The sequence below is a fragment of the Lontra canadensis genome, unplaced genomic scaffold, assembly GCF_010015895.1.
Source record: "Lontra canadensis isolate GAN:19392208 unplaced genomic scaffold, GSC_riverotter_1.0 scaffold131, whole genome shotgun sequence".
Lineage (NCBI taxonomy): Eukaryota > Metazoa > Chordata > Mammalia > Carnivora > Mustelidae > Lontra > Lontra canadensis.
Window position 1 is genome coordinate 2855555 of NW_022631125.1, and position 144179 is coordinate 2999733.

The following is a 144179-nucleotide window of genomic DNA, read 5'->3' on the forward strand; positions in this document are numbered from 1 at the left end:
CCCAACATGCAGCACCCACCTTGTGCAGCTATGGTTCTGAAGCCACTTGGCAGAGTAGATTTTATTTCTAGGCTGGCCTCAGCCTGATGAAGCTTACGACGGTAAGATATGCCAGGAACCCGGGCGGTGGGCTAGATGTGTGTTGTGAGAGACACCCTATCAAAGAGGCTTCTATTGTAATATTTCAGACAGCCTGACAAACTAAAACAGGGACACTTCAGGCCTTGGTCACTGTGTCCTTGCTGGAGGCCCTCAGATTCCCCACCAGGACAGCAGTTTCCCTTCTCCGCGTCCGGCTGCTTGTCTCCCTTCTCCTCAACGATCTTCTGCTCAACTGGTATCTTTTTTGGGGGAGGGGGCGTGAGTCTTGATTTTCTATTTTGCTTTATTAACTTAATATTTACATTGACAGCTGGATGTTGCCCCAGATCCTTTGGGAAGGAACAGACAATAAGCAAAAACATAAATAACAGGAGCAGATTGCCCAACCAGGTGTCAGAACACCAGACGTTGAAACCGGAAATGTCTTCAGGAGACTTCAAGAAATAACTACTCACCTTCTGACATTGGGTTATCATAATCACTGAAAAGCTGTAATAATGTAGCATATGGTGGGGGATCATAGTGAAGTCACAGTCGTCTCTGTACACTATTTGGGATGGTTCTCAGATAGGTTCCTTTTAGGGATCACTGGTGTTTCTAATTGAGCAAATATCATGTTTGGATGTCTCAGGGTTCATCCTCAGGCATTACTCAATCCCAGCACTCCCCATAACACCTCACCAGCCCCAAACTGTCCCCTAAACTCTAAAGATATGGCCAACATTCTACGTGACGTCCCCACTTGGATGTACATGGATACGTAATAGATGTTTCCAGTCTATTACACTAGACCGAGCAACCAGGGTCATTGGCTTGGATGGCTGCCCCGGCCTCCTAAGCAGCCTCCTGCTCCCACACTTCCTGCAAAATAACCTGCTTTCCAAACTGCCAAGTTTGGATTCTGTTCTCAAAGTCACTTTCTCAGCGAGGCCTCAGTGGACCACCCCAATCTACTGGAGCCTCCCTCTGTCCACATTACAATGTTTCCCTTGCCTTTGCTTACATTTCCTTGATGACACTTCTCTCCACCAACCTACCCATTAGCATTTAAGTTCCATGAGGAGAGGGGCTGCCTCCATTTTGCTCACGATTCTATTCCTAGCACCAAGAAAAAGTCACAGGCTGACTTCCCCAGGATGCTTACTCCAAGATGGAGATGTGGGCACGGGGAGGATTCTGGAGGGAGGGTGCTCTTGGGATCAAAGCCTATGAGGGAGTGAGGGAAATGAATCGGGCAGAAGGGGAAGTTGAACTAGGCCCTCGTTGCTGTAGGGGTGTCAGCAGATCCCATGGCAGCTTTGAAGCTAGGAGAGTCTCTTATACCCCACCGGGCCCAGTCTCTGGATGGGGGCTACCCTTAGCAAGGGACAGATCTTTGGGCCAGGGCAGTTTCTTCAGCCTACAGAAAGGGAAACCGCCAGGAGCTATCAGCTTCCCAACTTTCAGGGAGAATGAGTGCCCACAGTCTCCCAAAGAGGGATCTCTGTGGCACACTACAGTACCCACTACAAAGCAATTCTTGGAAACATTTGCCAACCCTGTACCCCTACTAGGAACCCTCCAATGGGTTGTCTTCACACTTAGAATGAAAGCCAGGGCCTTGCTATGGCCTAAGCCTCCCTCTGTGATCTTGCCTCTGTCAAACCCTCCAACCTTATTTCTTATCACTAAGTTCCTGTGGCTGTCACTCCTGCCTTTAAAGCCCCAATTCTCTTCCTCTGATGTTCCAATCACACTCTCACCTTTGGGCCTTGCACTTTCGGTTTCTCGTGCCTGGAACGCTATTCCCCCAAAAAGCATCATGCTTCCTTCCCGTACTCTCCTTAAGATTCTGTTCTAAAAGTCACTTTCTCAGAGAGGCCTCAGTGGACCACCCAATCTACTAGAGCCTCCCTCTGCCTACATCACAATGTTTCCCTTGCCTTTGCTTACATTTCCTTGATGACACTCCTCTCCACCAACTTACCCATTAGCATTTAAGTTCCATGAGAGGGGCTGCCTCTGTTTCTATTCCCAGCACCAAGAAAAAGATCTGGGATAAATAGTATTCCATGTATGTTTGCTGAGTTGTGGTTGAATGGTAATCATTCTTTAAACCATATAATGCAAAGGGCAGAAGAACATATGAAGAAGATATTGGGATTAGACAAAGCGGTAAGAGAGCAAGAGAAAAGCTGTTTCAAAAAAAATATCTTAGCTTTGGAAATACCAGTAACTCAGAGAGATCAGGTCCTTGGTATTCCAGATAACTCTTTTTTTAAAAAAAATTAATTTTATTTTTTAAAAAGACTTTATTTTCCTATTTGAGAGAGAGAGAGAGAGAATGCTCACAGAGGGAGAGTGAGAGGGAAGAGCATATGCCCCATTGAGTGCAAATCTCAATGCGGGTCTTGATCCCAGGACCCCGAGATCATGACCTGAGCTGAAGGCAGAGGCCCAACTGACTGAGCCACCCAGGCGCCCCTCCCAGGTGCATCTGAAGCTCATGTCCACCTCTTACTGATTCTGAGACCTTTACCTCATAGCATCTCTGAGACACAGACTCCTCATCTGTAACATGGAGATGATGGGGGTGATTTCGGGGTTAAAAGAGATGATGTACAATGTCTTGTAAATAATACATGTTTAATGAAAGGGAGCTATTATTATAATATAATTAATAAGGAGCACAATTATTATCCAAAGACAGTTTTATAAGGAGATCTTAAATTGTGTTAAGGCAGGTGGGTCTTTTAGGATGCTTTGGACTCTAAGTGCCAGAAAACATATTCAAACTTGTTGAACTTATTTCTCACATGGCAGCCATCCTGAGACAGTCTAGGCTATAAGTAGGGTGCATCAGGGATACAGCTCCATACCTCTGAGACTTTTGTGGCCCTGACCTGATCTGTGCTAGGACTTGTCCTAGGCTTGAAAGCTAGATGGTTGTAGCAACTACAAATATCTCATCCAGACACTTGCAGTGTCCCTGGGAAGGATGGGATGGGACTTTTTATTTCATGGGTCTGTTTTTAAGAGTGAGGGACCCTGGGGCACCTGATGGTTTTGGTTGGTAAGGCATGGGACTCTTGATCTCGGGGTTGTAAATTCAAGTTCAAGCCCCATGTTGGATGTAGAGGTTACTTAAAAATAAAATCTTAAAACAACTTACTCTCCTGGAGGCTCCTGCCTACCCCCCCAAGAACACTTCTTTTGTTCCATGAGCCAGAATCATGTAACATGGTGAGGCTTAAGTCAATCATTGACAAAGGAAACAGACGCCCCACCATTGGCTTAGACTAAACAGTACCCACATCTTGGGGCTGAGGGTGTGGCAGCAGAGCAGTAGGTGAATAACTGAGCAAAACCAAGACTCCGTTAGGAAGAGAGTGGAAGGATGCATATGGAGTAAGTCTAATACCCAACATTCTGCCCTAATCTGTGGCTCAAAAGACATGGCCATTGCCAATGGGAATGGCCTGTAAGTCTAGAACCCCTTCTGTGAGTGCTGTTCCTATACTGCTCTTTTCTACAGTGGGTTTCATCACTTACCCTGTCCTTTGCTTCAGTGGTAACTTTGGCATTGGGCGCCTAAAATAAATGGGGCTCAAGGAGGTGGGGGTTGGCAGGGAGGCTCTTCTGTTACCTAAGGACACCATTTATTTCCTGATTTTAACATGCCTAGCAGCTTTTAGAAAAATGAGATTTTGAAAACAGTCTTGTCCTTGGAGTACTTGTAAAACATAGAGAGGCCTAGTCCAAAGGTCCAGCATCACTGTGAGCCATGGACTCTAGAAGGAGTTCTATTTATCTAAGCCTAGCCTTGACTAGGGGACTAGGGCCCAAGCACGTGGCAGCACTGGAGTTTAAGCAGAAGAGGAGAAGAGCAGGTAGAGGACAACACTAGGTCAGAGTAGAGGGATGGGTCATGGGGATGAGGAGCTTATGGCCCAAGCCACCTCTCACCCTCTTCCGAAACAGTGATTGGTCTTTTTCTCAGTGTCCCCCACCCCCCAATCCTCCACCATAACTCCAGGACTTTCTCCCTGCTTTTCTATAACCCAGGGAAGATTCTGGTATTGAAAAGCTCTTGACAGCAAGCTAAGGAAAAGAAAATATAATACAATGAAATGGCCTAGAGGGAAGGCAATTGGATATGTCAACGTCAAGTACGAAAACTCAGTGCCACTCAGCCTTTTGCCTTACAGGAAAGTAAATATTCAAGGAGAATCAACTGGACTAGAATGCTTAAGGAAGAAATGGTTGGGGATTAGAGAGGTAAAGAAAGGTGAAAGAAGAGGTCAAAGGGATCATGGATGGGGGCCAGAGGCTGAAGGTCATTCTGCTGGACTGGTATATGATATATCAGTGACTCACTGCATGGTCTCAGCAGAAATGACAAGAGCAATCACATCAGAAAGGAGGAGCCCGGGGTTAGTGCAAGGTCTGATTAGATTAGTTATTTCCAGTACAGGAGCTTGGCTTCTAGTGTCCATAGACCGAAATGTCATTAGGGTCACTCTCCAGGAGAATTTCCAGCTCAAATGAGTCTTCTCAGCACTTAAAAAACAAACTGGCAGGAAACAAACAATAAGAGCAAGCTCACCACCACAGTACACCAGTTTGTCTACACAGTCCCCTAGAGTCCAGAACATTCTAGACTATTTTGTTTGGTTTACAAGGTTTAAATCTATTGGGTTTTCTGTTTTGTTTTTTAAAGATTTTATTTATTTATTTATTTATTTATTTGAGAGAGACAGGGAGAGCATGAACGAGGGGGAGGGGCAGAGGGAGAAGCAGGCTCCCTGCTGAGTAGGGAGTCCGACGCAGGACTCAATCCCAGGACCCCAGGATCATGGCCTGAGACAAAGGCAGACGTTTCACCGACTGAGTCACCCAGGTGTCCCAGTTTAGTCTATTGTTGAAATGAGGACTTGTCCTTTTAGTTCTGGGCCTAGGCTAAGATGGAAATAAAGGGATCCTATCCTGACAGACTGTCCAGGAGACAAACGCCTAAAGGACCGAGGGCTAGGTAACTGAGGACAAGTAGAGTTGAAGTTTGGAAGAAAGCAGGTAGGAGGGAGGAATATTGGCAGAGTACACTCTGTTCCCATAGAAAATCAGCTCACTATGTCCTGGAACGTCCATCATTGTTGAGATGTCTCAGTAGGTCAAGTGACACAGCAGCCACTCTGAAGTCACGTGTCAGGATCAGGCACCATTACACCTCATTCCTGGGGCTTAGGCTCCCCCCCAACCTGTGTCCTTTATCTTCACCAGTGCCACAGAAAGTCTGGGCCAGTCAATGCATGGGCCATTGAGCACTCACAGAGAGCTCTCTTTGACTCAGGAATCAGCCGTGGTCCAGTCAGTCGTCATCAGGGTAGTAGATCACACAAGCAGGTGACCTGGTTGCAAGGATCCACCTCTGACCACTCGTTTTGAAAGGAGACCACAGGCATGGTAAGCACTGTGTTTCATAGACACCTTTCTTGCATGAGACCTTACCAATCATGGGATTTACCCCAGCTGGGCAGTCTCGAAGGTCTCAAATTGGAATGTACTTGTATAACTAAAATACCCACAAGAATGTCACATAAACAGATTTATTCCCAAGATTCAGAAGCTCTTCCCAAAAAGCCACACTTCTCCTTTAATTTGCATATTGCCCCCTATATATAGGGCACTCTTTTTTTTTTTAAAAGATTTTATTTATTTGAGAGAGAAAGCAAGCACAAACAGGCAGAGGAGCAGAGGATGAGGGAGAAGCAGGCTCCCCGTTGAGCAAGGAGTTCGATGGGACCCCAGGATCATGACCTGAGCTGAAGGCAGACGCTTAACCAACTGAGCCACGCAGGAGCCTCTATATGGCACCTCTTGGACACCACCACGTCCCCTCAGCCTGTCTTTTTACTCCCGCTGTTGCTATAGCAACCAGCAACCAGCTGCGCAAGTTACTGACAGCACCGTCAGCAGCCATTCTGATACACCGGCAATCCTGGAAGTGAAAGCAAGTTAAGCATTCTACGGAAAACTTTGGCCCATGGGAGATGAATACTCCCTTAACTCCCTCAACTCCCTCTGGTGATCTAGTCTGAGGTGAATTTCGTGTGGCTCCTCAGAGGCTCTTCAGGAGGACCGAGCCCCAGAAGCCCACAGCAATGGCCAATTCGATACTGCAACCCTGGGGACTGGCATTCCCTCCTTCCGTGTTTCGCTCTTCCTTGTCCCCCTTTGGCTCCCTGAGATCACTTCCTAGAGCGAATGATCTGCATCAAAGCCATTGCTTCAGGCTCTGCCTTTGGGGGAGCCTTTGGGACCCAGCTAAAGACAATCATGCTTTCCAATAGAAAGATAGCCCTTCTTGATTCAAGTAGTTCCTATGATCCAGGAAATAGGTCTCACTCTTTATCGTGATGGATTTAATGCTTGGCTTTCAGTAGGCGACACTGTTCCCTTCTATTCCAAGTGTTTTGTGTTTTTTTTAAGATTTTATTTACTTGACAGAGAGAGAGAGAGAGAGAGAGATCACAAGTAGGCAGAGAGGCAGGCAGAGGGAGAGGGGGAAGCAGAGTCCCCATTGAGCAGAGAGCCCAATGCAGGGCTCGATCCCGACCCTGAGATCATGACCTGAGCCAAAGGCAGAGGCTTAACCCACTGAGCCACCCACGTGCCCGTATTCCAAGTGTTTTATAAGCACTTTCTTTTCACCCTGATATACCTGGATAGCTGAAAGGGAATGAAGGCAGAGCAGCTGTCCTGTGAGAAGGGCTCAGTTTTGGACCTTGACAGAGAAGGTTTATGAAGACACTTGCCCTTTCTCTACCCAACCTGCTACATTAAACTCTCCATGTAAAGCTTAGGCATGTGGTTCTTTCCAAAGCACCCCAGTAATTCTGCTATGCACCCTCCGTTGGGAATCACTGCTTAGACTCCATTGACTCAAAAAGGAAACTGGATCCAAACATTATCAGTGCTACGGCGACTCGCATGCAGTCGAGAAGATAGTACTTTCACAATGAGTCTGAGAAAAAATGAAAATGAGCTCTCTGCAAAAGAAGGCACGGGAACATCCTCTTTACAAACTGTAAGCAGGTGTAACCGGATGGTCAGAATTCTAAATAGAACTACAATGAAAATTACAGGAATCCATCTTGAGACACTATGGTGGCTTAGGCACCATAAGAGATACAAAGGCTGAAAAGATCAATAGAAAAACAGTCTCTGCTCTAAAGAATAGATGATAAGAACACCAATACATGAAATGGGTGGTAAAGAAATTACAACTTTCTTTCTCTTCCACTGTTCATTTAAACCTGCACAGGGAGAGATGTTCCTCCCCTTCTTGCATTCAAACACTCTGGCAGTCTGTGACTCTACCAGTCACTCTTAAATTAGAGGCAGTCCTAAGGCTTAAGTCACAAACCAGTTTCAATTCAATAATTTGAATGTCCAATATTGTAGAACAACCAAATCTCTGAACTTGGTTTTTTAATTTTCTTTTTAATTTTATTTGGAGCTTGATTTAGAGTTTGATTTTCTTTTCTCTTCCAGTTAGGACCCATTTCAGGGCCTGTCATGCCAACTCACAGAAGCCTATGGCTAACATTTCCTATCCTTCTGTATACTTTGCTTAGCTTGCCCACTGTACAGTCTGGGACTTCAGGGGTATGTGTGGAAAAGGATGAGGCAAGGGGGCTCAGTGAACGCTCCTACTTGACTGGCCCTCTTGTACGATGGACTTAATATGCTTTGGGATGGTCATGAGAACCAACTCTTGTGGGGACACTTGTGAGGTTTTATTTATTTTTATTTTATTTTATTTTTATTTATTTGACAGAGAGAGACACAGCGAGAGAGGGAACACAAGCAGGGGAAGTGGGAGAGGGAGAAGCAGCCTTCCCGTGGAGCAGGGAGCCCGATACGGGGCTCGATCCCAGGACCCTGGGGTCATGACCTGAGCCAAAGGCAGACGCCCAACGACTGAGCCACCCAAGCGCCCCAGTTTTGGAGTTTTATTCAGATTCTCATGCTGGCCCTTTCTGACTTGGACTACCCCAACACAGGCAGTGCCTTCCTTGTGGTCAATTTCAATACCCATTCAGCTTCTATTTCTCGGCCGTCTCTGTGATGGTTGTCCCTTGCTCTCTGGTCAGAAACACCTAGAGCAGAGTCTAGGGCTTTAGATTCCTCAGGAGTGTGTCAAGCTCTCAAAGGAAACAAACCCCTCTCACGAGGTTTGGGATGAGAAGGTAGCACCCCTCTCCTTCCTTCTTGGGGTGCGTTGGACTCAGAGCATAAAAGCTCTCTCCAGAGAGAGCCCTTCACTAATCTACCCCTTCATAAATCTCTCCCCACTCTTTTTACACCCTCAAAACTGGCAAGGAGTTTCAACAGAGAAGAAACTAGTTTTTAGGTCTTTCCTTGGAAGTTTCCCATTTTTTGTCCATCTTGGGATTTGCCTTGGTAACTGACACCTAATGTGGCTGGGCACCTCAGTGACATCACGCAGGTCAACAAGATGGCACAATGGCCATATCATGGGGTACATGCCGGACACGAGGTCTGTGTACGGGGCATCTGGAGAACAAAGTATAAGGACCACATTGACCAAAAGGAGGATAAGTGGTCCGGGAGATTTTTGGAACAAGTAACTCCTTATTTGATTCTTCCTTTTTGAAAATTCAATAAATCTTTTCCCCCCAGTTATATTGAAATATAATTGACATGCAACACAACCCCTGCCTCTGGTAATCACAAGTATGATCTCTTTTTCTATGAGTTTGGGTTTTGTTGTTTTGTTTTTAGATTCCACATGTAAGTGAGATCATATAGTATTTGTCTTTCTGTCTGACTTATTTCTCCTAGCATCGTGCTCTCAAGGTCCAGCCATGTCACAAATGTCAAGATTTCCTTTTATGCGGCTGGATAATATTCCATTTTATATATAAATGCCACAACTTCTTTATCCATTCAGCTGTCAATGGGCACTTGGGTTGTTTCCAATGTCTTGGCTATTGTCAATAATGCTGCAGTGAACATGGGGGGGGTGCAGAGATCTCTTCAACATGGTGTTCTCATTCTCTTTGGATATATTCCCAGTAGTGCGATTGCTGGATCAGAAGACAGTTGTATTTTTAATTTTTTGAGGACCCTCCATACTGTTCTCCATAGTGGCTGCACCATTTTACATTCCCACCAAAGATGCACAAAGTTTCCCTTTCCTCCATATCCTCACCAACGTACGTGAGCGGGTAGTGGCAGGGTGGGGGGAGGTAGAGGGAGAGAGTCTCTAGCAGATTCCACACTCAGTGCAGAGCCTGATGTGGGGCTCCATTCCATGCTCTTGAGATCATGATCTGAGCTGGAATCAAGAGCTGGACACTTAACCAATCGAGACATCCAGGCATCCCATCTCTTGTCTTTTTGATGGTAAGTCATTCTAACAGACATGAGGTGGTATCTCACTGTGGTTTTGATTTGCATTCCCCTGTTTGACTCTTTCTTAATGGATGTGTTGGGAGTTATTAATGTGACAAATTTGGGGGGAAATTTTTTTGAAGGGAAACATGCTCAAGAAGACATCTCTATCCCAAGTACATTACATTTTTAGAGATTCAAAAAATCACACTGTTTACATACAAAGTCTTAGTGGGTTCTTTTTTTTTAAGATTTTATTTATTTGACAGAGAGACAGTGAGAAAGGGATCACAAACAGGGGGAGTGGGAGAGGGAGAAGTAGACTTTCTGCTGAGCAGGGACCCCCATGTGGGGCTCGATCCCAGGACCCTGGGATCATGAACTGAGCCGAAGGCAGACACTTAATGACTGAGCTGCCCAGGTGCCCCATAGTCTCAGTGGGTTCTTTAACTTCCTCATTTAGTCTCTAAAGTTCTTATAAATTCACGAATCTAAATGTCATTGTAAAATCAGCAAATCTATGCTATTATTGGTTAATCGTGGAGATTTCTCACACTGCATTTATGCTAATAATAATAAATTCCATTTTCTAAAGGAGAGTAGGAAGATGGTCATTTATGGATTTAAAATCTATTCTGACAAAAAGTGACCTTGGGAGTTGAGAGGTATGAATACTTTGAAATGATAGCGTTTAAAAAGTAGTTTAAATAGGATTTAATGGACTGTGAAACTGCAGTTTTAAATTAATGAGTGTACCTAGTAAAGCTCTGCACTGATAAAGAATATGAAAGGGTAACTGAAATATTATAATTATCTTAATAGTTAATGGATCTTATTACTATGTCAATTACTTTGACAGGTCTTTTGAGAGGGGTGAAAGGAAGGAGTGCTGTCTTTTAGCATTCTTATTTTATCATTATAAATCATTTACCAAGTGCTCACACACACATCATCATCTGGGCTTCAAGGAAATTTTGACCAAAGGGTTTAAAGCCACAATTATATGCCTAATACTGGGTCTTGATTTGATCTGTCAAAACGCTGAAAGTCATTACCCAAAAAGAAAAGACAACAGATATCTGGTCAATCAAGTTTATTTTAATTGCACAAATACATACTGAACTTTGTATTCAGACATAATGGGAGGATACAAAAGGAAGAAAAGGCAAGATTCCTATCCTCAAAGAAACTGAAATCAGCTGAAGACACACTGCACAAGACAGTAGTACTTTAAAGATGTATACTGAGTAGCACTGAGGAGCGCCTAACAACTTAGTATGGCATAAACCCACACAAAGGGACACCATCGATGACCATGGCAGGGAGTGGAAGAGGGTGATTGGGGCATACACCCTGGGGGGGATGAGAGAAGCAATGGACTTGTGTTCTAGTCCCCTAGATACAGGTGGCTTATTGTGAAACTTGGGCGATTTAAGTTCCAACTCTCCTGGCCTTGGCTTGATCAACACTACAAAAGAAAGTGAAGACTAGATATTCTCTAAGGCCCAGCTATAACAATACAGGATTCCAAGGACAAGTGCAGAGAATTTGGACAAAAAGGATGTTACACCTAAGAGAAAGGACCAGCACAAAGCCACAGAGATGGGGAAAAAACTAGTTTTTTGTGCATGGGCAAGGTGCATCGTGGCACAGTGAGGATTTTAAGAAGCCTGTTTAACTACTAGAAAGATTCTGAGCACAGTAAACTTGGAAATGGGCAAGAAAGAGCATGAAGCCAGGTAAGGGACTATATGCAGGGGTCAACTGGAAATGGACATACCGTGTTTCTTATGGTCAGAAGTCTGACTTATCTTCATGCTCCCCACGTCATTCTACAGTCTTTACGTCTTTTTGGAACCTCATTACAACCCCTGCCCCAAACCCACACACTGGTTAGACCCGCACCAGTAGACCCCTTTTGTGGGCCAGGAAGCCAAGGGCGGTTGCTGAAAAGATGGCGGTCAACCCAATGAACTTCAGCAGGCCTGGCACGGAGGGCAAATGTCTCTCCAAGAAGGTCGTGGTGATGGGCTGCGCAGGGACGTCCTGGGTTCAGAGAACATTCGGTGTCAGTACAGGGCTTACTCACTTTGCTTCAGAAATTCTTTGTTTCCTCCAGTTCTTTGAACATGACCCACTCCTGCCCACCTCTACGCCAGGAAATACAATGTTCCTGCTGCTCATGGCACTCGTGCCCATTCCCCACTAGGCCCTTTACTTCGCTAATTCGGACTCATCCTTCAAGTCTTACTTTACAGGCTCCTGGCGGAGCCTTTCCTGTGACCCCAGGCTAAAATGGCCTCTACTTTTTACACCCTTAACAAGTCTGCTCCATGACATTTATACTTTCTGGTTATCATCTATTTCCCCACATGTTGTTGCTCCGTGAAAGCACTGCTCTACCCTTAGCATGGTAGCTGATGCTAAGTCAGTACACGATAAATATTTGTTGAGTTGAATGGATCTGTGGTCCACTCAGCCCCCAGTCCCATCTTTGACAAAAGCACTGAGGCAATGACTCGGACAGGCATGGCTATTCTTTTGGACTTCACACTGATCAAGGAATAACTTTGACCTTTTTGACCCTTGTCCTCTGCAATGCATTTCACTCTATCCTCTGTGTCCTCCCTTTCAGTCAGGAAAACTTCCTGGGGTTTTATTACAAAAATTACAGTGCATATATTGAAAACACTTTTCTAATCTACATCTGCTCTTTTTCATTCCACTCCTTGGTCCCTAGACAGTGGTTGCTGACTTATTTTCCTTTTATTTCCTACCCACTGTTAAGAGATTTATTCAGGAGGCATTTATTGAGTTCTTAATATGTTCAAGAACTCTCTGACCAAAAGAAATTGTATTTTTTCCTAATAATCTGTAATGGATGTGGCAGGCTATAAGTTTATCAATTTCTTTTAAATCTCTCATCTACCCTAGCTCATGGTATCTTTTTAAATTCTTCCCTTTTTTGGCGGGGGTGGGGAGGGGGTAGAGAGAGAAGGAGAAAGAGAATCTTAAGCAGACTCCATACCCAGCATGAGCTCCACCCAGGGCTCGATCTCACAATCCTAAGATCTTTTTTTTTTATTAAAAATTTTAATGAAATTAAGCTAAATTAAAATATAGATTGATTAAAAATAATTTTGGTAGTTTCCATGAATTTTGAGAAGACCCCTTTTACTCCTTTAATACATATATACAAAAATCTATAAACAATTTGGGGAGTTCATGGATCCCTTCAGTTTTCTTTTTATTTTTTTTATTTATTTTTTTTAAAGATTTTATTTATTTATTTGAGAGAGAGACAGTGAGAGAGAGCATGAGCGAGGAGAAGGTCAGAGGGAGAAGCAGACTCCCCGTGGAGCTGGGAGCCCGATGTGGGACTCGATCTCGGGACCCCGGGATCATGACCTGAGCCGAAGGCAGTCGTCCAACCAACTGAGCCACCCAGGCGTCCCAGTTTTCTTTTTAATGTACTTTTTATTTTTAAAATTTAAAAAAATTTTTTTAATGTCTTAATTTTATCTTATTTTTTTCAGGGTTCCAAGATTCATCTTCACCTGAGCCAAAATCGAGAGTCAGAGGCTCAACTGACTGAGCCACCCAAGCACCCCTTCATGGTATCTTTTCAAACATGCATGGGTTCAATCACTTAGGGAAAGGTATATGGCCATTCTAAGTGGTTCTTTTGGTGAATAATTGCTTTTAGAGAAAAGGGATTTAAAAATTCATGAAATAAAAAATAACCTACCACTGACTCTGGTTCTGACTGCCAGATTTCATCCTCAGGGATCTTCCCCATGGCATGCAGGATCTGAAAAGAGGATTTTGGTGAGTAACAGAGCTGACACCATCTTTCTGCTGCTAATCTCCTCTTTAAATAAAAGACTAACTGATTGTCTCTCAGGATATCCATCCAAAACACCGGGGTAAACACCAACATAGTTCATTCAATCTTTGAAAGGCTCTGAAAGGTCTTTCAGCTATGACTTAAGAAGCCCCAACCATGGGGCTCACCATAGATTTGAGTAGTTATGAACATGCCTCGATAGGAATGAGACATAGGAATTGTTAGGAAATATATAAATGAATTCTGAGTCATCATAAAAAACATTTTGGGTTCTATAACATTAGTCCTGGGTGGTTTCTCAAGTATAACCATCAGGATCTTTTGCCCCATGGGATCTTTTCACTTTGGGCGACGTGATCGATATTTTCATTATTACTTTTGGGTTAAGGTGTTCACTGCACTTGAGGATACTGTTAAAATGGTGTTTCATGGGTCTTCAGATGGAGGTCACTGGGGAATTGGCCTCCAGGATCTCAGACATCTTTGACCTGCTTATAAGACCCATGCATTACCTCCTTTCCCACAGTCCATGACCCAAGGCCCTACCTCCCGGGCTGCTCTCTCCCCAGCCTCCACGGCCCCCTCCATGTAACCACTCCAGTGCGTGGCTGTCTCAGTGCCAGCGAAATAAATCTTGCCCACGGGCTGTCGCAGAACCCTTGAAACAAAAGCAAAGAGGTAAAAGTGGTCAGTCTCAGAGAGACAGAGAAGAGAGCTCCCACAAAGACCAAATCTGGATGGTTTCCTCTGATACTAAGCATTGGGAGTTCATGGGCAATTCTGGGATGACGTTCACAGGTGCCTCCAGCTACTGCATGATCCTTGTCACAGACAAGGAGTAAAAGCTGAAGGCTGCTCCTGCACCGAGAGCCTACAGGTATAGGGGATGATGTCAATGGAGTATGTATTTGCTTCACCTACATGAAATGAGGGACTATTAGGGCCCAATCCTTTTATGGCTCACCAGGTCCAAGCAAGGTGACACCTGCCTCAGTTCCCTACTGGTTGGGGAGTCCACCAACGGACTTGGCAAATCAATTCCTCTCATTAAGCTTTGGATTCCCCATCACTTAGAGGACACAGAACAATGATTTTTAAGGACTTCTCCATCAGTGACAGGTAACAAATCTGTGAGGCTGACTATGGCCATAAACTACCACTCACTAGGGTCGTCTGGGTGGCTCAGTCGGTTAAGCATCTGACTCTTGGTTTTGGCTCAGGTCATGATCTCAGGGTCATGAGATCGAGCCCTGCTCTGGGCTCTGCACTCAGCAGGGAGTTTTCTTGTCTCCCTCTCCCTCTGCCCCCTCCCCCCCTGTTCACTCTCTCTCTCTCACTATATCTTGAAAACAAAACAAAACAAAAAAACAAATAAAAAAACCCTGCGACTCACTGAGAGCTTACTGCTACCTGTGTTAAGAGTTTTACCGCTTAAATAACAGTTAAGATTTATTGGGTGCCAAGCCCTCTTCAAAGTGCATTAATCCTCACCACAGCCTTAAGATTAAGTGTTAAGATTATCCCCATTTTACAGATGAGAATACTAAGTTACACGGACTGTGACACTGTGATACACTACCAAGACCACCTCCCACTTCAGGAACGAAGGATTTATTCCCAGATGCTGCCAGAAGATGTCTTCGGATGTCAATCCTCTCCAGGGATTGGCTCTGCTGAAGAGAACTGCATCACCTCAAGCTCATGCTTCTTCCAGAACCAGGAGCATTCGATGACTGAGCACCATGGGGGCGATAAGGACTTCTTTCCCCCTTCGCTCCAACTTGAAACAACTCTTAAGGCACATCCTAGCTCTAGAGCTTCCTATGGGCTCAGCTCAGGCCTTCACCGCAGTACAACTTCTCCCTCTGCCCACTCTTGCTTCCTTCCTCTCACTTCTGCAAGTACTGACCTCAAGGGCTATCTCGAGAATATATGCTGTATGTGAATCTGTGTTTCAGAGTCTGCCTCCTGGGGAATCTAATCAGCAACAAAGACAGTCATTCACTCTAGGTCATGGCTAGTAAGGCTCTAGGTTATGGCTAGTTGGTGGCAGAGCTGATATCTGAACCCAGGCCATTTGACTCCAGCCCCCACAGTCTTTTTTTTTTTTTAAGTTTTACTTATTTATCTGAGAGAGAGAGTACAGGGGCAGAGGGAAGGAATCCTCAAGCAGACTCCCAGCTGAGTGGAGAACCCCACATGGGGCTCGATCCCACAAACCATGAGATCATGACCTGAGCTAAAACCAAGAGTTGGGTGCTTAACTGACTGTGCCACCCAGGGACCCTGAGCACCCACAGTCTTAGTCACCTAGTTATATTTCCTCCCTCTATTGAATTATTTAATCTTTTTAAAGAGTTCCATGACATACCTATTATTATCATTATCCCATTTTACACATGAGAAATAGGCTTGAAGAAATATGCACTAACTTGCCAAGAGTCATAGTGCTAGAAAATAGCAGACCTAGTATTGGAACTAGGTCTACCAGATGTCAAGGTCTCTGGTGTCGGTTTTTTTTTCCCCCTCTGTGCTTTGCCTTGTGTATCATCAACACTAGTTAGCAAAAAGAGGCCATATGCTATACAAAGGGACAGAAGTGTACCGAACTCGGCTTCTAAGAAGGGTGCTTTGTTGTTACCCTGACAAAAATACCATAAGGGACATGGACACTGTTGCCCCGTCATTATTCATCCTATCTCAGGTTTCCTTTATATCAAGGAAGGGATGTGGCTGTCCAGAGTGGACACCCAAGCTCTATCCTGGTCAACACTGTACACCATCAAACCTTTTATCAGAAAACCAAATGGGTTTTCTTGAATTGGTGGATTTTCCTTCACTGTTCCTCGCTGAAGCCATTAAGAATAAAAAAGGGGTAGAAAGTAGAAGAGAAGATACTATAGAATATTAAATGCTGCCAGTAATACATGAAATAATCTGGAACGATCCACAGCCAGAAGGGCCTGGAGAACCTAAAGGTACTCAGGAAGGATTCCCTGCAAGAGAAGGTGAATTCCCTTTTTCCAAGTTCATTAAACAATGTTGCTTTTTACAGAGGAGGAAAATAGCTTGCTTTAATGTCAAGGTCTCTGTTTTTATCCTCTATACTTTGCCTCATGTATCATCATCAACATTATACATGTTCCCTTTTTTCTTGTTTTTTAGTAAGATTTTATTTATTTATTTAGAGCTCATGAGTGAGGGAAGGGGCAGAGAGAGAGGGAGAGAGAGAATTTTAAGCAGACTGCACCCAGCACGAAGTCTTATGTGGGGCTTGATCTCACGACCCTGAGACCATGACCTGAGCCAACATGAAGATTTGGCGCTTAACTCCTTGAGCCACCGAGGTCCCTGCGCATGTTCACTTTTTTCAAATCGAGGGAACAAACAACAAATTGGAAACCTCTGGAAGGCCTGGCCAAATCCTAGAATTAAATATTAGATGAGAGAATAAAGGCTTAGAGAACTAGTCATGCAAACAATTGGAATGTAAAAACTAAGAATTAATTTCAAACAAAGAGATATTTTTCCTCTATTTGTTCTGTGCAAATCTTCCCTTGCGGTGGTGGGGGGTGGGGGTTGTGGAGTGGAATCCAGCAGCTAGAGAAGCAAAAATCCCTGTCTCTGCCTCTTAAAAAAAAATAAATTCCTGTCTCTTCTTTTGCAGGTGAGTGAGCAGACAGTATATATTCACAAAAAGGGATTATTTCCACGTATATTTCTCATGGCTTGGTGGAGTAAAATATTTTCCTTACATGTTTTTATTGCTTCATCACTACAATTCCTTTTTCTGTCTACCCTTTAGAAATGCAAACAGAGTATTTTCTGTCTACTTCCAGGGCCATGAAGAGCTCACTCACAGCGCTACCTCAAATGTCATGAACCTGATGGGTCACGGGAAGCCCTTTGGCAGGTAGTCCTTGCTTGGTCTGGGAGCTTGGTCACCAAAATATGCTGAGCCTTAATCTCTACCCTCCAAATTGAAGCTGGTGATATGAAGCCTGATACGTGTCCTTGGGAAGAAATCAAGATGAGAACAGGGCATTGTCCCGTCACCACGAATGCCTGACATGATGGGGTTTATACTGTTTCTGTCCTGTGGCCAGGGTCAAGCCAGCGCAGGTGAATCTTGGCTCCCCGCCACCCAGTGGCCTGACAGACATTGTCTTCCAACACCTTAGGGGACTGAGTATGAAGCTTGCCATTCCGCCATCAGAAATCTAATCACATTACAAAACCGAAACCAAAAGTCCTGCTCGGGTTGGCCTTTCTTTGTTGAAAGGGGAAGTTTGTCTTCCAGAATCTGTTGTAGGAGGCAAAGGATCCTATTTACTTTTCTGATTCTCCATTCAATCCCCAGTATGACTCAGAGCCCAGCCACACAGAACTTTCTCCCAGACCTCCCACAAACTTGAAGGAGTCCAAGTGTTTGCTCGTAAGTGTCCATCTGCCCAGGGTGCATCACTCAATACCCTTCTCTGCCTTCCACGCTCCTCAGGCAGTGTGTGTATTACGAAGTTTCTTCTATTTCTCTTGGTAAGGCTAGCCCATCTCTCCCCGGGTACCCAAGACATCTGTATACCCATCTATTAGAGTACTTACCACAGTACATTAGAGTCAAAGTTTGCTCTCCTCTCTTCTCCCCATCCCCACCCCAGCCCCCAACACGGTCAGCTCCTTTACAGCACGGAGGAATTTTCTCGGTATGGACATCTCCAGCACAGGAGCTGGCAAGCGGTTGGCACTTAGCCAATACGCCCTGAATGAAGCAATTACTATGGACATATTCTATACTTAGCATTTCCAAAAATGAACTTAATGACCTAGTGGCTAATCAGGTGGTGCTCTTTGGCCCCAGAATGTTCTCATATGTGACACTTTGCCATCTCCAGGGAGATAAGGAAAGTGTTCACCAAGTCATTGTGTATCTTTGCACAAGCAGCTTTTAATCCTTCTTTGACTGATTTAGGTGGACAGATCAATCATCTGTTCACATTCACTCTTACCCTCTTTTTACTGCATACTTCCAACAGGCTTTTCCTCACACTACATTTCTTATCTTTTTGAGATTGATCTCTTGCCTTAAAGTTATTGTTTTGCTTAGTATTACTGTAATGGTCATAAAAGTTACTGGTAGATCATCAATCCATACCATGTCATTGTCATCAAACACAATTATCTAAACACCAGTGAGTCCTACTCGGACGCATGCACTGTTAATGCTAAAAGCCACTGAATTGTGTGCTTTGGGTGAATTGTATGGTATGAGAATTATATCTCAGAAAAAGTGTTAAAAAAAATAACTCTTGGGGCACCCGGGTGGCTCGATGGTTAAATGTCTGACTCCTGCTTTTGGCTCAGGTCATGATCTCTGGGTGGTGAGACCAAGCCCCGCATCAGGCTCTGAGCTTAGCTGGAGGCCGCTTGAGATTCCCCCTCTCCCTCTGCCCCTTTTGCCAAATCATGCTCTCTAAATAAATAAATAAATAAATAAAATCAGTCTTTTAAAAAAATTCCTTATGTTGTCATTAACATTCTGATTATTATTCCTTGTATGCTATCTTGCACTTTCTCATACACCTGCCAAGGAAAGCAAGGTCCAGAGAGAAGTGACCTGTCCAGGATGACAAAGTTAGTTATGGGTAGAGTCAGGACTGTACCTAAGTCCCTACACTTCCAGTCTAGAATTCATATCGAAGAACCAGTATAGGTCAGAAGTAGAGCCTTATTATCCTGATGTGTTCAGAGATATGTCTTTGGGCAGGTCAGCGTCCTTTGTGATTAACTTCTAAGAAATTCCGACTTGATGATTGCTTTTATGAATGCTGTACCCATGCAGGTACTTCTACAGTTCCATTTTCTTAAAGACTTATTTATTTATTGGAGAGACAGAGTGAGAGGAAGAGAGAGAGAGAGCATGAGCACACTCACATGAGTGGGGGGAGGGGCAGAGGGAGAGAGAGAATCTCAAGCTGACTCTGCACTGAGCTTGGAGCCGAATGGGGAGCTCGATGCCACCACCCATGAGATCATGACCTGAGCCAAAAACAAGAGTCCAGCGCTTCACAGACTGAACCACCCATGCTCCCCGACAGTTCCATTTGAAGGAAATTTTACTGAGCTCTAACCTCGGTATAAAGATAATTCTTCTGACAATGTAAGCGAACCTGCTGACTATCTAAACTCCCATTCTTATGTGGCCACCTTCATTGGTGTTATATTGATTGGGACTGCTCTTTCCGAAGACTCCAGAAATGCAAGGCACCTCCATGGGGCAGAGTTGTAATGACTTTACCCAGGAGATTCACAAGATGCAAAGGAAATTGGGAATTCCTTCCTTCCTTCCTCCCTCTCTCCCTCCCTTCCTTTTTAGCATTTACAAGATAAAAAAAGAGAAGGGGTCCATAAACCCATTTAGAGTTTGGATTCAGGCTCGGGGAATTTCAGTGAGAGCTTAGCACACTTTTACTCTACCTTCCATATTGAGTCATGATCCCAGGGGGGAAATAGGTGGTGTAGCAGCCCCCGGAGTACTGTTCCTCACACCAGTTCTTCTCTTCATAGTGCACGGGCTGCAAGAGAGAAAGACAAGAGTTCAGAGGAGACTCAGACAAAGTTATCTACTCTAGAATAAATCAAACACAGCCTGGTGGGCATCATATTGAAGTACCAATATACGTCTGAAAGAGAACCTTATTATTAGCCTGATGTTAGAGATACATCTTTGGGCAGGTAATTGCCCTTAGTAATAAACTTGGAAGACATTCTGACTGGAGAAAGTTCATTCATGTCTCAGGAAACATTCAGGAACTGCTATGGTCTCATTTCACGTTTCAATTGGTCTTACCTTTTAAAAAGTTGTTAGTGCCTAATGGTTTCAAGACAAGTTTAAAAAAGGATTTACGCTTACTGAAGTGGTTGGAGCAGAGAGAACAGCAGAAAAACATGTCTGTCAAAAGAAAAAGGAGGACCAGACTCGTCTTTGGTGGAAGTGAGCTTTTGCGAGGGGAAGCTAGATGGACGAAAATGAGTGTTTTTCATGGGCTGGAGACACGTCTATGGATCTGGGCTCTTGCAAACAACTATCGGCCTGAAGAACATGTTTTTGCCACAAACAGACAAAACAGTAGCAAAGATTTTGCAAAGCTCGAGCTCTTTATTAAAATAACTAAAATAAGCTTTATCATTAAGTGTTATTTTGACATGAAAATCACCATAGTAAGTTTTAAGAGAAAAATATCAGCCTGAAACTAAATTTTGAAAAAATGTTTTGCTTAAGAAATATGCAGTCACCTAGGGCACATTGGATAGTCGTGTGTAATGTATCCTGTTTACAGAACACAAGGCCCTTGTTGAGGGCTGTCCCTGGGTCCAGGTCGCTAGTGGTCTTGCCACATCCCGTGCCCTCTCTACATCTGAGGGCAACCACCACCTCGGGAGCACTCTTCTCTGGCTGTTTCCAGCCACTCAGGAGAGAGGGTGGACTTTCTCTTTCCCCTTTCCCTGCTCCCGGGGCTTGCTTCCTTCCACACAATGAACACCAACGCAAAACTAAAGCAAGTGCTCCTCTTTGTGCCAAGAGCAAACAAGGACAAGACCAGCTCATTTTTATCAGCCGCCATGAATCATCCACATTCTTCTTCGAAAAAAGAGACTTTCCCACATTAAATTTGGGAGCAACTGCTTTCCCTTCCAACTGAGGTTCCCCAAACAACCATCTCACAGGTCATTGGAGGGATTCTCAGTGACACACCACCTCAGCCCGAGCATATCTCAGAACGTTAACTTCAAGAAAGCTTGAGGATCTACCCAGGGGAAGTATCTGGAACAGCATTTTAAAACAGAAAAACCAGTCGTTTTTAATAGACATGAAATTATTTTTTTCTAGCGTGTGTATATTGATGGTTTTGCTATTACATTCGCATTACCCTTGAGCCTAGAGGCTACGGTTATATTTAAACTTTTTAGGGCTGCCTGGGTGGCTCAGTCGGTCAAGTGTCTGCCTTCGGCTCAGGTCATGATCCTGGGGTCCAGAGATCGAGCCTCTCATTGGACTCCTTGCTCAGTGAGGAGTCTGCTTCTCCCTCTCCCTCTGTTTCTCCCTTCCCTCGTACTCTCTCTCTCAAATAAATAAAATCTTTTTAAAAAAATAAATAAAATAAATAAATAAATAAATAAAATAAGCTTGTTAAGTGGCCTATGGAAGCACACACGCACAAAAAACCGAAACAGAACACATTCTTCGTTATTATTATGTTTCTCTCCAAATCAATCTATCAATTAATTGGTCTCATTCAAAGGAACTCCCCAAAGCCTCAAGAGCATGAGTTTCACCTACATCATGTGTGTGTGTGGGGGGGGGAGGGGTGTAAAAAATTGTGCTTTAAAAGAATGAACAAACATGACAGATTGGAAAGCTACACCAGCCTGAGTGGAGGGAATGAGTCGCCTTGAAGTTGAGAAAGATGAGTGTGGAAGTAAGAAGATTAAGCCATGAAGCTGTTCAACTGAGTCACGGCAAGCACTGCAGAGACTTGGATTTAAGAGGCTTAACAAGGTAAACATTCTTAGCCCCCTCATTAGATTTTTCTCACGCTTTAACCGCTCATTTGAACATGGGTCTCCATGGTCTTCAAATGCTTCATGGATAACCCCATTTAATAATCACTTTCTTTTTTTTAAAAGATTTTATTTATCTATTTGACAGACAGAGATCACAGTAGGCAGAGAGGCAGGCAGAGAGAGGGGGGGGGGAAGCAGGCTCCCTGCTGAGCAGAGAGCCCGATGTGGGGCTCGATCCCAGGACCCTGGGATCCTGACCTGAGCTGAAGGCAGAGGTTTAACCCACTGAGCCACCCAGGCACCCCCTAATAATCACTTTCAAAAGGTGATTTAATCCATGTTCAAACGTGAAAACCCCCCACGGTCTGGTGCATGTCACAAGAACACCAATTCATTGCTTTAAATATGGACGAGGGAGGTGACTGTATCTACTGGTTAGGGGCACAGTGTGCCCTCTGGAGGTCACCAAATGCCCCTATCACACCGGTGGCCTTGTGATCTCACCCTACCCAGCCTGGGCTGGGTGGGGCTAGTCTTTGTGTAACTTGAAGATCGAAAGGTCCTCATTCTCAGACTACTTCCAAAGGGGTCTGTGAAACTTGGCCGGCAGGGTTCACCCTAAGTCAATCGGCATATCTTCTCTGCACCCCTAATATTCAAGGGTAAAACAAGAGAAAAGGGGATGTGCAGGAAAGGGACAGGCCACCCGATTTGGACCTCTGAGACAGAGGAGGGGGGGATGTTAGGGAATGCTTATATGCTAGTTCATGTAAACAAATGAGAACCTCATCTTTTTGTAGGATCGGAGAGAGAGAAAGAAACTGTTTGCATTCCCATCCCAGCTGCTAGGACCCTAGATCTCCCGAGGAGTAGCAGAAGCTCTGATCTTCTTACCTTCTGACAGAGGTGGGAGTGGCGTGGCCCAGTGTTCTGCTCCAGGAAGAGCACTGAACTCAGGGACAAGTGTGGCATCGCCCACAACACAACAGTGTTGTGGGATTCTTGAACTATCAGAGAACACAGGAGCCCTCTAGAACCCTACTTGCATGAGCCTATTCCTGGTAGCCCCCTGAGGACAAAATCAGGGGTCTCTCTCTGAGGAAAGTGATGAAACATGGTCTTACTTGCAAAGCTTCTTGGGAGCCCAGAACTTTCGCATAGAGCTCACACAGTTTCTTCATCCTATGGGTGGGGGGAGAGTAAAAGACAAAAGGGCAAATGAAGAAAGAAAGGAAGTAAAAGAGACACCCATCCCTTCATTCAAAGACCCCGTGAGCTATTCCTTCCGCTTGCCATTTCATTTTAATTTTTCGACAGGACACTTTGTTCTTTTTCAAATGTCTGAATTCTACGTGGTCACCAACAATATGAAGGAAGAGAAAGTCATATATGGCCCACATCGCTGGGGGCACGCAACAATTTGGTCATTCTTGCAAGATGACCTTGTGTACCTCTTAAGTGTCAGTGTGCAAAGTGCCAGAGATTCTGGGAGCGGGTGGGGATCCGGACACGATCCTTGCTTCCCTTCTTCCTCCTACTGCCCCGCCGCCAGGCAATGGGCCAAGTGAAAGGAGGAAGGGGCTGGAATAGCCTTGAATTCTGCTTCTGCCCCTCAAAGACTAGGAGATCTTGAGCAGGTCACTTAAGCTATCTGAGCTTTAGTTCCCTGAACAAACGGGCATGATTTTGTTTTTCTTCCGTGGCATAAAACAGTGTGGTCCTCAGACCACCACCAGCAGCAGCATCTCCTGTAGAACTGGTTAGGAATGCAGATTCTCCTACCCCACCCCAGACCTGCTGACTGAGAAAGCTGCTGAGTGATTCTCAGGTTTGAGAACCACTGGTACATGGCATAGAAAGTTATGCTTTAGAATAACTGGGACATAACAGAGGCTCAGTGAAGAAGTGGGACATAATAGCTGTTCAATAAATGGTAGCCCTTGAGAAATTTACTTTCATGGGAGACTGGGGACATTAGCCAATAGTTACTAGTCAGGTAAGGTGTGAGAGTACAGTTATTTCAAGTCTGATGTTTACAGAATGCTAAAGGGAATCTTAGAGATGATCTAGAGTCGGGCAATGATTTTCAAAAGTATTATGAAAACCTACGAAGGAAAGACAGATTATTCAATAAAATGGCACTGGGACAAAGAGCTCCCCATGAAGGAAACAAAGTTCACCTCCTCTGTGACTTCTTACACCAATATGTATTTCTGAGGATCAAAGGTCTTCAATGTAATAGATGAAACCAGAAAAGTAATCCGAAAGGGAGCAGTTTTTATAATAATCTTGAAATGGCAAAGTCTTTTCAATGTATGCGAGGCCATTCCGAAGGCATGATTTTAAAAACTGATAAAGTTAACTTCATAAAAAGTCAACGTTTTCTTATAAACCATAAATACGGTCAAAAGATAAACTGGGAAAAGATTTGCTACAGACACTGTTCCAGGCACTGGAGACCCAGCAGTAGACTAGCCAGACAAATCCTCCTACGTTGATGGATCTTAATATTCCAGTGGTGACTTTTTTTTTTTTTTTTAGGTGAATGGTCCCGTCCATACCCCCGGCCAAGAGCAGCGGGGTCCATAGTCACAGAGAAGCAGGATAATGCAGGGAAGGAATGTGCCATAAAATAATTCAGAGGCTCATAGTTGGTAAATATGCATTAGGGGAGGTGTGGGAATAAATAATTGGGTGAATATTAACTTGTGGAAGAAACTGTCACCTCCAGAGAAACGTGTCCCTCCGCACTTATAATCTAATTGTTACGCATCACTCATGCAAGCTATGCAGGGACGGCCGGCCTTGCAGTTATTTGTCTACCTGGTTATCTCCTTCCCCAATACGTTCTCAGCCCCTGGGCTATGTCCATTTTTGTATTCCAGCTAGCTCCTTGCATGGTATCTTATGTACAATAAACTCAATAAATATTAATTTGAACACTTAGTTCTTAAGTCATTGGCCCTGTGCCTTCCTACAAGACCTTCATAATTAATTTCGCAGACACGTAGCATTAGCAGTACACACGGTATGAGGCAGTCTTCAAATTAAAAGTTAGCAAAATGGAAAGGCAGGCGAGTAGGCAGGAAAGAAGGAAAGAGAGAAGAGGCACTTGGTTTCATACCTTTCCTCTTTGGTAAGACGTGCCAGTTTTCTGGCTTTGTGGGCAAGGATAAATCTAAAACATACAAACAGAGAAAGGGGGAAATTAATGGCTGCTTTTACCCTGTGCCCCCCCCATCTCTATGGCTACACACAAGCCTAGAGAACAAATGAAAAGTCAATCAGAGGAAACAAATTATATCCTAGTTTATTCTGTTCTTTCTTGACACCAACAAGCACCTTCAGCTTCAGGGATTTGAGGGACAAAACACACATGACTGTCTATAATTTCTGCCTAAGATAATACAATGATTGGCTACCTCCCCCCACGTGGGTGATGGCCAACAAGAATGAGCCTTTGGTCTCAAATGTTCACCCAAGTTCATCCAGCCCCTGCTCTAGCGTCCAGCCTTCTAAAATCTGCCTCCATTTCTAGCTCTCTGATTGCCTTCAACTTGACAACTGGCTTTGAGCTCCCTGTCATCATCCAGGGGCTCTCTTGGAAATAAGTCTGTATATACCTTAGGGCCCATCTCAATTTTGGCTGCTTTAGGTAACTACCCATCTGGGCCAGGTTCTGATCCCCAAGACATCCCCAGTCTATGCTGGTTTTCCCTGCCTAACTGAGGACCCGGCTGGCCTCTAGTGGGACTCAGAAAATCTCAGCACCCCACACAATGACCACTGATGTCCACACAGGATCCACAAGAAGCCCTTTTAGTAGAACACCCTAAGTCATCTTTCTATTATGCTTTCACAAAAGATAGCTACCAAAATAGATCTACCCCAAGCACTAAATATGAAGCAGAAAATCAATATAACAAACTTTAAAATGTTATTGGTATTCTATGTCTTTGCTAAGTAATTATCCATTGGAACACAATACATTTTTAAAGGCATTAAGAATTTTTCTACTGTCAGTTTTGGAGATGTTTATCCATTGGGTAAAAAATTATTTAACAAACCTTGTGGCACATTTATTAATAGCACGCAATATTTTGTCAACACCAAATAGCGCCCGCATCACCATCAGTGCGCCTTACCCCATTATGGCGGCATAGCTGCCATCAGGTTTGGTATCATCCAACGTGTAGGCAATTGGAGCCTCCTCTCCTTCAATAATCATGGTTCCACAGTAATCTTGGAAAACAGCAAAAGGGAAAAAGATATTCATCACCATATCAAACTACCCATAATAGTTACTGTGAAGCACATGTTTTTAATGTAGAAGCACAGAGGCCAAATACAAGATGATACACTCTAAATAACGAAGGCAGACCAAACTGATGTCAAAAGGAAGGCTGAGTAGCCAACATTTTGTGAAAAATCAAACTGTAGAGGCCTCTTGGTGCAGAATAAAGCAACGTGATGTTATGAATTAATCCAGGCCACAATTCAATAAAATCTTGTCTTCTCTGTCATTAAGATTTGTGTCCCAGGACACCTGGGTGACTCAACTGGTTAGGCATCTGCCTTCAGCTCAGGTGATCCCCAGGGTCCTGGGATCGAGCCCTGCATCGGGCTCTCTGCTCAGCAGGGAGCCTGTTTCCCCTTATCTCTCCGCCTGCCTCTCTGCCTGCTTGTGATCTCTGTCAAATAAATACATGAAATCCTTTTTAAAAAATCAGATAAAACGAAAGATGTGTAAAAAAAATACTAGTCCTTTATTGTAAAACAGAAGGGACTGAATGTTCACTTTTTATAAGGAATCACTTAGACTAAGCCAACTAGTTCTCAGTTTTCAGGAGACAGGGCAGAGAGGACAGGGAAAACTAGCCTCCACAGACTCCCAAGCCCTCATTTATTACGTGATCTCCAGAGCAACTCTGCAAACAACATCAGCTCATTCTGGTCCAAAGTGCTTCTCTCATTCCCCTCCATCATTTTCAGGCAAATTTGAGGTTGTATGAACAAAGTTATGATGCAGGACTCTGGAACAAATGTTGTCTAGAAAAGCCGATGAGAAGGTTTCAAAAGGAGGAAGAAAGAACAGGGAACTTTGAGAGTGTTTCTCCCCCTTCAACCTGTGTGTGAGCAGACACACTTGAAGGGTGTTTTGTTTTGTTTTGTTTTACTTGACCTTGCTTTTCTCTCTCTCTCTCTCTTCCACATTCCCTCACTGTGCACCCATAGGAATCAATGTCCCAGTCAGCCACTGCATTGAGGGGGGTTTGCATGCCCCCCAAGTGTGCAGGGACAGGAGAAATGTTGAGAGAAACTGAAGTATGGGAAGAAGAAAGGTCTTAAGTCCATCAAAGAACTCGAGAACACTTAAGGATACAAGAGAAATAGCCAAGGAATCATTTGTTATAAGAAGACATGAAAGACGAGATGAAAAGAGAGCGTGAGCACCGATGGTGTGGGGTCAGCTAGACTGGACAGAGAGCTAGTGGAGGACACCAGGCTGTCCTCAATGGAGGCCTTGCTTTCTGGATGGAGTGGCTCCTTAGACACTTCCTTCCCAGAACAATGCCGGCCTCAGAGCCATGAAGGCACACTGGGCAGCAGTGAAGGAAAAAGGAGCAGAGAGAGAAGTCACGTTCATGCTCGGACAAACTATGTGGCATTAGTAACATTTCTATCACTTGTAGGTAGAGCACTCAGGAGTCCCGCCCATGTACACCTGACTTCCGGTCGGCTTGGTCAGGCCTCACTCTTAAAAGAAAGGGACAGTCAAGGACAGCTAGACATTTAACAAAGTCCTTTAACAAGAGACACAGTGACAAAAGCAGAAATAAACTGACAACAGTTAAGGACTGCAACACATACAGAAAATACTTACAAAATATTTGCAACACATACAGAAAAAAATGAACAAGTGAAGGATAAATAGGTGATTTACAAAATAATTTAATATAGTCTCAAGGCCTCTTAATGGTTAAAATTAACACATTCTAGATAAGTCGGATATTTTCCTCTGCTGATTGGTAAAGTTTAAATATTAGTAGTAAAATATTACTAGTTGGCAAGGACGTGGGGAGGACAGGAACGCTAACAAAAATTTCAAACATCTAGGGGCACCTGGGTGGCTCAGTGGGTTAAAGCCTCTGCCTTCAGCCCAGGTCATGATCTCTGGGTCCTGGGATCGAGCCCCACATCGGGCTCTCTGCTCAGCAGGGAGCCTGCTTCCCCCTCTCTCTCTGCTGCTTCTGCCTACTTGTGATCTTTCTCTCTGTCAAATAAATAAAATTTTAAAATTTTCAAATGTCTACCCATGTCAATTGTTTTCAAAATTCCAATTTCGGTTTGATTTTTTATTTTGATTTTTGATTATATGGATTTGCCAAGCTATATGAAGAATGCCATTTACTGCGGCATTGTGTGTAATGGCAAAAGCTTGGAAATAATCAAAACGCCTATCAACAGCAGACCTATGTGGTAAATTTTGATGAAGGCACACAGTGAAATATTCTTTATTCTCTTGCTGAAATGAGATATATTTAAATTCACTGATGCGGAGACATGTCTATCGTGCATGGTTAACCAAAAAAAAAGTGAATTTCAGTATATATGTATCTTTTTTTAAATGTTTTTGGAAAAATACATATTTACTTAAAATTATATTTGCATATAAATGTTACACACATTCTTTAATTTATATTCAAAGTGTATATATATTTCAACATACATATGTTTAAATATTACCTATATATGTAATAAATTTCTTTTTTTTGAAGATTTATTTATTTGAGAAAGAGGGGAGGGCCGGAGGGAGGAGGAGAGAATCTCAAGCAGACTCTCTGTTGAGCATGGAGCCCGACATGGGCTTGATTCCAGAACCCTGAGATCATGACCTGAACTGAAACCAAGAGTCAGACACTTAATGGACTGAGCCACCCAGGTGCCCTGCATATGATCAATTTCTAAAGAAAAACAACTTAAACTTTTAGTAGTTGTTCCCTAAGGGGAGGACATGACAGGACACTCTCCGTAGGGAGAGGGATAATTTTCACTTTTTTTTTTTGTACATTTTACAGGGAACACATTTACTTCTGTAATTTTTTTATAAAGCAGGAATTCCTTTGGTATTTTTAATTTTTATTTTTTTCTTTATTTAAAAAAAATTTAAAGGGGCACCTGGGTGGCTCACTGGGTTAAAGCCTCTGCCTTCGGCTTGTGTCATGATCCCGGGATCCTGGGATCGAGCCTCACATCGGGCTCTCTGCTCAGCGGGGAGCCTGCTTCCTCCTCTCTCTCTCTCTCTCTCCTTATGATCTCTGTCAAATAAATAAAATCTTTTAAAAAAAATTAAAGATTTTATTTATTTGAGAGAGAGAGTACAAGCAGGGGGAGTGGCAGGGAGAAGGAGAAGCAGGCTCTCCACCGAGCAGGGAGCCTGATGCGGGGCTCGATCGCAGGACCCTGGGACCATGACCTGAGCCAAGGGTAGCCGCTTAACGAGTGAACCACCCAAGTGCCCCTGCTAGCCACGCTGAAGTTTTCGATACCCACATGTGGCTAGTGGCTGTTGTGTGGACAGAGTATCTCTAGAACACTTCCACTGTTGTGGAATCTAGCACTTTCGTGGGCATCCCTATAGTGATTCACTGGGCACAACAGCACGCCTGTTGAATATACATGAGTGAAAGGATCACCTTAACTTAATATAGTACAATCTCAACACGAATGCGAGATTGCCAGAAAATTTTCAGAATCCCTACTTTCGTGAATGGCTTTATAAACTCATGCTTCAAAAAATGGTTTTTAGAAAGTGATGATAATTTTAAAAAGAAAGTGACAATGACTATTTTTACGAGATTTTGTGGCACAATAAAACAAGACTTTATAGTAGATTATGAAAAGAGTCATAGTTCAAGGGAAGTTAGTTCCATGAATTTGTGCCAATATATTTAATTGGCTAGAACGGTACTCAGTACCTGAACTACGAAGGTTTTATGTCCAGCATTCTAATAAAACCAGTTACACGCAAATACATGTCTTTGCACCAAGTTTCTTGGACCTTCTGATCATACTCACCCTTCTTCCTCCAGAAGGGCTCCTTATAATAAACCATACACTTGATGACTGAACCCAAAGGCACACGAGTGATCAGCTGGTTTCTCATCATTGGCAGGGGGGGATCGAAATGAATCTTCATGCCCAGAATAGGAGGAACAGCGCTAATCACATACTTAGCCTGGAAGAAAAACAACAGGCTTAAACGTTGCTCGTGGGCTGTTTTTGTTTTTGTTTCTCCCTAATGTTTCTCCTTCATTTTACCCTCAGCCCTTTAGAATGTCTTTTTTGTTGTTGTTGTTAAAGATTTTATTTTTAAGTAATCTCTACACCCAACATGGGTCTCAAACCCACAACCCCGAGGTAAAGGGTCACACACTCCACTGACTGAGCCAGCCAGGTGCCCCTCGGGTGTCTTCTTAACAGGAAAACTGAAAGAATCATGTTAAAACCAAAATCAGCCCTTATTGATCCCTGGTTCAAATCCTCCCATGACTTTTCATCACATTGGAGTCAAAGCCAAGTTCCTTACACTTACCTTCAAGGCCATATATAGAAATGGACCCTTGTTACAGCTCTGATCTCATCTTCTGTTACTCTTCCCCTCACTCCTTTAATTCTGCCATTTGACCACCTTGCTGTTTCTTCATCGTGCTGGGCCTGATTTTACTACAGGGCCTTTGCATTGGCTATTCTACTTGGAATGTTCTTCCCTGGAAGGACCACATGGCTCAACCCCTCATCTTCTTTGGTTCTGTGCAAAAATCCCCCCTTCTGAGTGAGGCCATCCCCCACGACCTTATTTAAAATCGCATGACCGATCCCCTCACCCTCCTCTTCTGGCACACCCTCTTCCCCTTCCCTGATTGATTTTTCCTATAGTATCACCATCTGGGATACTTTATATCTTAACCACATATTTGATTATGGCCTTTCTCCTTCACTAGAATGTAAGCCAAATGAAGGCTAAGAATTTTATCTGCTTTGTTCCATGCTGTGTTCCCAACTCCTAGAATAATTCCAGGCACACAGACAGCATTTGATATTTATCAAATAAATATTTTCTTTGGTATCTAATTACATAGGAGCCCAATACAAAGGGTTGATGCCATATGATTTTATAAATCTGCCCTCTCCCCAAATATTCTGGTTCTCTTCTTTTCCCTTCTTTCAGACAGAAGTAGCTTTTTCTTCTTCGGCAAAGGGATTGTCTATGAAGTCTGGGAAATTTTTGGCTTTATTTAAGCTTTGGTTATCTACGGGATTCTGGCTCCTTCCTCTAGTTTAAGACTCTTGGTTACCTCATACACCTCATGGTTGAGGGTCTCCACAAGGACATTTTCTCCGGTCTGGTCAATGTGCGTCACGGGCCTCTCCAGCTTCACTTGGTCTCCAAGGAGGTCCATTATTCGCTCACTCACTTGTCCAGATCCGCCCACAAATTTCCTCTCCTGGAAGGAAAAGAGGACTCAAGAGATGGGTAGACAATATAGGAATGGGTTTCAAAGATTCAGCTGTGAGTTTTTCTCACATATCTCTCTGTGAGATGTGTAAATTGCATTTTGCTGTTGCGAATCGTGTCTTCAACCCTTGTTCTCTGACTAGTGATTGCTTGCTTTTGACAAAATTAGGGACTTTGTAATCAAATGACCGTTATGCCACACTCTTATGGCACCCTCGGCTGGATGTCCTCAGCCTGACCCCTGTGTCCCAGCTGCCTGGCCACTACACCTGTTTGGTGTCCCATCTAGATTCTTCTGTTGGGCTGCTGGGTCTGGTGAAGTCCCACCTGCCGCTGGACCACCGTTTGCCTGAGCGCACCTAAGTCTCTTTTTCCATCCCTTGCTACTCAGGCTGAGAACCTCCCTGGCCCACCCACCCCCAAGCCCCCTACTCTGTTGCAGGCTGCCTGTCTCATCCTGGGTCACATGCCTGTTGCTTCCGAATGTTCTGCATGGTTGGGCACATGGTTGTGTTGACTGCCTTCTCTTAAATTTTCAGTCCAGGTAATTTTGTAAAAGATATTTCAATTAGGTCTGAGAAGAAGAAGGAGAAAGAGACAAAGAGGAGAAAGACAAGGAGAAGGAGGGGGACAGGGAGGAGGAGCGGGGAGGGGAATGAGAAAGGCAAAAGGAAAGAAAATGACCAGCAAGCAGATTATTTAAGATCTCAACTTCAATTCCTATTAGGCCTACCATAGAGCTTTATACAATGCTGGGGCTCAGGAAACAGGGAATGAATGAATGAATGAATGAATGCATGAGAGATTGGATTTCGTGTGGTATGTGTGTGTTTGACACTGAAAATGCGTTTGTTTCTGACTTTCCATTCTGAGCTTTCCAAGAAATGCTCAAGCTATGTTCATCAGACGGTCTCCTACAAACTTTCTGAAAAATAATCCAATGCATATCCAAATGGAAAATTGCAAAAGAGTGTAGCAAGGTAATTGTAAAGCCCCGTTGGCTGCCAGGTTCTCATGATGCATCCCTAACAACTGACTGTCCCTCACACAAGCCCCTTGAAGTTGCCATCGTAAAGTTCTGAAGTCCACACGCCTGCCTCTTGCTTCATCTGTTCAGGGCTGAAGGAGGGTGGCGATCTTTTTATTTAGACATGGTGGTCCTCTGTTGGAACAGTGGGGAGAATGGGAGAGTACCTGCCCTCCATTGGTTGTGGAGATGATCCTGGTTGTGCCCCCACACTGCTTCACATACCACAGGAACCAGAGCGCAGAGACCTCATGAGTCTCTGCAGTGACACACAGGTTCACAAAGAGAGTGGCCAGCTGCTTGGCAGATCTGCTCAGGAAGAAATGAGAGCACAATTAGCAAAAGGGGGAGGATGTCTTCTTCATACTCTGGATGTTGTTCTAGCAATACATTTCCTTGGCTAACTGAGCACAGTTTGGCAGGTGGCAGAAAACTGTCCGTAGAATCCAGTATTACACAACGTGACATCAGAGCTTGTGAGAATGAGATTTATGTTCCACTTCACCCAAACAGCTTATTCAGGATCAGCCTGTATTCTGTATTCTGTGGTATAATGATTTCTCTCCACAGGCCTGCTCCTCCTCCTGTGATCCCTGCCTCAGTAAAAGGCATCACCATTCGCCCGACTGCTAAGGCCAACACTCTGGAAATCAACTTTCATTTCTCTTTCCCTCACTCTTCCCCCAGCCCAATCCACCAGGAAGTCCCATTGTCTCTCACTACATCACGCCAACACTACCATCATCAACGAAGCATCATCTTTTGTTACAAGTATTGCAACTATTTCTTCCAGACTGGTCTCTCTACCTCCACTCTTCATTCCTTGGTGTCCATTCACTGTGCTCAAAGCCAGAAGCTTCTTAAGCCCTCCCCACTGTGGTGCTCTTTCTATAGTATAAATCAAATCATGCCATTCTCTTGCTTTAAGCCCACCAGTGGCATCCTACCGAAACCAGAATGGGATTTGGATCTTACACCTTTGCCTGCAAAGCCCCAAGTGATCTAGCCAAGGCCAACTTTTTCTACCTCATTCTGTACATTCTCTTCTTCTGATGTCTCCTCAGAAAGACAAACTCTTCTACCTCTTGAAAATGAACAGCAGCTTCCATTTACCCAGTACCCTGGCATTTGCTATCATCTTACCATAGTATAGTGTCTTTAAAACTCTTCTTGTTGTCTTAAATTATCTTTATTGCTGGTTCACTACTTTCTACTCCTGTCTCCCCTACTACAATATCAACCAATGAGAACAGGAATCTTTAACCTTCTTGTTCACCTGTGTCCCCTTTAATAAACTAGTGTCTGGCACATAGTAAGCACTCAATAATTATTTGTTGGATGACTGAATGCATACATGGTTATCAGTTAAACATTATTTTTAAATTATCCATAATGGGGGCACCTGGGTGGCTCTGCCAGTTAAGCGTCTACCTTTGGCTCAGGTCATGATCCTGGGGTCCTGGGTTGGAGTCCCTCATCAGGCTCCCAGCTCAGCTGGGAGCCTGCTTCTCCTTCTCCATCTGTCCTTCCTTCCCACTTGTGCTTGTTCTCTCTCTCTTTCAAATAAATAAAATCTTTTAAAAAATTAAATAAATTATCCATAATGTGCAAAGGATATGCTAGGTGTTGTCCCAGTACAGAATTAGTCCAGTTATTTTTTAAAATATTTTATTTATTTTAGAGAAAGAGAGAGCAGGGGAAGTAGCAGAGGCAGAGGGGCAAGCAGGATCTGCGCTGAGTGCAAAGTCTGACACAGGGAGCGAGGTCATGATCTAAGCTGAAATCAAGAGTTAGACACTCAAATGACTGAGCCACCCAGGCAACCCCAGTCCCAGTAGATCATTCTGTTATTTTACTGTCTAAGGTAAGACAAGCTCAAAGGATGGATAAGGGGGAAAGCAATTAATAGAGCATAGATAGGTCAACTTTTGCTTGGGGTTGACAGGTCAACAGCAAAAAGTTATATCCTATCTTGAGGCATATCACAAAGTGAGTGATCTCTTACAATTCCAACAATTTAGATATATCTAACACCTTTTTGTTTAAGATTTTATTTTTAAGTAATCTCCACACCCAACATGGGGCTCAAACCCACAACCCTGAGATCAAGAGTTGCATGTTCTACCAACTGAGCCAGCCAGGCACCCCTATTTAACATTTCTGAAATTCACCAGTAGGATTGTGCACTCTGGGACATATTTACTAAGAGCCAATCCCCACTTTTGACTTCAACATAAATTTTGCGTGATGTTAATCTGCTTATATCTGACACAGAATTTACCGCCTAGTCATGCTGACAGTGGGTGGGAGGGTAGGATAAATGATACTGCTTTCCGTTATTGAACTCTTTCATTCTCCATGGTTAGTAAACCAACTCTATTGAAATGTCACAACAATTCTATAAAACAGCAATTTCCCCCCAGTTCACAAGCCTGAAAACTGCATCTTAGGGAGGTTAGTATGTCGTGCACAGTCTACTAAATGGTACAATGTCAAACCAGATCATACCTGATTCAAATCTCATGATTTTACTACCTAGAAATGCTTTCTAATTAGGCAGCTGAGAAGCTCAAAAGTACAAATAGTCACCAAGGACCACATCTCTATGCTAGAGTACCTTGACTCTGGAAGTTTCCAGAATCAGGCCCAACACACATACCAGGTCCTGTCAATGTTTGTAGCCCTAACAACCTGATAGCGTGTTTGTAACAGTCCCCATCATTTAGCCTGAAACTAGTGTAATACATATGTTGAAGAGACTTAAAGTGAGTTTTGTAAGATTCTTCATGATAACCGATGGGCGGGAAATTGCTGACTCAAGTTTTCTTCTCAAAGGCTGTCTGTGGCATCACTCTAAAGCAAACACCCAGACATGAATTCAAAATATTACTTCAAAGTAGAAATCATCCTTTGCTGTTTCCCAATGTCCTATTCCTTTTTTCCTTAATTTGTAAGGAAATTTGGGGGGCATAAGGTCAAGTAATCAACAACTAAAATTTAACACTGGCCCAGCTAAGACAGCCAAGATTAAGCACAAAAATACTGCTGTGATTCTAGTTGTTATTGTTGCCAACTGGGTGGGGAAGAAATCACCCTGGCCTGAAATAGAGGGAGATCTCAAAGCAATTCTCTCTGGAGGGCCAGGTCCTTCCTAATCCTTTATTTGACTTGCTCTGGGAGCTTTAGTGAGAAAAGAAATGAGAAGAACAACATTTGATGGATGGAAGGTCAAGGAAGCTAGTGCAATAATATTTTCATGTTCTTTGCCCTGTTGACTTTTTAAAAGATAAATGTTATTATCTTTTTCTACATGAAAAATACATACACATTATATAAAAGTTGGAAAATTTCATAAAGTAAAAAGGTGACAGGATGAGTATCTTCCATTTTCCTGCCCCACCCCCCCAAAGATAATCACTGGTTTCATTTTGGGACTTTTCTTTTTTGGTTATAGGTTTTGAAAAGTGTATTTACATAGCCTTGACCACACTGTAAATGTATCCTGTTTCTGAAAAACATGTTTTATTTGTCATTTGTTTTATTTTATTGTATTTTGAAAAACACTTTTTCAATGATGGTAACTCAAAGACTGGTCAACATTGTTCTTTGAATATAGGATTGTGCTTCAGTTTCAGTAACTATAGGTTGGATATTTTGGGGATTACTTCTTTAAAACCAGAAAATGAGAGCATGTAGATCTTGCAAAGGGAAAGTTAAAAATTAACCTTGTGTTCATATAATCTTAATATCTCAGAATGTTTTATTTTGTCAGCCAGCAACCTAGAATATTCACTAAGGGCGCGGTGGTGGGGTGGGCCTAGGCCAAGAACTATGGTAGAAAAATTCAGATCTCTATAATCCCAAAGTAATATACTTATTCCTAGCTTCAAGGGGCTTCAAAACTCTCTGAAGAGAAAAGAGTTCCCTGAATTTACGAAAAGCTTTTCATAATGGAAGTTCTAAAACAAATGCAGATAATTAAATACTTACTATGTTTATAAAATCTAATGTATAGAATTTAACATACTGAAATTGTATTACAATAAAAATAAGTTATAATTACAAACTGCAATCTCAAAAAAGGTGGTAAATAGCTAAAATATTTAAAAAGATATAATTAATAACAGGCATTAATTTTATGAGAGTAATATGGTTTTACTCTTCCAGAATTGGTTGCTTTCAAAAGTTGAAGTCCTAGGAAAAGCACAAAGATGTTTATCACAGAGTATTATATAATAATGATAATTACAAAACCTGGAAGTAACCAGAATGTCCAAGAGGATGATGATGAATAAATACATCACAGTAGTCCCTTCCCATGGAATGTTCTGCAACCATAAAATAATAATATTTGATGATGCATCTTCGATGATATGGATAAATGTTTGCACTGTAATATTAAGTGTTAAAAAACACTGTGATGGATGTCCATTGTTTTTGCACTGCATATACAGTTTCCTTTTTAAAAAGGAGATCGTGTATCATCCTGTATATACTCAATGACAGCCTGCTTTTCTATGTGTTAAACATTATGAATTTTTTAGGCTATTAAATATTTCTCTACAACATGATTTTTAAAAAATTTTATTTATTTATTTGAGAGGAAGAGAGAGAGAAAGCATGAGTGGGTGAGACGCAGGGGGAGAGGGAGAAGCAGACTTCCCACTGAACAGGGAACCTGATGTGGGGTTCGATCCTAGGACACCACGATCATGACCTGAGCCAAAGGCAGATGCTTAACCGACTGAGCCACCCAGACACCCTTTATAACATGATTTTTAAAGACTGTAGAGCATTCCATTTTTTGGTGCCTCATTATTAATTTAATCAATCCTTTATTTTTGGACATTTAGATTTTCCTTTTTAAAAAGAATGCTTTGAACTTCCTTCTTTCCTTTTCTCTCCCTCCCCTCTCCCTGGTTGCCTTTCTCTCTCTTCCTTTCTTTCTCCTTCTTAAGCTAAGTTATAAAAATTTGAATTTGTATATCAAGAAGTATGTAAATTTCATGTTTTTAAGATTTATTTATCTTAGAGAGTGAGTGAGCAGGGGGAGAGGCAGTGGGAAATGGAGAGAGAATCTCAAGCAGACTCTGTGCTAAGCATGGAGCCTGACGCGGGGCTCCTTCTCACCACCCTGAGATCATGACCTGAGTCGAAACCTAGGAGTCAGACTCTTAACCGACTGTGCCACCTGGACACCCTGTAAATATTGCGTCTTTTGACTGTTTCCATTATCTTAAATTCAGAGATTCTTAAAAACTTGTTCTTATTCTTAGTTCTCAGTGTCCACCTTCCCTCCCTAATGCCTAAAGAATGAATTCATCAATCCCAGAGCTAGACATATTCTCAACTAATGCTGTTTAGCATCATAGGACCATCTCCTTGAACTTGGCTTCCATTTCTCTTACTCTGTTTACCACAAATTCACTATGCGCTGGGACCCTTACAATCCTTTCCTTTTTTCCTGCTGTCCAAGAGCAGTGAAGCCTCTCTATGTCATCTTGTCTCTGTCTCCTCCACAATTTGTAGCCAGTTCCCAGCTCTGCCAACCAGAATTTAATGCATGACTCATGAACACCTGCTCTCAAAGCTACATGTTTTTTGTTAAAGGGGAGCGGTTAGTCCAGCCATGTGTGTTTCCTCTATAACTGTGAATTATCGAGAGAACTTCTCTAGAAGTTCCTGCTCAAGCCCTTGAAGAGTTACCCACCATCCCATACACGTTTCAAATGCATACATTAATGCACCATCTCTACACTTGACCACCGGGGAGGCTGGCAATCTTTAAGTTGTTCTACATAAGATGGTGGCACATTCGGGTTTGTTCTGAGGACTTGATGGGGTAATACTACCTTTGTGATGCATCGCTCTTCCAAAGATGTATAGACATCATTGGGACAGAATCCGGTTTCAATAGTTTTTAGCATTCCACCTGCCCAAATGGTATGGTTTTAGACACAAAGCAGTTCCGAACCCGCTGAATGGCACCGCTAAATAAACCTGAGAGATGGTCACAGTAAATGCCTGTGCTTAATGGGTCTTACTCTGTCCAGCAGATATTGTCCAGCAGCTCCTTCATTGTCATGTGGTCCCACTCCTCCGCAAGGGGTGCCTTCCACGGGGCGTCACTGGGTATCTACAGTCCGACAGGGATTCAGAGAAGAAAAATGAATGTAATTTTCCATTTCAAATAACTATTTTAAGAGTACCAGAAACTCCAGTTTAAGAAGGGAAATGTAAGCTTTCCAAATTCCCCCATCCATGATTTTCACAACACAATGTTGTTGGTGTAGCTTTCCCATTATAGATGTATATCACTGCATCCATATTGAATTTACGGTAACACTTCCTGCACAATAAATGGAGGCTATGATGAAATGGGGCCGTTTTCCAAATATCGATCACTAAGTTACTCATTTAGAGAAAGCATTCATAAATTCAGCTCTTTAACACAGGTCAGACAGCTGCACCAAATGCTGCCTAAACGGGTCTTTCAGGTCAAGCTGTGTGTGTGCTTACTTATGGGCTGCACGGTTGACCAAGATGGCTACACAAAGACCTGAGAAGTCTTATTCTGCTCTGTTGCGAGGATTTTCTAAATTAGAAACATCATTCCAGGAAGGCTGATCTTCTCCCCACCCCGCTACCCCCACCACTGGTGGGGTAAGACCGGTGGTCTGCTGGACACCTCATTCCTTGAGCAGTTAAAAATCGGTTCATTCGCTCATTTCCTAAATCTTTACTAAGAGATATTATGTTCCAGACAACACGCTAGGCATTGCTGATACCCTGTCCCTTCTTTCTTTGAAGGACTAAACTTATTATGAAAAATACAAATGTAGTCAAAGAAGCATTATTAAGCTTTACCTCTCGCCCCATGGCATCCATCGTCCTCCAGAGGTTGTTATGATCCAGGTACACAATTGGGTTCCACACAGGTGGGAAGGGGCCGCTGAAGGGGTATGATTTGCCCTGTGAGATACAAGGTATTTTCATTTGTTTATTTATTTACTTATTAAGATTTTATTTATTTGAGAGAGAGAGAGAGAGATCTTGAGTGAAGGGGCAGACAGAAGAAAGAGAGAGAATCTCAAGGAGACTCGCTGCTGAGGATGGAGCCTGACCCGGGGCTCGATCCCACGACCCCAAGACCACGATCCAAGCCAAAACCCAGAGTTGGATGATCAACCGACTGAGCCACGCAGGAGCCCCAACACAAGAGTATTTTTTAAAAGGGGACACTTACTACAATGTAAAAATAGTTAAATGTCTGCAAGCACAATGATGTTACTCTTTAATATATGATATACACTTACATGTTTTATTTATTATTTATTTATTAAAAATTTATATTTATTTGTGAGAGAAAATTTATTTATTTGCAAGAGAAATTCTCAGTTTCAATCTCGAAGGTGGCAAATACAGATAGAGTCACATGAGCAAAGGCTACTTGAGGTTCTCAATAATTTTTTGAAGAATGTGAAAGGGCTTATACATAGCAAACAGGACGTGCTCATTAAATAGTCATTGCTAACGGTTTGGTGATCATGATAAATGTCCTTTTATTTACACAACTACTTCTTACCTATAAATCCACATCCACATTTTCAATTAATTATCTTTGGATAAATTCTCAGAATCAAAATTCTTGGCCTGAAGATTTATGTTTGATTTTTTGTTTTTTTATATTTTTAAAAATTAAAAAAAATTTCATGGCTCTAAAAGATATATAATAAAACATCCTATCCAAGAAAAATAAAACACACGTTTTCCTCAAATACACACAGAAGAATCCCCTGGTTAAACCACATAAAAAAAAGACAAGACAGGTACTACAAATTAAAGAAGACGGAAATTCAACCAAGTATATTGTCCAACCACAATGATACAAAACTAAAGCCCAACACTAAAACAGAACTGGAAAACCTACAACGTAAATATTAAGTATTTAATATGTAAATATTAAACAGCACACTACTGCCCAAGCAATGGGCCAAATAAGAAATCAAAGAGGTAATCAAAATATGTCTCGGAGCAAAAGATAAAGAACACATGATATTCCAAAACCTATGGGATGCAGCAAAAGCAGATGTTTGAGTGAAATCTATGCTACATATGCTTTTTTTTTTAAAGGAAAAGAGTTCAAATAAACACCTTAACATGACACCACAAGGAACTAGAAAGAGAAGAAACTTAGCTGAAATTTCAAAGGAAATAACAAAGAAAGATTAGAAGTAAAATAGAGAGCAGAATAAACAGTAGCACAACATTGGAAGTCATGACCAGTTTTTCAATAAATAAATAAATAAATAAATAAATAAACAAAAAATGGCAATGCTTTAACTACTAAGCAAAAAAAAAAATTGATAATAGATTACTAGCAACAATTATATGCTAAAAAATCAGATCACTTAGAAAACCAGATCATTCTTAAAACTGCACAAGGTCCGAAGACTGAACCATCATCAATTTTGAATCCAAGAAATAGGAAATCTTAGACTGGTAATGAGAATGAAAGTTGAATGAAGATTCAAAATCTTCCAGCCCAGAAAAGCCCAAGACCCCATGGTCTTATTGGTGAATTCCACCAAACATTAAAAAAAAATAATAATGGCAATCTTTATCAGCATCTTACAGATAATGGAATAGAGGGAACACATTCAGAATCATTCTAGGAGGCCAGTATTACCCCGATACCAAAGCCAGATAAAAACAAAGATAAGAAAGTCTAGTTTGTCCCATGTAAGTATTGCTACTTGGATAGTCTTTTGACCTCCCTCTGCATGATGAATGTTTCTTTACCCCCTCACTTTCAATCTGCAGGAGGCTTTGTGTCCAAAATGTCTCTTGTAGGCAGCTTAAGTTTGGCTACATAAAGCAGACTTGTTGGACACCAGCGACGGACCCGATGGTCACATGACCTCATTTTGCAGCCCGTGAGCCTCAGCGGACTCAGTAAAGACATCCGAAATCTGCCTGCTGGATGCCCCAGTTAGTGAGCAGGTGAGCAGCTCTCAGAAGCCGGCTGGCTGGGGGACGCCCCCCTCACTCCCATCACCTCCAAGGCTCCAGATGGCCTGCTCTCCTCCTGACTCTGATTCTCTAGAGGCAGAGACCCCACATCCTGATCTCTGTCCCATCTCGGAAGTCCCTTTGGCATTTTATTCCTGGTGTCTGCCAGGAGACAGGTGGCGTGGCCCTTCTTAGATCCAGCTCCTCGAGAGCGACCTTTCCCTCTCAGGAGGTCTCCTCTGCTGTTCATGGAAATCGTGCCTTTCCTCCCTGTGGGGAGTCGGAGCAGACCGCCCAGCCCTCCAGAACTCAGGTCATTTTTATGGCTATTGGCAAGGACGATGTTTAGGGCATAAACAAATTTGTGGAGGACCAAGCTTTACTTTCAATCTCTATTTTCAGTTTGGAAGAAAAGACATAAAATCTCGCCCATGGCGGGGGGAAAGGAAGGAAGTCCTGTCAACTCTATGTAGCAAATGGCTTTCTTCCTCTGTTCATGTGTTTACTTTCTTTCTTTTCTTTTTCTTTTTTTTTGGACAGGGATAGAGCAGTGTAGGGGAAGGCAGAGAGAATCGTAAGCAGGCTCCACGACGAGCAGAGCCCAATGCTCTGCTCAATGTCATGACCCTGAGATCATGACCTGAGCAGAAATTCAGAAGTCAGACACTTAGCCGACTGAGCCCCCTGGAGTGGGGGGGCCCATTCACATTTCTCAGCACCATGAATTGGCATGGACACGGTCGTCTGACTGCATCGCCGCATGGTGAAGCTGGAGGGAGGGGCAGACAGTGGCAAAGGTTTTGGAACCAGCCAGCAGCCCAGGAGCACAGGAAAGGCTTGGAATTGTCCACGTAGGGAGAAATGGGGAAGATGGGGGCGGTGATGGCCAAGATATTAGGCAAAGCCCCACAGGAACAATAATAACAAACGAGACGATGGCTAACACAGAATGTGTACTCTGTTTAGGATTTGTTTGGTGCATTTTACATGTGTGGATTCCTTGATCTGCACAACGACCCTTTCAGCTGATGAAACTGAGGCAGATGAAATAACAATCATCTGCTTAAGGTCTCATAACTAATAAGTGGCAGCAGGATTTAAATTCAGGCACACAAAGGCCAGTACTCTGGATCAGGAAGCTTCCCAGCCTCTTTTTCTTTTTTAAGTTTTACTTATTTGACAGAGACCACAAGTAGGCAGAGAGGCAGGCAGAGAGAAAGGGGGAAACAGGCTCCCCGCTGAGCAGAGAGCCCGATGTGGGGCCCGATACCAGGCCCCTGAGATCGTGACCCAAGCCGAAGGCAGAGGCTTTAACCCACTGAGCCACCCAGGCGCCCCCAGCCTCTTAACGGTAATTATGAAACATCACGGAGCTATGAGTTTTCATTAAGTTATTTAATTTAATTCTCACAACAACCCAGTGAGTAAACTGCTAACTATAGGTTTCATTTTACCAACGAGTTCTGAAGCACAGAGAAGCTGAGTATTGTTCAACATCACACAGCTTGTATGCAGTGGGAAGAGAATTTAACCTCAGGTTTGTGTATTTGGGGCTCAAGCTCTTACTTAGGTCTCTGCTCTACGAGCCACTGCCCAGTTGATTTAAAGAAGGTCTCCAGGGGGGCCTGGGCAGGTGAGTCAGTTAAGCGTCGCCTTCAGCTCAGGTCATGATCCCAGGGTCCTGGGATGGAGCTCCGCATTGGGCTCCCTGCTCAGTGGGGAGCCTGCTTCTCCCTCTGCCTGCCTGTCTCCCTGCTTGTGCTGTCTCTCTGACAAATAAATAAATGAAATCTATAAAAAAAAATAAAGAAGGTCTCTGGAAGTCCATTTCGATCTGGAAACCACCTGAGATTCTCAAACCACATAGGAGCTAATGATGCACTCAATGATCAGCCAGATCTTTCCTGTGGCTGTCCCTTCCGTTCCCAGGCAAGGAGCAGGCCAGCCCATCCGCAAATGGCTGCCATGTCAGCCCATTCCCTCATTCACTCAAGTAGTCCCTGAGCACCTCCCACGTGCCTGTCACTCTTTCCCCACTCCGGGGGCAGATCTGTGAGCCAAGTGAGCCACAACGGACAACAGTGTTTGCTCTCCTGGGAACTTACCTTCTAATAGGTGAAAGCAAAGTAAACTAACAAAAAACCAGGCATTAAACAAAAGAAATAAGACAATCACATAGTGTATTAGAAGGTGATAAGAGCTTTGAAGAAAGAATGCTGGAAAGACAAAGAGGAAGTGTTGGTGGTTTGGGGTTGATTTTTTTAAAAGATTTTATTTATTTATTTATTTATTTGAGAGAGAAAGAGAGAGCATGAGCTGGGGGTGGGAGGAGGCAAGGGAGAGAGAGAAGCACACTCCCAATTAAGCAGGGAGCCCAATGCCGGGCTGGAGCCCAATGCCGGGCTGGAGCCCAATGCCGGGCTTGATCCCAGGGTCCTGGGATCAGGGCCTGAGGCAAAGGCAGATGCTTAACCCACTGAGCAATCCAGGCACCGCTGGGATTGACTGCAATTTTAAATAAGGCAGTCAAAGAAGGCCTCCCTGAGAAGGTGACATTTGAGGGAAAGGATAAGAAAGGACAGAGAGGGAACCATGAGATTGTCTAGGCGGGGGATGGTGCTTCCAGCAGAGGCTCCAGCAAGCATCCTGGGGTGGGTGTATGAATGAACTTCACAAGGAACAGGAAGGAGGCCAGCTCCGTCTTCTCCCTTCTACAGGTGTGCGCCCTTGTTCACTGGATGAAATTCGGGCTCCTGAGCCCGTTTCTCAAGGTGTCTGCCAAGGAGATGGCCTCTGTGTTCTGGTCAGGGGGACAAGTTACCCTGAACTCAGCGGCCACCACTGCATTATTACTGCTGCTTCCCTTGAAGGTCCTTCCCCTTCAGATCTCCATCAGTGCAAAGATTAAACTACTCTCTATGCCCAGCTCCAGACACTTGCTTCGAGAAGCCTTCCAAGATTCACCCCACTCCCCATCAGTGCACTAAATATAAAGTTCACTCCATTTTGAGCCCCTGCCATGTTAGCTTGGACCTGCCTGCATTATCTTGATAGCATTCTCTAAGTGTTCCACATAAGTATCTCTTCTCTTTCCAGCTCCTTAGAGGAATCAATCATTTCCATCCTCCCACAACGTGGAAGAGTGTAATCTATTCGATCAGTGTTTGACAAGCTTTGAAGGACTGGATGGATGAACGGACCAGACCAGACGAACAGAGCTGTAGACTGAATGTTTGTGTGTCCCCCTCTATGCCCCCCCAAGATTCATAGGTTGGAACCTACCCTCCCATGTGTGATGCTATGAGGAGATGGGGCCTTTGGGAAGTCATGGGGCCAGGTGGGTTCTGCCCTCATGGGTGAGCACAAGGCCCTTATAAAAGAGACTCTGGAGAGCTACTGTGGCTTGAGACACACGGGATCTGCTGGCACCTTGATCTTCACCTTTCCAGCCTTTAGAACCGTAAGAGATAAGCTTCTGTTGCTTATAAGCCACGCAGTCTCTGGTATTCTGTGATAGCAGCCTGACCTGACTAAGAGGACTTCTTTAGGGTCTGAGACAGAAGGCTGTTTTTAAAAAATTGATGGCTGATGTAACTTCTGAATTCAGGGTGAAGAAGGAGTCCTGGAATGCCTTTTTTTTTTTTAAAGCTTTGATATAGTTATTTAGCAGAGAGAGAGAGCACAAGCAGGGGGAGCAGCTGAGGGAGAGGGAGAAGCAGGCTCCCCGCTGAGCAGAGAACCTGACATAGGGTTCGATCCCAGGACTGGAAGACAGACACTTAACCGACTGAGCCACCCAGCCCCGGAATGTCTTAAGAAACATAAATTCATTGACTACTTGAGTAGAAAGGAATTTCAGGTTTTAATCTCAGCCCAGTCAGCACGGACCTACTGTCACGGAGAGAAGCTTCCTGCCCAAGCTGCTGCATCGAGGTGACCTCCAGATCACTATCTAATGTCCCTTCCTTGGAAAGAAGTGCTCAGTATCCATACTGATGGTAGCCGACTGACTTCTGCAGGGAGCAAAACAAGAGGAAGTAGTTTCAAAAGCGAGTTCCTTTTCTGGAGTCCAGTTGTGTTGTGTTCAGTGTGAATGGCATCATCTGTAACCTAGACCTTGCCAACGTCCTGTGTTAGGCGGGCAATTGCTAGTCCTCCCCAAAGATGGGATTCATGGTGCTCAGAGTGCAGAGTGGCTGAGCCCATGTTCAATGTCTCCCAAAGGAAGGTCCATCTTTCTTCAGCACATGGGCTTCCAGAGCCTCCCATGCTGTCTCCAATGGTCTTCACCAAGAGCCTGAGATCCTCCACAGACAGCACGACTATCCTCTTGTACAATATTGTTGTTTGCTACATTTCTGTGTTTTCACTACTGGCTGAAATGGCCCTTCAGGGAGTCCAGTGAAATTTCCTGATTCATTCCATTGTTTTTCTCTACCTGCCTCCCCATCACTGTTAGTGGTCAGAGACCAATAATCCATTTATCTGTGAAACCACAGAGTGCCTAAAGTCAGTTGCTTAGAGTAAATATCACCCTCGACTCCTCTCTTTTTCTCCCAGCCATATAGAATCAGTCATCAAACACTGCCAGTTATACATCAAGATGTATCTAAAATCCGACCATGTCTCACCTCCTTCACTGTTACCTCCCTGGTCCAAGCCGCTAACAGTCCTGGCCCTGATTACTGCATTATCTTACCAAATTCTCTCCCTGCTTTCCACTTTTGGCCCCCAGGGTCTCCTAGCAGCAAGAATGAGCTTTAAAACATATAACTAGAGCATGTCTCTCCTGACCGAATTCTTCCAATGGCTTTCCATCATGCTTACCAGAAAGCCAATGTCCTTACCATGGTTAACAAGAATTGCATACTTCTATTTCCTTATCTACCACCTTCCTCCCTTTATTCAGATCACACTGGCCTCTTTGCTGGTCTTTAAACACACAAAGCTTCCTGTCAGATACTCACATGTCTCCTCCCTCATTGTGCTCAAATCACAACTCAAATGTTCCTTCCTCAGAGATGTTTTTCTCAGCACCCTTTATTAGTCTTCCTAGCAAATGAGATTAAGTGATAGAATTACTCATATATGTGTTTAATGCCTCTACCTCTGGAATACAGACCCCGCAAGGGTAGAAATTTTGTCTTTTTCACTGGTGTATTCCTGGTACCTACAATGTTACTCATTCAATAAATAGCTATGGTGAGTGCTGTGAAGTGTGTAAACCTGGCGATTCACAGACCTGTACCCCTGGGGGGAAAAAATATATGTTTATAAAAAATAAAATTAAAAAAAAGAAGATAAAAAATATATATATAATATAGTTGTACAGTGCTTTCACAAATTCCAATTCTGTAATTTAGGGTATTTCCATATTTATTTTTAAATATACAAAAAGATTAAACTATTACTATAAAAATAAATAAATAAATAGCTGATGAACAAATAAATAAAAATTTGATGATACGTTCGTCTGAAGCCACTTTTAGAGGCTAGAGGAGAGTCACAGCAAATAGTGATGATGCCGAGAGGGTAGCTGTGCCTTGGATCCTGTGTCCGGAAGGTGTTTGTGATGAGTTCTTCATTGATGACGTCAGATCAAGGCCCCATGGTGATTGCCACCCAGTCTGTCTTGACAGTGATCACCACTGACCACAGGAAGGTTCAGGGTAGTAGAGGGAAGGGGCAGGTGTAAACCAGTGCTCCTGTTCTGTTAGGATGGGGTGAGGTACAGTGGGGAAGCAGAACTGCTTTGGGAAAGAACAGCTGTCACCCAAGTGCAGGTGTGGGTGACACCTGATTAGAGAAGACTCCTACATCATCTCCAGGCCCAGGAAAGAGCCATACACCCTACTCCTTAAGCACAGTGCCTTTTACAGTCATGCGCTCCTTTGCATGAAGCAACTGCTTGATTTAATTAGAGATGCCCAGTAACAACTCCCTTTTGGTGGGCACTCACCATGTGTGTGGTATTTCATGTATATCATTCTTAATCCTTACAAATATTTTGTGAGATAGGTACTGTTATTAACTTTATTTATTTATTTATTTGAGAGAGAGAGAGAGAGAGAGGGAGAGAAAGAGTACATGCGAACTGAGGTGAGGGGCAGAGAGAGAGGGAGAGAGAGAATCTTAAGCAGGCTCCACGCTCAACACGGAGCCTGAGGTGGGGCTGGATGCTGTGACCCTGAGATCATGACCCATTCCAGAAATCAAGTCGGGTGCTCTACCAACTGAACCACCCAGGCACCGCAGCCCTATTTTTGAATAACAGCTTTTTGAAAGTATCATTCACCTATCCTAAAATTAATCTTTTCTATTGTGGTAAAATATACATAACACAAAATTACAATTTTAACTTTCTTTAAGCATACAGTTCAGTGCCGTTAAGGACACTTACAGTGTTAGGCAACCAACCCCACTACCCATTTTCAGAACATTTTCTCCATCCCAAACAGAAACTTCATACCCACTGAATACTAACCCTTCATTTTCCCCTCCCATTAGGTTCTAGCAGTCTCTATTCCACTTTCTGTTTTTATCAATGTGCCTATTCTAGATAACTCCATAAGTGGATTTTGTGTCTTAATTTATTTCAGGTAGCATAGTGTTTTCCAGGTTCATCCATGTTGTAGCATGTATCAGAATTTCCTTCCTTTTTAAGGCTCTTTTTAAAGAGCCATTTCTGTGAGTCAGGTGGCAAGGTTCTATACCAGCCCACTGTATGGACAGACCACGTCTTATTTATCCATTCATCTGTGGATGGACATTTGGGTTGTTTTCACTTTTTGGCTATTAGAGGAATGCTCTAGGAACATTTGTGTATTGATCCATTTTAGAGATGAGGAGAGTGAGTCTTAGGATAAATGACCTTCCCAGGATCACAGAGTTAATGACGTGTGCTTAAAGTCAAGCTAGTTCCCCAGCTCATGCTACCACTCATGCAGCAGGAGATCCAAGATCCGAATGGTCCCCAGTGCACAGGCAATGGCAGGCACCAACATGGCCCACCTCATCGCCATTCCACTCTGCTAGCTTACATGTAATTTAACTTTAAAAGCCCTAGGCAGCGAGACAAAGCAAAGGATAACTACCAAATTAGAACTAACATTATATTTAGCCAAATGATGAAGAGAATCAAAATCGTCTTACTGATAGGCTTGGACGGGTCCAAGAAAAATCTCTAAGCATCATAATTTTAAGGGCTACTGACACTTGGGCAATTTCTTCTTTTACTCGGTAAAAATGTATTCATTACAAGGTATGGAACAGCCACTGCGTAGTGCTCTGAAGAGAAAGAAATGAAATAAGACACAGTCCCAGGGAGTTCCAAAGTCTAGTTGGAGAGGCAGGGTCACGGAAGCAGAGAATTACTGCACCATGATTATAACATGGCACGTGGCTAGCCTCATGGTGTCACTTGGCTAAATGGCTGCATCTGGCAAAGGCCACTGATGGAACCCTGAGTCTCTGCCCAGGTCCATTCCACTAGCCAAATGGCAAGGTCTGCAGAAGTCCCGATAAGTGAAGCTTGGCCTAGAATTCCTGAAGGTAAGAGTGCTCTACCCAGTAGCTCATGGGGTGGATGTCGTGATCAGCTTCCCTACATCCTCATTCAGAAGCAAGGGAGTTATTTCTTCAGCTGCTAGCGTTATTACTGGCAGGCAGCCCCTGGTTCTTAGACCCCTTCAGGGATTACCCCAGCTGCGAAAAACCCACTTCGTCCAAGGTTACACCCCCTTCGCTGGGGAACTCACTTCCAACAACTGAATGATATGAGGGTATCAAGTTCTTGTCCTTCTGCCCCACTCAGGACAGCTCTGGACGGTCGTCCCATCTTTGGAATTCCTTGCAGGGTTGGCTGAGGCTTCCATGGAGAGAGAGAGCAAGAGAGCAAAGCGAGGACACGCTGAGCAGGGAGCCCAATGGGGCGCTCAATCCCAGGACCCTGGGATCATGACCTGAGCCGAAAGGAGATGCTTAACTGACTGAGCCACGCAGGCTTCCACTGAAACTACATCACAGTCTGACTTCCTCTGTGGCTCTTGCCCTCCTATCCAAGCTGTTGATCCCCAAGGCACTCCCTCATATTACTTCCTGCAGGCTAATCTCGTGAAAAACGTCTAGAACCGAGCACAGTGGGACCTCATTTGAGAATAGGGCTTTTCTGGAAGTAGGATTAGTAGGGAGGTCTCAATCTTTTTCCCCATGATCCTCACCAGTGACTTGTTGCAGGAAATGGGAAATATAGCAATAGCAGCCACAAATGTACTCAGATAGGTCTATGGACCGAAAGGGAGAAACTGAGAGCAGAAAGTTTGTAACAAAGCAAAGCTCACTTCTACATCGTAGGTCATAGTTTAAAAATCCCATTAATGTTCATGTGAAGTTTTATGCCAGGAGCCAGAGTTAATTTGCCATCTTAAAAATGTTTGCAAGGAACTAAAAAAAAAAAAAAAAAAAAAAAAAAAAACAACTAAGAAAGCTCCTATGACATGTTTTGAGTTATTAAGAAAGAACCTTGGAGTTAAAAATCCACATGACCTCCAAATTCCAATGAATCTTAAACAAGTCTTAATATTGAGATCTTCTATGTATTTTTAACATGCTCTGCTAACTGCATTAGCTTACCCGTAATCTTAGACAAAAGATCACTTTTAGTCTCACTGAAAGACTTCATAGATCCTCCACAAATCATTTACATAAAAGGTAGTTTTCCCAACCCTAATATTCCAGTTTAACTAAGAAATCTAATGCGGTTTTTTTTTTCACAGACAAAAACATAAAGTGCTTGTAAAAACAGCCAACATTCAAGAGTTGTAAAATTCCATGCCTGGATAGATATGTTATGGTTTGGAAAATTTTACTGCAAAAGTATGGTACTGTGATAATATATATTTGGTCTTTGTCCTTAATGTCTGGCCTATAAGACCTTTGGAATTTCCTGAGTGATATGGGTGAGAAGAGAGTCTTTTGTTATTTATAAAAGCCCCTTTTAAAGCATATCTGAGGTTATGCTAAGGAAGTGACTCTTGGTGGGCTCCTAGAGCTTCTGGAAGGGAGCTGGTTGCCAGAGGAACCAACCATGTCATTAGACACTTGGAACTTTGTGTCTCTGGACCTCTGGGGAGTGGAAAGAGTCCGCAGATTGATCTAGTCACCATTGGTCAACAATTTAGTCAATCGTGCCTATGTAATGAAGCCTCCATAAAAATCCCTACACAATGGAGTTCAGAGAGCTTCCGGTTTGGTGACCAAAGGCACATCCATGTACTGGGAGGCTGGCCCACCCGAAACTCCATGGGGACGGAAGCTCCAGTACTCGCAACCCTTCCGGACCTTGACTGATGTACCAGAAGGCCCGGGACTTACCACTGGCTTCTGAAGTGGGGGCGATTTTATGGGGTTGAGCCCTTAATTTGGGGTTCTATGCCACCTCTGGGTAATTAGTGTTAGAATTAAATTGAATTGTAGTACACTCAGTTGGTTTCTGGAGAGTTAAAGAATTGGTAGTTGTGTGAAAAAAGAAAAAATCCCCACATATCTGGTGTCAGAGGAAGCGTCATGAGTAAAAATTAGCTCATAGTAGGAGGTAATGTGATTTTTCAGTAATTGAATTATAGGGCAGTAAAGAAATAAAACCAAATACAAAAGCCTTAGCAAAAAGGGATAGTTGGGGCGCCTGGGTGGCTCAGTAGGTTAAGCCGCTGTCTTTGGCTCAGGTCATGATCTCAGGGTCCTGGGATCGAGTCCCCCATCAGGCTCTCTGCTCAGCAGGAAGCCTGTTTCTCTCTCTCTCTGCCTACTTGTGATCTCTCTCTGTCAAATAAATAAATAAATTCTTTTAAAAAAAGGGATATTTGGCTTAACTATGATAACTGCAAAGCCTTATTTTATAATATTCAAACACCAGAAATCACTTGAAAAAGATCCATTTCTGTCCCTACATACGTGTCATTAGAGGTAAGAGCACAGCCTGGGATGTTCACCAGGCCATGAGGTAACCACATGAATTCAGACAAGTGACTTCAATCATACTCACCTGGAGGGGCCAAGGGCGGGCCATGCTGAGATGGGCCACTTTGGCATGAACATTATTTTGAGTTAAAAGCAATCCAAACCCAGCTGATTCAGGAAAAGTTATTTACCTCCCCCTCAGCTGCTTGCCTTACCAGAGGCAGGGAACTATTAACAGAGACTCCATTTTACCTAAGAAACTTAGCTGCATCATAGGGCAACCTTGTTTTTCCAAACATCTCCTTTCACCTTGTTCCTAATGGTCTTTCTCCCATGTGTATGCTCAGACCATTACCCCTCTCTTTAGCTCACAGAAGCTTCATGCTGCCTTGCTGGCTTTGGAATTTGCAGGTCTGTGTGGATTCCCCATAAGTACATATACTATCAACTTTGATTTTCTGCTGTTAATCTGTCTCACGTCAATTTGATTCTTAATTCAGCTATTAGGACCATGAAGGGCAGAGGAAATTCTTCGTTCCCAACACATCTTTTTTTTTAAACATTTAATTTATTTATTTGACAGACAGAGATCACAAGTAGGCAGAGACACAGGCAGAGAAAGAGAGAGAGGAAGCAGGCTCCCTGCCGAGCAGAGAGCCCGATGCGGGGCTCGATCCCGGGACCCTGAGACCATGACCTGAGCTGAAGGCAGAGGCTTTAACCCACTGAGCCACCCAGGCGCACTCCAACACATCTTTCTATAATGTGGATATAAAGAGAGCCAATGTCATGGTGTCATGGTCAGCAATGAGTGAGACGATATGTATGCATCTCTTACCTGAGTGCCTGCACATAGTAAATGTGGAAATACGAATGAATATCATCACTACTGTCCCTACACTTTCATTCCACGAAAGGTATTGCCAGCTGTCGTTATCTTGAGCCTCCCACGAAGGGAGGCTCTCCAGACCCTCCATGGGAATCCCACTGTGAGAGTGGCAGATGACCTTGGAGGAGGAAGCACAAAGCTTCCTGCCCTTACAGCATCACTCAGCATGTTGGGAATTACTCACAGAAAAATCAGGCTCTGACTGCTCATCCCAGCACCCTCCTGTCAGGGAAGGTGCTCATCCAGTCACCTTCTCTGTCAAGCCCTCTCTGAACCTCCAGGACTGGATCCTGAACCCCAGCCTCAGAGAGCAGCTCTGCCAATCCCCAACAACTGCATCGCTTTCCTAGATCAACTATAGCTTTCCTGAGGGCACAGGTGTTAGACGATGGGTGCATCCCTGGTCTTTCAAAGACATTATCCAAATGCTTTTGATGTCCCTAAACTGTATAGAATAATGAGAAGATGAAAAAGCTTTTTGTCACCTGGGTATAGACACAGTACAATAGAAAAAGAGAGAGAAAGAGAGGGAGGGAGGGAGGAAGGGGAGGGTTGGCGGGGAGGGAGAGAGAGAAAGGGACAGAAAGAGAGAGAGAGAAGGAAGGAAGGAAGGGAAGGAAGAAGAAAGAGAAATTATGGCTTTAAAACAAATGATTTTTCTCAAAATGGGTTTTTTCTCAGAAGTCAAATATCATCTTTGGGTTACCAGACTATCATTTTGAAATCTGAAGATATGTGATGATCTAAGTCTGGAAAAATTGTGTCTAAAAAGCAAATTAGATATACAAAAAATCCCCTCCTAAAGAGTTTCTCTGCCACATAAGACACACGCGTGCACACACACACACACACACACACACGTGTGTGTGTGCATAGAAAGTCATATATATAGGAAGTCATTTTATATATTATCATATTCACTTTTCATGACCACATTAGGAGGTAGGAACTAATCGTTCCACATTATACGCTAAGAACTGAGGTTTCTAGGAAGCAATAAACTACACATGGTGAGGGTCCATGGTGAATTTCCTAAAAGCCCAGAACTCTGCCAGAGGCCTGTGACTCCAGACTTAGTCTGTATTTCTCTACAGAGAGAGAGGTTCTCACAAGATGGAAATTCAGATCCTTGACTGTCTCTACAACCTGCTCTGTCCTCTCCAGTGTGTAACTCACACAGTTACAAAATCAGCCTCTGATCAATACTGGCACACATACCAACCTTTCACTCCATACATTATTTGAGGAAAATGTTTACTTTCTCTAATGGTACAAACCAAAATGATGATTCACTTAGATGAGTCAGAAAATTCCCCCAAGAGAAAGTCAACTCTTTGAAGGAAGAACTCCATTTTGAAATACATTGAAAGAGACTCCATGCACAGATAGAAGGGTTTCCTTGGCCCCCAGAGGAGTTTTGCCTCCATGAACATTAATCCCTTGCAGTGAAACTGTGTTGATTTAAGGGAGAATCCCTTGTTGAGACAGTGAGGAGGATGCTGGGCAGATCTCAGTTAGAGGAACATTTGAGGCCTAGTAAAGAGATGATGCGGCAGGAGAAATCTGGAGTGAGATTCAGATAAAGGAAGAGACAAGTCTGGCAAAGGGGCAACTTGTGAGTTGTATGTGGAAGACACGCTAGAGACCATTGAGGAATTCAAATGTGATGAACTGTACTGAGATGAAAGGATTATCCCAGAAGCATCTGCTTATTTGAGACTATTATTTTCAGGAAGAAAGCTTTTCAAAGAAATTCACTGAAATGGTACTTTTGATTGACTTCCATATTCTTTTTTAAAAAGATTTATTTATTTTATATATTATATTATTTTTTAAAAGATTTTATTTACTTATTTGACAGAGAGATAAAGACAGCCCGAGAGCACAAGTGTCGGCGGGGGTAGGGAAATGGCAGAGGGAGAGGGAGAAGAAGGCTCCCTGCTGAACAGGGAGCACGAAGGAGGGCTCAGTCCCAGGACCCTGGGATCATGACCCGAGCTTAAGGCAGATGCTTAAGCAACAGAGGCACCCAGGAACCCCATTATATTTTATATTCTTGAAAAAAGATCATTGCAAAAGATAAGTCAAGAGCTAGAAGAAAGTAAGAAAAATAAGGATTGTGATAGGGAAGCTCAGTAATTACCCCCATTACCCCCATTGTCATCACGGCTAACACTTTTTGAATACTGCAAGGTACCGGGGAATCTTTCAAGATTTTACAAATTTAATTCATTTCTCTCTCTCAATGACTGTAGGAAGACGGTGTTGTTATTATTATCTTCATTTTTTTAGATTAAGAAGCAAAAAGGTACAGTTTAAGAAACTTGCCTCCAATCACACAACTAATAATGTAGTGAGTGGGAAATTTCAATCTAGCCTCTGGGTTCTAAGCCTATGATCTCAATCTCTATACTATTACAGATGGACTAGTAGTTTTGCCTTTCGACTGCCCCCCAAAATACACTAGATAACATATATATATGTGTGTGTGTGTGTGTGTGTGTGTGTGTGTATACACACATATATATATATTTTTTAAGGCTATGAGAAGCTTTGAGGCTTTGATATCATTCCCACATGTTGGCGCTGCTGGAAGATATCAGCAAACACTACTGGAACAAAGGCTATCTCTTTCATAGCTAGGAGAGATGCTCTTTAAGATATATTGTAATTCATGGCTTCTGTTAAATTTGTAAGCACTTACCTCTTTCTCCTTCCTGACATTCTTTTCAACTATCTCGCCTTTTCCATGTGCAACCCTATGTATTTATGCTCAGGAAATCTGTCACTGTACATATATTTTGTTTTTCTTTGATCTGTATTGTTTAGACTTCCTCAAATTAAGCAATTAACTTAGAAGTTTCCTAAAAGAACCCCAACACCATGCTTATGCATAACTTCAATTTTAAAATGTTGTTCAGGGATACTGTATCATATGATCCCTTCAAATTCCAGGGCAGAACACAGGGTGCTAGCTACCTTACGGTGACTTACAGTTGGTTTAAATGCTGACCATGGCAATGAAAAATACAGGGTGGTCTAAGCATAGTTTCAAAATGTTCCTCTTCAAAATTACTATCTGCTGAAAACCCTAAAGTTTCCTAAATGTATACACATCAGTTTGAATAGAATGTTATGAGCTTCAGAGAAGGATCCTAAGAATACTTCTATCACCAACTAATGAGATGAAGTATTATATACGAATTGTGATGACAATGTAAGCCTTCCCAACATGTGCTGAACCTCACTTTTATGAGAAGCTACAAGTTGAATAAGCCACAGAGTCTTAAAAACCATGATCACATATAGCATTTTTATTTTAGTGGGTTCTTGGAGAAAGGCATGAATGAAGAAAGAGGATCAGCTCTTCAAACGGAAGGATGTACATTCTTCTTTGGTGTCTACCCCCCAAAAAGAGCAGAACGGTGGCTGGAGTGAAGTGAAACATTGAAGAAGAAATACACACACATTTCCATGGGTGTGCAGGCACATGCGTGGGTGTGTGCACGCACACACACCCCCATATTTATTTGCTCCTGAGCAAACTTAATACCTTCCAATGGCTTCTCCTATCACTTAGCGTATAAGCCAATGTTCTCGTAATTGTCTACACACCCACTACCATTTAGTGTTGGATGCCTACTATCTGACCTTCCCGTGTTGTGTTGGAGCCTGTGCATTCTGGCTCAGGAGAACCAACTGTGCTCATCCCTCAGCTCTCCGTCCAGTGACAGTAAGTTGGTATGTACACCAAGCAAACCCCACCGATGCGAGTTTTTTGTTGAGATGTCACCTCTTCTCTGACTACTCTATTTGAAACAGGATCCCACTTTCTCACACCACTCCCAAAGCCCCCCCATTCGCCACAGCACACATGACCTTCTGGTTTTATATAATGATGTGGGGGTTAGGGTGCCAACCACCACACAATTGAAAATCTGCATATAACTTTTGACTCCAAAAACTTAACTACTAATGGCCTACTGTCTCCTGGAAGTAGATAATGTAAACAGTTGATGAACACATATTTTGTATGTCCTATGTATTATATACTATATTCTTACAATAAAATAAGCTAGGGAAAAGAAAATGTTATTAAGAAAATCGTAAGTGGGGGCTCCTGGGTGGCTCAGTGGGTTAAAGCCTCTGCCTTTGGCTCAGGTCACGATCTCAGGGTCCTGGGATTGAGCCCCACATTGGGTTCTCTGCTCAGCAAGGAGCCTGCTTCCCCCTCTCTCTCTGCCTGCCTCTCTGCCTACTTGTGATCTCTGTCAAATAAATAAAATCTTAACAAAAAAAAAAAAAAAAGGAAAGAAAATCTTAAGTGGGGGGAGTTTGGGTGGCTCAGTCAGTTAAGTGTCTGACTCTTTTTTTTTAAGATTTTATTAATTATTTATTTATTTGTCAAAGAGAGAGAGAGAGAGAGAGCCTACAAGCAGGCAGGGTGGTAGGCAGAGGTGGAGAGAGAAGCAGGCTCCCTGCCGAGCAAGGAGCCCAATGCGGGACTTGATCCCAGGACCCTGGGATCATGACCTGAGCCGAAGGCAGCGGCTTAACCAACTGAGCCACCAGGGTGTCCCTAAGTGTTCAACTCTTGATTTTGGCTCAGGTCATGACCTCAGAGTTGTGAGATCAAGCCCCATGCTGAATATATTTATCTTAAGCCTGCTTAAGATTTTCTACCCCCAAACCTTGTAAACTCTCTCTCTTAAAGAAAGAAAGAAAATTATAAGGAAAAGAAATACATTTGCAGTACTGCAGCACTGTAAAAAATCCACATATAAGTAGACCCACGTGGTTCAAGACTGTGTTATTCAAGGGTCAACTGTATATATATTTTTTCAAAAGTGGCTGAGTGGATGTTTTACTGCACATTTTTAATGTATATGAGGGATTTAACAGATCTGGCTAAAAAGTATGAACCCCTTGTAGAAATTATTAAATCTTGACATGGGAAAAGTAACAGATTTTAAGACCCAAAGCTTTTTGCATAATTCTGGTTAACTGAATTTTAACTCTAAAATACATTTGAAAATGAACTCATATACCTATTAGAGTTGAGAGGGTAAAACAGAACATTTAAAAAGTTTCAGAGAAAGCATTATGAATTTTTGGTGCATCTGAATTAACTTCATCTTAAGCGTCCATTTTTTAATTTCTCACATTACTATCTTCATTGTATCTGTTAGTGGGAGTGAAAAGCAATATAAAATCAAACATGGTTAATTCTAATTCTATCTTGGGTATAAAAATTGTTTTTTCTGTGTATTTTATTTGTTTGTTTATTGCCTGTCCTCTCCAACTAACATGTAAGTTACATGAGGACGAGGATTTTTCTGTGTTGTTTGCATCTGTATTTTTAAGTTTGTCATTTAACCTTGGGGACAAAGAAAGTAATCGTCAGCTGTGGAATTTTGGTGGGAGCTGGTGATGGGTGTATTGAGATGGGAGGCACTCCAGGTTTCTTGACATCGTACAAGGTAGGCATTTATTTTTTCTTTTTCTTTTCTTTTCCTTTCTTTTCTTTTCTTCCTTCCTTCCTCTTTTCTTTCTTCCTTTCCTCTCCTCTCCTTTCCTCCCTCCCTCCCTCTCTCCCTTTCTTTTCCCTTCCTTCCCGCCTTCCCTCCCTCCTTCCTTCCTTCCTTCCTTCCTTTCTTTCTTTCTTTCTTTCCTTCTTTCTTTCTTTCTTTCTCAGAGAGAGAGAGCACAAGCAGGGGAAGCAGCAGACAGAGGGAGAAGCAGACTCCCTGCCAAGCAAGGAAACCTACATAGGACTCAATCCCAGGACCTGAGGATCACAACCGGAGCCAAAGGCAGGCCCCAAACAACTGAGGCACCCAGGCGTCCCAGGCACTTATTTTTCTATAGGACTAATACAGTCCTTACTTTTGCCTTAAAAGCAACACCAGATCTAGGTCTGCTCAATTGTGCTCTAAAAGGGACAGGCTCACATAGGGGCAAAGACCCATTCTTTCAATAATGCATGCAAAAACATTTATCTAAAGCTTACTGTATGCTGGGTCCCAATCCAAGTGTCAGAGATACAGCAGTGGACAAAATAGAAAAAAAATTTCTGCCCATATGGAGCTTGCAACCTACCAGGAGAAAGCAGGTAAAAAAAAACATATACATGTATGATGTGATGTCAGGCATTCGTAAGTGCTGTGAGAGAACAATGAAGCAGGAAGGGGACAAATTCAGGATAGAGAATACAAGTTCGAGGGGTGGGGGGGTAGGAGGGGAGAGGCTACTCCTTAAAATAGAGTAATCAGGGAAGGCCTCCCTAAGGAGGAGGTGTCTGAGTTGAGACCAGAGAAAGAGCATCCCAAGTGGAGGAAATAGCACGTATGTTTGGGTTATCTTTAGCTGCAGAAAGACATAACCCCACAATTTCACGGCTTAAAACATTAATCTCATCTCATCTCTCACAGTTCTGTGGGTTGACCGGGCTCAGCTGGGCAGTGCTTGCTAGAGGTCACTCGTGGAGCAGCTGGGGCTGGAGTCATTTGAAGGTTGGACTATGCTAAATCCGAGACAGCTCTGCTCCCTAGTTTAGTGCCTTGGGAGGGATGGCCTGAAGGCTGGAATCAGCTGGGCCAGGTAACCAGTGGGCTTCTCTGTGTCCTCTCCGGCAGGGTGCTCTCAGGGTCTCTGGACTTACTCCACAGTGTCACTCAAGTTGCCAAGGGTGAGTTTTCCAGGAAAGAAGTGGAGCCTGAGAGCTTCTTAAGGCCTGACCCCCCAGGCTGGAAGGGCATCTCTTCAATCATGCTCTGCTGGTCAAAGCAATGATAGGGCCCTCCTAGATTCAAAGGGAAGCACAGAACCCGCTTCTGCCTCTCCATGGAAGGAACATCAGAGAATTTGTGGCCATCTTTAATCTGTCTCCATGTGCAAAAGTCCTGGGGTAGAAATGTACTGGACATACTAGAATCCTGAGTGGCGGGACTAAAGTGTTGCTTGACGAGGGTGGTAGGGGTAGATCATATAGGTGCTTGGAGGCTGTGATAAAACACTAGTTATTCCTTCTTTCCATTACTTTTTGTTGCCTTTCTTTTTTCTTTTTTGGTCCTATGGTTCTACAGTCAAGAAACCTTGGCTCCAGCCTGGATACGTAGACAAGAGGTCAACACTGATCTGGGAGAAATGCCTGGAACCAGGAAGGGAAAATACGAGGCCCCTAAAATAGCAGTGGCACAACCAGCCCGGCCTCAGAAAGAGCAGTAGCAGCTTAAAACAACCTGTTGACTTTAGAGAGACTCCATCCTTTTTAATCCAAAGGATCAACGTCATCAAGTATCATAAGAATATCACTTGACTGCCAGACTCTACGTAGGTCACCCTTAAATATAGAGTTTTCTCTTTCCTGCCTATGGTTGAAACTGTATAGAAAGCAATGCTTCTTAAAACTTTACTATGATTACACTTTGCAATGGAAAAATGAAATGAACCCGAGACATGTGTATGGTTGTCTACTCTCATATTTATTTCGTATGGCACAGAGTTCTAGCAGTTTCCCCAGAATGAGCACCTTTAATACACTTTAAGATGTTTGGATTAAAAATGAAATAGGATGACTCGATGTCTCCCAATAGCCCTTGATTTAACCAAAAGGACAGTTCATGTAAGTGGCCTCCATGAGCTCCTAATACCACTAGGATATCAGGTAGGTCCCAGGAGGTCAAAAGAGGATTAAACGAGGCATAAGACAGAAGAGGGCAGCAGGAGGGAGCAAGAACCTGATCACAAAGAAGAGGAGAGTTCAGTTCTTGGCACCCTTACCCTCTTCTTTGGACGTTGCCCACCCTTCTGTAGGATTTCTTCCCATGTCAGCACCTTGGCTATGACTCTGGAGTGAGATGGATCAGGGTTGTAGACCCCACACTCCATCACCTGCCACCTGGGGGACCTTGAGCAAATCACCCGGAGGCTTTGTGCTTCCATGACTTCATTTGTAAATAAGGGAGAATCATAACTATCAGGCTTCTCTGAGTTAACAGTGAGATCACGCATAGCAAATGCTTAGGGTGGTGCTTGGTACATTGAGAAATCTCAAAAGACGTTAGCTATTGTCATTATTAAATTCACTCTTTAACTGAATCGCCAGAGGCCACAAGGCCCATGTGTGTCTGGTTCAACGTGAGAGCCTAAACTGTCGGGGACTATGAATTACGATTTTTTCTTGGTTTGCACGTGACCAGACGCGGTCTGTGGCAGCGGCCCTTAATATTTGCCAACTTAAAAACAGAGGAAACAGTAAATGTCAGCAGTAAAAGGCGCCATGCCACTCTGCAGCGTCTCTGCTCCAAGTTTTACGAGGAGCCCTTGTGCTCAAAGCTGAAACGCGTAGATAAGTAAGTTCTCCCACCAAACTGCAGGATTATCTTCTCCAGAGCTCCGTGCTTTTGCGAATCTTCTCTAAATGTGTTTGAAGACAATAATCACTTCTAGGACTTGGGGCCAGTTCCATGGTTGCTCCATGGTTAGTCAGAGTTAGGGATCATCCGACAATTTTGCTGTAATAATGACGCTCTACAAAAAGACTTTACACGCTCCATGAAGTTACTCCCTTGAATTCATTCAGCGATGTCCCTCAAGGTTTTGAGAAGCGTTCAAAAAGTTTTCCGTGGCAGCATCTCGACCACTTTGACCTCACTGAGTTCTAATTTGCTTACTGATTCACACATGAAAACATCAGACACATGGCACCTCCCTGTGCACCTAAGAGGAATTTTTATTTTTATTTTTTAAAGATTTCATTGATTTATTTGAAAGCAAGTGAGAGAGAAAGAAACAGAACACAAGAGATGGGGAGGCAAAGGGAGAGAAAAGAGAGGGAGAAGGAGACTCCCCGCTGAGCAGGGAGCCCGATGCGGGACTCAATCCCAGGACCCTGGGATCATGACTTGAGCCGAAGGCAGATGCTTAACCGACTGACCCACCCAGGCATGCCCAGTAGAAGTTTTTCAATGTGATTCAAAGCTGGTTTGCCATGAGGAAGCAAAATGCATAGAGGGAATATCATTCTGTTTTACTTCCGAGTTTTTTGTGATGCCAGATATTTGAAGTGCATAAGGGAAGGTAACCTGTTGCATGATAAAGGATTGATGGTGTAGGATCCAGGCGTATGTTTGGTACAGGTTATTTTTTTTTTTAAATTGAAGATGTCTGAGAAATGGCGGCACACATACATGCACCCTGCTAACCTATGAGGTCTGTGCTGCCCAGTACGGTAGCCACGAGCTGTACGTGGCTAATGAGCATTTCGTATGTAGCGAGCCTGAGTTGAGTTGAGCTACAAGTACAAGATACACACCAGATGTCAGAGGCTCAGTACAAAGAATGTAAAACACCATATTTATCATGTTTTATACTGACTACATGCTGAGAGGACACTATTTTGAATATAGTGGGTTAAGTAAAATATATTATTAAAATTGATTTCAGCTCTTTCTTGTTACTTTTTGATATGGTTACTAGAAAATTTATTTTCTTAAATGTTTTTTAAAGATTTTATCTATTTATTTGTCAGAGAGAGAGAGAGAGCACAAGCGGGGGGGCAGCAGGCAGAGGGAGAAGCAGGCTCCCCACAGAGCAAGGAGCCCGATGCAGGACTGGATCCCAGGACCCTGGGATCATAACCTGAGCCGAAGGCAGACGCTTAACCAAACAACTGAGCCACCAAGGTGTTCCTAGTTACTAGAAAGTTTAAATGACGTATGTGGCACATCTATTTCTACTGTGCAGTGCTGTTTTAAGCTATTTTGGTGAGTATTCCCAGATTTCACATACATGTCAAAAAAAAAAAGACAAAAAAAAATAATGTATTTTGGTTCTCTGACCTTGGGTTATTTAGAGTTTAGTAAACTCTGACATGCCTACTATCTCCTGACAATTCTAGAAGAATACCAGCGTTGCCACTCGGTAACCTGAAGGGAAGGGCCTCGCTGGGTCTAACAATAACATTGTCACATATGGATATTGTTGCAGAGGAGAGATGAAGGAAACGTAGAAGGTAAACAGAACCAGGAAAGGAGATTTTATTTTCTCTCTTATATTATCTATTTTCTCTTGTTGGTCTGGGCATGTAAGTTTAGCTGTAGCCAAATGCTGATGGCCTAGCCTATTAATAATATGGGACACAAATAAAGAAGGGGAGGGAGACAAACCATCAGAGACTCTAAATCTCAGGAAACAAACTGAGGGCTGCTGGGGGGGTTTGGGGGGAGGGAGGGGGTGGCTGGGTTATGGACATTAAGGAGGATATGTGCTATGGTGAGTGCTGTGAAGTGTGTAAGCCTGATGATTCACAGACCTGTACCCCTGAAACAAATAATATATTATATGTTAATGTTAATGTTAATGTTAATAAAAATAAAAGAAAATAAAATATTAAAAATTAAAATAAATTTAAAAAAAGAGAGAAGCCTGGGTTTAAAAGGAAGAGTTACAGTTCGGTGTATAAGGAGCCTGTAAAAATATTTTCAGGATGAGTGTATTGGCCTGGTTCTCTTTAGGTAAGAATCTGTACAGCTTCGGGGCGCCTGGGTGGCTTCGTGGGTTAAGCCTCTGCCTTCAGCTCAGGTCATGATCCCAGGGTCCTGGGATCAAGCCCCACTTCAGGTTCTCTGCTCAGCAGGGAGCCTGTTTCCCCTTCTCCCTCTGCCTGCCTCTCTGCCTACTTGTGATCACTGTCTGTCGAATAAATAAATAAAAATCTTTAAAAAAAAAAAAAAGAAGACGCAGAAGCTTCATCCTCCCTGGTGCCCTTGCCATTCAAATTCTTACTTAGTATTATGAATCCACACAATCGTTAGAGAAATTTTTCAAAAACAAAGTCAATAGACTCTCGCCTTCCTATCAAAACATTCTTAGTAACTTCAGTTTATCAGAGCAGCCTCGTTGGCAAGGATAAGGTTAACCAGTATCTTCAGTTAGCCTCTTCTCTCTTTCAAAGCTCAAAGCACTAAGCAAGACAAATACCTTTCTTTTGCAAATGGGGACAGCAGGGCACAAAAGCATAAATACCATGGCCAAGGTGGCACAAAGGGTCAACAATGAAGTGTGTGTGTGTGTGTGTGTGTGTGTGTGTGTGTGTGTGTATCAGACACTGGGAAAACTCTGCAGCCCACTGATAACAGGATAAGAGTCTTTGACATTCTGCATTCAAACAGTTGCTTTGGGATCTAGACTGTCTAAACTCAAAGGGCTGAAGCTCAGTCACTAAGCCCAGCTGTTAGCAGTTTGGTCTTTGTTAACGGATATATAACCCAGGAGATCGCTGCTGGGCAGGTGTGAATTACAGAGTTGAACCTCTTCTCATGGCCCGTGAGCTCCCAAAAGGTAGAGTCTGAGTCTAATTACATTTTTTAAAATAAAAATAAGAGGAGCTCTTTATAAAAAAGTTCTGGCAGTATTAAAAAATTCAAAGAAGCAGGAAGCAAATTATCTCAAGTTACACCATCCAGGTTAAAAAACAGCTATAGCATTTCGTGCCTGACATTCCAGACCCCTTTATAAGCATCTACAAGATAGAAAGATGGATGGATGGGTGGCTGGGTGGGTAGGTGGATAGATGGATGGATGGATGGATGGATGAGTGGGTGGGTGGGTGGATGGATGGATAGATGGATGGATAAATGCACAATGGATGACTGACAGAGGGAGAAAGGAAACAAAAAAGAAAGGAAAGGAGGAGGGAAGGAATAGGGGAGGTAGGGAGGGAAAAGGGGGCAAAGAAAAGAAATGCAAGTATCTGAGAATCAAATCATACTATATTTGCTATTTTTAATGACCTAAATTTACTTGAATTTAATGGAAGAAACACACACTGAAGTGAACTGAAGGGAGTTTTAAATTTCAAATAAATGTTGCATGACCCCAAGAAATATTGGTTCCTGAAAGACCCCTGTAGCAAAAAAAGTGAAAAAAATCATAAAACCGTTAAGTAATCTGAGTCTGTGTTTTTTTAATTGGCTACAAGTCTAATCTTGGTATAGAATGCTTCTATGCTATGAAAGAAGATGTCACTAGTACTCAATTTGCTTACATTTCTTCTCTTCTCACCTTCCTCACACTCTGATTTTATAGATTACATTCTTTCTTTTTTTTTTTTTTACCCCATAAAGGTTGTTTTAAAAATATAGTCCGGGGACACCTGAGGGGCAAAGTCGGTTAAATGTCTGACTCCTGTTTTCAGCTCAGGTCATGATCTTGGGGTCATGAGACTGCCTCCCGCGTGGGGTTCTGTGTTCGGCACAGAGGCTGCTTAAGATTCTCTGCCTCTGCCCCTTCCCCACTCGTGTGCTCTCTCTTCCAAATAAGTAAGTAAAAATAAAAAATAAAAATAAAAATACATTCTGTAGTTGATTCTCTAGTACCAAACATGATTCTTCCTATTCTTTACATTTAACTCTTTATTTAAATGTGTTTACTGTTTAAAAACAGTTTCACCAAGGCTTCTCGATTCCTGAGTTCTTGGAGTCCCCATCTGATGACACTCTGGAGTGCTGTTATGACCAAATTTTACATTGGGTGCCATTGGGTAAAACAGGGGATGGGGATTAAAGAGGGCACTTGTCATGATGAGCACTGGGTGATGTACAGAAGTGTTGAATCACTCTGTTGTACACCTGAAGCTAATATAACACTGCCATGTTAACTAACCAGAATGAAAATAAAAACTTAAATAAATAAACAGGGTGCCACTGGCTTAGCGGACTGCGTGCAGATAGCCAGGAAGGAGATGTCACAGGATTAAGAGGCAGAGAAAGTAGGAATGCATTGGCCAGACTGTTGTCTGGATAATCTGAAAGGCACAGCAAGTGCTTACCAGACTTGGCACACTGAGGGAAATTGTTGAAGAGTTCGTGATCGCTGGCTTTCACGTGTAATACGTCTGCTTTCAGCAACAGTTGAGCTCTGGGTTTGAGCAGTCAGTATTAGAAACCTAAAAAGTTTCCCTTGCCATCAATTCTCAAATTTTATGATCAGAGGCTGCTATCTTTTCTGGTTTGATTGGGGCATGGAAATCTTTGTTTTGCTTTTTTGTTTGCTGTATTTTACTTTGACACTTTTTTCTTTTTTGGGTAGGGGGGGTTAATCTCCTTTTATACTGACGAGAGAACCTTTGATCTCACAAATCTGACACCGGCTAGAGCCCAAACTGTCTCAAATTCAGTTATGTAGCCTACCACCTTGTATGCTAGTGACCTATGTTAGATGCTTAATAAATGTCGGACTGTTTGAACAGAGTATAGATACCTTATTGAAAGTAACTGATTGGCAAAATATCCTCTATATTATGGAGTGTTCTTACAACAGAATATTCTATACCTGTTTAAAATGGGATCTATAAAGAACTTTTTTTTAAACAAAGTACTTTTAATGACATTGGAGAGTATCTATGAAATATTCATGCATGAAAAAGCAGACCTAAAAAACCTTTTTTAATTGTGAAAGTATAAAAATAGGAATCCAAGAATGTTAAATATAAACAAAATATGCTGTGTGTGCGCGCGCGCGTGTGTGTGTGTGTGTGTGTGTATGTGATCTTGAAGTACACACAATGGAACACCATTCATCCTACTTTCAAACGGGGTTGGACAAGGTATCATCAGGAAAGTGGGGAGGATACAGGGCTTGGGAAAGAGCCAGGATGATAACTGTAGTCAACTGCAGAACTTTTTTTTAAAGATTTTATGTATTTATTTGACAGAGACACAGTGTAAGGGAACACACGCAGGGGGAGTGGGAGAAGGAGAAGCAGGCTTCCCGCTGAGCAGAGAGCCTGATGCGGGGCTCGATCCCAGGACCCTGGGATCAAGACCTGAGCTGAAGACAGACGCTTAACAACTGAGCCACCCAGGCACCCCAACTGCAGAACATTTTAACAAAAAGGAAAATCTTCGGCTGGAGTTTTCCAAGACACAACCTTGTAAGTTTGGAAGGAAGGAGAGCAGTCAAGCCAAGTGCTGGGGCTCAGAAGGAAGTGATGCAAAGCCTCTCATCCAGGGGACAGCAAGGTGTCCATGTATTCTTGGCACCCCAAGACCTTGGATCGTGCTCTGACCGCATCACTTCCTGCCCTCTGCAATCAATCTCTCCATAGCCTTTATGTTCTCAACTGTGAAATGGGGCTAAAACTTCTAGCTCACAGCCAAGTAACTCACAAGTAAGATGTTATGTGGAAAAGCACTCGCTTGGTAGGATCCAGATGTCCGTGCCACAGGAGTGTCACTCTTGCTATCATTTGCTGGATGTTGCAAAGGGCAGGAGAAAGGCAAGGACTCCGTGAGCAGCAGACTCGGAATCCACGTATCGGCCTTTCCGGGGGCTGCTGCCGAGACGGTGGCACATTCCAGGCCCTCTTGTACTTCCGGACAATGCCCCGGTAACTGCAGGCTGCTAACGTTCTCTGACCAACTGTTACCTGGTTGCCCTTATTAGCCTCTGGTGAGGTGGGAGCCTGTCACTGCCTCTTCTTTTTTTAAAGATTTTATTTATGTGTGTGTGAGAGAGAGAGCGCACGAGCAGGGGGGAGGAGCGGAAGGAGAGGGAAAAGCAAACTTCACGCTGGGTAGGGAGCCCCAGTCGGGGTTCGATCGCAGGACCCTGAGATCAGGATATGAGCCAAAGGCAGACACTTACCCGACTGAGCCACCCAAGCGCCCCCTTTCACTGCATCTTCTTTGGACTACTTGGCTGAACCCCACGATGACATGTTATAGGACCTGTTAAATCTGGCACAAGACTGAAGCTGAAGGCCTATTTCCTTTAGTGAACGTCACCATTGTAACTGAATTCTATACATTCTCTGCGCTCTGCCTTCAGCATGATTTAAAACTGACTCTCTGCTGCCCGCAATTCTAGCGACTGTCAAGTTATCCAGATGTGTGTATGTGTGTGTTCGCACATAGAGGAGAGGCTTCCTAATTTTATCATAAATTAAGTTCCAAATGGAAAACTCAAAGGCCGAGAATAAATTCATCTCCTAGCTCAAAACATTGCTCCAAATCCAGCCGTTGAAGGCATAATTTTTGGCAAATTATTACACGCCCGAAGGCTGCCTGTGTTTTCTAAAGAACACAAATGAGCACTCTGGTTTCCAGAATGATCCCTAGACAAATGGGTTTCTCTTCTGAACAGGAAATTACTATTCCCCACACTAAAAAAAAAAAAAAAAAAAACCTGTAATGATAAGAGATATTTGTTTCCAACAAATACAAAATGTCATGGAATGTGGGTGGGAGGGGAAGAAAAGGTTCACGAAGCTCATCTTGGCTAGGGCAGACTCCCGGAGCCAGTGAGCTCTGTGTGGCCCATGTGACATTCATGTGAAACTGGCAGCTGCTCCTGGGCCCAATGCAAGAGTCTGCCCAACCTGTTCCCAGGGACTTCTGTCATCACGAGAGAAGCAAGAGCAACCTGGACTTCGACGGAAATTTCCCTGGATTAACAGGACTGGAGGCAGAGGTGTGGGGAAGGGGATATTAAGAGCCTGAAGAAGACCGGACACCACTGATTTGCTCATTTCGGGGAGATGCTGAGGTCCTGCATGACAAATGCAATTGTAATTTGAATATTTTATGTCTTTATATCTGGGCTCTCATTCTGTTGCTGTTCCCTAATCCAGAGAGTGAGTTAAGCACCTGTGATCACTTTCTCAAAATTCACCAACAGCTCTTGTTGCAAGAGACCTAGTTTCCGCTCCCTTTTACGGGCTTTCGGTATACCTGATTTTCAGCTGATTTTGGAGTTCTCAACGAACGGAGGTGGTGAGCCAAATGGTACCTCCTTCAAGAGGTTGTGTGAGCAAAGGCAGCCAATATATTTGAGACAGGTCTCCTCATTCCTAGGTCTCTTCAAGCACTGACCACATCGAGACACACGAGGGATTTTAACAATGAGCTTGGCTTCTAACTGCCAGGAAGCCGACTAAGACCAGAGGAACTCTTTTTTTTTCCCCTTCAGTTTCTCCAGATAGCTTAAGTTGGTAAATGATTATCAGTGTGAAGTTTGGCTGAAGCAGTTTCATGTTTGACTAGACTCTAGTTACATACTTCAGACTCATAAAAGCTTCCGAAACAGAGAAATTCTATTTGCTGACAGTCTAAATTGTACCAAACTTCAAAAATGTTCTCCACTTTCTTCAAGAGAATAAAAAACAAATGAGAGAACACACACACACACACACACAGACACACACACATTAGATGGAAGAGAAAGAGGTGTAAATCAAAATATAGTGAAGTTCCTTAGAAGTTTTGACTTTCCATCTTTAATAATGAGACAGTCCATAAAAGAGAACACTGCTTCTAAGTCACTTTCAAGGTACCTAAACAGCCGCCTTCTGTACTCTACTAGCAGAAATTAGCATGATTATTTGCAAGACAAATGAAAAATTTCAGGACTGTGAAGCTCTAATGGAGGCATCACGGATTTCAGAAGTGAGGAAAACACCTTCTGAACTAATAAAGATTTGAGTTGAAGTGATCACTTTCCCCACCAACAATGAAACCCCAATGTAGCTTGGTATCGCATCTTTTATTCCGGAATGAGGCTTTGGAAAACCACATTGTAGCAACCTAAGACAGATCAAACCTAGCACTAAAAATGAATGTCACTCAGTAGTGATAACCATTTCTGACACACTACAGGCAAACAGCAAAGAGGCTCCGCATATCACAGCACACAGCAGGGATTTCTGGATGCTTGTTATGGGGCCGGCATGAACACACTCCATCTATCAGCCAACTGTTCCTTCTACAGCTGCCAGGGCACTGGTGATACTGGGAGTCATCATTTCTTAAGAAACACAGCCTTTGGGGCGCTCAGTAAGCGTCTGCCTTCGGCTCAGGTCATGATCCCAGGGTCCTGGGATCGAGCCCTGCAGTGGGGGGTCTGCTTCTCCCTCTGTGCTCTCTCTCTCTCTTCCAAATAGATAAATAAAATCTTAAAATTCTTAAAAAAAAATGCACGTTGGGCTCCTGTTGAAACAAGGTATGAATATATCGTAGATTTGCATGAACTACATTTTGTGCTTAGCAGTAGTTATTGAAATAGGCAATAGAGGACGCCTGAGTGGTTCAGTGAGTTAAGTCTCTGCCTTCAGCTCAGGTCATTATCCCAGGGTCCTGGGATAGAGCCCAGCATTGCGCTCTCTGCTCAGCAGGGAGCCTGCTTCCCCTCCTCTCTCTGCCTGCCTCACTGCCTATTTGTGATCTCTCTCTGTCAAATAAATACATACAATCTTAAAAAAAAAAAAAGAAAAGAAACAGGCAATACAGAGTAATGGCCAAATGCCTACAGGACTGCCTACCACGACAGAGGAAAAAACTTATGAACTGCATTCTTTGGCATGTAGAAGGAGACAGAAAGCCAGAGTTGTTATCGTTAATTTCAGAAACAGATGCAGCCATCCCAAATGCTTTTCACAGGTTAAAAACAAAGAAAATATGAGCAGAACACATACAGGCGGTGAAAGTGGAGGAGAAGTGTTTGGTTAGGGGAGGACTTCTTAGGCGTCGGGTCTTTATCGCTATTTATTATCTGGATCTGACCATGGGAGGTCAAATTAACCCCTCTGTCTAGACTGAAACAGGCATTTATTTCTTAGACTCATTAGTGTTTCAGTTGTCTTGGTAGTAGGAATTAATTACAAAGTAAGTCAGTATATCAAATATATATTCTTATATATGTATGTACCTGATATTTTTAAGTGCACTGATAGTTCTCATTTCCTCCAGTAGAGGTCAGAAAATAGCAACAGAGAAATAGGAAAATCTACGAACCCAGAGTATTTTCCAGTGATTTTTCTCTAGCTAGGGTTATGGAAGGGTCTTTAAATTGTTTTTCTTTAACCACATTTTCTAATTCTATTTTTCCTTTTGTAATCCTTAAAAAGCAATGACATTTATCTGATATTTTATAAGGAGCACTGTTGGTATAATGTATTTACCCGGTATCAAGTCAGAGACACTGTTTAATTATCTATATTTTTTTCTTAGCTGCACATAGATTATTTGAAATTGTCTAAGAAAGCGGCACAGGTAGCCAGTGTAACATCATTTCCGCAAGTGATGACTGCAAACAGTCGCTTTCACAAGGAAGTTAATGTCAGCTGTAAGATTACCAGAGGAACAAATCATCCTGGGCATAGCTTCTGACGGCCAAGAAACCTGGCACACACAAAGACAGAGACATGAATATAATCTCTAGTCATCTCCTTTGTCTGGAAAAACCTACAAGAGAGCCCAGTGTTCTGGATCATTCTCTGCAAGTCTTCCATATTAGGACAGGGAAGACAAAGAAATAGGTCAACGTGACCTACATTTAAAAGCAAGGAATCCAATGACGGATGTTTACTAAGCCTGTTGATTGATGTGCAAGACATTGCACTATCGCCAAGCAACACTTTCATTTCTAATTCGTTTGTCTCTTTTTCTGCTAGACACAGATGGAAGCAAGGTGGAAAGTCTTAGAAAGCAAAATCTGACGGTCAACCAAAACATTTATGTATAAATTAAGGAAATCTATTACCCTCATTGTATCAAATTAGATAAATATTTATTTCCTGTTTTATTAAATGACTCATAATGTACAGTTTTTATATGTCCTTCTGGATATTATCACTCACAAATAACATAAGGGTGTCAACATTGTTAACGTAAATCAAAACAGACTACTGCTACTTTCTTCTGTCTTCTAAAGGGATGATTTCAAAGGCGCCTGAGTGGTTCAGTTGGGTAAGTAACTGCCTCCGGCTCAGGTCATGACCCTGGAGTCCCGGGATCAGGTCCCCCATCAGGATCCCTGCTCAGTGGAGAGTCTGCTTCTCCCTCTGACCTTCCCCCTCTCATGCTCTCTCTCTGTCTCAAATAAATAAAAAATTTTTAAAAAGGGATGCTTTCTACCAGTGAGGAGTATGTCTTTGTACTGCTCACTTCCACTTGCAAAAAAGGCAAGAATGGAAGAGAGGAAAAGCTCAAGTTCAAAACCTCTGCCAGTTCTCTGTGGGACTCCAGGGTTGGACTCAGAGTAGGTGACTCTTTGCTTGTCAGAGAACAACAGTAACTTTTTGGACCAAGACAATGCTGCTCGGAAAACAAGGATCAGGGAGATATGAAGGGAGCCTGAAGACAGCAACATGGTGGGTGACTTGGATCCACGGAGAAGTGTGGCCAGTGAGAAATCCTCAGGGGGCTCATTGATCTCAATGCTTATTAGAGTAAGAATGTCCAGTATTCAGTTCTAAGCTATTTGTGTTTCTGCAATTAACCCCCCACCAACCCCTGTTGCTCAAAACTTCAGTCAAATCTATGGCTTGCAAATGCTTGGGATGGTCTGAAGATAAGATAAAGAGGTGAATGTGAACACAGGTTTGCATGGATCAAAGGGAAGACAAGGGTCACAGTCTATAAGATGTGAATGAATATAGGTGTCATGGAAGCAGGAACCATGAGCCACAAACGATCATGGGAATGGCAGACCCAGTAAACTCAAAGAAACTTTCGGGAGATCAATGGAGCTTCCCCACAAAAAATGGGATGTAGGGCTTGAGCCACTTTTATGTTACTCTCCAAAGAACAGTAACCTTAGATGATTTATAGGATACAATAACAAAATTTCAAAATACTGTTAGGCATATTACCAATACCTTCATAATATGAAGTCTAGGGCAGTATTTATAAAACTGTACACACGCTTTTGTGTCACGTAAAAGCGCCCAGCTATTCAAATAGAGGTATTTAATAAATCAATCACAAACATCTTTTTCTCTATTGGTTTTGTTCAACTTTTTGTCAAATGGGCAATACCACATCATCAATATCCTTCCCAAATAGGTTAGAATTCCCAATTAGCTCTCCTGTAAGGATAGTGAAAACATTCTGAGAATGGTTGAAATACACATATGAAATGCATACGTGACCTTCAGGAATGCAATAAATTCTCTGAGGGCAGGAGCTGGACTTCATATATGGAAAGACCAAGAAAGAAGTCTTCAAATACTCCAAAGGCTGGCCCAGGCTTACCTTTACATGGTGGATGAGACGCTCTACCTCATTCACTTTGTAGGTCTCCAATCCTAGCTCCTTGGCTAATCTTAAGATACGATTCTGAGTTGGCCCAACGTAAGATCCTCCAAGGTCCACGTACTTAACCTTTTGGTTCTGTTTTCCCACAGAAAAAAATAAATAAAAATATTTGTGAAAATGTTCTTCCTAAGATAAATATAAAGAGCTCTGAAATAAGCAAATTGGCATTTCACGGGTTATAGACACACCTTAAGGTGTATCCATGTAAAATGGGATTCTGTTTCCAATGGTACTTCCTTCATGTGACTTAGTTATTAAACCATTCTTTAAAGCAAATTGGACTGCACTTTAAATAGGCAACAGACCTCTGAACCCTATCACTTACAACATCTTTCACATCATGGTTTGGTTTTTGTAAGCTCTGAATTGTTGATGAATTTCTCTTTACTTGGTATTTCAGGCTAATTTTGAGATGCTTGATGCTAGAGAAAACCAAGAAAGGAAATGATCACTTCTATGTGGTTAATCCAGACATTTGAAAGATAGCATTAGGGAACGTTGGGCCATAATCTGAACCTTTGAAATTGTTCTTATATGTTCATGAGCAATTTTTCTATATGGTTACAAATAGGCTTCACTTCCAGTGACTAAGGACCGATCTTTGAAAAAGGGACTAGAAAAGCTCCTTATACCTGAAGGTGTCCAAGCATAACCAGATACCTATTAGTCAGGGGTCCGTCATTTTCTGCTATTTTTTGTTTGTCATCTAGCTCCCCTGTCCCCCAAAGATAACCAAAGTTTCGCATAGGTGGGAATCTTTATTTTATTCACTGATGTATTCTAAACACCTCTTTATTGGTACAATAATACATCAGGCAAGTGCCAAGCACCATTAGGTAAACAAAAAGACAGAAGAAAATGTTGGAAAGGGTAGCAAATTGAGAGAGAGCCTGTTTCAAAGTAATTTCTACTCTCTTAAGAGTCAAACAAAATTCAAGACTTTTAGAAAAGAAAAAAAAGTACTCAGCTTCAGCCTCCCATTTCTTCATCCCCATCCTTCATGTCTTACCCTGATGGTGTAAGTCCTGCCTCCCACCCGGTCCCGGGCTTCCAGAACAACCACATTCAGGCCAGAGTCATGTAGAAGCTTGGCCGCTGCCAGGCCTGGGGGAAAAATACAATAAGAAATCACAATCAGACACTGCACAGGGACTCCAGGTAAACCCCTCATGTTAATCCCAATGAGAAAGGTCCACGTTGGCTCACTCCCATGGCCTACTGCTACCTTCACCCTACACGTGCCTAGGGTTTCTCAGTAGAGGCCCAGATTCCAAGTCTGGGAAACCAGCTGCTATTTCTAGCAAGAACAAGAGGGATTTCATTTCTTTTTTTAAAATATTTTATTTATTTATTAGAGAGATGGAGAGAGACCACAAGTAGGCAGAGCAGCAGGCAGAGGGAGAGGGAGAAGCAGGCTACCCCACCGAGCAGGGAGCCCAATGTGGGGCTCGATCCCAGGAGCCAGCGATCATGACCTGAGCTGAAGGCGCCGCTCAACCGACTGAGCCACCCAGGGGCCCCAAGGGATTTCATTTCTGGTAAATGTCCCAAACCTTTAAAATATCTTTGGTTACTATATCAGCATATCTATCTTTAAGGACTAAGTTGCATGACTATGTGTCTGACAACACAAATGAAAACAAAAGGCCACACTTCAGAGAAATGTATAAGCCCCACTAGGCACCAGACCAAACGTAGCCAATTGACTTTATTCTCCAGTAAATCTGAAAAAAAAAAAAAAATCCCAGTAAGTCAGAGGGAGAGTAGGCCTTCAAAGCAATTGAGAGGACCTAGAATTAATTGTTAAATTCTGTGTCAACATGAACTTTTGGAAGTTGGTGTAAAGTTTCAAAACCAAGGACATGAAATTCAACCCCACCCTGTGTCCTAGTTCTCCATGTGACCCATCACCGAAGAATGAAATGACCCTGTGCATTCATTTATTTAATTATGAATGTAGTAAAAAATATTTAACGAATGCCTGAACATTCTCACCACCCTGAATGTAGTTTAAAAAAAAAAGTTTTATTGAGGAAAATTTACATATGGTAAACTTTACTCAATGAGTTCAATGAGTTTTGACAAGGTATAAAGCTTACTATAGAATCTGTATGTGTCGTTTTTGGTATAAAAGCATCCTAGGTGAAGTTTTTGATCTCAGAGATCTTAAAATCCTATATCTTCAAAACCACTCTTACAGAGTTCTATAAGATGGTTCTCAGACAGGAAATCTCTGGAACTCTCACCATGATAACCGAATTTCCTCCATTCTAATTACCTTCATCATTTGCCTGATGGGATCAAATAAAATCAAGGAATGCCAAGACCCTGGGCCTTACAGACAAATGAAACAGCTTCTAGCTTAGTCTTTAAAAAATAATAGTTCTGGGATTTTTAGACGCCCTCCCCCAAGTCCAAAAAAAAAAAAAGTAAAAGAAGAGAAAAAGAAAAGAGAGATTCCTATAAAAAGAGCTAATACTCATTCAGTGCTCACTACATTTGAGATGCTGTTCTGTTTTAATATACTAATTCAGTGAGGTCTCGCCACAACCCATTGAGAAAAAGTACTATTGATCCTGCCATTTTATGGTCAAGGAGAATGAAACACAGAAGCTCTCACAAGAGCCAGGCAGCCTCAGTCCAGGTTCAGAGTTCATAAACCACACATATTGCTTTCCACGGGGACTTGGAACCATCATCTTCATAGATCACATCTCTCATGTTCTGCTACAGGGGGAAATTACACTTCAGAAGATCATCTGCACTTTATTTGGTTCAGCGTCTTTTGAAAATACACTTGTATCTTGCACTTTGATAAGCACCCATCTAACAGAAAATAGGAGCCCACCGCAAAAGATATAGCGAAAAGCCCAGGCTTCGTTCACTGTTCTATCAGCGATCCTAACCGAGGAAACCCATTTTTTAAAAGAGCCGGATCTGACATTTCATTATTTGAGTTCATCTGTCTCTCCGAGCCCTGTCCTTGGAGGCCGGGCAGGGGGCTTTGAGCTGGTGGCCAGAGCCCCCGGCCATCCACACATGGTGTACACAGCATTGCACAACCGATCATTTGGAAAGATAAGGTTTGGATTTTTAACTCCAGTGCTAATTTTACCTCCACGAGGAAAAAAAAAAAAGAAAATTTTTACATTTATCTATTTTTTAAACATTTCTATTTAGATTCAAAATTGTAGACAATTCAATGCCATTTCTCTTATCAAGCATCAGTTCGACAAATGAAATATGAAATAACATGCAGCCGTAGTAACCGCTCTTATCGTGGAACTCAGACAGACCTGCTAAGCATGCTGAAGCTTAAACAAAGGGGGTTCAGAATGAAATACGACATCGCTCATGCACACTAGCATTTTGTAGTCCACAAAAGGCACCGTTTTTCGTCTGCGCAGTTACCCAACGGTATCTGATGCCAAACACGAACAGTTATTAAAACAAGCCAGGATCTTATTAAACCATTCAATAGAGACTTCTCCATGCCCAGGTGCCTTAAAAGATCATACACAGAAAATTATAAAAATAGCCTTAAATAGGGCAAAATGAGACCATGTGGTTGGACAGACCTTACAACTGGTCTAATGTTCACAGGGTGGGGGTGTGGGGAGCAGTGTTCAATGGCTTGTTGGACATCAAGGGGCAAAAACCGATTTGAAAGATAACTGGTCCATGTATGGGGGCTTAAGAAAGTCACTGCAGTTTTAGGAGGAAGGAGTTTCAGCGAACCTAAGAAACTGAGGACTTGGAGTCTGGTCAAGACATGACCCTGGGTGGCTCAGTGGGTCAAGCATCTGACTTTGGCTCAGGTCATGGGACCCCAGGGTCCTGGGATCAAGCCCCGCGTCGGGGGGGTGGGTGTCCCTGCTCAATGGGGAGTCTGCTTCTCCTTCTCCCTATGCCTCCCCCACCACTCGTGCTCTCTCTCTCTTTCTCTCTCTCAAAATAAATAAATAAAATCTTAAAAAAAAAAAAAGATTGAGAAGTAGCTCACCAGAGGTTCGTCACTGATGACTGGGGGAAGGATGATGGTTTAACCGATGGAAGAATAAGCAAATACTGGACTCCACAGAGCCGCCCCATCTTACAACAGGGTTAATTTCTCAAGAGTCCGTTCCTCTGCCCGTTATTGGGAACTTTTACTGCATTTTGTCACAGAACAAAAATAGGAAGGATGATACCTTCTCTGGGAAGTCTGGGAATTTTAAAATGCCATACTAGAGTGAAAAGAAAAAAAAAGAAAAAGAAAGAAACCAACCCCAAATCAGAAAGTAGCGGACATACGTTTGCCTGAAAAACACTAGGTAACGTGACTGGTACTGTTTAAACGCTTAGGCAATCATTTCCAGACACAAGTGAAAAAACAATTGCCGTTTCTAAAAAAGAAAACATTCACAGTAGTAATAGCCACCATCATAAAGCAAGGAGCACTTGTTTTGTTCTGGGAGAAGCACTTTACAAGCAAAGCTCCTCTGGTCTTCAACGCGCAGAGAGGTATTATTATCCTCATTTTAAAAAGAAAAAAAAAAAACAACGGAGGTTTAGAGACATTCACTGACTTGCCATCAATTACACACTCAGTAAACGGCAGGTCACAGCTTAATCCCAAACCTGAACTCTTCGCCACTACCCTTGGACCAAAGAGGAAAATTTAAAAATACGGCAACCCTATTACCCTGATTGATGCAAAGTATCTTAAAACATTCTGCTCTCCATCTAAACACAGGACCCTTCAAGTGCCAGTTGTTCTCTTCGATGGATAGTTAACTTCGGTAAGCAATTGAGGAATGAGCTTCTAATCACTTTGTACTTTTAAAAAGTTAATTAAACTGGAGCCGATCATGCAGGATCAATTAATATTTCACAACCAAATTATCTTGGCACATTCAGGGACAGCCCTCTGGCCCTGACAGGTCCCTGATAAGATCATTTCATTTGTTGACTCCAGATGGTACAGTGGCTATGGTATTTTGGCTCAAAGAGCCTTCCTTGGATGAATGACAAAGATCCCAGCACATGTGAGTAATGATCGGCTAATGCCTAATGCCATGAAATCATAAAAATATTGCATCTTTCTTCTCAGGCAGTTTATCTGGAAAAAGATGTCATCAAAGTGATGAGTATCTTGATAATTTGGAACCCACACGGGCAGAAGACATCCAGATTATTTTAAATATCCAAAAATCAGTGGTGTGTCGAATTATTAGCATTCAAAACTTCCAAGTTGTCATGTCATGGAAAACGACCCAAGAGTTAGATGAGACAGGAAGACTGTAAAGTACTGGAAACAAAAGGTTTTGTTTTGTTTTGTTTTGTTTTCAAGGCGTATTAGGACTGGTGGAGGGATTAGGACAGGGAGGGAAGAGAAAAATCATTATCACCACAGGTCTCGCCTCGTGCTTTGCTTTGTCGATTCTGGCTCATGTCCTTCCTATTGAAGCCTGAGATTTAACGAATTTTTTCAGAGTTTTAAAATGCAAAAGTTAATTGTTTTGACAACATTATGAAACATCAGTACTTCAATACCGCGTAAGGACTTTTTTTCTCAGTCTAAAGCTACCCACAACCCCAGAAAAGTATCATGTTAACCAAGGCTGACAAAGAAATTCACTGTACCTCAAAGCATCTCTAACCTTATAATCCTGGTAAAAGATATAAGCCTTCCCCCAGGAAGGATGAAAGCCAAAAATCTGCAAATAGCCCTCGACACCTCTGTCACTTCTGACAAAGCAATGGTTTTATGAGAAATTTCTAGAAACAACCAAGTGACCTTCTCATCAAAGAACTGGGATTCTTTGATGTCTCCAAAGAGAATGCCTTTTAGTTATTTAACACAAATACACACACACACACACACACACACACACACACAAAGGGCCTGAGTAAGATAAAAATATACCCTGTGTGAAATAAATTCATTAAAGGAAAGTGGTATTTGTAGATGGAATTCGATGGTTAATTGCTGAACTTTTCAACACAGAGTAGAGAGGCAGGTAAAAACGTCACAAAACAGCTAACATTTTGAGCACTGACCATATGGCAGCTTCTCTTTTGAATTGTTTTACATATAAGAATTTATCCTTGCAACAACACTGTGTAGATGTAAAAAGTAAAGCGCAGAGAGGCCAAGTCACATGTCCAAGGTCACACAGCTAAAAAGTGGCAGAGACGGTATTCAAATCCAGGCACTCTGACTCCAGATAACAAACATGCCCAGCAGCTTTCCTCATACTAAAGGGTGAAGCACTGGGAGCTTTGCAGTAAACCTCACGGACCATACAAGCAACAGGGTCACTGTCGGCACATTCTGTACCTTTGTGTAAACTACAAAACGATGCACACATACCCCTTAGCTAAATTTCAAAATGGTGCCCTTCCTTTCGGGGAAATGCAGCACACAACCATGCAAATGGCTTGGCTGGCAGAATGTGGGCTGGACCGCACCCTCTCTGTCACTGCCATCAGCCAGGCAACCTTGTGTAGGACACCTGCCTGAACGGATCATGCTGTGCCCTGAAACTCAAAAAACTTATTTCCTGGATGATAAGAATTTAATTATCCGTTCTTTGTCTCCTCAGTGCTAGGACACAGTTGGCGCTTAGGTGATTATGGAATGGATTCATTTAATATCCTTCAACAAAGATGACATTTAATTACTTTAGTCAATAAATAAATAAACGGCCATAATGGTGTCTATGTAAACATAGTATATTTGATTTAGTATAAGAAACTAAAATCTTTGCACACACCGAAACTGATTTCCTCTAGTCACCCCAGAAATGGTAAAGGGGGACATCTGGGTGGCACAGTCCGCTGAGTGTCTGACTCTTGGTTTTGGCTCAGGTGCTGATCTCAGGTTCATGGGATCAAGCCCCGGGTCGGGCTCTACTGGCAGCATGGAGCCTGCTTTTCTTTTTCTCTCCTCCTGCTTGCACACAACTCTGTCTCTCAAATCAATAAATAAGTCTTTAAAAAAAGAAATGGTAAAGGATACTTTTGACTTTTTCATTCTTTTTTTTAAAGATTTTATTTATTCATTTGACAGAGATCACAAGTAGGCAGAGAGGCAGGAAGAGAGAGAGGAAGGGAAGCAGCTCCCTGCTGAGCAGAGAGCCAGACTCGGGGCTCGATCCCAGGACCCTGAGATCATGACCTGAGCCGAATGCAGAGGCTTTAACCCACTGAGCCACCCAGGCGCCACCCCCCTTTGACTTTTTCAAAGGGAAAGAGTTGGAAAGAAAGAGCCTACTGATACTAACCACATTCTAGTTTATAGCATTGTAGTTTCCTGGATTCACACACATTCAGTCCTTAACATGACCCATGAGGCTGGCATTATTATTCCCATTCTTTAGATTAAGAACTGGAGGCTCAGAGAGAGTTGAGGGCTTGCTCGGCATTACACAACCAGCTACATCAGAGCCAGATCTCAAATCCAGTTCTGTTTCTAGGTCCTGTGTGTTTTTCATTAGTCGCATGACTTCCTGTAATACACAACGGCCGTGTTAAAAAAAAAATATTTCCAAAGCATGTCAAATTTTAAAATTAAAATATATCTTCATTCATTCTCTCGGAAAGAATACAGGGATAAAAATCACCTGCAGCCTGTCCATGCCCAAAGCCCTGAGCCCGTATTACAGGACGATCTGAAAGTTTCTGGAACACATGCAGTATCCTTGAGGTCAGCTCCCCTGAACTACTGCTTAAGTGCTTTGGCCAAATGGTTCTTTCTCCTTAAGTACGGACTGACTTCTCCTTCCGGAGAACACATCAACCCAACTCTTGGGAAAAGAGAGACAACATCACATAAACCAAACATTTCAATCACTGAGAAACAACATCCAGGCCCATACTATTCACATCTTGCTGCCAAATATGAGAAAGACAGATTCCAAGCCTTCTTGGAAGCTCTTTGCTCTGCTTTCCCCAAGACAAACAAAATATATAACAGAAAACCAAGTGACAATCTCTTCTCAAATGAAGGGGACCTTTACCGAAGCCTCAGGCCGTGGGATGATTAATGCTCTTGAAAAGAATAAAAAACATCAAGCGTTTGTGGGTTGCCATAGAAACCTTTCTCCATATGATACCAGAAGGAGATTGCTTCCAAGGCCTTTCAGAATATGTCTAAAGCCTAAAAACTGTTTCCTCATCATGACTTTATATGTAAATGATCACATTCTCCTAAAATGTCAACAATCAGAATAAATCTTATTTCATAAGCAAGCTTTTGTCTTTACTCTTTGTTGCTGGAAAGGAGTGGGACAGCTTTTGTATATTGTAATTGGGGTAGACAAACTTTGTTTTCACTTTACCTCAGTATGGAGGCCCATTTAAAAAAAAGCAAAGCCAGAAATTAAAGCTTTGTCTATCGCACTTTTTAAAATGAAGAATATAATACACAGACTTGTTATAGAAAACTAAACTTTTAAATCACCTGCCTTGAATCCTTTTGGAAATTCCATGGAATGTGTATAAATAAGGAGATCAAGAGTACACTTATCGTGATGAGCATTGCGTAATGTATACAAGTGTTGAATCACTATACTGTACAACTGAAACTAATAGAACACCATACATTAATTATACTGGAATTAAAATCAATCAATCAATAGTAACCACTCAATAATTATGGGTTCTTTAATAAGTAATGATCATTGAGATCCCAACAGTCATGATTATCAAGAACAGAATTCTCAGATGAAATTAAAGAAGAATTTCTAAGTAATCTCTCTGCCCAACATGGGGTTTGAACTCACAAACCTGAGATCAAGAGTCATGTGCTCTGCTGACTGAGCCAGCCAGATGCCCCAGAAATGTTTTAATACTATTTGTATCAGAAAATAGTAGCAGAAAACAAGGAGTTAAATGTACTAATCCTCAAAAATTTAGGAGATTAGTACTATGGAACCAATAGTTACCACTAGAAATCTTAGACTGATAAGAGCAATTTTCTTGAGATATATCTAATCAGTATGCTAGAAATTAAATACTAAAAAAAAAAAAACCCTGTTTTTTAAGTTTAGAGGGTAATCATAGAATACCATGATAATTTCCTTGAATGTAACTTGAGGAGGACATATCTCATTGCTGTGATAGTAGTCCTCCTATGGAATTTTAGAATCACAAACATTTTTTCAGGTGGAATATAAAATGGGAGAGCTATCATTCAGAACCCTTTGGCTCACCTACTCCCTAGAGCCTAGTCTCGGAAAGAACTAGGTGTTACAAATGCCGTGAAGAGGGTGAGAGGCTTCCTGTAGATTACCTTGATATATTTCATATACTATATGCTAGCTAACCGAACATAATAAAAAAATAAAATAAGATAAATTAAAAAAAAACTTTTTTCATGAAAAACGAGATGATGAATTTTAGGAATTCGAGAAGGAGAGGATAAAATGTGGGCATGACCAGGGAAAAGAAATCGGGATGAGATGTAAGAAGTAACTAGAAGAAATGAAGTTACAAAGGACTCTATCTATGACAAAGTCTGGTCCTCCCCTCTATCTTCTGGGAGCCTAGTGTGGAGCCTGGCCCAGAAGCTTTACTTTGTCTGCCCCTGAAACACTCCAGTGAACCAAAGATGAATGAAGTCAACTACAGAGGTCTGCAACGACCAGAGTGGAATGTTGCCAGGTTCAAGGACAAGCCTGAACACCACCATTCTGTAGAAAAAGCTCTAAGGCTAATAGGTCTCGGCCTGGCTGTATGACTGACCTTGGACAAGAGTCCTCACCTTCTGGGCCTCGTTTTCCTCATCTGTGATTAAATTTGGTCCTTCCCATTCTGTGATTAATCTAACTGAGACAAGACAATGATTTTAAATAAGCTGAGATTTCGTAACCCCAAAGCATTGTGCCCAAAGGCTCTCCTGTGGAAATCTGGGTGACATCAGCAGGTGTCAAGAGGTGATGAGATTAATCATATTACAACAAACAAACACATGGCTTTTTAGGGACACCTGGGTGGCTCAGTCAGTTAAGCGTCTATCTTGGGCTTAGGTCATGATCTCAGAGTCCTGGGATTGAGCCCCGCATCTAACTTCCTGCTCAGTGGGGAGTTTGCTTCTCTCTCTGCCCTCTGTCCCTCCACCTATTCGTGCTATCTCTAAAATACATAAATAAAATCTTAAAAAAAAAAACCCACATGTGACTTTTGTGCTCATGGGAAACAAGGAAATGCTAATTTAAACAAAGTTGATTAGTGCTTGCTTTGGCAGCACATATACTAAAACTGGAACGATACAGAGGAGGTTAGCATGGCCCCTGCACAGGGATGACACACAAAATCATAAACAAAGCTGGTTAAGGATAGGTGTGCTAAGGTAGTTTTGGGGAAAAGGTCCTGATACCTGTGACCTACTCAGAAATGCATCAAAAAATGAGACGGGACCGAGGAGTCAAGATGGCGAAGTAGCAGCTGAGACTACTCCAGGTTGCGGGAGATCAGCTAGATAGCTTATCTAAAGATTGCAAACACCTACAAATCCAACGGGAGATCGAAGAGAAGAACAGCAATTCTAGAAACAGAAAATCAACCACTTTCTGACAGGTAGGACTGGCGGAGAAGTGAATCCAAAGCCACGGGAAGATAGACCGCAGGGGGAGGGGCCGGCTCCCGGCAAGCGGCGGAGCAACGGAGCACAAAATCAGGACTTTTAAAAGTCTGTTCCGCTGAGGGACATCACTCCAGAGGCTTAACCGGGGTGAAGCCCACGCGGGGTCACCGTGGCCTCAGGTCCCGCAGAGTCACAGAAGGATCGGGGGTGTCTGAGTGTCGCAGAGCTTGCAGGTATTAGAACGGGGAAGCCGGCTACAGAGACAGAGCCGAGGAGTGAGCTCTAAGCTCGGGGTTACCTTGAACAGGTCGCAGGCTCGGTCAGCTCGGAGCGCGGCTGGAGGCCAGGGTGACGGGAGTAATTGGGCGCTGTTTTCTGAGGGCGCACTGAGGAGTGGGGCCCCGGGCTCTCGGCTGCTCCGGGCCGGAGACTGGGAGGCCGCCATCTTCATTCCCGTCCTCCGGAACTCTACGGAAAGCACTCAGGGAACAAAAGCTCCCGAAAGCAAACCCGAGCCGATTACTCAGCCCGGCCCCTGATAAGGGCGGTGCAACTCCTCCTGGGGCAAAGACACTTGAGAATCACTACAAAAGGCCCCTCCCTCAGAAGATCAACAAGAAACCCAGCCAGAACCAAGTTCACCTACCAAGGAGTGCAGTTTCAATACCAAGGAGAGCAGCGGAATTCCAGAGGAGGAGAAAGCAAAGCACGGAATTCATGGCTTTCTCCCCATGATTGTTTAGCCATGCAGTTAATTTAATTTTTTTTTCTTTTTCAATTTTTTTTTCTCTTTTTCTGCTAAATTTTTTTAACTTTTACCCTTTTCTTTTTTAACGTTTTTAAACTAGTTTATCTAATATATATATATATTTTTTCCTTTTTATATTTTTTCATTATTGGTTTTCTTTTTTTATTTGTTTCTTTTTTCTTTTTTTTTTTCTTCTTTCTGAACCTCTTTTTATCCCCTTTTCCCCCTCCCTCACGATTTGGGATCTCTTCTGATTTGGCTAAAGCATATTTTCCTGGGGTTGTTGCCACCCTTTTAGTAATATACTTGTTCCTTCATATACTCTCATCTGGACAAAATGACAAGGCGGAAAAATTCACCACAAAAAAAAGAACAAGAGGCAGTACCAAAGGCTAGGGACCTAATCAATACAGACATTGGTAATATGTCAGATCTAGAGTTCAGAATGACGATTCCCAAGGTTCTAGCCGGGCTCGAAAAAGGCATGGAAGATATTAGAGAAACCCTCTCGGGAGAGATAAAAGCCCTTTCTGGAGAAATAAAAGAACTAAAATCTAATCAAGTTGAAATAAAAAAAGCTATTAATGAGGTGCAATCAAAAATGGAGGCTCTCACTGCTAGGATAAATGAGGCAGAAGAAAGAATTAGCGATATAGAAGACCAAATGACAGAGAATAAAGAAGCTGACCAAAAGAGGGACAAACAACTACTGGACCACGAGGGCAGAATTCGAGAGATAAGTGACACCATAAGACGAAACAACATTAGAATAATTGGGATTCCAGAAGAAGAAGAAAAAGAGAGGGGAGCAGAAGGTATATTGGAGAGAATTATTGGAGAGAATTTCCCCAATATGGCAAGGGGAACAAGCATCAAAATCCAGGAGGTTCAGAGAACCCCCCTCAAAATCAATAACAATAGGTCCATACCCCGTCACCTAATAGTAAAATTTATAAGTCTTAGTGACAAAGAGAAAATCCTGAAAGCAGCCCGGGAAAAGAAGTCTGTAACATACAATGGTAAAAATATTAGATTGGCAGCAGACTTATCCACAGAGACCTGGCAGGCCAGAAAGAGCTGGCATGATATATTCAGAGCACTAAACGAGAAAAGCATGCAGCCAAGAATACTATATCCAGCTAGGCTATCATTGAAAATAGAAGGAGAGATTAAAAGCTTCCAGGACAAACAAAAACTGAAAGAATTTGCAAACACCAAACCAGCTCTACAGGAAATACTGAAAGGGGTCCTCTAAGCAAAGAGAGAGCCTAAAAGTGGTAGATCAGAAAGGAACAGAAACAATATATAATAACAGTCACCTTACAGGCAATACAATGGCACTAAATTCCTATCTCTCAATAGTTACCCTGAATGTTAATGGGCTAAATGCCCCAATCAAAAGACACAGGGTATCAGAATGGATAAAAAAACAAAACCCATCTATATGTTGCCTACAAGAAACTCATTTTAAACCCGAAGACACCTTCAGATTTAAAGTGAGGGGGTGGAAAAGAATTTACCATGCTAATGGACATCGGAAGAAAGCAGGAGTGGCAATCCTTATATCAGATCAATTAGATTTTAAGCCAAAGACTATAATAAGAGATGAGGAAGGACACTATATCATACTCAAAGGATCTGTCCAACAAGAAGATCTAACAATTTTAAATATCTATGCCCCTAACGTGGGAGCAGCCAACTATATAAACCAATTAATAACAAAATCAAAGAAACACATCAACAATAATACAATAATAGTAGGGGACTTTAACACTCCCCTCACTGAAATGGACAGATCATCCAAGCAAAAGATCAACAAGGAAATAAAGGCCTTAAATGACACACTGGACCAGATGGACATCACAGATATATTCAGAACATTTCATCCCAAAGCAACAGAATACACATTCTTCTCTAATGCACATGGAACATTCTCCAGAATAGATCACATCCTCGGACCTAAATCAGGTCTCAACCGGTATCAAAAGATTGGGATCATTCCCTGCATATTTTCAGACCACAATGCTCTGAAGCTAGAACTCAATCACAAGACGAAATTTGGAAAGAACCCAAATACATGGAGACTAAACAGCATCCTTCTAAAGAATGAATGGGTCAACCGGGAAATTAAAGAAGAATTGAAAAAATTCATGGAAACAAATGATAATAAAAACACAACAGTTCAAATCTGTGGGACACAACAAAGGCAGTCCTGAGAGGAAAATATATAGTGGTACAAGCCTTTATCAAGGAACAAGAAAGGTCTCCGGTACACAACCTAACCCTACACCTAAAGGAGCTGGAGAAAGAACAAGAAAGAAAGCCTAAACCCAGCAGGAGAAGAGAAATCATAAAGATCAGAGCAGAAATCAATGAAATAGAAACCAAAAAAAGCAATAGAACAAATCAACAAAACTAGGAGCTGGTTCTTTGAAAGAATTAATAAGATTGATAAACCCCTGGCCAGACTTATCAAAAAGAAAAGAGAAAGGACCCAAATAAATAAAATCATGAATGAAAGAGGAGAGATCACAACTAACACCAAAGAAATACAGACAATTATAAGAACATATTATGAGCAACTCTATGCCAACAAATTTGACAATCTGGAAGAAATGGATGCATTCCTAGAGACATATAAACTACCACAACTGAACCAGGAAGAAATAGAAAGCCTGAACAGACCCATAACCAGTAAGGAGATTGAAACAATCATCAAAAATCTCCAAACAAACAAAAGCCCAGGGCCAGACGGCTTCCCGGGGGAATTCTACCAAACACTTAAAGAAGAACTAATTCCTATTCTCCTGAAACTGTTCCAAAAAATAGAAATGGAAAGAAAACTTCCAAACTCATTTTATGAGTCCAGCATCACCTTGATCCCAAAACCAGACAAGGATCCCATCAAAAAAGAGAACTACAGACCAATATCCTTGATGAACACAGATGTGAAAATTCTCACCAAAATACTAGCCAATAGGATTCAACAGTACATTAAAAGGATTATTCACCACGACCAAGTGGGATTTATTCCAGGGCTGCAAGGTTGGTTCAACATCCGCAAATCAATCAATGTGATACAACACATTAATAAAAGAAAGAACAAGAACCATATGATACTCTCCATAGATGCTGAAAAAGCATTTGACAAAGTACAGCATCCCTTCCTGATCAAAACTCTTCAAAATGTAGGGATAGAGGGCACATACCTCAATATTATCAAAGCCATCTATGAAAAACCCATCGCAAATATCATTCTCAATGGAGAAAAACTGAAAGCTTTTCCGCTAAGGTCAGGAACACGGCAGGGATGTCCGTTATCACCACTGCTATTCAACATAGTACTAGAAGTCCTAGCCTCAGCAATCAGACAACAAAAGGAAATTAAAGGCATCCAAATCGGCAAAGAAGAAGTCAAACTATCACTCTCCGCAGATGATATGATACTATATGTGGAAAACCCAAAAGACTCCACTCCAAAACTGCTAGAACTTGTACAGGAATTCAGTAAAGTGTCAGGATATAAAATCAATGCACAGAAATCAGTTGCATTTCTCTACACCAACAACAAGACAGAAGAAAGAGAAATTAAGGAGTCAATCCCATTTACAATTGCACCCAAAACTATAAGATACCTAGGAATAAACCTAACCAAAGAGACTAAGAATCTATACACAGAAAACTATAAAGTACTCATGAAAGAAATTGAGGAAGACACAAAGAAATGGAAAAATGTTCCATGCTCCTGGATTGGAAGAATAAATATTGTGAAAATGTCTATGCTACCTAAAGCAATCTACACATATAATGCAATTCCTATCAAAGTACCATCCATTTTTTTTAAAGAAATGGAACAAATAATCCTAAAATTTATATGGAACCAGAAAAGACCGCGAATAGCCAAAGGAATATTGAAAAAGAAAGCCAAAGTTGGTGGCATCACAATTCCAGACTTCAAGCTCTATTACAAAGCTGTCATCATCAAGACAGCATGGTACTGGCACAAAAACAGACACATAGATCAATGGAACAGAATAGAGAGCCCAGAAATAGACCCTCAACTCTATGGTCAACTAATCTTCGACAAAGCAGGAAAGAATGTCCAATGGAAAAAAGACAGCCTCTTCAATAAATGGTGTTGGGAAAATTGGACAGCCACATGCAGAAAAATGAAATTGGATCATTTCCTTACACCACACACGAAAATAGACTCAAAATGGATGAGGACCTCAATGTGAGAAAGGAATCCATCAAAATCCTTGAGGAGAACACAGGCAGCAACTTCTTCGACTTCAGCCACAGCAAGTTCTTCCTAGGAATATCACCAAAGGCAAGGGAAGCAAGGGCAAAAATGAACTATTGGGATTTTATCAAGATCAAAAGCTTTTGCACAGCAAAGGAAACAGTTAACAAAACCAAAAGACAACTGACAGAATGGGAGAAGATATTTGCAAATGACATATCAGATAAAGGGCTAGTGTCCAGAATCTATAAAGAACTTAGCAAACTCAACACCCAAAGAACAAATAATCCAATCAAGAAATGGGCAGAAGACATGAACAGACATTTCTGCAAAGAAGACATCCAGATGGCCAACAGACACATGAAAAAGTGCTCCACATCACTCGGCATCAGGGAAATACAAATCAAAACCACAATGAGATACCACCTCACACCAGTCAGAATGGCTAAAATTAACAAGTCAGGAAATGATAGATGCTGGTGAGGATGCGGAGAAAGGGGAACCCTCCTACACTGTTGGTGGGAATGCAAGCTGGTGCAACCACTCTGGAAAACAGCATGGAGGTTCCTCAAAATGTTGAAAATAGAACTACCCTATGACCCAGCAATTGCACTGCTGGGTATTTACCCTAAGGATACAAACGTAGTGATCCGAAGGGGCACATGCATCCGAATGTTTATAGCAGCAATGTCTACAATAGCCCAACTATGGAAAGAACTAGATGTCCATCAACAGACGAATGGATAAAGAAGATGTGGTATATATACACAATGGAATACTATGCAGCCATCAAAAGAAATGAAATCTTGCCATTTGCAACGACGTGGATGGAACTAGAGGGTATCATGCTTCGAGAAATAAGTCAATCGGAGAAAGACAACTATCATATGATCTCCCTGATATGAGGGAGAGGAGATGCAACATGGGAGGTTAAGGGGGTAGGAGAAGAGTAAATGAAACAAGATGGGATTGGGAGGGAGACAAACCATAAGTGACTCTTAATCTCACAAAACTGAGGGTTGCTGGGGGGAGGGGGCTTGGGGGAGGTAGGGTTATGGACATTGGGGAGGGTATGTGCTATGGTGAGTGCTGTGAAGTGTGTAAACCTGGCGATTCACAGACCTGTACCCCTGGGGAAAAAATATATTATATGTTTATAAAAAATAAAATTAAAAAATAATAATAATAATAAAAAAATGAGACAGATTGATAGAGAGAGAGAGAGAGATGGATAAATGGTTACAATGGAAAAAAGTAAAAATAGAAAAATTTTAACTATAGAATCCAGTTGGTTGGTATGTGAGTGTTGACTGTATAATTCTCTGAAAATTTTCATAATAAGAAAATTCTGGAAAAAAAAGTTAAGCCAAGCGGTCAGGAGGTACAAACTTCCAGTTATAAAATAAATAAGTTCCAGGGATGTAACATACAACATGGCAACTATAGTTAATAATACAGGACTGATATTGAAACTTCCTAAGAGAGTAGATCTTAAAAGTTCTCATCACAAGAGAAAAGCTTTTCTAACTACATGTGGTGGCTGTTAACTAGACTTGTGATGCATTTTGTAATATATACAAATATTGAATCATTGGGTTGTACACCTGAAACGAATATGTGTTAATTACATCTCAATGTTTTAAAAAACATTGTCCAATAAAATCAAAATTATGAAGTTGGTTATTTGAAATTGGAAATGTGTGGATTTTCCTAGATTATATATATTTTTAATTGCAAAATACTTAAGGTTTACCCAGCTTAAAGATGGATGAAACACTGTTCAAGTACAAATGTTTGCTGACCTTTCCTGTATCAACAGTGGTTTTCAGTAATAAGCAATGACGGTTGTTAGCAATGTGCTATGAAGCTGCTGTAAAATAAAATAAAAATAAACACACACACACACACACAAAGTTAAACCAGTTTCTGTTAACCTGAACTTGTCAGAGACTTTAATTAATGTACTGCATGTCTCCATCAGGAGATACTATTTCCGTCAATTCTTCATCTCTATAACTTATTGGGGGACTGTGGATGGAAGTGATTTTCTAGAAGGGCAGAAACGTCTCCTTACATATTTTGGGAGACACTACCTAAAGCCACTAGTCTACTTGGTCAGTGTGGCTACAATTGGTGTTAGCTCTGTCAGAAAATCCTCCTCTCAAAAACAACAAAATAAATAAATAAATAAATAAACCTCCTCCCCTCTTCCCTCAAAAAATCAAATATTCTCAACTACACCATTGTCCTTGGGCTGCATGTTTTCAAGGAGCTGATGTCTAAGTAGGACTTGCTTCTAGAAACGTTAGCAAAGTTTAGCAGGAGAGACACCACGGTGGGGTGGGAAGATGGTGACTACAATGTATTTGGAAAAGGGAGCTTCTGGGGGAGGGTGGATATGTACTTGGTTCAACCAAGTTATAGAAAAGTGGAAAATGGTGGAATAGAGAAGGAAAAAGACAGTATCGTACCAAGATAGGAAATAGAAGTTTCCCTCCTCCTTCTTCTCTTAGGACATGCAGTGCAGAAGGATCACCCAGGTGGATGCAGGCCAAAGAGAGAAGGGAAATCCAGGAATCTGGAAGGCCTGGGGGCAGGGCCGCAGCTAGAGTCTTGGAGAAGAGGGGAGAGTGGGCTGCCACCTCTCAGGTCTTGTAAGTTAGACGAAGGACAATGAGATGAGGGAATCTGGGGGCAGTGTGGTGTTAGGGGTTGAACTGTGCCCTCTCGAAATCCATATGTTGAAGTCCTAACACCCAGAATCTCTCAGAATGGGAACTCACTTGGAGATGGGGTTGTTACGGAGATCGTTGAGTTACAATGAGGTCATTCGGGTAAGACCTAATCCAGTATGACTGGCGTCCTTATAGAAAGCGAAAATTGGTGACAGGCAAGCACATACAGCGAAGACCATGAGAGGATGAAGCTAGAGGTCAAGGTGAAACTTCTGAAGGTCAGCAGACTGTCACAGATCACAACAAACAATCAGAAGCCAGGAGAAAGACACGGAGCAAATTATCCCTCCTAGGGCTCAGAAGGAACAACCCTGCTGACACTTTTCGATTTTTGAGTTTTCACTTGTAGGCAATACCCTTCTGTTGTCTTAAGCCACCCAGTGTGTGGTTCTTTGTTACAGCAGCGTTAGCAAACTAATACACACAGGAAATTTTCTTTTCCATATTAGGGTAACATCACTGCTCATTGAACTCACTTTGGGATACCATGGTGATAAAAGCTCTAGATGGCCAGGCCAGGCTGGCATTTCTTACATGCTGAGGAGCCCTGGGGTTTTGGTAGGGGTTAGGTGGAGAGGGAGGGAAGCTGGCCAGCCGTGCTATTTCAGGACCTGGGAAATGGGGCACCAGCCAAAACGGGGGTTACATGAGCAGCTGGGTGAGTCTCCTGGTAACAGAGCTTAAGGATCTGAGTTTCAGCCTTTAAGCTGTAAGCAGCAAAATAAAAAAACAGGCCTTGCTGCATTCAACACAGAGCAGTAAATAATAATCCGGGTGTGTCAATCACCTAGAACCGAGGCGAGGAATGGAACTTTCTGAGATAGGAGTTAAGAAATTCGCTTTGCCAAGGTTAAACAATTTCTGCACTTCATACAAATTCCGTAGTATTTTTAGAATGCCAAATGTTAAATCTGTCATTAAACTCTACTCAAAAATTAAATGATGGTGGATGCCATTTATGAAACGAATGAACTTCCTGAGAAAAATTCTGCCTTCAGAATCTCATTGCTTTTCTCGGGGCCAAGGAAGAGCCGTGGCACACGGCTCAGATACGAGAAGTTTTGCCTGCCAGATCACGTGCTCCTGGTCTCTGGGCCCTCAGACCAGGAGGGATGGAAACATGGCGGCAAGCCAAGAGTGTGAACTTAACCAGAAATGGGCCATTCAGAAATGAGTGTGGGGGGAAAATGTGTCCTTTTAGGTCTTTACAACCCCTTTCAAACAGAAGTCAGAGGGGTGGAGAAAGCAGTTCTAGCATTAAAACATTGACCTCAATGTCACAGGCCAAGTAAGTTCTGGGTTGTTGGTTTGTTTGTTTTAGATTTCATTTATTTATTCGACAGTGAGCACAAGCCAGGGGAGTGGCAGGCAGAGGGAGAAGCAGGCTCCCCGCTGAGCAGGGAGCCGGACATGGGGCTTGATCCCAGGACCCTGAGATCATGAACTGAGTGGAAGACAGATGCTTAACTGACTGAGCCACCAGGGGCCTGTTCTTGGTTTTGTTTTGTTTTGTTTTAACTTCAACCTGGAAGACTCATGTTAAGACTGTAAGTCGCATCCCGAGAGTGTGTAAACCTAGACCCACACCGGAGCGCGCAGATGTGTGCTCGGCATCCGGCATATTCGCACATGAGCGTGCGTACTGGAACTGCACAGCACACATGACCAGGAGCGCTAGGCTGGGGTTCCAGGCTGACACAGAGCTAAGAGGTGCACAAGCTGCCCGTCACTGGGAATTGCATGTCACTCTTCTTGCCAAAATAGGGAGACAGCACGCAGCTACTGTCCTCATTCTTTGTTTTGTTTTTTAATTGACTCAACTCAAACAGACCTTGTATCTAGAATTCCAAACCGGTAAGCTAGGAGTAATAAAGAAAAAGGAAAAGGTATGGCTCTCCTGGCATACACCATTAAGGTCGGTGTCCTGTGGGGAGTGTGAGCTGATCCGTGCCGGTGGGAAGGAATAAGGGCAAAGGGCAAAGGCGTGTTTTCTTAGAAGTTGTTTTCACGTGTTAGCCTTGAAGCTAACCCTTCCTGCTTTATCACCCCCAGCCCAAGGTCGGCTTCTCTGGCAGCAGCCTACAACTGAGGAGACAAAATACATCTTCCATCATCACCAGGAAGAGTCGGTAATCCCATCTAGGGTTCAGGAACTGCCCTCCAAAAAAAAAAAAAAAAAAAGGAAGAAGAGAGGAAAGAGGAGGAGAGGGCAAAACAGGGGAGAGGAGGGGACAAAAAGAAAAAGGAGAGGAAAGAAAAACCCCTACAGGATATTTTTAAATATCCTTTAAATCCTTTAAAATATTCAAGTATTTTAATTTTGATAAAAGACCCTGTTGAAATCCTAGTGTTTCAAAAATTCAATGATAGCAGCTTTTCCATCAAGCTTTTATGTCCTTTCACTTTACTTTCTCTTATTTGTCTCATTTTACTAAAATTTTAATTATGTGCAGGGTTTTTTCCTTTAAAATAGAAAGCAGTGGATCCAGAGCCTTTCCCCTACCACCAGCATCCCCCCATCAGAAAGTTCCTGCCAGCATCTTAAAACAGGCTGCCCATTCTGTGACTATCTCAACATAAAACTGAACTCCAGGCAAAGCTGACAGCCCAAAAGCACTTTCCCAAAACGTGTCCTGTATCACTCTGGCCTCTGCCTTCCTGAATAAGAAAAAGTACTTGCTGATGTGGCTACAGAGAATTTTCTTTCACATTCCCAGATGCTCTGGTAAACTGCTTCTACCTCACACCTCCCAAGTGCTAGCCCCTGGAAGTTACATCGCCTGGGCTTCTCAGTTATGGATACTGAGGTTCTGGCAAGATCTTGCCTTTCCTTTTCATTCCAAGTCAAGGATTGAAAATATAAAAGCAGTGGGGGAGGAGGGCAGAGTAGGCAAAGTGTGAGTGGGAAGATGTAACATAGGAGACAGGGCCAAGGGTTGTGGAGAGATAAAGACTGTGTGTGTTGAACCAAAGTACTTAAATCAAATTTTAAGGGAACCTGGGTGACTCAGTCAGTTAAGCATCTGCCTTCGGCTCAAGTCCTGATCCCGGGGTCCTGGGATGGAGCCCCTCATGGGGCTTCCTGCTCAGGGGAGAGTTTGCTTCTGTTTCTACCTCTCCCTCTACCCCTCCCCCCCACTCGTTCTCTCTTTCTCTTTCTCTCTCTGACATACATATGCTCTCTCTGGCTCTCTCTCTCTCTCAAATAAATAAAAATCTATAAATAAAAAAATCTATAAAATTTTTTTTAAAATCTCAAATAAAAATGTATAAATATTTAAAAATCTGGCTCTCCCTCAAATAAATAAATAAAAATCTATGTGAAAAAAAAATCTATGTGAAAATCTGCAAAAAACTCAAATTTTAAAACACTGGAAAGCCATCCCAAACTGTGGAAGACTCGGCTTGAGGGCTACCAGCTTAGGACCTCGCTATAAGCTACTTTCTGGGCCTCGCCTCATTAACAAGGATGTGGTTTCAGCAGATGGCACCATTTTCCTGGGTTCTCACTGGTACCTCAGCTCTTTGCATGGCTTCAAAGATGGTGGCCCTCCCTGTTCCAAAGCAGGGCTCTTCATCAAGCCACTAAGAAGATTCCTAGCTTTCCTCATATTTACAATGTAAGGATAATTGACAAGCCTGAAACTAATGAATGATCAAAATCTACCCATTTTCCCAGGGTTTTTTTCTGGCTTATGACTTGGGCCCAGTCATCTACCGAGGAGTCAGCTCTAAAACCAGGGCTTCATCCTTCAGTTTTCCTGGTCCCTCATCCCATCAACGCCATTCAAGAGGCTTTTCCTGTTATATCAAACCAACAGATCAGAGATAGGTTGAAAGCTCTTCAGGTCCGGCCAAAACCCAGCTTGTGGCCTGATGAAAGTCTTAACAGAAAGCCAAAATAAGCTGGCAGTGTTTGTGAAGATAAGGCCTCAGAATGAACGCAGATGAAATTACATGTTGATCAGATTCAATCCTTTTCAGGGAAAATTACAGTCTAAATCTCGGTGAGAAATCCTGCATTCAATTGTCAGAGTCACTATGAGAAGAGCACCCGTCACATAAAAATTAACATTGGTGCAAAGATTTACAGAAAAACAAAATATCTGTTGCTTCTTGGGAAAATTATTTCAGGGGTGTCTGTAACTGGGATCCAGTTTCCCATTCATTTTAGGACATCTGCTCAGTTACCCCAAATCAAAAACAAATTCAGGCACTTTCAGCCGGATTCCATGTTGAGGGGTGCGCCCTAACCCCTGCTAATCCAATTGCCTTAATTCCTTACATTAAATTGTTTCATATTACTCTCAAAAAAAGGAAATGTTACTCTTTCTGCAAAATTAAACATCTCTCATATTCTGCGTCTGCTATTAGTAAGATGATCAAATTTATCCCCTTCTACAAACCTCAACTTCCTCTGTAAAAAGGTATAAAAGTATTTATCCCCTACTTCACTGAGTCGTTGTGAAAAGAAATTAAGGCAAAATATGTAAGGTATTCAAGCCCATCGCCTGTTGCATGGTAAATACCCAACAATGTCTGTTCAGGGAATGAATGAGTCCAGCATCTTTGGGAAGTACTTGGCTTTGAAATTGGAAGAATTAAGTCCCAGCCCTTGGTCTCTGAGACACTGTAGTCTTGGGCAAGGAACTTCTGAATTCCTCCTAATTTCAGTTTCTAAAACAGGATGATACCTCGCAGGAGTTGATGCAAAGACGGTGTGGGCAAAATTACTTGCATATCCTGGGCCTGCTGTTGCTATGGGGTGATAGGCAGGCTGGGCTTGGAAACTGGTTATGCCTCTACTTCTCCTTCCCTTCCATCGCCCTACAAACACTGACTGACCCTGAAGGCTTTTTATAACATCTCATCAACTTCCGATTCAGTAAAGATGATTTATCTATAAACCATGTCTTACAATATTAGCATAACCTCCTAGGTTTTAATATTTCTTCAAACTGTGCAGCACACACACACAAAATGACCCGGCCTTAAACTACCTTCTTTTCAACCTGTAACAAAGCAACTGGATAAATTATATCAGGAGCTGGATGAATGTACACTGACCGCAGCAGAGAGGAGGGAAAGCGATTTTTCTTTCTCTGTTGATAACATTTTTATCATGCACCTAGTGCAATCTAAGCAGTATCTTTTGATTAATCATCACCAGAAATAATATTTGAACATCTCTTGGCTAATATTAAGACCTCTGTATTTGACAGATCCCTTCTTGCAATTCAATGAACGATTTGACAGATCCCTTCATGTAACTCAATGAACGATGCCTCTGAACTTCAGGGTATACTTTCCCACTGTCCAAAATGGCTATTTCATACCTTTGCTTTAACTCCCTACATGGCACACCCACCCTAGCCCTTTGCAGCTGATGACTCTGTTTCATTTTTTATTGAACTCGTTCATCTTTTCACAATAAATGCGCGCAGACACTTTCGCCTGTGTCTCTCTGCGCTACTTTACCTCTTATGCCTTAAATGAGCAGCTTCTTTAAGGAAGCCTACACTCCCCCACTCTGGATCCTGTTCCCTCCTGGGTTTGCTCCGCTGCTCCTGTACTTCTCCCACTCCCTCTAGCCTGGATCACAGTCATTAGGGCACAAACCTGCTCTGGCATCTCCCATCTTCAAAATACCTGTGACCCAACATCTCCTTCTGCCTATAACCCCTCCCCTCTGCACTTCTGCAAAGAGTTCTTTACACCCATTGTCTCTATTTCCGCACCTGACTCTGGTCACAGGCCCTCATCCCTACCATTCCTCCTAGACTGTTCTTGTCAAGGCCACCACTGATTTTCCTATTGCCAAATCCAATCGGTCAAGTCTCTGTCCTCAGATCCCCGGTTCTCTTTGCAGCTTCTGATCTCGTCCTTCTTGACCCACTGTCTTCACTTTGCATCTGGGCCACACACTTCCTTGAGTTTCTTTCTCTCTGACTCATTGCTCCTGCTCAGATCTTTTGCTGGATCCTTCTCTTTTCAGCCTCTAAATGCTGGAGGAGCACCAGAACTCAGTTCTTGGATCTCTTTTTTTTTTTTTTAAACATAGCTAGGTAGGGGCACCTAGGGGGCTCAGTGGGTTAAGCGTCTGCCTTTGGCTCAGGTCTTGAGCCCAGGGTCCTGGGATCGAGTCCCGCATAAGGCTTCTTGCTCAGCAGGGAGTTTGCTTCTCCCTCTCCTCCCTTTTCATGCTCTCTCGCTCTTTCTCACTATCTCTGTCTCTCTCAAATAAATAACATCTTTAAAAAAAAAAAGCATTCCCGGGTGATCTCACTTAATCCCATAGCCTTGAACCTTTAAGCTTGATATATAAATTGCCTACTTCATAGTGCCTTCAGCTATTTCATAATCATCTCAAACTTAACGTAGCCCAAACAGAGCTCGAGTCCCCTCCCCCAAACTGGTTCTTTTCCAGACTTTTCCATTTCAGTAATGGTACCACAATGCCCTCAGTTGTTCAGGCCAAAAATTCAAGAATCGGGCTCGTATCTTTCTTTACCTGACCATCCCACCCTCTGATCACCCACTGGTCAATTCTACCTGAATACAACTGTTTCTTAGCACCCCCCCCCACTACCGCCTTGGTGTAAGATGACATCATTTCTCCTCTGGACTACTGTGATAACCTTGCAACTGCTTCCACTCCTACTTCTCTGATTTCCCAATTTACAAAGCACAGAATATCTTATAAAACAACATCAAGGGGCGCCTGGGTGGCTCAGTGGGTTAAAGCCTCTGCCTTCGGCTCAGGTCATGATCCCGGTGTCCTGGGATCGAGCCCCGCATCGGGCTCTCTGCTCCGCAGGGAGCCTGCTTCCTCCTCTCTCTCTGCCTGCCTCTCTGCCTACTTGTGATCTCTGTCTGTCAAATGAATAAATAAAATCTTAAAAAAAAAAGTAAAACAACATCAAATTCATGACACCTCCCTGTTTCAAATCTGCCAGTGACTTACATTGCAAAGAGGTGATCCTGGCATGACTTCACTTACAAGACCCTGGAGGACCTCATCCCTGCCTACCTAACTAGTCATACTACCCTTGGCTCGTGCCACTCCAGCCATATTGATTTTCTTTCCACTTTTTGAACATGTCAGACTTGTTCCTAACATAGGGGCTTTGCACTGACTGTTCCCATCTCCTGTAATATTCTTCCCCCAGATATTTACATGTTCAACATCTCGTGTCTCGGCTTCCACCTGACCTCTAAGGCAGAGGCATTCCTTGACTCTGCTCCATCACTCCCTCTATCTTATTTTTCATGGACTACTTACCCCTGCTGGTACTTGGTAGGTATGTATGTGGGTAGGTATGTATTATGTATGTATTATGTATGTAAGTAGGTAGTATTTATTGGATTGATTCATTGCTATTTATTGTGTGACCTTCTTCACTGGATTATAACTTCTGTGAGGACAGGGATCTTACTTCTATTGTTTCCTGTTTTATCCCCAGCATCTGGGAGAACACCTTGCATGTAGTTCTTCTCAAGAAATAACGGTTACTGGTGGGAAAGAACTCAGACAAGTCAATGAGCTCATTTGCGAAGGATGAAGAAGGGCTCATTTCACAAAGGACTTACTCCAGTGGCTTCATCAGAACGCATTTCTACACAAAAACTGATGTAGCACAGGGACGCCTAGGTGGCTCAGTTGGCTAAGCCCCTGCCTCCAGCTCAGGTCACAATCCCAGGGTCTTGGGATTGAGCCCTGAGTTGGGCTCCCTGCTCAGCAGAGAGTCTGCTTCTCCCTCTCCTCCCTGCTTGTGCTCTCTCACTGTGTCTCTCTCTCTCTTTCAAATAAATAAAAGCCTTTAGTAGCAGGTTTTAAATCTGGAAAGCTATGCTGTCATGTCATGCTTTTCTGTACCCCTTCATTCCTCTGAATTTCTGTTTGATTCCATGAGTCCTAACTTCCGGGGTTCCTTTCCTCTGTATAGATCTTTGTGACAGTGTCTCCACATTCATTCTTAGCTCTGCGTCTTACAAGGCCCATATCCACACCCCCAATTCCTTCTGTCTCTCCTAATGAACCCAAACATAATGCCAGTGTTTATTTATCTTCCTGTATGTTGATGTGGCCAAAAGTGTACGGAGATTTGCATGTGACCTTAGTACGGGTGAGTTTTGAAACCACCGACCTCCCCCAGAGTTATTTAAAAGTTGTTGAATCACCACACAAACTTTACATAGAATAATACCACAAGGAAAACATGTTCAAGAAAGTTTCCTTATTGGATTAGGCCATTTTAATTACAGTATCAGAATCACCATGTGGCTAATGGCCATAGCCCTGGGTGTGAGATCCCTGCACTAAAAAGGGTTGAGGGGCTCACAGAGGACTACATGCATTACAAGGGCATCATAAGCATTTCAACCTCTTGGCTAAAATGTTTCCAGTATTAGTTGCCTATCCGTTCAGAAACAGAAACACCAGCTCATTCAAAAAGAAGAATGGATTCCACCCCATATTCTAACCACAAGTCAAGAAAAAAACTGAACTGGGGATGGTTGGGTGACTCAGTGAGTTAAGCATCTGTCTTTGAGGGGCACCTGGGTGGCTCAGTGGGTTAAGCCTCTGCCTTTGGCTCAGGTCATAATCTCAGGGTCCTAGGATCGAGCCCCACATTGGGCTCTCTGCTTAGCGGGGAGCCTGCTTCCCCCTCTCTCTCTGTCTGCCTCTCTGCCTACTTGTGATCTCTGTCAAATAAATAAATAAAATCTTTTAAAAAAATCTGTCTTCGGCTCAGATCATGATCTCAGGATCCTGGGATCGACCCCACCTTGGGCTCCCTGCTCACTGGGGAGCCTGCTTTTGCCTCCACCTCTGCTGCTCCCCCTGCTTGTGTACTCGCTCTCTCTCTCTCTCTGTCAAATAAATAAATAAATAAAATCTTCAAAAAAATTTGAACTAAAGATAGCCCTCCCAGAAAATATAATTGAATAATAGATCTAAGAAGAATTTTCAACTTGACTAGTAATTAAAAAAGAAAAACATTTTCAGCTCTCAGTTTAAAACACTGAGAAATACCATTTTTGCTCTCAGTTTGCAAGACTGAAAAAAAAAAAGAAGGCTATGATATTAAATGCCACCAACAATGTGATGGAAAAATTCTGGCTGAAATAATCATTGTTAAAACAGTTGAGAAAAACAATTTGGCAAAAGCCTGAAACTGTCCATTTCTTTAAATCAGAAACTGTTACTCCATGATTCAATTCTAAGAAATACCACACATAGAAAAATTATTATTCCACAGATCTTTAGTGCCATGTCATTTATAATAACTCACATGTAATATGTAATGTCCAATAATCTCATATTAGTTAAGTAACTTATGACACACCTACTCGATATTAATTAAATTATGTTCAGAAAGACTGCAATATTGTGAAAAATGCTTGTGTTTTTATATCAGGCGAGAGATATAAAATTGTGTCTGTAATATGACTATCAATATAAATGTGTGGCTCAGGTGTGCACACACACACACACACACACATAGAGAAAACAAATGCACAAAAAAAGGCTGGAAGAGAGGCACCTCGGTGGCTCAGTGGGTTAAGCCTCTGCCTTCGGCTCGGGTCATGATCCCGGGGTCCTGGGATCGGGCCCCACATCTGGCTCTCTGCTCCGTGGGGAGCCTGCTTCCTCCTCTCTCTCTGCCTACCTGCGATCTCTCTCTGTCAAATAAATAAATAAAATCGTAAAAAAAAAGGCTGGAAGAAAATACACCAAACTACTAAGAGCAGTTGTTTTGTTTTGTTTTGTTTTGTTTTGTTTTGTTTTGTTTTGTTTTAAGTAGGTTCCATGCCTGGTGTGGAGCCCAGCGTGGGGCTTGGATGCAGGACCGTGAGATCAAGATGTGAGCTGAAATCAAGAGTTGGACACTTAACCGACTGAGCCGCCCAGGTGCCCCAAGAGAGGTTGTTTTGGGTGCTAGGACTTAAAAAATGAAATTGTTCATCCAGATAATTCATCCAGAAGTAGTATAAAAAATAACTTATTTAGTCATGAGCTCATGCAAGTAGTTTTATTTACTAGACTATTTCCAGGATTCGCTGCATAAATGGTTTACTTTTGTTATAAATTTATACTTCTTAGAGATCTAAAATAAAGCAGAGTCACATAATTGCCTAAACTGTCTATAAATCACATCTATCTTCCTTCAGATTGCCACTAACCCTCTGGATTTCAGAAAAAAAATTCTATGCAGGCCCATTGATAGAATTGTTTTCGCAAGGTCAACTGTATATCAAACCAAATAAAAATAAAATGAACTACATGCTATTTATATAATTTACTTCAATTACAACCGAATGATCAGATTGGGGAAGGGAGAGAAGGATGTACATTATTTTTTCAAAACTTGGGAGCTGTTTCCCTTAATTGCTTTTTCTTTCAACACCACCAATACATCTTTATTAAATTGTTCTGTGAAATTTGGAACTTAATAACATTATTTATATTGCGCTTTCTAAACTGATGAATGCAATGTAATTATTGTTCAGCAATTAAGGGATTGAATTTGGCATCCTGATCTGTAACTCCAGGCTCACCAGCCACCTCACACTTCCCTTCTCAACTAATATTCATACCTTGCCCCACTAGAAAGCTCTGAAAATATAATTGGTCAAGTCATTAAAAGAAGATTTCTGCAGTTATGTTTAGCCAACACAGAGAGATGGCTTTAGTATTTAGATCTTGTTGACTAAAAGTGTTCACAAATAATGTTAATTTCTCCCTAAATTGCCATAATAGCTGTGGCCCATCTTAAACAGGGAGTTTTTCCTCTGTGATTCAGTTTATTTCTTTTAAGATTTTATTTATTTATTTGAGAGAGAAAGAGCGAGTGAGCATGAGCAGAGGGGAGAGGGAGAGGGAGAAGCAGACTCCCTTCTAAGCAAGGAACCGGATGAGGGACTTGATCTCAGGACCCTGAGATCGTGACCTGAGCCGAAGACCGATGCTTAACCAACTGAACCATCCAGGCATCCCTGGGGTTCAGTTTACATGATGGCCCTACTCAGAGGGGCAGAAAAGCAGACGCCATGGAAACGTTGCCATAAAAGTACCGAAAGCTTAAAACTGGGAAAATGTATTGGCACTCTCAGGCATTAACTTTTTGCTGAAAGTTCAGTGAGAATAGTCAGAGAACAGTCTCTTTTCTGAGAACAATGAGCCACATGCATTACCAACAACCTGCCAACCAGCAAACAAAAACTTCACGATGAACATAACAGTATATGGCCGCCTCATTTTCAGTATTCCAGTTTTCACTGCATGCCACCCTTCTGCTTTCTGTTTTAAAAGGCTTCCCTGATCTGAAACCCTTGGAAACAAAGACATTTCAGAACTTCAATTATTTTCAGATTTTAGAGAGACAACCCAGTACAGAGACATATATTATGGGACAGTCCTAGTGACCGCTGCGACAACCGCTTTGAAATCACCCGATCATGTCTGCAGTCAAACATATGACTAAAAGCAAACACGACACATCAGTTCTGGCCAGGTTTCGCTGAAAGCTCGAGAGAACAGTTTCAGTTTTCAGTGTTCTGGGCATGTGGGCAGCGCAGATAAGGAACTGTGCTCTAAAGCATGGTAGATTTGAGAACTAGCTGCCTTCAGATAAGTGCTGAGGACCCGGATGTCGAAAACGGGACACGAAAACTCAGGGCAAGTAAGGACACCTCCTTCATGAAAAAGATAATTTCCTACAACTAGGTTGTTTAATACTTGTATGATGGGTTGAGTAGACACCCATCATAAAAATCGTATTGAAGTAATTCCGAAGAGGTGGGTAACACAGAAAGATACAAATGCAATTTAAAACCAAAGTTGTTCATGTAGTTCTTAAGGAAAGAGTAAATAAACAAATTAATACTGACTGTGAATCCATCAGGTAGAAGCACCATCCAACGTGGTGTGGGAGACAGAGTGCCTGCCCTCCTGGGCCTTACAGTTGGGAGGACAGAAAAGGTGTAAAACCAGATGCCATGGGAGAGTAGAACTGGGGAGCACAGTGTAGTTTGCACAAGGTTGTCAGATATGGAGATCTTAAAAAAAACGAGATTTTTTTTTTAAGATTTTATTTACTTGAGAAAGAGAGTGAGAAAGAGCACAGGAGTTGTGCGGGGAAGGGGAGAGGGCAGACAGAGAAGCAGACACCCCACTGAGCAGGGACACTGATGTGGGGCTCCATCTCAGGACCCCAGGATCATGACCTGAGTCAAAGGCAGACGCTTAACCGATGGAGCCACCCAGGCGTCCCCAAAAATGAGTTTTAAAGTAAGTTCTGAAAGACGGTCAAGAGTCACCAAAGCGGCTGGTGGCGGGAGCCTGAGGTGGATTATTCGAGGACTTGCCACATGTGGGCTGGTGTGGTTGCAGAGCCAAGACAAGACACTGGTGGCCGAAGATGTTTCTGAGGTAGGCAGGGGTCAGGCCTCCGGTGTCTGCGCCACAGCCATCATTCTGGACTTAATCCTGCAAGCCACTAAAGGGTCTGAATCAGAGGAGGAACTCATGAGATTTATATTTTAGAAAGATTGCCCTGCCAGGAGAACAGTCTGGAAGGATATATGCCAAAATATTAGTAAGAGTCACCTCAGGAGGGTTAGGATGGGGTGAAGGCCAACAGATAATTAGCTTTGTCTTTGAACAACTTCATTTGCCTCGCTTCTGGCCATAAACACTTTTTGTGGCTTAAAAATATTAAAAGTTGAATTTTTTTCCTCATTAAAACCAAATTATTCTTCCTTTAGTGTAAGAATGGATTGGGTAGATACACCCTGAAGACATTTTGCTAAGTGAAATGAGCCATATGTAAAAGGACAAATACTGTATGATTCCATTCATATGAAGTTCCCCAAGTAGTCAAATTCGGGGGGCCAGGGGGCAGAAAGCAGAATGAGGGCTGCTAGGGATTAAGGAGAGCAAGGAATGGGGAATCTGTGTTTAATGGGGACAGGACATCAGTTTAGGGTGATGACAAAAATTCTGGGGAGGGATGGCAGTGATGGCTGTACAACAATGTGGATGTCCTTAATGTGGCTGAACACATCAACCTTAAGAACCTTAAGATACGGGATCGAGCCCCGTATCAGGCTCCTTGCTTAGCAGGGAGCCTGCTTCTCCCTCTCCCTCTGCCTCTCCCCCTGCTTGTGTGCTCTCTCTCTCCCTCTCTCTCTCTCTCAAATAAATAAATAAAATCTTAAAAAAGAAAAGAAAAGAAATGATATCTTCAAATGTCCAGTTAATACAGAGCATAAGAAGCTGAAAAATCTTTCCTTAGATTGTGGGCACTACTCTGGAAAATAATAAAAGTTGAGTAAGTGTTTATAGGGGCGAAATACCCTGAATCATTCTGTACCACAAAGCTCAGATACCAAAGATGTAGCCAGTGATATCCAACCAGACAAATAACAGTGTGAGAGAAATAGAAGCTCTCAACCTGTGTTTCCTTTCCTCATCTCTTTCCGACCTTTCACTTAATGTAAAATTACACAGATCGAAAGACTGCACATATCACCTTATAAGAAGCATGGATTTGTTGAGAACAAAAAATCTAATATTGATTTTCTCATGTGTACAAGAATTACATGCAACCAAGGACCTTGAGAAATACCGGTCAAATATTCTTACTACGCTTTGCATCTATGTTTTTTGTTTGTTCTTCGCCCATACCTGCAATTATTTTAGCAGCAATTGAATAAGATCCCACTTTTGCAAGTTATTTGCAGATGTCCCTTCTCATCATCACTATAACTTTCCTTATATTTGAAAAATATTAAAATGATGCCAAGAGTTGTATACAGAACGCATGGTTTGAGGACAGGCTTAAATTCTAAGTGCTCACATTTTTTTTTTCAAGCCCTGTTTTCAAAGAAAAAGGATACGTACATCTTAGCCCTCATGTATATTTCTTCACCGGAAACTTAAATTCACTAATGCTTTTAATTTTAAAGACTGGTTTTAAACTTATTCCCCAACAATCTTGAAACCCGCAAATTCCTTCCAAAGGAATTCATCCAGAAGGAAGGGGACCAGATTTAAAAGACAGGTTTCCTGAAGCATACCTTTTAAAGAACACGGGAGGAGGAAAAAAAAAATGGTCATTTTCACCAGCTTTTCAGAGTTTTTGTTCGCCAACTAAAACCCAGGAATAAAGCAAGCCCAAGTCCCAGATGATTTTTCTTCTGCACACAAACTGTTTTTGCTTCCCCCGCCACACCTTAGAGTCATCTTAACCTCTTTGTACTTTTTCCCATTTCTCAGACGTGTCTGCTGGAAGCTCAATATTGCGGACCGGCAAACTGATTTATCTACAGAAAACTCATTTTCCCCTTGGACACATTCTCCACGATAACAGAGAGAAAGGAACAAGAGGAGAAAAGCAGATCACAGGCAGTGTACTTTGGATGTTCTGCGTTTTATCAACTAGGACCATGTGATTTCCTTTCAGACTCTGACCACAGCTGTGTGCAGCCCGATTTCCGATGAAATAAAAGGCATGTATGATATTTCACCCCTCAGGAGGCCAAAAAGATCATACCACCTATGAGTAAGCCTGAAAAAAATTAGCAGGTGACACAGCACCTGGCAACCAAGACGGGAATCATCTCAGCATCCATTCTGACTTTGGCCCAAAGGTGAGCTCTGTAAAGGTACACAGGAGGCATCCTTTATCTAAAAAGGATTTTTTTTTTTTTTGGTATGCGCAAGCCAACAATGAAAAGGCACAGGAAATGTAATTTCACCTCATTTCTTGCGTATGTGTGTGTGTCTAAGCTGGAACGCTTTCTGGATGTTCATTCCTGGCATCTAGCACATAGAAGGCACTCGTTCATGTTTTCTAGATGAAAGGCTAACAACAGGCACACAGAAAAAGCTTGGCCTGCTACCAGCCAAGATGTGAGGTAAACAGCAATATATAAGGGGCTACATCACAGGATTAGACACTAGCCTACGATTTCCTTCTACAGATATCTCCATAAGTAAAGTGTTTTGTCTTTTTCAATCAGAGAACAGAATCCTCAAAGTGTTAATATCATCGTAATACTAACGGTCTAGCTCTAGTTTGGCTTGTTGGGCATGGGAAGAACAGGATCTTTATCTCTCTCTCTCTCTCTCTCTACTCTTAAATCATCTGTTCAAGTGCACAGAGGATAGAACTTTGGACATGCCAACTCAAAATATTATAACTCATTTAAATGCTATCAGCGGTCATTTCCAAGAAGCATAGTCAAAAGGTTACCTGTCAAAATCCTACAACACACGCCTTCACGATCACGATCTTTCTAGTTCATTTGTTTTTCTAGTTCATTTGTCAGATCCCTCTATTAACGAATGTCCTTTGACCAAAGCCCGCCAACCTGTTAACCTCGCCACTCAAACGCTACCAACCAGCTCCCTCACTTTCTCCCTCAACCATCTTGGATTCTGTTGCCCAAGTTTACAACCACTTTTAGTATCTTAAATTCCCTGTGAGAAATCCTATGGGAAGCTGCATAAAACAGTAGCAAGATTATGGGAAGAAGAGGGGTACGCACCAACAGTACTATTTTGCTAAGAACCCAGAATCTAGGGGTGCCTGGCGGGGGGGCTTAGTCGTTAAGCACCTGCCTTCAGCTCAGGTCATGATCCCAGGGTCCTGGGATCGAGCCCCGCATTGGGCTGCCTGTTCAGTAGGGCTCCTGCTTCTCCCTCTCCCACTCCCCCTTCTTGTGTTCCCTCTCTCTCTCTCTCTGTCAAATAAATAAATAAAATCTTTAAAAAAAAAAAAAAGAACCCAGAATCTGTGCTGGACCCAAAATGGTAGCCTGGGATAGAGGGACAGTCCATGACCTTGTATGTCTCGTCCTCACAGATTATGGTTGTTTGTTCCTTATTTATCCCTTGGCTACACTGCCACAGATGTTTTCAATAAGGGAAGAGAACTATGTTTATAACAATTCCAGATAAGAGGTTATGCTCAGCTCTAAATCAGCCCAGAGTGTTAAGAGAATTAGATCCCCTGGAGTTTGTTGGGGCCAACATAAAGGTCACCCTCCACCCTGTTCTGGGGGCACAGGGCACCTAAAAGATCCAGAACTGATGCGGCTCAGCACTCTCTCTGGGCCTCTGCTCCAACTGACACAAACTTCATGGTTAGAAAGTCTTGTGATGGACAGAACGAAAATACGTCCAGCTCTTGTCTGTCTAGGTTAGGGTCCACAGCCGGCAGGCTCTGAGGCAGATCTACACATAGGAACTTCATCAGGGTTCAACAAGTGTCAAGAAGTAAAGGGAGCAGGACAGAGGGCTGAACTGAGATGCAGTCACAACGGAGGCCTCAGTCAATCCCACAGGGAGCTCCAGAGCTGAGAGGGCCCATCAGAGTTGTCCTGAAGTGAGGCAAGGGGGCCAGGCCTCTGTATCCCCGCATCTGTTGCAGGGTGCCCCCAAAGGAAGGGGTATGCTCTTGGGTGAGTCGGCTCCCCTCAGTCAAGGGCAATTTCCACAGAGGGACTCCACAGTGAACCAGCAGGCGGCCAGCCCCCTCAGCAGGTGGGGAAATAACTGCCCTAAAGGGGGCTTAGGCAGCCAGATGGCCTCCACCACGCTGCCATTTTAGGGCCAACAACAAGAAGAGCGAAACTGAAATTTCAATGGCCTGTGTATATTAGAGCGCAGATTCAAATTTCAACCATGCAGAGCTATACTTTAAGAAAAAATATTTGAATTAGCCAATTAACTTTCCAATAAATCCTCTCACTAAATATTTGTTCAGGTTCTTTGAGGCCCTGAGGTGACGCTTTCATCCTCCTCTCCTCTCTGAAGATGAACCTATCTTTCTCAGCAACCCCCCCCCGAGCATTCACCTGTGTGGGGCTGTATGTGTCTCCCTCTGCTTGGCGTACCCCTCAAAGATGGAAACCTGTATTACCCATCTGTCTATTCCCACGCTGGCCCAATGCTTGGTAAATACGGCATTCGATAAGCATTTATTGAATAAATGAATTCATCAAGGAATGAGCAAATTTGACTTCTTTTTCTCCCTGGCAGAAACAATAGGATGGGAAAACACATTTGATGAAATGAGGAGCTCATGTGCGTGTACACCTTTGTACTTATCATCAGTGCTTAACAAGGGCTGTTTGATTTTGACTAACTGGCATAGCCTGAAAGGGCTATTCTGAAACAGTCAACTGTATCTTACAGGACTTCCAAATAAACTAAAATCTAGCACAGATTGGAATGCAAACTAGAAAGGACAATGAAATGTAAAACATGAAACAGCTGTGTGATCCTCTTATAAAAAACTGGACAAAGGCTATACCCATGTCTTATCTAGATGGGTAAAAATAATCATAGAAAATGATTTGTTACAGGGCTGTTTCCTTTTCTGCACTGAAGCACAAGAGAATGATCTAATTAGTGATGTCAAACTTCTAGATGCATGGGATAAACAGTGTCCAAAAAACTTGGAAGTACTATAAAAAATATGATAATGGTGGGCATAAAGTACTCATTGCAAAAAACAGTTGCAGAGAGTAAAATTTACTTGCCACTACTGAAATTTTACAAATCTGAAGACATTTGTACTCTCTAGTCCCTACATCTTCATTAAGTGACAACTACAAACTGGGGAAGGACCACGGCTTTCTCTGTATTGTGCTGGAGTGGGGACAATTGTTGGTTGCCTGTTGAAGTAACTAAGAAGCCCATTATTACAATTCCACCCTAAAGTAAACTAGTAAAATTTTCTTGGGAATGACAATTTTGCGATAATTATTAAAGGCCCTCAAAGGATCCCCATTATTTATTTCTAGTAACTTCCTAAAGAAATAATCAGAATTATGCACAATGGTTTAGGTATAAAGATGTTCATAATAGCATTGTTTGAAATAGCAGAAGTTTGGAAATGCAAATCTTTAGCAACAGGACAGCTGCGTAAATAAATACAATCCTATGAAGAAATATAATAAAGTAACCAAGATCTTATGGGAAAAGAGCAGTTAAGACATGATTAAGCAGTGGTGTTATTATTTACTAAAAAACAAACAGATCCAATAGGTGACATGAAAAAATATATATATAGGTGGCGTTAGTTAACAGTGGTGTTTCTGGTGGGGATCAATTATGGGTGATTTTCATTTTCCTTTTGTCCTTTTCTGCAATTTACAGATGTTCATAGTAAATATGTATTATTTCTATAATTCGTGTTATTAAAAAAATGTTCCCATGTCGCCAAAAAAAATTCCTTAATCTATAAATCACCAAGAAAAAAATGTGATTTCATCTTTCTTTTTTTCCTTTTTTTGTGATTTCCTTTTTGTTGTTTTTTTTTTTAAGGGTAGGGAATGTGCTCTCATGCTTGAGTGGAGGGGGGGAGAAAAGGAAGGGGGAGAGATAGAATCTTCTTTTTTTAAGATTTATTTATTTAAGAGAGAGAGACTGTGTGCATGTGCAAGCAGGGGTTGGGGCAGAGGGAAAGGGAGACAAGCAGACTCCCTGCTGTGTGGGGCTCAATCTCAGGACCCTGGCATAATGACCCAGGCCGGAATCAAGAGTCATGCTCAACTGACTGAGCTACCACCCAAGCATCCCTGTGATTTCATCTTTCATTTACATCAATAGCCTTTCTTCTTAAAATTTTTGAGGGAGGGGTTCCTGGGTGGTTCAGTTGGTTAAGCGTCTGCCTTCAACTCAGGTCATGATCCCAGAGTCCCGGGATCGAGCCCCACACCATGCTCCCTGCTCAGCGGGGAGTTTGCTTCTCCCTCTGCCCCTTACCCCACTCTCGTGTTCTCTCTCTCTCTCAAATAAATAAATGAAATCTTTAAAAAAAATTTAAAAACATTTTTGAGGGTATTCTGGTTATTCAGTTATTTGCTTATTAATTCTTTACTTTATCTTAAATCATACAAAAAAAGGGCCCTGCTGAACAACAAAAGCTTTTCCCAAGAGCTTGCTGTTTTAATGTAGAAAACCAAAAAACAACCCAAAGCAGCGAGATGGAATTAAAGACAAAATTATAAAGACACAGTTAAAGACAGAAACACAACTGGAATCACAGGAATAAAAAAGTAGCTTCATGGGACACCTGGGTGGCTCAGTCAGTTAAGCCACTGCCTTCAGCGCAGGTCATGATCCCAGGGTCCTGGGATCGAGTCCCGCATCAGGCTCCTTGCTTAGCAGGGAGCCTGCTCTCTCTCCGCCTCTGCCTGCCACTCTGCCTGCTTATGCACTCTCTCGCTCTCTCTCGCTCTCTCTGACAAATAAATAAAATCTTAAAAAAAAAAGTAGCTCCAACTCCAAAGCATGAGGTCAAGATTCCAAATTCAACATCAAAGAATCATTGGAAATGTTTGAGCTGTAAACCAAAAGGGGAGTGGTTATTCACGCTGGTAGGACAGCAAATCAAATTAAGGACCTAGCAGGACACTTTCCTCATTGCGCAATTCTGATAAATGTTGAGGAGGATGTGGCCAGAGTCAAAAACGTCCTACGGAAGAGATGACGAGCATCAGGTCAAGAGCTTAACCTTCTGACACAACGTGGAAATTAACTAGAACATGCCACTTACGATACCATTAAACAGGGACCATGGTAACCTCACTAACATTTGAAAGGTCATTCCTACCTGAAGGTACTTTCTGATTTTGCCCTTTCTCTCGCAAAACAGTAGGTTTCAGTGACAACTTTGACATAACAAATAGGATGAACTATTCACTTTGTGTTTGAGACTGCCTAAGACGTGTGTTTGTTACTGAGTAAGCGGGGTCACAGCCATTGGGCAGAAAACTCTTTAATTTTTTTTTTTGAAAAAGAGGGAAATTTTAAATACGGTCTTGTCCTTCAACTCCAGTTATAAAACCTCCGAAGGAAAACATGAATTACTATTTTTGTAATACTTCCTGGGATCAAGCCCAGCAACCGGCTCGGTGCTCAGCACAAAGTCTGAGGTGGAGTCTTCTAGACTGTTCCCTCTCCCTCTGCTTCTCCCCTGCTCGTGTTCTCTCTCTCTCTCCCTAAAATAAATAAAATCTCTTTAAAAAAAATACCACCCATTGACTTGTAAAAATGGTAGAGTTAACACTTACTGACCCTTCCAGGAGTTAGTCCCAGGGCTCTCACTCCACTTTATAAACAAGGATCTGGAGCCTCTGGGGAAGTAGGTAATAACCCAAGCTACACAGTTAGGGACAGGGGGAGGATTTGAACCGAAGCCCTAGGCCCCCAGAGTCCTTGCATTTAACTTCTGGGTTACCCTGCTTCCTCAAGAAGGTGAAAGGTTTACTCCATTTTTTTCTGTAGGTTTCTATCTGTGGGGTGTACCTTCTCTGGGTCCAAAGCCTGGGAGGACCCATGAGCCTGATGGAGGGATTCTACCAATGTGATTCCATTTCGGGGAGCAAGAGCGGGCATACTTCCTTACTAAATACCAGAGATGGGAACATAAAGCACACAAAGTGCTGGATTTTGAGCAGCCTATGGTCAGATGAGGGGTCACAGATGCTTAAACAGGTCAGTGAAATTAAAACTGATAAGACTCTAAGTAAAATAGTCATTAAATCCAAAGATGAACCTGGTTAGTGGTAGTTCTGATACAGGGTCACCAGCAACTGTACACATTTCATTTGTCCCAAGGCTGAATGACATCTGCCATGAGACTATGGTCTTGTCACCTGTAATAATTTAATGGTCATTAACCTTTTTTTTTATTTTTTAGAGAGAGAGAAAGCATCATGGGGGGGTTGGGCAGAGGGAGAGGAAGAGAGAGAATCTTAAGCAGGCTCCACACCGAGCACAGAGCCCGACATGGGACTCGATCTCACCTGCCTGAGATCATGACCCAAGCCAAAATTGAGCGAGACGCATAACCAACTGAACCACCCAGGTGCCCCAAGAGTCACTAATTTTAAATGTTATTCAAACTGTAGAAGTACAATTTCCATAATCATCAGTCAAACACATATGCATATAAAGTGTGAGTCTTGACAGGAATAAAGAAAGGTACTAGCATATCGAAACTTGGCGATAATAAATAAATGAAATCTTTTTTAAAAAATGCAGGAATCGCCGAAGCAGCTGATTTTCAGTTACAAGCTCTAGTGTTTTAAAAACCAATTTGGATAACCTTCGTTATCGGCCGCATTGCTAAAATCTTCTCGATGTGCATGTCTCTGGAGCCACAGGGGCATGAACAAATGATGTGGAAACACATCCCAAGTTCATGTTACACAGGAAGTGGACCGCTCTGATGATGGGCGAAGATTAACAGACCAGAACTAGCTGCTTCTGCAAGGACATTTTCACCCGGCAGCGGAAGAAATCAAACAAGGAAACAAATGTCGAAATGAACAACGGGGGGCTGATCTTAACATCAACGTCCGCCGGGCACCAAATGCATGAGAAGTGTTCAGAAAACAGACATGCGTTCTGCAGTCAGAATTTCTCACGCTTTTCCCTCTTCAATATATTTTCAAAGTCATTAGAGTTTAAGCTTTTTCTTCAAATTTTGCTGCTGGCTTTCTTATATCATCTGTGTGAATAAATCATATACAAGCCAAGAAAGTAGGGCGGGGAGGCAGCATCCCTAGATGGGATGATAGTCCATGAATCTGTGCGTGTGTGTGTGTGTGTGTGTGTGTGTGTGTGTGTGACTGCACGCCCAGCCACTAACTGTTCCCTCAACCCGAAGTTTGACAGTGGAGTCAGCTGGCACGGTGCCATTTCAGACGCATCTGTGGTCAGTGGCCATTTGTCAGCCTGATGAACAATAGTAGCCAGTGTCCACTGTGTGCTTGCCAGATGCCAAGCCCTGTGCCTGCATTTTCTCAATTAATCCTTTCCACCGCTTTGCGAAGGGAATACCATTCTTATCCCTCTCTTCTGGATGAGAAAACCAAGACCTGGGAAGGTTACCGATGTCTCTCAAGGTGGCACAGCTAATTCGTGGTAGAACCAAGGCAGACGCTGCGCTCTTAACCTTAGGCTCTAGCACTGCCCAGTAGAACAAGGGTGGGTTGGGAGTGGGGGATGGGCTAGACCTCACAGTCCTGCCAGATGCAAAGGAAATTGCTGCCACGGATAATGGCCGAGCCGAGCCTGAAACCTGGAGGATACAGAAGGATTTAGAAATCGCACTTCTGGAGTGCCCGGGGGGCTCAGTGGGTTAAGCCTCTGCCTTCGGCTCAGGTCATGATCCCAGGTCCTGAGATCGAGCCCCGCATCGGGCTCTCTGCTTAGCAGAGAGCCTGCTTCCCCCTCTCTCTCTGCCTGCCTCTCTGCCTACTTGTGATCTCGCTGTCTGTCAAATAAATAAAATATTTTTTTAAAAAAAAGAAGAAATTACACTTCTCATGGCACCTGGCTCTGCCCACGTGGCCCATCCGGCAGGCCCCTCCCACCAATGTGCCCCATGTACTAGAACCAAGCAGGAGGTACAAGGCTTTGGTGTTCTTAACCTTCACAGAGCTTCTGGAAAAAGTCAAGCTCCTAAAGCCTTGCCCAGCATGAGGATGGCACTCGGAATGCGAGTTCTTTGTTATTATTTATTTTTTTTATTTTTTTAAAGATTTTATTTATTTTATTTGACAGGCAGAGATTACAAGTAGGCAGAGAGGCAGGCAGAGAGAGAGAGGAGGAAGCAGGCTCCTTGCTGAGCAGAGAGCCTGATGCGGGGCTTGATCCCAGGACCCTGGGATCATGACCTGAGCCGAAGGCAGAGGCTTTAACCCACTGAGCCACCCAGGCGCCCCTATTTATTTTTTTTTAAAGATTTTATTTATTTATTTGTCAGAGAGAGTGAGCACAGGCAGACAGAGTGGCAGGCAGAGACAGAGGGAGAAGCAGACTCCCTGCTGAGCAAGGAGCCCGATGTAGGACTCGATCCCAGGACGCTGGGATCATGATCTGGGCTGAAGGCAGAGGCTTTAACCCACTGAGCCACCCAGGCGCCCCTTATTTATTATTAATAAGCAATTAATCCTTTCGTGAATCAATAGTATTTGCATGTATTATTCATACACTTGTGATTATAAGGGAGACAGGAGTCAGGTGGCTGGAAATGAGGCCCGGGTCAGAATCTGAATAAGAGCCAGGCTAGGCAGTGGCTGGTACCCAGATCTGGGGCTGCCGAAGTTTCTCCTGATGACGAATACAGAGAGTCCCAGAGCCCGACGTGAGCCTGAGCTCTGGAGGCCCCTCACTGGAGGGAGTAAAGGGATGGGGTGGGACAGGAGGGGACTGAAATCAGGCAGGTCCCTCCTGATGCCTGCCCCTGCTGCCATCTTATAAAAGCTGCAGGGCAGGAAAAATTATTAGTGTGTGAACAGGAGGAAGTGATCACACCGAAATGCCTGCTTCTCCTCCCACAGACTGAAAAATCCTAGCGGCTCATCAAGGGTCTATTTTCCAAAAAGCATAAACTGAAGCCGTAATGGCCAGCAGGTACATTCTTTTGAATCCTAGCAACAACCTCCTCTTACCAATAAAGGCATTAAGAGTCTGATGTAGAAGATGAGGCCACGGAAGAGCAGGGGGAGTGATGGGACTTTTATGGTGACGCAGTAGGGAAGGATAGGAAATAGGATCCATAATGGGTCTGTTTGACCCTAAAGTGTCTATTGTTATCACATTGCTATACTGGCTCTCACTCTGGAGACTCTCTTTGACAGGGATCGACAGTTTGCCGAGTTCTTCTAGATCATTACTACTTTTCAGAGCATTCAGAGGGGTTCTAGGAGCCCAGCGATGTCCTCCACCTTTCTTCATCAAAGGCGAAGATGAAGTTTTACCATTAACACACATGCTGCATCTGCCTACAGCGTCCCTCAACTTATGATCCCCCCGTGGGCCATCTCTAACAGGCCCTGCCCAGGCCAGGCCCACCAGTCCATAGCAGGCTTGCTCTCCTGGCCCACAAAGATCACCAGCCAGGTTGCTCCGACCATCGCAGGATCTCAGCCGAGTACCAACCAACCTCAGATGGCTGACTCTTCTCTCTCAAGCCTGGCAAAGACATCCTCCTTTCTGCTTAGAATTTCCTTTTTTTTTTTCCCAGCTTTTATTTTGAGGATTGAGCAAGAGCCATTCCAGAATGGCAAAAGATAAGTTTCCATGGTTTCACCAACCCAAACACTGAAACTGAGACTCAGAACAAGAAACAGTATGCTGCCCTCCAGCTCCATGTGGGAAACGCTGTTATTCTGTCAAAACTCCAGAGATCACGTGCCTCTTGGGCAAAGGAGATCTCAGGAGGTATGCCTTTCTAGGCCACACACGTTTCTCAAGAAGCTAGTCCACAACTGCCCCAGAATTTTTCACACATCAAAAAAGAAAGTTGCATATTAACCAGCTGCCTCTCCCATACATCTGTGTTTATCCTAAAGGGAGCAATTAAAACTTGCTGATGGCTTAAAAAACTATCAGAGAGCTAGCAAAAAGTCCCAAGTTTAATAATTAACACATTTAAAAACCCAGAGTCAAATTCAGGCATTTCTAAACATCCATCACTGTGGCAGTCACCTACTAATTCTAAAATTCTGATTTGATCCCTTCTCCCGCCCTCCCATGTGATTTGGTGGGAAATGCAAAAAGGTTTGGTAGTCAGTGAATGTGAGTTTCACGTGAGTTCTGGGGCCAATCAATTGCTGCTTTGTCCTGTAAAGGTAAAGGTCTCCTCCCTGGGCTCCAGGGGCTCACAGCCCCAGTGGAGGGGAAAGTGAGCCATTACAAACTCCTGGAAAGGAACAAGGGGGCAGGGGAGAGTAAAACAGAGGCATCTAATCCAATCTGGGGGGATTCGGGAGGGCAGTCCTGGGAGATGATATCTCAGCCAGGATGTGAGGTTAACTGTCTTTCAGAATCTGTTTCCTCCTCAAACTACAGAGAATGACTGAAACTTTCCTTCCTTCCACCCCCGCCCCACTTCCAGCCTGTCCTGAACTTCCTCCCTATTCTCTCTTGGTTCCATTCATTTCATTTGCTTCAGTGGTTTCAGTTAAACGTTCACCGCCGTGCTCATCAGTGAGCCCAACTTCTTCCCTGCAACCCACCTGCTAGACATCTCTCCCCAGTGTCCTCTGGGCCCCTATGAAACCTACTCTTCCCCTTCACACCCCTCTTCTTGCTAATACCATCACCATATCCCTCTCACTTGACACACATCACTCTGTGAATGAAAAACCCTCAGTGGTCGTTCATTGACCACACAAAGAACTAAACTTGCTTGGTTTGAGGTACCAGCCTCCCCACAATTCATCCCACCAGACCCCACCCCCGCAACTCTCCACACTGAAGTTCTCAAGTCTTCCTAAGCACGCTACCATATTCTTTCACATATTTGTGTTTTTATATCAGCTGTTCCTTAGCTCAAACTGCTTTCTGTCGGTAGTCTCCAGCTGAACCCTTATTCATCCTTTAAGGCCTGCTTCAAATGTCACCTCCTCTGTCAAGTCTGCCCAGATTTTTCTCAGGCAGAGTTTGACATTCTCTCCAATCACCTTCCCTGGGACTTTGTGCCTGTAGCACTGAAGCATCTTATCAGAGGTCATGAGTATTCACTGATCAGGACACGTTTCTCACATGTCTCCCATGTTAGCTACTGAATGCCCCTGGGGCAACACCCCTGTCTTTTATTCCTTTCAGGATACGATGTGGAACAGGAAGTAAGAAGTCACTACATGAATGAATAATGAATTAATGAATGGATCCCTCTTGTGGCATGTACCATTTTTGACCCTGTATAGTCTTTATTTGGGTATCTCATCTCCCTTCCAAGATGGACAAGTCTTCCAGGGCAAAAGCAAGCTATGACTAATCAGCATTGCCCTCGTGTAGCAGATAAAGCAACTGAGTGAAGTCCTTGGAGCCCTGCTTTCTTGGTTTCCAGAACAACGCCTATTCCATGCACTGTTCTTGAGAAAACGCAGATCTATTCACTTGTCCCCTCTTTTGAGAGTTTGAGGGTGAAGGCAGAGGTTCACCACTGCTTGCAAAAAGAGCCAAACCCTTGTCTACTCTTCCCGAATGAGTCCAACATGACTAATCTGAGTGATCTTGAAGGTCTGGCGTATGAATCAGAAAGGGCAAAATAAGGGGGGAGGTGCAGAATAGAAAAATCTGAATCCATTAGACTTGGGGCAAAAACAGGACTTTGGGGGCCTGGCAAGAAAACCTTCAGCTTCTGTAAGATGGGATGTTATGCAAGGCAGCAACCCAAAGCACTGAATAATATTTTCTAAAGCACCTAGGTAGATATGCTTTTAAAGTCCATGCTCCTAGAGGAGATAAGATGCCAAAAATACTGAAGGGAAACAGAATCGATATAGCCTTGACCCACCTTAGCACGCCACTGTGCCTAGGCATCTGTGGGCCTGCGGCACCCGACACAATGCCTGGCATGAGTGAGCTCAGGAGGGCCCCACAAACAGAAGTGGTAGCCTGAGATCTGACCCAGAGGTGAGGAGGGGTAGAGTGGAGGGAGCAGCACGGGACCAGAATCAGCACCCGGCATCCAAGGCCTTGGTTTATTCACCAGGTAACTCTATCCTGCCCACACCCGGGGAGCAAGGGCCAAGCCTGCTCCTGAGACCTGGCCAGGGCGAATGTTGGCCAACACACCCATGGTTTGGGGAAGTGTCCTAATTACTTCGCAGCCACCAGGAGACCCAGGGATTTGGGCCAAATTATCTGCAGGGGTCTGTTAGGCTGCTCTAGGAGTACTGCTTATTCCCACTTAACCCCACCCCATATAGTCTACCTTCCTCAGGGTTTCCCCACTGACCCCATCCCTCCCTTTGGCTTTTGTGCACTGTCGCACCCCCGTGTCTGAGAGGGTGTTATCTGTCCCCAAACCTCCATATAGCCTAGGCCAGAGTCAAATTTCTCCATTCCAGCCCTGTTGGCCTTGTTCACCCAGCTTCTTAATCCTGCTCTGAGGGGATGGCGGGGAAGAGGTGGTGAAAGGAGAAGAGCTCTTTGCCCAAAAGTCCCGGCTGCCCCAGAAACACAAAGCAGGCTCGGGATCATTTTGTTTCGTTTTGTTGTTTTGGGGTTGGTTTTTTGTTTTTTGTTTGTTTGTTTTTTTTTTTTTTTTTTTTTTTTTGACAATCGCTCGCCCCAGGGTCCAACCCCTGCTTTGGAAACCAGGAGCTGTTCAAGCTCGTTTGCCCGCGACCAAGAACTACAACACGTTGTGGCGCACGCCTGCTTCCAGCGAAGGCGCAGAGCGCCCAGGTCAGGTTGGAGCAGAGGACTGACCTTTGCTTGGAAAAAGTGACGGCCCTTGGCGTCGCCCCCTAGTAGAAATCTCTCATCTGCCGGCCCCCTTTCTCCTCGCCTCTAAAATTCTCCCAAGCGCAGGCCTGGCAGCCTTCGCAGGGAGAAGTTCAAAGCCTGGCCCCAGCCTTTCCACAGACTTTCTGCCCCCGCTTCTGTCTGGGACCGCACCATATCCCGCCGGCGAGGGAGGATCTTGCGCGGAGCTCGGGACACGCGAAATGCCCGCCAGGGCGCGGAGAGTCTTGGGGTGAGGGTCCAGGACCAGCCTCCGCCCCAAGGCCCTAGGCCCTCGGCCGTCAGCCGCCCGCGCGCCACCCCCCGCCCCCCAGGCGGCCACCTGTCCGGGCGCGGGAGGAAGGAGGGCCGCCGCCGCGACTGACCTGAGATGCCGCCCCCCACCACGACCACGTCGCATTTGCGGCTCATGGCGCTCGCCTCGCTCCGGGCCTCCCGGGTGCCCGCTGCTCGGCAGTCTGGGTCTCGCCCCCGCCCGCCACGCTGCTACCCCAGCGCAGTAGCGCCGCCGCCCAGCGGCTATATCGCCCGCCCCGGGCCCCGCCGCCGAGCCCCGCCCCCGCCCGCAGCTCCGCCGCCCAGACCTGGGGAGGGCGGGCGCCGGGGGCGGAGAGATCACCTGGTGCCTGCACGTGGGACGGGGGAGGGGGATGCGGGGGGGACCTCCCTGGGGGCCCTCAGCCCCCAGCCTCCTGCACAGTCTGTATTTCCCCATCAGCCTCCCTAGTGTGCTTTGGAGCTCCGGGGGTGGGGTGGGGTGCGGGGCGCTGGGAGGGTGGCCCGTGGGGATGGCTTCCTCCAGCCCCCTACCTGGTCCCCCAATAAAGCAATACAAATAATAGCGGGTATTCACCGAGCGCTTTCCAGATCCCAGGCACCACATTAAGCGCTTTACATGCATGATTCCGGTTAAGCCTTCCAACAACCCATTTTACAGATGAGGACAGCGAGATAAAAGCAGTGAGGAGCGAAGGCAAGGTTAAAAAAAAAAAGCCAGAAGGAAAAAAAGTAAAAGGTGCGGTGGTTCTGAGACCCACTTTGATCCACCGCGCTGTGCTATCACTATCCTGGGAAGGATTCCCAGCCCCTCTCATCGGGCTTCCCCTACCCCTCACCCCTGCCCTCATGCCCGCAATGAACTCAGCAAGAGTGAAGCAGCGAGCAGAGTTATTTGTGGCCCTAGGATGTGGATCTGGGGACCTTGGCTTTGCCAAACACAGGGATGATTCGACAATATTAAAGGTGTTTAAGCTGAGATGGCCCAAGAAAACAGACGTGTATTTCTTCAGGAGACTTGGAAAGTCACCTTTCAAAAAGTGGAAAGGAGCAATGTAGGGTGGCTTTTCAGGAAATAATTGTGTGAAGTGCTTCTGTTCAGGGTAGGGGAGTTGTGGGACTGGAGGTGGGAAGGGGAAGGGGTTGCTGGCTCCATGTCTGGTGAACTCTGAGGCAAACCTCCACCTCGTCCCACCCCAGTCCGGGTATTCACCTGCTACCGAAGCATTCTGAGCTTCTGCCGCCCTCAGACTAGAAGATGGGTTGGGCATGTCTGTGACTAAGTCACCTGTGGCAGAAGTCTTGATCCTGTTCTGACCTGATTTCTAGAAACCCTCATCTCTCCTGCTTTGGTATAAAGCAACTCCTGGGCCTGAACATGGGCTCCCCACTGCCCCACCCTGACAACAACCGGTAATGAATGCCAGTGCTGTTGGGCCATGAACCACCCACCTTGGGCACGTTGTCCTCTACTCCAGGCCTCTACTTTCTGATGGTTCCAGAACCAGCTCCACACTTCAGAGCGCCTGACCTATCTCAAGGTGGTCCTAAGGGGAAGAGGTTCGGTTATTAGACAAGAATTTATGGGATACCTACCTGCTCTGCTGAGGCCTGGGACAGGAATAAACAAGAGAAGATCTGCCCCTGTCTTCTGCCCTCTCAGGGCTCACACGCCATCAGAGAAGACATCCAGGAAGAGTAATCACAGGTGTGATTTTGAATATTGCTCTGGAACACATAGCAGGGCTAGATAACCTAGCCCAGGCAATCAAGGAGGACTTCCAGGAGGAAATGGCTTTCCCGCTGGGACTTGAAGGACTAACAGGGGTCAATCAGCTATTGAGGCTGACCACACCAGGGAGAGTGGAGACCAGAGCAGTGAGAGGACTGGACACAGCCCAGTGTCCAAAGCCCATCTTTGACCACTTTCGGACTTGTTACACATACCACGAAATTAATGGTGAAAAATAAGAAAGGAATGGTTAAAAATTAACAAATGAAATGATAGGAAGCGCCATCTAATTTTGCGCCTGTTTGAGTCTTCTCTTCCCAAATCGATAATAAATTCCTGCAGAAAGAGAGATTTTACGTTCTCCTTTATTCATCCATCCAAGAATGATTTATTCAGCACCAAGTCTGTGTCAGGCGCTAGGCTCATCACCGGAAGGACGCCGTTAGAAATAAGAAATGATGTTAATCGTCGAAAAGACAACCATGAAACCGGACGATTTTAATGAACCCAAGTCGTGCTACAATGGAGTCGAGTTCAACACCTCAACCCAAGAAGCACACAGGAATGTCGCTGGCTCCAAGCAGTGTTTATTTGCCTTTCCAACTTGATGATATCCATGTTTCGTCCATTAAAAGGAACTTACTTTCCTTTCATTTTTTTTATTAGAAGACTGCCAAAGAGATAAAATGTCCTTATTACTTCTTTCTTGCTGTCCAGCTTTTCATTAACGGATATTTCAGTGAGCTTCTTATGATGCCACAGGAGGTTTCAATAAAGAAGCAGGCTGTGCAGAACAGAGTCACCAGATATTATCTGAGTTGTATATTTCACTGGTTTTGAACACTGGAAGTTTGACAAGGGTTAGAAAATTTGTTTTAAAATGAGATCTAGAGCTTATGGGTTTCTTTTTCCCAACTTCTTTGTTACTCTTTTTAAAAACATATACCCAGGGATCAAATGATGGCAGCCAGGACAGCTCTTTGACCATGTTAAATTGCAATTTTAACAATTTTAACAATGAAGTAACCGACATGAGCTTGGATCTTAATCAGAGAGCACCCAAATCCCTTCCTTGGGGACAATGAGAAGGTAAGATGTGCCCTTTCAACAGGCCAAGACCTTGCTTTTGACCTCAACGACTTGTTTGGTGGGGAGTGGCATCCTCAAGAAGCCCAAGACTTCGACTGAAGTCAGAGCCTTTCACTAGACATTGAGATTGAAGCTAGAGATCCACCTCAAGGTACGGAGGCTGGTATAAGATGCCAAAAGAAAGACCTGTCCCAGGGCCAAGGGATCGGTCAGGAACCGGCTCGAGTAGAGTTCATAGGGAACAAGCCAGGTGACAGGTGGATGCTCACGACTTGCCTTGACAGGCCAACAGCTTTGAGGATGTGCTAAGCTGGCTTATCAAGTCAAGGTTGAGATGGAAGGGAAATGAATCTTCCCGCCCAAAGAACCAGAGTAGGGCTCTTTCCCCGGTGACCTAATTTCCATAGAACAGGCAAGGCAGGGAGAAAGGGGGACAGACATCTTGACAGAGACACCAAACTCCAAGACTTCAGGAAAATAGAAGCCATACCTCTAGACGCATTGTGAAACACGTTGAAAAAAACAAACAAACTTATTTGCAACAGAAGTGCTAAGCCCACTGTACCCAAAGTGATTTTTTTACAGTGACTGCTGCTGAGGCTAAGAATATCTCTACAAACTGTAATAGGTCTCCTAAACCCTTTGTTATATAAGGTTTGACATATCAGAACAGATGATGGCGAGGACCGTGTAGGACACACAGAGGAAGAGCAAACAGCAAAATATTCAGTTCAGGAAGAAAAGACAATCAGAAGAGACATTTCCCAAGAACACCAGGGTGGAGGTTTTCACAAATTCTTTTGGGAAGAGGAAATTAGAAACTATTATTAGAGTACCACTGAATACTAATTATGGATTGTTGAACAGCATTATTTTCAATTAATTACTCTTATGTATATTATTCTAATTTCATAGGGTGTCACTGATACAGAATCAATCCTTTGATTACCTTTATGTACTCCTGAGTGAAATCATCTCTCCGTGTTTTCTTATAAATAAATATTTGTGTCCCGTAGATTAGAGATGACGATCGCAATCAAGACTCTGGGGACTCTGAGAAATCAGATGAGAAGAAGGATCCGCTTAATAATAACTGCCACACCAGGCACGTTCCCAGTGAGGATTCCCAGTGGTTTACACATTACAAAATGATGCTAACAACTGGGGCTTGAGTTGACTTGAAGTCTTCCGAATAACAGAAATCCAGTTTATAGGCATGATTGAAATGAAGGTGTTTAAGAACAAAATTTGTTCTTCACTATGGATGTTGAGACCTTTTAAGGCTTTCATCTATGGACAACTATAAAAATAAGTGAAGTAGGGGCACCTGGCTGGCTCAGTCAGTGGAACATGTGACGTTTGATCTCAGGGTCGTGAGTTCGAGCCCCACGTTGGGTGTAGAGATAACTTAAAGAAATAAAAAATGCAAAAAAAAAAAAAGTGAAGTAAAAAGCGGGCAATGTACCACACAAACGTGATGTGTATTATAAAAGGTAGAAAACCTGAGCAGATCTCTGACCAAAATATTGAATGTAGTAATTCTCTGACCAAAATATTGAATATAGTAATTCAAATATATATTACACATGCATAGGAAACCCCTTCCTTCTGCAACCAACAACACACCTTTTTTTTTTTTTTTTTTTTTTTTACAGCCGAGGTTAGAACACAGGGCTCCTGGTTATGAAACGCAAGTATGAAAAAGCTCAAACGTTTTGAAGTTGCCATGGCATCCTGTTGCGACTGCAATTCCTGTTTGTGGAATATTCTGCTATGTGTGTTAGTTTACTGGTGAAGTCCACATAGCCGGGCATTTTCAGGCTCCAAAGAAGCAATACTTGGAGCCGGTGTTGCAAATAGAAAACTTTGACCCAGTGGGATCAGGATGAATACCGTCTGGCAACAGCTGTGTATGTTGTCTGGGTATTAAAGTCAGATCGTTTCCGCAGCGCTGGTCCAGAGCAGCTCCTGGTATATTTACTCACACTGTTTGCAGCAGAGATAGCGAGTAAGGGACAAGCGAGGCTAGGTAGGGAGAGACAGGGAGGGGGCTTCATAACCAGGCTTGAAGATATCCCAGATGTGGAGAAATGTTATAGACAACATAATAACCAGAGAGAAGGGAGCATAACAAGTCCACCTTGTTTGTTCTAAATACAGACCAGCTCGTTGCATAATCTTTACAAATGCACCTTGCTTGTCTTAAATATTATACATGGTTACCAAGCTCCCTGGTCAGTTTTCTCTAAAAGTCCGACCATAAAAGCCCTTGATGGCAACCCATTGGGGACCCCGTCACTCTAGAGAGCTTTCCTTTCTGTCCTCACCTTCCCATAATAAACTTGCACTTCACCTCACCCTATTATCCGCGAGATTCATTCTTCGACTCCGTGAGACAAGAACCCTGCAACCTTGCAACGATAGTGTTAAGGTTCATCGATAACAAAATGCTACATGATAAAGCAATACTATTAAGGGTTAAATTTCCATGGTTAATTATCCAAATAATTGAGACGGAAACAAGTCATTCCCTGGCATTATCAGTAGACCAATGCCCCATGTGAAATTTAGGCTTGGGATGTTCAGGACTAAAAGACAAACTCACCCACCTGATCCTCCTGGGGGAAAAAAATTTCTCTAGGGCCTGGATTCTTTCCTGTCCTGATTTGGTATTTTAAAAGTTAAACCCTAGTCTCCACCATTTCTTGGAAGCGTGCTCCTGCTTCAGATCACAAATGATTTAACTATGCTGCAAGTACCAGCTAGAAGACATCATTCACTGTCCCTGCCTTTGCAGGATGAATATTTTACCTTTCTGTCTACCTCAAAGTAATGAACAGCTGCTCAGAAGAGTGTTTATTTGAGAACTGACTGCACATCCAGGATTCTCTCATATGTCCTCAGAGATATAAGGAAAATTTAAGCAAACCTTCGCCCTAAACAAGGTCTCCATATTTGGCAATTAAAAATACAGGCCGCCCAATTAACATTTGAATTTCAGCAAGTAATCTTTTTTCATAGAAATGTGTTGCGCACAACATGTGCAACATACTCATACTAAAAAAAATATATTAGTTGTTTATCTGAAATTCAAATTTAACTGCATGTTCTGTACTTTCTCTGACAACCCTAGCCAGAAAGGATACTGTGTTCTGATTCAGGAGGAGAAATCAACACAAATAAGTCAATTTCAGAGTAATGCATAGTAGAATATGAACAAGTATTCAATTGTGGGGTACAAGGAAAGGGCAAAGTTAACAGAGGTCAGAATTCCTCTAACAATGAGCTACTTAAGGGACTCGTTCTTTGCGGGGTTCTCCTATGTTCTCAGCCTTTAGCACAGTGGTACTGATGTTTGCTTAATGTATGTAATGAACGAACAAAGAAATGAATGCATCATCCAGTGGGAGGAGAATTTCAGATGGGTCTTGAAGGAAGGCCCAGATCTGTAGGTAAGGGGTAGCTATGAGAAAGAATGCAACATTTCCAACTTGACCAGAGGCTGCCCAGGGGGAGGTATTACAAAGAAGAGCTCCAAGAGCAGTAGTTCTCCAACTTTTTGTGACTGAGAACAACTTAAGCAAAGCATAAGATTTCACACCCCTGATGCTAGTCGTTGTCCTTGCCAACAGAAAAAGAACTAGGGAAACAAAATTAAAGTCTACAGAATTCCATGCAATGTTTCTAGAAACACGTTTGGAGGTCTATTTACAATTCTCCGGGGGAACCCTTCTCACCTGTTAGTGACCCAAGAACTGTGTTTTGAGAAATGTTCAACTAGGATATAACTAAAGTTTCTTGAGCTGAGAAAATGAAAAGGAAGAAACTGAATCTTCGATTTTTTTAAAGATTTTATTTATTTATTTGAAAGAGAGGCAGTGAGAGAGAGCATGAGCGAGGAGAAGGTCAGAGGGAGAAGCAGACTCCCTGTGGAGCCGGAAGCCCGATGCGGGACTCGATCCCGGGACTCCGAGATCATGACCTGAGCCGAAAGCAGTTGTCCAACCAACTGAGCCACCCAGGCGTCCCTGAATCTTCGATTTTTAATATTTCGATATGAAAGCGTTAGTATCAAGAGGATATTCTCTGGCCTGGCAGACTTCAAGTGCACTTTAAAAAAAAAAAAGATTTCATTTATTTGTCACAGAGAGCTATCACAAGTAGGCAGAGAGGCAGACCGAGTAAGAAGGGGAAGCAGGCTCCCTTCTGAGCAGAGAGCCCAATGTTGGGCTCGATCCCAGAACCCTGAGATCATGACCTGAACCTAAAGCAGAGGCTTAACCCACTGAGCCACCCAGGAGCCCCTTCAAATGCACTTTTAAAAGTCATTTAAGGGTACCTGGGTGGCTCAGTGGGTTAAACCTCTGCCTTCAGCTCAGGTCATGATCCCAGGGTCCTGGGATCGAATCCTGCATCAGGATCCTTGCTTAGCTGGGAGTCTGCTTCTCCCTCTGCCCTTTCCCCTTCCTTGTGTTCACTCTCTCTCTCTCTTTCTCTCTCTCTCTCTTTCATACATGCGCATGTGCGCAAAAATAAATAAATAAAATCTTTTTTTTTAAGTCAGTTAAAATCATCCGAGACCAAGAAGGACCAAGATTTAAACTCTTAAATTGCTTCAGGCTAGATCAGAGTTTCTCAAGTTCTACACAGTTGACTTTTCGGACAGAAAAATTCTTTGTTATGGGGGCTGTCCTGTGCACTGTAGGGTGCTTAGCAGCACTCCTGATGTGATGGTCAGTTTTGTGTGTCAACCTGATGGGCCACAGAATGCCCAGATTAAACATTTCTGAGTGTATCTGTGAGAGGCTTGCCCGAGGAGATAAGCATTTGAGATGGTGGATTTACTGAAGCAGGTTGCCCTCTCCAACATGGGTGGGCTTCGTCCAATCCACTGAGAGCTTAAATAGAGCAAAAGACAAAGAAGGAGGATTTTGCTCCTCTTGCTTCCTGCCTGCCTGCTTGGCTTGGGACACCTCATCTCATCTCTGGCCCCTCAGACTAGAATTTCAATCATGGGCTCCCCTGGCTCTTGGGCTTTTGGATTTGGACAGAATTCCACCACTGGCTTCCCTGGGTCTCTAGCTTGCAGATAGCAGATGGTGGAACTCCTCAGCCTTCACAGGTGTGTGAGCCAACCCCTCATTATATATCTCTCTGTCTCTGTCCCTGTCTCTATCTCTCCATCCTACTGGTTCTGTTTCTTTGGAGAACCCTAACTAATACACCAGCCTTCCACACACTGAATACAAGTAGGACCACCACTGCCCGCCTCCATTTGGTTGTGACAAACAAAAAATGTCTCTAGACCTTGCCGAATGTCCCCTGAGAGGGAAAAATTACCCCCCTGTTGAGTACCATTAGTCTCGATGAAAGCACACTGTACCAGTTGAATTGGATGTCTAAGAAGTCACTTATGTAATTTTTTCCCTATCCGACTGAAGCAAATAAGGGATAATTTGAACAAATAAAGCCTATGCATTTGAGAAGCTTGTCTCTAAGATGAATAAAACTGCTTTCAGACAGGAGTACTGGATGATGAAAAGGCAAATGATGAACTATTCCCATAGAGATCACACATGTTCACTTCAAAGATCCTGACTTCAGTGGTCCTGGGTCAACTTCAGCCAAGCTCTCTTGTTGAAGTAAGTACACCTGACAATGAAAGGCAACTCATTACTGGGTAATCACAGGGATGATTATCTTTAATAAATGCTTCTATAGCTACAATTTGGGGCAGAAGAAAAATTACCTGTGATAAATGGAAAGGAAAAAGACCCTTGACAATCTGGAGTCCCTCCTAAGAAGTAACTGTCCTCAGTTGACAAAGGCTGTGTTCTATCAGTTCAAAAGCCCCTGGGAAATTTGTGCACTCAAGATCATCTTAACCAAAATGGGGTAGGTCCCATATGGTTTGCCTCTGGCTGTCCTATCCTGGAGACATTATTTTATCACTTTGAGAAGCATTTGATACTTCCAACTACCACTCAGAAACTCATTAAGAATTGGTCCTTACGAAAAAGAAAAGAATTGATCCCTATGGGAAAGTAAAGCAACGAGATATATGTACAATGTATTTTTCCTGATTCAAAAAATTATTTTTTCCTACGGTGAGGTTAGAAAAAAATCATCTTTCTGGTAATTTATTAAGTAAAATTTAGCATGGGATTCAAAATAAAGATAAAATGAATGTGTGTGTATATATATATACATATATATGCATTTAAAGATTTTATTTATTTGACAGAGAGAAAGTGAACACAAGCAGGGGGAGCAGCAGACAGAGGGAGAGGGAGAAGTAAGCTCTCTGCTCAGCAGAGAGCCAGAAACAGGGCTGGATCTCAGGTCAGGTGCCCTGAAATGAATTTATATTTTGAATGCCTACTGTTTTGGGGAATTATTGACTAAATATTAGAGAAAATTCTCTTATCCTTTTTTTAAAAAAAGATTTTATTCATTTATTTGAGAGAAAGTATGTGCAAGAGAGAGCACAGGAGCAGGGGCAGAGGGAGAAGCAGGCTCTCCACTGAGCAGAGAGCCTCATGTGGGACTCGATCCTACGACCCTGGGATCACGACCTGAGCCAAAGCCAGACGCTTAACCGACTGAGCTACCCAGGCACCCCTCCTTGCTTTTTTTTTTTAAATGTAAAACATTGAGTGAAAGTTTTGACACTTTGAAAAATAAATACCAGTCAAAACGGATTTTCAGTAAGACCTCTTAATTTCCTACTCATAGTAACATTAAGTAATAATCAGATATGGGACTTCTGTTTCCAGCAAAATGACATATATACTAGATGTCCTGAAAATTCCCCCGATACAAAACAGCTAAAAACTCTAGATAAAATATAATAAATATCACATTACATTAAATAAAAGAAGCCAGTCACAAAAGCTTGCATATTGTATGATACTATTTACATGAAGTACCCAGGATGGGTAAATTCATAAAGACATAAAGCAGAATGGTGGTTGCCGGGGCTGGATGGAGAGGAAAACAGGGGCATGAACTGCTCAGTGGGTACCAGGTTTCCCTTTGGGATGATGAAGATGTTTTGGTAGTAGATAGAGGGGGTGAGGGGTTACAAAACATTGTGTATGTGCTAAATGTCACTGAATTGTACACTTCATTTTTTTTTGAGTGAGAAAGAGAGAGTGAGAAAGAGAGAGAGAGAGCGAGAGAGCGCACATGCACGTGTGCAGGGGGAGGACTTCCCAGCATGCAACCGGACACATCAAAATGGTTAATTTCATGTTGTGTGAATATCACCTCAATAAAAAATGTAGTGAGGCATAACATTGTTTTCACTGTACAGCCAAGTTAATAAGAAAGTGATAAAAATCAGGAGGGACCAAAACTTAGGAGGTTGATGGAAATACAAGCGATTATCCAAAACTACAGCTATCACGGGAACTTTGATGATTTTTCTACCCCAAGGAATTGGTCTTTAAAGGCAGCACAGGACAGGAGGTAGTGCTTTTGACTTATGCTCCATGAGATGTCGTCAGAACTGAGACCCCTGAATGAAGCCCAAACAGCAAAAGGAATGAGTCAGTAAAAAGGCTCCTTGGATCCAAGCCACCTTCCTGAAAGAAAGAAGAAGAAAGAGCTTAGCTTGGCTTGGGATCTGGCTGTGAAGAAAAAAATAAAATAGAATAGCAGTTTCTTCCTGCCAAACAGCAGGTTACAATAAATGGTAGAAATGACAGGGAACCATAACAGCTAAAAACTTAAAATCTTTAAAAAGGGTATTTATCCTATTACACTCTTAAGTTAAATTAAACTAAATGGTAAAAATATAAGGAGTTGAAATCAAAAGAGTTTTTAGTGCATTGGAAGTAAAAGGGAAAAGAAGAAAAACACATAAAGGTGATTTAAAAAATAACTGGTCATATAAAATTTAGAGATAATCCAAAGGAAGAGTTTATAAAGACACAAATCTTAAAAAGCTAAAGAATAGAAAAGAATAAAGAGTACCAGTTCATAGAGGAGTCATTGAAAACAGGCTAAATAGAGGAAGAACGTACAAAACCAACACATAAATGCCAAGCTATGAGTAATTAAAAGAAAGAACAGTCCCGCGACTGGTAACAGAGTTGGTAACAATTTCTAACAGGAGTGGCCACACCCCAGGGTGGGACCTGGGCAGAGACTTCCAATGTCAGAGAGGCAAGAGTGGCAGAGTCCAAATTCCAGAGGTTCTAGCTATACCTTTCGGCTATTCACAAGACGACTTGAAACCCCAGTTACCCTTTCAGTAAAAACACACATGTCAGGACGTTGGGCCCTGTAAGGACACCATGACTACCAGGGATGGGGGTTTCCTCACATCAGAGAACTGATGAATGCCAGAGTTCTTACTTCATGTTGGGTCTTCTAACCAAGAACATGGATTTTTACCATTTTCCTGAATTTCCTGAATTCTCATCTTAAAAAAAAAAAAGCAAAACAAAAACTGAAGGAAAACAAAAAGCAGTGACACAATTAAGCACAAAATGCCTTTGTTGCTGTTCTTTCTCTGTTCCTAACTTCTTTTTCTTGGCTTTGGAATCTCAGAAATGTTGTTTAGTTACAAGAAAGAATTGAATAAGACAGATACAAATCCTTCCGCACATAGTGCAGGGAACAGAGCTGGATGACAGCACAGGGAAGGATCCGGGAGGGGGACACAGAGACCAAAGCAAAAGGGGATGTCTGCGCCAAACAAAGAGTTTGAGAGGGGAGCAGCAGAGTACGCGTGGGAGCCCAGAGGGAACAGGTGATGTCTGTGTTCGTGTGTCATCTACCCTCCCCCAAATGGGAAAACCAAGGTCACTGCGGTGAAATATTCAGAAAGCTAAGATTATGCTAATTTGGAGGCCATCACCTAATGGGAGACTATATCCTACCTGCTTTTTTTAGCTGTTACTGTGTCCTTTCTTATAAAATGATGACAGAAGAAGATAGTCTCTAGAATAACTTTACTTGGCACAATTAAAAGGTAACGACCTTATGCCAGCCAACTGACTTGTTATTGCTGTTATAATTAAGGGACTTCATCAGTCCCTGAAATGGCCAAGTCTGAGTATCTTGCATTTTTGAGACAAAAATGGCAGGTCTTAATAAAAGAGCACCAGGACCTGTGGTGTGTATGTGTGAGTGTGCATGAAAAAAGAGAGAAAGACATGCAAAGAAAAAGAGAGGGACAGGGAAGCCCAGTGTGGCATATGCAAGTTTTAGAGAGGAATTCTGGAAATGAGGAGGCAAAAGACTGGGACCCATGAGCCTGGAGAACATTAATGTCTTGTCTCAGCTCTGCATAAATGCAGTGTTTTCCTCAGCCTGCGTTGTCATGGAAAGCAGAGCTTGGGACAAAAGTGTTCATGCGGCTAGCTTATTTGGGGAAGTGACTCCAAAGAACAGTGCTGTGGGCTGGGAAAAGGGAAATAAGAAAGGAGGGACACAGTGTGGGCACCTGTGAGTCAATCTCACTGGGACCTTCAGGGGAACTGGCTAGCAGGGGTCTCACCATTGTCTGCTGGTGATACAGAAAAGACGGCATTTATCCAGACTTACAGCCTCCATTGGTCAAGGGCAGTTCATAGGCTAACTCTCCCACAATGCAGTATTTTGTTAAAGATTTTATTTATTTATTTGACAGAGAGAGAGAGACAGTGAGAAAGGGAACACAAGCAGGGGAAGTGAGAGAGGGAGAAGCAGGCTTCCTGCTGAACAGGGAGCCCAACACGGGGCTCAATCCTCGGACCCTGCGGTCATGACCTGAGCTGAAGGCAGACGCTTAACTACTGAGCCACCCAGGCACCCCTCCCACAATGCAGTTTAATGCATCTATTGGCACCAACAGGGTTCCTGCAGGTGTCCCCTACAGTGGTATCACAGGGACCCCGGGACAGAAAGGGAGAAGTTCAAGTTGCCATTGGGATGAGGTGCTGTGAGCCTTTATTTGGGCAGAACAGGTTGCCACTTCAGTGACCGGGGCACAAATATGTGCTGGGAGACTATGAGGTAATGAACCTGAAGGAACTGATGCAATAGCTTTTTGTCAAGTAGAAGAAGAATCCAGAAGCAGATGCCTCCTTGTAAGAAAAAAGTTTTCAGTGGAGCTCTAATCAGATGGGATGCCCTTCCCATTAGCCTGTAGCCATTCTAGGCTCATTCCAATGACAGCTTGGGTGGGAAAGCAGGTGTTATAACATACCCTGCACCTAAGTCCAGCTGAAGCCACAGATGATGTCCTTTTTTTTTTTTTCAGTGTTCTAAGAGTCATGGTTTATGCACCACACCCAGTGCTCCATGCAATACTTGCCCTTCTTAATATCCACCACCAGGCTCATCCAACCCCCCACCCCTTTCCCCTCCAAAACCCTCAGTTCGCTTTTCAGAGTCCACAGTCTCTCATGCTTCATCTCTTCCTCTGATTTCCCCCAATTCACTTTTCCTTTCCTTCTCCTAATGTCTTCCATGTTATTCCTTACGCTCCACAAGTAAGTGAAACCATACGATAATTGACTTTCTCTGCTTGACTCCTTTCCCTCAGCATAATCTCCTCCAGTCCCGTCCATGCTGATACAAAAGTTGGGTATGTCTTAGGGTCCCTCCCTTCTCTGGGTCCTTAATCCCCTCTCATATTTACACAGTGACTGCAGTGATCAGCTCTTTACATAATTGCTTAGTAATTCAGTCTTAAGTGTTACTGTGGTAGTACTCCTTAAATTCTCCATGAGTTAGATGGGCTCAGTCCCACCCTGGGTTGGAGAAGAGCTGCCACATTTGCACAGCCCTACTTAAAGTTACAGGACATTTGCACTTGATGTTTCCAATCTGGCCTTCACACCCATCTTGGAAGAAGAAGTTTCAAATGGCAGAGTAGCAGCTACATTGCAGAAGTAGCGTAGAACATTAGGATTTCCAGCAATGTTCTTTCCTCCCAGATATCCTACCTCTTGTACACAATAACTTGAAAACAGCTCTTAGACCCAAAAGACTCTCTTCTGACAAATTAAAGCTGGGACATTGCAGGGAGCAGCTTCTGATGTAGTTATCCGTGTATCCATAATGGGCCACTTGATATTCTTGGTAATAAACAATGATAATCAGTTCCATCTATCTTAAGAAGGAAAGAACTTGTTGGAGAGGTACAGGTTGGCTCACAGAATCAGTGGGATTACTAGAGAAGAGGCTAATGAATAAATAAAAACCAAAGTTACAAGACTGGCTGGATGGTATAAGCCACTTAAACCAATAAAGGCTTATTTCTTGTTGCTCAGTCCACAGACCCATCTTGGGTTGATAGAGTGTCTCTGCTCCACATAGTCACTTGGGGCCCCAAGCTGATAAGGCCAGCCACCATCTCAAACCTTGTCAGCAGTGACGCCAGAAAGGAAAGGGAACCCACCAGGGTCCCACTCAACCAATGAAATTCTCAGTCCTGAGCTAACTCTCACCACTTCTAGCCCAAAACATCAGCCATCATAGGCCATAGGGCTGCACTCAACCAAAAGGCAGCCAGAAAATGAAATTGTATCATGTGCCCCAAAGAAGGAAAAAACTGGAAATTCTTGACAAGCAGTGCTCAGGACTACCACAGTCATGCAGAGGGAAAACTCTCTGGTTAGAGTATCACCCTTGGGCACTGCTGGCCACCACGAGCACTGCCAGAATGAAGTGAAAACTGCCCTGATCATCCATTCTGGTTCCAAAGCCCTGAATGCATTCTGAATGCAAAGTCCAGGGCTGCCTGGGTGGCTCAGTGGGTTAAGCTTCTGCCTTCAGCTCAGGTCATGATCTCAGGATCCTGGGATCAAGCCCCACTTTGGGCTCTCTGCTCAGCAGGGAGCCTGCTTCCTCCTCTCTCTCTGCCTATTTGTGATACCTCTATCTCTCTCTCTCGCTCTGTGTCAAATAAGCTTTTTTTAAAAAAGTCCATGTTCATTAACTGTGTTTGGGCCACATGACCGTTCTGCAGCTGCCACTCGCTTATCTCTCACCTCATCATTGTGTGAATTCAGTGGTGGATTCCCCAAATGCAAGAAGGGAGTTTAGATCCTGGGTAGTCAAAGGGGAGAAGAATGTCCACTACATGATAAACATCCAATACACATCACTTGCAAAGAAAAACAGAAGAAATATATAAACAGTCCTGTTCAAAGCGTCATTCCTATTTGTCCTCTGATTAGCATAGAAATCAGAGATACCTGGATCATTCACTCATATCTGTACCCATATATTCACCTAGGCAACAAAGGTTCACAGAGCTCTATCTGCTTCCAGGTACTCTGAACAAACCAAGATGAATAAGGCATGATTTTCCAAATGCTCACTTTTTAAAAAAAGATTTTATTTATTTATTCATCAGAGAGAGATAGAGAGAGTGTGCAAGCAGGGGGAGCAGCGGGCAAAGGGAGAAACAGGCTCCCCACTGAGCAAAGAGTTTGACTCAAGACTCGATCTCAGGACTCTGAGATTATGACCCGCCCCAAAGGCAGACACTTAACCGACTGAGCCACCCAGGCTTCCCCACCAGATGCTTAAGTTCTAACAGTAAGATGGACACTCCGTAAATAATGACAATACCATATGATTAGTCTTTATGAAAAATTAATGTTCAAGGGATGGTGTTGGCACAAAGGCCAGCACTAGTCAGCAATGGCCATAGGAAGGTAGAGACGCTATTGAAGGGAGAGGTGAAGGTGCCCACTACCTGCCCTGGGGAGAGATAAGTGCTGTCATGTCAGGGGCATAAAAGAGCAGATAGACTTGAGGCTGGAACTAGAGTTGCCAGATTTAAAAAATCAAAATGCAGGACGCCCATTTCCTTGGGAACTTCAGATGAATGTTGAATACTTATTTTTAAGATTTTATTTCTTTATTTTTGAGAGAGAGAGAGAGAGAGACAGAAGGAGAGGGGGAGAGGGGCAGAGAGAGAGAGAGAGGCAGACTCCTCACTGAGCAGGGAGCCTGATGCGGGGCTCTATCCCAGGACCCCGGGATCCTGACTTGAACTGAAGGCAGACACTTAACTGACTGAGCCAACCAGGCGTCCCCAATGAATACCTTTTTTAACTTTAATTCTGTCCCATACATTATTTGAGACACATTTATCTTAAAAATAATGCTAAAAATAGTTTGTTATGTGAAATTCAAATTTAACCCTGTGTCCTGTGTTCTATCTGGTTACCCTATTGCAGTGCTTTCCTACTTATTCTTTGGGACACATTTCAAGCTCTCTCTCTTCCGGGAAGCCCTCCCAGAAACGCTGGGTTGGCCTGAAAACCTTCTTCTGGGACCTCAGGGGCACACGTATGTGCCTCTGTCATAGAATAGGGTGCATTTTTGCCAAGTTATCTTTAGAGGCGCTGTTGTCTTCCATTAGTTTCTAAGTTTTCCCAGGGCCTGCTGGAACTCTGTATTCCCAGCATGAAGCAAGAGATGTTGGTTGACATTAATTAAGATCTGTATCAGGAACCTGGGTGACTCAATTGGTTAAGTCACTGCGTTTGGCTCAGGTCATGATCCTGGGGTCGTGGGATCTAGCCCTGTGTGGGACTCTCTGCTCAGCGGGGAGTCTGCTTCTTCCTCTCCCTCTGTCCCTCTTCTCATTCATGCTCTCTCTCTAGCTCTCTATCTCTCTCTCTCAAATAAATAAATAAAATCTTTAAAAATATGTAAGATCTGTAGTTGACCCATAGCCTTGCAAATAAATATTCCAAACGTACCTGCCCAAAGGGGCTGAAAAGAAAAGATCGTCATTACTCCATCTGTTTCTCAGGTAATATAAGAAATGTGAGACTCTGAGTCCTGAGCCCACATCTCATCCCTTCTACTGGGTGAATGGAAAGGGCAGTTGTAAAGGGCTCCAAGAAAGCATATAGTACTCTTTGCAAAGCACCAAAGTCCAAACAGTGTAGAAGTTTGACCTTTCAGTGCAAATATATGTTTGATAAGAAAGGTTAGAAAGAAGGTATTTTGCATTTTTCTATCTCAGAGTACTGCTTGAATGCTGAGAAAATGCGAAGGAATTGGTGCTCTAAGAGGAAAGCGTTACTGTAATCCACGAAATAGCCTTGCAGGCAAATCTAGCCCATTTCCTTGGCTTGAGATAGGAATCATCCCAGCAGGATGAAAATCTAGCTAAGAATCCAGAATGTCTTCTATCAGTCCAAAGCTGTCATTTTACAGATAAAGAAATTAGGACCCAGAGAGGCTAAGTAAATTGTCCAAGGTCATGGAACTAATCAGTAACTAAGCTTAAAGATCTTCTGATCCCCAGCCCAGAACTCTTTTAACAGATTTCCAAGATCAAGTAATCCACTTGAGTGCTTATTAGAAGATCTTCATTATCAAAAATTCATTCCATCTTATCTAAGGTCTTCATTGTGTCAAAGTCTTCCCTTTGGTTCTCCCTTAAGAAAAATAAGCCCGGGGTGCCTGGGTGGCTCAGTGGGTTAAAGCCTCTGCCTTCGGCTCAGGTCATGATCCCAGGGTCCTGGGATCGAGCCCCGCATCGGGCTCTCCACTCAGCGGGAAGCCTGCCTCCTCCTCCTCTCTCTCTCTCTCTCTCTGCCTACTTGTGATCTCTGTCTGTCAAATAAATAAATAAAATCTTTAAAAAAAATAAGCCTTACTTTCGTCAACCTGTACTTTGTATATATTTTTGCCTTTTTTCCAAAATTTTTTGCTTTGTATATTTAAAGCACTATTAAGTGACCCTTCGCTCACCTCATTCTCAGATTAAAAAACAACAACAACAGTTTTTTAATGAAGTTTGTCCTCCTGAACAAAGTGATTCTCATTTGACCTATTACCCTAGGGCCTTTAGACCCTACACTGGAGAGTGGAGAATGGATATGCCATTTTAGTATGGACCCGCCTGGTTTGAGAATAGAAGAAAAACAACTTCTATCTGTGCATTTTCATGCAAGCCTGTACATTTTATGGTTACATTACTTTCAAAGGAAAAAAAAGTGCAGAAAGTGGCTTTTAATTCCCGACTCATGATAATGTCATCCACTTCAAATCAGGACATGGTTTCACTGCTATCACTAGAAAGCTGACTGACATCCCAAGACCTTTGCCCTGTAACTAGGGATCAATGACACATGTGTCCTACACCTTGAAGGCCTTCCTTGTCCAAAAACTTTGCTTACACTTATTCTCTTTGCTGTCCTTATGCTCTGCCTTAGATGTATTTTATTAAGAATCCAAAACCACAAGCAAGCAGGCCATAAATCTTACCCAGCGCAAAGTATATTATGTTTCAAGGAAGTTAAGTCTAGAGTTCCTTCTTGGCCAATTCTCACTAAATTTTCAATATCCATTTTACTTAATCTCCTTCTCAGCTCTGTACTGTGTATTGTCTTTATTTTTAATCTATAAAATCTCTAATTACCCTGTAATAACACAAGCTTATCTTCTTAGAGACATTTCCTTATAAGTTTACTTAATACTCTTTAAAGGTACATGATGCCTGTAGTTTAACTTCAAGAGAGTAAGGACGAATATTTATTCATAAGCTGTAATATTGGGGAACAGAATAAATGCTGAACACATCTTATTTATAGTCTGGCACAAGGACTTTTTGTCCTGATACTTTTGTCTGAACCTTCCCCTCTTGCCTAAGAATGCCTGCCTCCTCGTATACAAATCCTCCCTATTCTTAAAGGTTTAGCTTAAAATCTCTCTCCTATGACAACTTGCTGACCAAAGCATGGTTCCCAAACTTGTATAATTCAAATCATGTTCCACTTGCTTTTCTTTCTCACAGTGCCTGTACTTTTGCCTTACTGTAAGGAATGCAGTTTGCAATTGATATTTGTTTGTTTACTTGCTATCATATATCTCCCTTCCTCCACCTTAGATGTTTATCTCCACCCCCTCACCCACCATAGTGTATCCCCATTTCACCAATGAAGAAATTGATTTTCATAGCAGTCGTGTAATTTACCGAAGATTGCAGAGTATTGTCTGATAGGGCTGGATTTCTCCAGGAAGGTCTTCTGATTTACTAGCTGGAAGCTTTGCACAAGTTTCTTGCCTTGCTATGCTTCTATTCCTTGTAAAAATACTATCTACTTTACAGGGTTGTTGTAGGGGTTAAATGAATAAAGCCAGGCTAAGTACAGAGCTCTTGCGCTCTCTCCTGGACACACATCCTTTGGGTAAAACTGTTCAAATAGCTACTAATCCAATAATTTCATCCACAAATACATAATGAAATGTCTTGTCAAATACCCTGTTGTATTTAAGATTCACAAGGCCTGCAAAATGCCTTACTTACCAGTTTCATTAACACTATTAACAAAAGAAATAAAATTTGGCTTGTTTGTTGGTGAACTCATTCCAACCCAAGGGCTGTGACTTCTATGTCTGTGCCCCAAACCATCTATCTGATATCTGTATGAGAATTTTACTGAGCAGTTCCACCAAGCACAATTTTCCCTGGATTCCAGAACCCACTTGTCTTCCCTTTTGGAAAATGGAAATATCATTCCGGCTCCAATAGATTCATTTACCTTTATATTTTGTTCCTAAAGTATGTGATTTAAAAAAATGCGCATTTTACTTTCGTGGATTAGTGAATTCACTACTGAATTCTTATACTGTCTTTGGAATTGAGTGGAATGTATCCAGGACCTTAATATCCTAATGATCCATTTGTCTAATAAGATAATACCTAATATTTATCGCATGCCAATGAATGAACTAAGCCCTTTACAAGCATCGTTTCTTTTAAGTTGTGCATCATTGCTTTGAGTTAACTACTATTACTACCCATTTTACAGCTGAGAAACTGAGTCTTACAGATTAAAATTCATGCTTCCTGGTGACTAAAAAAACGGAAAGCGTAATTGGCAAAGAAGTAGGATAGACACACAGTGAAAAGTGAGAAGATGCCAGGACTTCGGAGGTTTTAATGGTTTCTTAGTTCCTGTTTCTGGTCCCTTTCTGGACCCTTGTAACCTGCTCCCCAGCTCCTTAACCAAGTTCGAAGTGGCACCTTGAAAATTACTTGAAAATTAAGTCCCAGCTAGGAAGGCTTTCTGGAGGATGTTACAGACAAAAATTCATTTTGTAGAAGTAGATGTTTATGAGATGAATAAGGAGTGTTTTTGGAAAACTCAGTATTGTGTTGGAAGGGTATAGTAGCTTGGTGAATGCAGCGCAACATTCAGGTGTCTCAATGTTTTCAAAAGGAGAAGAACCTTAGGGTCTGATAGAGGATAAGGTGGAGAGGTAGATGGGAACACAATCTTGTTGTACCTTGCTTATGAAGGATAAGGAATTTGAAATGTATCCTAAAAATTAAGGGAAACCACTGAATAATTTTAAGCTGGAAAGAGAATTCATATTTCAGACTGATTGAGGTGATTTCAGCAACCTAAGGGGATCTCAGGTACTCTAGATTGTCAAGAGACTGGATTTCTGAGAGGAACTAAGGAAGATGGCTAGAGAATTGGAGGATCTTAGGCTCACCACATCCCAAGAAAATAACTAGATAACTGTGAAATCATCCTAAATACCCTAGAAATTGACCTGAAGACCCAAAGAACAAACTCCACAATTTAAGGGGGAGAAGAGGTCACAGTGAAGAAGGGAAGAAATGTAGAGTTGTGGCTTAGAGGGGAAGCAGATCTCAGCTGCTGTGGAAGGAAGGGAGCCATGATCACAGGAAAGGGAAAGGGAGTGAGACTACCACACAGGGGAATGTACAAGGAGAATGTTTACCCAGAGCCACTGGCTTGGAAAATGAGAGCAGCTGAATTTCATGAGTTCTTGCAACCAGTGGAGCATAAAACCTGGAGTTTTAAAAGTCATCAGGCTTGTCTGGGATAGAGCCCAGAGGGTACTTCCCTGCTTCTAGAGAGAAGGCAGGCAAAAACGTGGGGATAGATAGTGTGGAAACAATGATCAGAAGAGCAAAGAGTAGGGGGATTATTCACTCTTCTCAGAGCTTATCTCTGAGAGGCAGCATTCATGGAGACACCTCTCTGGGAACAAATGAGCTGGCCAGCACCATGTCCCTCTCCCACACCTCAGCAAAACACAGAGCCATCTACAGGAAGCACTGCAGTGCTGACACTGGGGTGCCTAAGTTGCTTACACTAAGTCCCAATCCCCTGCACTCTGGTGGAACTGCCCTTCTCAGTCAAGCTTGCCTCGGTCCCAGTATGGCAGGCCCCTCCGCCAGAAGACCAGTACAAAACCTTGCCCAGACCACATCTTCTGACCAGAGATTTTTACAAGACCTCCGTTCCAGTGACAGTGGTGACAGAACTCATTTCCCAAGCGGACCAGAGCACATCTAGTTAAAACCCCTCATTCAGGCCACAGACCAAAAAGTGTCCACTGCAGGCAAAGATAGGCTTTACAGACCATTAATTTCAGGAGCAGGAGACATAAATACTGTTTCTAACACAGAGAAGAAGCAGAGATGTAGTCAAGTCTGAAGACAGAGGCATTTATCCTAAATGAAAGAACAAGCTACAGCTAGAGATCTAAGTGAAACAAATATAAGTAGTGTGCCTGATGGAGAATTTAAAACAATGATCATAAGGATACTCACTGGGCTTTAGAAAAGAGCAGAAGATATCAGTGAGACCCTTACCACAGAGATAAAGGAGTTTAAAAAGAATCAATCAGAGATTAAGAGTGCAACAAATGAGATTAGAAATAGGCTTGATGCAATGAACAGTGGCTGGAAGAAGCATAGGAACAAATAAGTGACCTAGAAGACAAAATAATGGAAAATAATGAAGCTGAACAAAGAGAGAAAGAAGAATTATGCAACCCAAGAGTAGACTTAGACAACTCAGTCCCCCGTCAAACATAATAGCATTCATATTACAGGAGTTCCAGAAGAAGAGAGAGAAAAGGGGGCAGAAAATTTATTTGAAGAAATAAGAGCTGAAAACCTCTCTAATCTGGGGAAATAAAGAGACATCTAGATCCAGGAGTCACAGAGAACTCCCATGAAAATCAACAAAAGCAGGCCAACCCTGAGATATATTGTACTTAAGTTAGGAAAATGTAATACTAAAGAAAAAATCTTAAAAGCAGCAAGACAAAAGTAGTCCTTAACATACAGGGAAAGACCCATAAGGCTAGCTGGAGGTTTCTCGACAGACTTGGCAAGCCAGAAGGGAGTGGCATGATATAGTCAATGTGCTGAGTGGGAAATTCTGCAGCCAAGAATACTCTATCCAGCAAGGCAATCATTCAGAACAGGAGAGATAGAGTTTTCCAGATAAATAAAAACAAAAGGAGTTTATGACCACTAAACCAGCCCTGCAAGAAATATCAAAGGGGACACTTTGAGTGGAAAGGAGAGACTAAAAGTGACAGTATAAAGGCAAGAAACACATGAGCAGTAAAAATGAATATTTCTGTAAAAATCAGTCAAGGAACTCAGACACACACAGAAAGGATACAAAATGTAATAACATGTACCTAAACTGTGGGGAACGAGAGGAGAAAAGAATGGGTTCAGACTTGAATGAGCATCAACTTAGTACAGACTGCTATTTGCAGAAGAGGTTATATACAAACCTAATGGAAACCATGTATCAAAACCCACTAATAAACATGCAAGGAATAAAGACAAAGAAATCCAAATATATCACTAAGGAAAATCAGGAAAGCATGGAAGAGAGAAAAAGTAAGAATCACAGAAAATCTCCAGAAACAACCATGAAACACGTAATAAAATGACAATAAGTATTGTTATATACTTTCCTCTTAGAGCACATTTTACTGTATCCCAAAGGTCTTAGATGGTTGTGTTAGATATGACATATCTGTCAAGAATTGCTTTGAGGGGCACCTGGGTGGCTCAGTGGGTTGAGCCTCTGTCTTTGGCTCAGGTCATGATCCCAGGGTCCTGGGATCGAGCCCTGCATCAGGCTCTCTGCTTGGCAGGGAGCCTGCTTCCGCCTCTCTCTCTGCCTGCCTCTTTGCCTACTGTGATCTCTCTCACTCTGTCAAATAAATAAATAAAATCTTAAAAAAAAAAAAGAAAGAACTGCTTTGAACATATTTGGACTAAATACTTCAATCACAAGTCATAGTGTGTCAGAGTGGATTTAAAAAAAAAAAACAAGACCCATCTACATGCTGCCTACAAGAGACTCATTACAGACCTAAAGACAGCTGCAGATTGCAAGTGAGGGGATGGAGAAACATCTATCATGCAAATGGATGTCAAAAGAAAGCTGGAGTAATAAAACTTAGACAAACTACTTTAACAAGAGACAAAGAAGGGCACTGTATAATAATAAAGGGGACAACCCAAGAAGAAGATACAACAATTGTAAATAGTTATGCACCCAACATGGGAGCACCCAAATATATAAAATAATAACAAACACAAAGGAACTAATTGATAATAATACAACAGTAGTAGGGGACTTTAACACCACACTTACAACAATGCACACGTCATCTAAACAGAAAATCAACAAGGAAACAATGGCTTTGAATGACACATTGGACCAGATAGTTTTAACAGATATATTCAGAACATTCCATCCTAAGATAGCAGAATACACATTTTTTTCAGGTGCACATGGGACATTCTCCAGAATAAATCACATATTAAGTCACAAATCAGGCCTCAACAGATACAAAAAGATTGAAGTCATCCCATGCACCTTCTCTGATCCAACATTACAAAACTAGAAGTCAACTGCAAGGAAAAGTCTAGAAAGACCACGAACACATGGAGGTTAAATAACATGCTACTAAACCATGAATGGGTCAACGAGGAAATCAAAGGAGAAATTTTAAAATGCATGGAAACAAATGAAAATGAAAATGTAACAGTCTAAAGACCTTTGGGATGCAGCAAAATGTGTTCTAAGATGGAAGTATGACAGTACGGGCCCACCTCAAGAAGCAAGAAAAATCTACAATAAATAACCTAACCTTACATCTCAAGGAGCTAGAAAAAGAACCATAAAGGAAGTCTAAAGTCAGCAGAGGGACGGAAATAATAAAGATTGGAGCAGAAATAAATGATATAGAAACTTAACAAAACAATAGAATAGATCAATGAAACCAGGAGCGGGTTCTTTGAAAAAAACTGATAAAATTGATAAACCTCTAGCAAGACTTATCAAAAAGAAAAGAGGAAGGACCCAAACAAGTAAAATCACAAATGAGAGAGTAGAGATCACAATCAACACCACAGTAATACAAACAACTTTAAGAGAATATTAAAAAAAAAAATATGGCAACAAGTTGGGTAACCTAGAAGAAATTGTTAAATTCCTGGAAACATATAAATTGCCAAAACCAAAACAGGAAGAAATAGCAAACCTGAACAGATTGATAACTAGCAAGAAAATTAAATCAATAGTCAAAAGACCCTCAACAAACAAAAGTCCAGATCCAGATGGCTTCACAGGTGAATTCTATCAAACATTTAAAGAAGAGTTAATACCTATTCTTCTTAAACTATTCTAAAAAATAGAAAAATAAGGAAAAGTTACAAATTCATTCTATGGGGCCAGCATTACCCTCATACTAAAACCAGAGAAAGACACCACTAAAAAGAACTACAGGCCAATATCCCTGATGAACACAGATGTACAAAGTCTCAGTAAAACACTAGCAAACCAAATCCAACAATATGTTTTTAAAAAAAAAAACATTCACCATGATCAAGTGGGATTTATTTCTGGATTGCAAGGGTGATTCAATACTTGCAAATCAAGCAATGTGATACATCACATTAATAAAGGAACGGCTATGAACCATGTAATCCTTTCAATAGATGCAGAAAAAAACATTTGACAAAGTACATCCATTCATGATAAAAACCCCCAACAAAGTAGGTGTAGAGGGAATATACCTCAACATAATAGAGGCCATCTGTGAAAAACCCACAGCTAATACCATCTTCAATGTGGAAAAACTGAAAGCCTTTCCCCTGCAGTCAGGAATAAGACAGGGATATCCACTCTCACCACTATTATTTAACATAATACTGGAAGTCCTAGTCACAGCAGTCAGACAACAAAATGAAGTAAAAGGCATCCAAATCAATGAGAAAGAAGTAAAACCTTCACTATTTGCAGATGACAGGATGCTCTATGTAGAAATCCCAAAAGACTCCACCAAAACCTGCTAGAAAGGATAACACGAATTCAGTAAAGTTGCAGGATACAAAATCAATCACAGAAATCTGTTGCATTTCTATACAACAATAGTGAAGGAGCAGAAAGAGAAATTAAGGAATAAATCCTATTTACAATTGTACCAAATACAATAAGATACCTAGGAATAAACTAACCAAAGAGTTGAAAGACCTGTACTTGGGAAAGTATGAATCACTGATGAAAGAATTTCAAGATGTCACAAAGAAATGGACGGACATTCCATACTCATGGATTTGTAGAACAAATATTGCTAATATATCATATATATTATTATCAATTAATATATATTATTATTAATATGTATTGCTTTATATTATATATCATATATTACTATATAATCTAATTATAATATAATAGATTAGCCAAAGCTATCTACACATTTAATGCAATCCCTATTAAAATACCAACAGCATTTTTCAGAATTAGAAGAAAAAAAATCCTAAAATTTGTATGGAATCACAGAAAACCCCGAGTAGCCAAAACAACGTTGAAAAAAGAAAAGCAAAGCTGGAGGCATCATGATTCCAGACTTCAAGCTATATTACAAACCTGAAGTAATCAAAATAGTATGGTACTGGCACAAAAACAGACACATAGAGCAATAGAACATAATGGAAAACCCAGAAACGAACCCACAATTGTATGGTCAATTAATCTTTGGCAAAACAGGAAAGAATATCCATTGGGGAAAAGACAGTCTCATCAACAAATGGTGTTGGGAAAAGTGGACAGCACGCAGAAGAGTGAAACAGGATAAATTTCTTACATCTTACACAAAAATAAATTGAAAATGGATTAAAGACCTAAATGTAAGTCCCGAAACCATACAAATCCTAGAAGCGAACACAGGACCACATCAAAGTAAAAAGCTTTTTCACAGTGAAGGAAACAATCAACAAAACTAAAAGGCAACCTATGCAATGGGA

The 144179-nt window shown here is 42.7% G+C and overlaps 1 protein-coding gene and 1 non-coding gene across 2 annotated transcripts; one reads left to right on the forward strand and one right to left on the reverse strand.

Moving 5' to 3' along the window:
* Positions 1-10579: 10579 nt before the first annotated feature.
* Positions 10580-118513, reverse strand: MAOB (monoamine oxidase B). The gene is made up of 15 exons (XM_032842500.1): positions 118368-118513; positions 73421-73515; positions 72349-72486; positions 39325-39429; positions 38502-38593; positions 32625-32766; positions 31270-31419; positions 29990-30149; positions 26056-26152; positions 25035-25088; positions 23035-23092; positions 19823-19920; positions 13895-14006; positions 13250-13312; positions 10580-11547 (listed from the first exon to the last, which is right to left on the reverse strand). The coding sequence occupies exons 1-15, from the start codon at positions 118411-118413 to the stop codon at positions 11395-11397; spliced, it is 1563 nt and encodes a 520-aa protein (XP_032698391.1). The 5' UTR covers positions 118414-118513; the 3' UTR covers positions 10580-11394.
* On the forward strand, positions 82627-82732 carry LOC116858005. Its single transcript, XR_004380850.1, has one exon. It is a non-coding gene; the product is annotated as a U6 spliceosomal RNA (small nuclear RNA).
* Positions 118514-144179: the final 25666 nt, after the last annotated feature.

Bases quoted from the DNA above. Each gene is read 5' to 3' on its own strand.
- MAOB (XM_032842500.1), bottom strand. From the start codon at position 118,413: ATGAGCCGCAAATGCGACGTGGTCGTGGTGGGGGGCGGCATCTCAG. The intron at 72,487-73,420 runs GTAAGACATGAA...GTGGGAAAACAG, and splicing joins GCAGGACTTACACCATCAGG to AACCAAAAGGTTAAGTACGT. The intron at 23,093-25,034 runs GTATGAAACCAA...CCCCACCCATAG, and splicing joins CGTCTTACCAAAGAGGAAAG to GATGAAGAAACTGTGTGAGC.